This window comes from Cyclospora cayetanensis, unplaced genomic scaffold (genome assembly GCF_002999335.1).
Source record: "Cyclospora cayetanensis isolate NF1_C8 unplaced genomic scaffold, CcayRef3 CcayRef3_contig_64, whole genome shotgun sequence".
NCBI lineage: Eukaryota > Apicomplexa > Conoidasida > Eucoccidiorida > Eimeriidae > Cyclospora > Cyclospora cayetanensis.
The window spans coordinates 35,654-168,961 of record NW_020312635.1 but is presented as its reverse complement, the minus strand read 5'-3'; the positions used below and the strand labels follow the sequence as shown (position 1 = coordinate 168,961).

At 53.3% G+C, this 133,308-nt stretch overlaps 17 protein-coding genes across 17 annotated transcripts in view; 7 read left to right on the top strand and 10 right to left on the bottom strand.

Annotated features, from left to right (window-relative positions):
- The window catches only part of LOC34621649, a gene marked incomplete at its 3' end in the record, with an annotated part of 18,901 nt that extends 9,900 nt beyond the window's left edge, over positions 1 to 9,001 (top strand). Inside the window, exons 17-18 of the mRNA XM_026335289.1 lie at positions 5,230 to 5,245; positions 8,969 to 9,001. Coding sequence (XP_026191074.1) covers positions 5,230 to 5,245; positions 8,969 to 9,001 — 49 coding nt within the window. The remainder of the gene's footprint in view (positions 1 to 5,229; positions 5,246 to 8,968) is intronic.
- A 3,653-nt stretch (positions 9,002 to 12,654) lies between these two features.
- LOC34617552 (spliceosome-associated protein CWC27 homolog) lies at positions 12,655 to 14,506 on the bottom strand. The gene is made up of 3 exons (XM_026335269.1): positions 13,716 to 14,506; positions 13,187 to 13,646; positions 12,655 to 13,053 (listed from the first exon to the last, which is right to left on the bottom strand). The coding sequence occupies exons 1-3, from the start codon at positions 14,504 to 14,506 to the stop codon at positions 12,655 to 12,657; spliced, it is 1,650 nt and encodes a 549-aa protein (XP_026191054.1).
- Positions 14,507 to 15,968: 1,462 nt separating this feature from the next.
- On the top strand, positions 15,969 to 20,613 carry LOC34618740 (AF4/FMR2 family member 4). Its single transcript, XM_026335288.1, has 9 exons — positions 15,969 to 16,889; positions 17,073 to 17,159; positions 17,223 to 17,702; positions 18,080 to 18,128; positions 18,841 to 19,006; positions 19,220 to 19,382; positions 19,636 to 19,708; positions 19,925 to 20,217; positions 20,338 to 20,613. Exons 1-9 carry the CDS (start codon positions 15,969 to 15,971, stop codon positions 20,611 to 20,613), a joined length of 2,508 nt encoding a protein of 835 aa, XP_026191073.1.
- Positions 20,614 to 25,429: 4,816 nt separating this feature from the next.
- LOC34618739 lies at positions 25,430 to 28,123 on the bottom strand. The gene is made up of 3 exons (XM_026335287.1): positions 27,821 to 28,123; positions 25,772 to 26,998; positions 25,430 to 25,534 (listed from the first exon to the last, which is right to left on the bottom strand). Exons 1-3 carry the CDS (start codon positions 28,121 to 28,123, stop codon positions 25,430 to 25,432), a joined length of 1,635 nt encoding a protein of 544 aa, XP_026191072.1.
- A 3,928-nt stretch (positions 28,124 to 32,051) lies between these two features.
- Positions 32,052 to 35,927, bottom strand: LOC34618738. Its single transcript, XM_026335286.1, has 7 exons — positions 35,890 to 35,927; positions 35,593 to 35,689; positions 34,456 to 35,083; positions 33,343 to 34,332; positions 33,036 to 33,137; positions 32,430 to 32,553; positions 32,052 to 32,220 (listed from the first exon to the last, which is right to left on the bottom strand). The coding sequence occupies exons 1-7, from the start codon at positions 35,925 to 35,927 to the stop codon at positions 32,052 to 32,054; spliced, it is 2,148 nt and encodes a 715-aa protein (XP_026191071.1).
- A 1,189-nt stretch (positions 35,928 to 37,116) lies between these two features.
- Positions 37,117 to 40,436, bottom strand: LOC34618735 (dnaJ homolog subfamily C member 10). Its single transcript, XM_026335285.1, has 8 exons — positions 40,300 to 40,436; positions 39,639 to 39,784; positions 39,150 to 39,370; positions 38,812 to 38,965; positions 38,458 to 38,598; positions 38,083 to 38,223; positions 37,904 to 37,958; positions 37,117 to 37,282 (listed from the first exon to the last, which is right to left on the bottom strand). The coding sequence occupies exons 1-8, from the start codon at positions 40,434 to 40,436 to the stop codon at positions 37,117 to 37,119; spliced, it is 1,161 nt and encodes a 386-aa protein (XP_026191070.1).
- A 4,953-nt stretch (positions 40,437 to 45,389) lies between these two features.
- LOC34618734 (pyruvate dehydrogenase E1 component subunit beta) lies at positions 45,390 to 49,265 on the top strand. The gene is made up of 5 exons (XM_026335284.1): positions 45,390 to 45,443; positions 47,186 to 47,354; positions 47,685 to 48,016; positions 48,215 to 48,625; positions 49,104 to 49,265. The coding sequence occupies exons 1-5, from the start codon at positions 45,390 to 45,392 to the stop codon at positions 49,263 to 49,265; spliced, it is 1,128 nt and encodes a 375-aa protein (XP_026191069.1).
- A 1,570-nt stretch (positions 49,266 to 50,835) lies between these two features.
- LOC34618733 (ribosome biogenesis protein BOP1) lies at positions 50,836 to 56,810 on the bottom strand. The gene is made up of 11 exons (XM_026335283.1): positions 56,626 to 56,810; positions 56,180 to 56,520; positions 55,521 to 55,711; positions 54,230 to 54,484; positions 53,931 to 54,043; positions 52,598 to 53,655; positions 51,969 to 52,149; positions 51,780 to 51,856; positions 51,455 to 51,653; positions 51,142 to 51,220; positions 50,836 to 51,081 (listed from the first exon to the last, which is right to left on the bottom strand). Exons 1-11 carry the CDS (start codon positions 56,808 to 56,810, stop codon positions 50,836 to 50,838), a joined length of 2,925 nt encoding a protein of 974 aa, XP_026191068.1.
- A 1,392-nt stretch (positions 56,811 to 58,202) lies between these two features.
- Positions 58,203 to 62,935, bottom strand: LOC34624535. Its single transcript, XM_026335281.1, has 9 exons — positions 62,281 to 62,935; positions 61,277 to 61,372; positions 60,784 to 60,837; positions 60,564 to 60,567; positions 60,020 to 60,065; positions 59,441 to 59,566; positions 59,041 to 59,148; positions 58,783 to 58,881; positions 58,203 to 58,394 (listed from the first exon to the last, which is right to left on the bottom strand). Exons 1-9 carry the CDS (start codon positions 62,933 to 62,935, stop codon positions 58,203 to 58,205), a joined length of 1,380 nt encoding a protein of 459 aa, XP_026191066.1.
- Positions 62,936 to 64,300: 1,365 nt separating this feature from the next.
- On the top strand, positions 64,301 to 65,460 carry LOC34621870. Its single transcript, XM_026335280.1, has 4 exons — positions 64,301 to 64,524; positions 64,786 to 64,849; positions 65,083 to 65,219; positions 65,295 to 65,460. The coding sequence occupies exons 1-4, from the start codon at positions 64,301 to 64,303 to the stop codon at positions 65,458 to 65,460; spliced, it is 591 nt and encodes a 196-aa protein (XP_026191065.1).
- Positions 65,461 to 67,262: 1,802 nt separating this feature from the next.
- Positions 67,263 to 71,781, bottom strand: LOC34621866 (heterogeneous nuclear ribonucleoprotein D-like-A). The gene is made up of 9 exons (XM_026335268.1): positions 71,472 to 71,781; positions 71,201 to 71,275; positions 70,879 to 70,970; positions 69,505 to 69,628; positions 69,109 to 69,192; positions 68,605 to 68,681; positions 68,225 to 68,357; positions 67,776 to 67,865; positions 67,263 to 67,390 (listed from the first exon to the last, which is right to left on the bottom strand). Exons 1-9 carry the CDS (start codon positions 71,779 to 71,781, stop codon positions 67,263 to 67,265), a joined length of 1,113 nt encoding a protein of 370 aa, XP_026191053.1.
- Positions 71,782 to 76,504: 4,723 nt separating this feature from the next.
- LOC34621864 lies at positions 76,505 to 81,777 on the bottom strand. Its single transcript, XM_026335279.1, has 14 exons — positions 81,763 to 81,777; positions 81,369 to 81,442; positions 81,238 to 81,269; positions 80,876 to 81,007; positions 80,237 to 80,558; positions 79,808 to 79,892; positions 78,911 to 79,017; positions 78,642 to 78,764; positions 78,430 to 78,517; positions 78,031 to 78,201; positions 77,788 to 77,874; positions 77,159 to 77,246; positions 76,761 to 77,034; positions 76,505 to 76,619 (listed from the first exon to the last, which is right to left on the bottom strand). The coding sequence occupies exons 1-14, from the start codon at positions 81,775 to 81,777 to the stop codon at positions 76,505 to 76,507; spliced, it is 1,713 nt and encodes a 570-aa protein (XP_026191064.1).
- A 2,945-nt stretch (positions 81,778 to 84,722) lies between these two features.
- Positions 84,723 to 100,131, bottom strand: LOC34621863. Its single transcript, XM_026335278.1, has 14 exons — positions 100,044 to 100,131; positions 99,240 to 99,287; positions 97,419 to 97,514; positions 96,833 to 96,892; positions 93,328 to 93,367; positions 89,413 to 89,587; positions 88,995 to 89,114; positions 88,493 to 88,631; positions 87,788 to 87,879; positions 87,361 to 87,570; positions 86,947 to 87,288; positions 85,544 to 85,619; positions 85,377 to 85,460; positions 84,723 to 85,042 (listed from the first exon to the last, which is right to left on the bottom strand). Exons 1-14 carry the CDS (start codon positions 100,129 to 100,131, stop codon positions 84,723 to 84,725), a joined length of 1,890 nt encoding a protein of 629 aa, XP_026191063.1.
- A 1,625-nt stretch (positions 100,132 to 101,756) lies between these two features.
- On the top strand, positions 101,757 to 106,555 carry LOC34623816. Its single transcript, XM_026335277.1, has 10 exons — positions 101,757 to 101,918; positions 102,512 to 102,736; positions 103,146 to 103,221; positions 103,452 to 103,663; positions 104,381 to 104,447; positions 104,840 to 104,895; positions 104,986 to 105,083; positions 105,339 to 105,615; positions 105,707 to 105,852; positions 106,384 to 106,555. Exons 1-10 carry the CDS (start codon positions 101,757 to 101,759, stop codon positions 106,553 to 106,555), a joined length of 1,491 nt encoding a protein of 496 aa, XP_026191062.1.
- A 262-nt stretch (positions 106,556 to 106,817) lies between these two features.
- LOC34623815 (endonuclease III-like protein 1) lies at positions 106,818 to 110,171 on the bottom strand. The gene is made up of 9 exons (XM_026335276.1): positions 109,763 to 110,171; positions 109,443 to 109,729; positions 109,271 to 109,333; positions 108,751 to 108,877; positions 108,470 to 108,609; positions 107,562 to 107,620; positions 107,350 to 107,415; positions 107,064 to 107,136; positions 106,818 to 106,919 (listed from the first exon to the last, which is right to left on the bottom strand). The coding sequence occupies exons 1-9, from the start codon at positions 110,169 to 110,171 to the stop codon at positions 106,818 to 106,820; spliced, it is 1,326 nt and encodes a 441-aa protein (XP_026191061.1).
- A 1,868-nt stretch (positions 110,172 to 112,039) lies between these two features.
- LOC113146817 (DNA N6-methyl adenine demethylase-like) lies at positions 112,040 to 120,392 on the top strand. The gene is made up of 6 exons (XM_026335296.1): positions 112,040 to 112,113; positions 112,438 to 112,520; positions 112,707 to 112,782; positions 118,950 to 119,047; positions 119,164 to 119,317; positions 119,414 to 120,392. The coding sequence occupies exons 1-6, from the start codon at positions 112,088 to 112,090 to the stop codon at positions 120,390 to 120,392; spliced, it is 1,416 nt and encodes a 471-aa protein (XP_026191081.1). The 5' UTR covers positions 112,040 to 112,087.
- A 3,124-nt stretch (positions 120,393 to 123,516) lies between these two features.
- Positions 123,517 to 125,707, top strand: LOC34617320. Its single transcript, XM_026335275.1, has 3 exons — positions 123,517 to 123,591; positions 123,787 to 124,443; positions 125,495 to 125,707. The coding sequence occupies exons 1-3, from the start codon at positions 123,517 to 123,519 to the stop codon at positions 125,705 to 125,707; spliced, it is 945 nt and encodes a 314-aa protein (XP_026191060.1).
- Positions 125,708 to 133,308: the final 7,601 nt, after the last annotated feature.

Sequence of the window (133,308 nt, the reverse complement as noted above, 5' to 3'; positions counted from 1 at the left end):
CACCAGGTTCAGCAGAAGGAGCGCCACGACGACGCAGCCATGGAGAAGGTGTTGGTGTTTTCCGAGTGGCGTGAGGCTCTCGTGCTGCTGCGTGCTTCGCTCGAAGTCGTCGGCATTAGCAGCTTGTGCTATTTCGGCTCTCGCGCGGAGGTTGCATCCATAAGGGCCTTCTGTAGCAGCAGCCAAGCATCTCCGAGAGTGTTACTTTGCTCTCTGAGGAAGGGGGGAAGGGGCCTAACGCTCACTGTAGCACGTCACGTAGTCTTCGTTGACTTCCCTCTCAATGCTGCGGAGGAGAAGCAAGCCATTGGACGAGTTTATCGGATCTCGCAGACCAGACAAACACACGTGTGGAGGTAATCAATAGGTAGCAGATTCTGAATTCAAAGCCCTCATTGCCGTAGTGTATGCGGTCGACAGTGAACACTCCTGTCTCGCGATTCCCACCCGCATCCATTAACGATGCACCGACGCGCCTCGAAGTCGGGGAAGGTCCTCTCAAGTTTTTGCTGATGTTTTACATAACACCAGGATGTGCGCTTGTTCAAGCCACATACTTGAACACACATGTGCGTGGGAGGCTTATTTCTGCTGCCAGGACGAGCGCCTCAACAAGGTCGGAATTCCGGATTTCGGCTTTGGTGCTCTGTCGTGCTCAGATTCATCGTGAAAGACACCGTAGAGGAACGGATAGCGCAGCTGCGGCATACACGTAAAGCGTCAAAAAACAGCAGCGAGGCTTTGCTCTGCGAGGTGCATCCCGTAACTGTTAACCCTGGACGCCCCCTGAGCCGTTGCAGGTTCTGTACTAGAGGCACTTCTTTCATGTGCGATGCGTCTGTGTGTTGCTGAAGCGGCTGTCTCTCGACGACCTCCACCAGCTGCTGCAAATGGGGCCGAGTGCTGCAGAAACAAATGCAGACTCTGGCATTCAAGCAGCAGCAAGAGACTCGTTGCAAGCGGGGGGAGACGCCGCTGGAGCTGGCGCAGCCACTGTCGAATATCCCGGCGAAGAAGCTGCAAGGGCCGGAAACTCCATTTTTGACGTAAGGGAGGAGGACGCTTCAGGAGCAGCAGCAGCAGCAGCAGCTTGCAGTGACGCAGCGGGTACTGCAGGGGGAGTCAAGCATCTGCTGCTGCCTCATGATCGACGACGAGAAGATGCAGAGGAGGAAGCCTTGTGGCGCAATGCAGAGGCGGCAGCGAAGCAGGACCAGGCAGAGCTCCTGGAAGTCGCCCTTGGCGAATATCTCACAGACAGCGATCTGGCTCTGGTTGAACAGCAGCAGCGAGAGTCGCAACAGCCGTAGCGGCCGACACAAAACCACTAGAGCAGTCTCCAAGTGCAGGTAGAAAACGCGGGAGTGTAGTTAGGGTTTAGGCGAATGAAGCAGTTGAATTGGTTCTCATAAGAGGCCTTAAGGCGTCTGCCTTGAAATGCATCGGATAGACGTGCTACACGTTGAGGCGCCTCTAGAAGTGCGGCTGAGATGCATAACTAATTCACCACAAAGTTTGGCTGGACCCTTGCAAGAAGACTCCTCGTTCCTGTCAGGCTGTTCAGGTGTACACTCAGCTTGTCTAGAAGCACACGAGGGAGGGGCGGGCCTTTGAATTCTCTCTTTGCACACGCAACGCAAGGGCTTAACCGTTTGTCGCCTAGTGATTAAATACCCATTTTCTTAAAACAAGCAGGAAATTTCCTTGTTGGAATGCTTAATGCATAACACAAGAGGAGCAGAACGACTTTGCACCTGCTACCACAGGAGCCCCCCTCTGAGACTTGAACTCAAAACAACGAAGGTGCCTCGTGCCACGGCTCCAGCTGCAACACCAGCGGCGATCATGGCTCCTCCACATGCACTCAGTGAAGCTCCTAGGAATCTGCTGCGAAGTTGCCAATTCGAAGAGCCACAGGCTGCACAATTGAGGCCGTCGTTTGCAAAACGTTTCAGCTTCATGCTGAGGAGTTGTCTTATGTTTCGCCCCAGCCTTTTCATTCCTTAATAAGAATGCCGTGGCGGGTGCATCTAAGACATATTGAGCTGACCGCAACAGGTTAGGTAGCGCCAGTAACACTGATGCTTGCGCGTCTAAACTTTCTTAGTCACTTACGCCATTGCGAATGAACTTTTCTGTTGAATACCACGAGCTTGCCCACACTGCAGCGCATTGCCTACATAGTGGAAAGGACAGTCCTGCTAAGGCCAACTGACTGTGACAGCCTTGTACACAATTTGAAGCTGCATTAAATTTTGCCGGTGGATGAATAACATGGTGTAGGATCACTTTGTATATGGCACCTATGTACGCCCTGCTGCACTGTTCATGAAAATATATGACGCTGCCAGCACCAGAGTGCAGCTTCTTCAGAGGTCTTTGTAACAGGCGAAGCTACACAGATATACACAAGGCAAATATACCAGCAACAGTGCCATATACTAATTTTTCGATCATCTGACAAATCCTACACTACCCTTTATATCAATAGAGCGTACGGTACCAAGAAATAATGCAGTATCTGCTTGCATTACACGTTATGTGGACCTAGCTATGAGTGCTCCAAGTGCACAGGGGACCAGCAGCGCGCACCGTAGTTGCCCCCCTGTCCCCGTATTTCGGAATCCTTAAGAACGAAGGCAGGGAGGTGCTGCTTCACCAGCACCAAAAAGTTTTTCAGCTGAAAAGTACCTGTGCGACTCTTTGCAAGGGTGTACAGTGGAGAAAAGTATGTGGTCGTAAGGACACCGCAAGTGTTCAAGCTCTGATAAGCATGTTGGAATTTGACTCTGTTTATACAGCTCAGTAAAAGAGGAAAGCCTGCGCCCTGTAGCATGCGCTACTGGGGGGAGCATGAAAGTGGTTACCTTCCATGTACAGGAAGTCGTGCAGATAAGGATATGACTGCAGTGCATGCCTTCATGGAAGGTTTGTCTCATGGATCTGGTAGGTTGGAGCACAATGGGAGTTCCGGTAAATCAAACTTGTGACGCATCAACAGTCTACTCGCCGTCCAATATCACTGACCCCTTCTTCCAAATCCGCGTTGGCTCAAATGACAGGCACAAAACGTTCCACACTTGCACTCGCAAGGTCGAGTAGGCGTTTGGAGCTGTCAGTTACCCAGCTACGCTAGAATGGCGAGTTAATTTGCATTTTGATGAGCCTATGAAGCAGGGGCAAACGGCATTCTACATGGACAACATTCCTTAGCAGAAACGTTCATGTACACCTAAACACTAGCGCTCGCCTCAGCTGGTGCAGGAGAAGCACTTGTATGTGGTGGAACGCAAGCATTTGGCTTTCGTAGCAAAAAAGGCGTTCGCTGGCATTCCGTGTTCGGGCTCTGTACATTGATTACGCTCCGACACCAATTGAAGCAATCAAGGTGTCGCCTTAGCTTTTATCCACCCGCATGTCATCTGGGTGTGCTGCTCCTTTGGCTGATTTACTCAAGAAAACGCAGTCTTTTTTGGACAAGGAAGGCTAATACCGAAGCAAGTGCGCTTATCAGCAGCCTTGCAAATCCTCTAGCACTTGTGCTACCGTAACGAAAGTATCATTTTTTCTGACAGTCGACGCTACTCACAGCGTTGGTTGGTACTCATTTTCAACATACTACCAGCCCGCACAAACAGCACATTATTGCTTGTTTTCTCATCGCTTCACCTACGCCGAACAACATCAGCCAGTATGGGAAAGGAGCTCTACTTGGTGTGCTGGTGCATGAAAATTTCTTGCACTCTTGAACGGGTGCTATTTTACTTCCCAGAGCGACCAGAAGGTTTTTCGTGCCTTACGACGAATAGCAGGATTGTAGCTGTAGAGCTATGCCATGATTCGAGCGCCTCCTGCTAAAGCACGAAGCTTTACTGAAATAGATTTTTATCGCTTAGCCTACGTGAACACCCACGCTTTTCTGCGATTCTCCACCAACGCACTGTTGTGCGGCGCAACCGCTCTTGACGGTGGTGCTTTATACTTTCTACTGAAATTAAGTGAGTCTAAGGGCTTAACGCTGTTCATGCACGGGTTATCATTGCAAAAGTGCAAAAAGGGGCATAGTGTGCAGCAGTCTAAGCCTGAAGACACCTCGATGAGGCCAAAAAGAAAGCGAGGCTCTGTTGCTTGTGCATTCCAATCCCGCTCCGCAATGCTGTTCTCCGCCAACACAATATCCTGCTTTTTCGGGTGATGGTGAAGATCGCATTACTTTTTAAAAGCTCTCAGGGCATTTCAATGTCTGTGTGCGAACCGCCGCAGAGGAGCTTGCAGTGTCATGCCCGGATTGTCGGTTGCTGAAGCCACGCACGCAAGCAAACCTCTCTAAGAAGTCACAATACTCTATCTAGTCGGACAGTGAGCCTTATTCCTGGATTGCCGGAGATCAAGGGTCGGAGAAGCAATTACGGGGTTGCTGATGCCTCAGCAAATGACTGTTTCACCCCTGCTTCAGCTAATTGGCGGCTAAGAAAGTGGCTTGATTAATTCACGGCTTGCATATGGCTTTGCCGACACCTCTGGAGTATCATCAGGGATAGCACTCCTAAGATTTTCAGTGCTTTCTGCTGCTACTTCACGGCGTGCATATGCTGAAAATGGAAAAAACACTACCTTGAGGCAGATGATTCGACAGAGAGCACCAAACGCGCCTTTTTGCAGTGTTTGCAACTCTATGCTCACCAAAGTCAAACTGCTTGGGTTGAGAGTTTTCGGTGCTGAGTAGCTTTCTAATGCGAAAGTACACCAGACTACCCATCTCTCACCCCTGAGTCAGTAGCCACCCTTAGCAGCTCACAGACTAGGAGACAATGCATGCGCGACGCTGGAGGGCGACACAGGCACGGAGCCACAGACCGCGGTCAGTTGTATATGTCGAGCCTGTAGATTTAGGCCAGATGGCTTCGCAGGCTTCATGAGGTGCATCGAAAAACTATAAACCAGACAAAGACGTTCTGCAGCCAGGTGGGTACGTCTGTCTTGCTAGCCTGTCGAAAATCAATAATTTCTCTTGATTTATGAATTTTCCTAAATTTTCAAGTGGCATGAAGCTATAATACTTTGTTCCTAAATCTTCTAGACTCCCCGAGTTCTTCGTGGATTTTGTTGCGCTAGTACGGTACCCGTCTTTAAGCGGGGGATCTACAGAAAGCTGAAGAGTGCTGGATTCTAGGATGCTTCATCGCCGAGGACGCACTAGACGTAAGCTTTTGGTAGAATTAGCTGGAGAGCGCCAACCTCATTGGTTGACTTTGGAGTTACGAACCTCTTTGCCTTGGGGAAATTTGAGGCTTTGAGTTCAGCAACAACACTTGTCACCATGGAGAGTCGTCCTCGCGCTCCTAGGCAATTGTTCTTCCCCACGCACCCTCTCTCTGAAATAGCTGTCGTCGTCTAAGGGTCGTCTTTTAGGATGTTTCTGGCTCTTATTCTTAGGGTAATCAATAGCTGCAGATATATGCGGCGTCCCTCGCAAATATCCTATCTATACATTTAACTTCATGCCTCCTTGACCACGCTACGTGCACTCCCTGTATTTTCACGCAGAAATGGCTTTACGAAACGCGAAGGCACTGTTGAATTAAATTCCCTTTTTGAGCCCCTTTATGCATTGTACTTGCCTTCTGTCGTTTCACAGCAGCACAAAAATTTCAGCGGTCGAACGATAGCGCACCATTGCAACGTAGCATTCCTCTAGGTTTAGTCTCTCATATGCTGTTGACTAGATCAGGCCTCTTGCTTTCCGGAGTTCTCATGCTACCCCCTGATGTGCTATCTGCGCTCCTCATTTGCAGCGTCTCAAGGTTTCTGTCTGCCTGAGAAAGGGCCCTACGACGAAGACTCTTTCACTACCCTCCATGCAATTGATCATCACGTCCAGGTACACGACAACAGGGTGTATGGCTTCAAACTAAGTTGCAGGCATGATGCTGGAAATGTAATGAAGTAGGTTACACGTCGACATTTTTTACGAAACTGGCAGTATCAGTGAATTATCAGCAGAGAGCTGGCCATTTGGTTCGTCTGTTTGCATATCTTGTTTTTGAATATCAGTGTTAAATCAATACAAAAAGACGCAACGAGTTGTGCACGTGCATTAGATTGTATGCGCAACCAGCTGTGCAAGCTTGAATTTTGAAGGTACAGGTACGCACACCGTAGCAGTCCGCGACCCTTCACGAAGGAGATACCAAGGGCTGCGAGGAGGAGATGCAGGGAGCTTGGAGCCCTCTTAAAGTGCACTAAAAATTCTCTATTAGGCTTGTGTTGCCTCTGGAGTTAAGTCTCGTTCTGTGGATACCCGAGAAATACGGGGTATCAGCCAACAGTTTGGCTTTGGTAGTATCAACAAGCTATGCGCTACTGTTGTCGCCAACAAGGCTGTTCTCCCCTGAATTTTGCAGAGAAATGTCAAATTATTGAACTATCATATAGCTTGATGGACATCGGGGAACCCTCTAAAGAACTTGACATCCCGCCCCTTGCATTGCAGGTTGATGAGAAGGAAGCCGATGCATCAAACCGGCGATGCTACAAAATGCAACGCTCTATCCCTAGGTAGCCCCTTAATTCTGGAGTCCATGCATTATTAATAAACTATTGAATGGTTTCTAAATTGGCTTGCTCCTCCCGTTGCTCGTGCCCCTGGGTATTCTCGCCACATGAGGGAAGAGGGAGGGCTAGAGGGTACGTACACCTGAGCCCTTTGAGCAGTTCAATCTTGCATAGCTAGTTGCACGTTTCATCTGAAGCACACGACCTGCAATGAATCAGATGTGGGGAGAGTCAAATCGTTTTGGCTTAGACTCGTGGTAAGCACTTCTGGGGTAGAAGAAGAACTTGGCGGCTCAAGTGCCGCGTTCCTTGCTACCACTGCCACCGTAAATTAGACGCCGCAGCAAGACTTGGGTGCTTGTATTACTGCCAAAGCTAATGAATCCTGAGTAGCAACGCGTGTGCGGCAACATTGACAGAAAAACCCAGCACGAAAATAAAAAGCAACGCCGGCGTTATCCAAAGCAGCAACTGCACTGTCGAAAGGAACACGCGTAAATGGTGGGAAATCGCACTACCATCAGAGCCCCCATCATCGCCATTATCAAAAAGAAGGAAGTAGAAGTGTCGGTACTCACAGAAGCACGAGTCTACGCGCTGCTTCACAGGGCAGTGCAGCCTGCTCCGGCAGTAAGAGCACTACAACCAGGGGAGCTACAAGCAACACTGGGGCCCCTGTAAGAGCGGTGCGCTTGTTCGTCGTTTCTGCTTCATGAACAAGTTTGCTTTTCTACTGGAAGTGCCCTTTGGTGCAAAGAAGCAGTGCCTAGGCGGTGGAGTAGTTCAAGTCGCAGTATGGGGGCTCGTGCGAGGGTTAGACTCCGAGTCGCGGCGCATGAAAATTACCCTGGAATTCAGCCGCAGAAGAAGGAATATCAAAAATAAATTCATTGTGAATCTCGCTTTCAGCGCACCGATTATTCAAACGGAACGCGGCGCTGCACTGTATCCATCGCCGCGAAAGAGGTTGTGCGCAGCAGCAAGGGCCCCCCCCCACTCCGCTGCAGCACAGGCGCAGCAGCAACTGAAGGAGGCAGCGTCGTGGGGAAAGGGCCCCTTCGTGCAACGGGCTTTGTTTCTGGTGTTTTGCTCCCTCTTTCTGTCTGCATTTCTCCAACTTACCAACCTCTGCGCGAGGTACAGAGGCTGCTGCGCGGCACGAAGTCTCTGGCGGAGTGCCACCACCTTCTTCCGGCCCTTCGTGTTACGCGCAGCAGCACGCGCGGCTGCAGCGAACAGCCAGATCGCCAGAACCCCTTCAACGCCGTCGGCATTCATTTTCTTCCGGCAATACTCGAGCCACTGCAACTCGCTTCCTCCTTCGAGCCGCGCTGCCACCTCCGTTCAAGTTGCCGACCAGCCGGAAGAGGGCCCCTGCAGCTGCTGCGCGCTGCGAGCTGATAAGAACTGCAGCCGCTCCGGCGTACTGCGAGTTTGCAGCTGCAGTCTCTCGCCGTTCAGATCAACAGAGACGCGCCTTAGGAGTGCACCGCGACGGAGTCTTTTCCGTCGGCTTGCCGCAGTCGCTGCGGAAGCAGTTCGCTGCAGTTCAAAACCCCTCGTGCGGAGAGATGATGGCGGAACGCTGACACGGGGATATTCAGAAAGCGTACCTAGAGGCTCCGTCTCGAAAGCTGCAGTTCGACGAGCAGCCAGTGCCGAGTTTTCGTGGCTTGGGGAGATGTCTCAAGTGGATACTCTGCTTCGGCAGCAGCTGCGGCTGCAGCAGCCAGATCGCCGGATCCAGATGGGGAGTGGAAGCGCAGCGGCAGCGCAGGCAGCGGATTCAAGCGGAGCAGAAGGCGCTGCTCTTTCCGCCTCGGCAGATGCTCCTTGGCTCCCTTCAGCCTCAGCCGCCGCTGTGGATGGCGATCAGACTACCACTGCAAGTTGTACCCCAACGTCTTGCTGCTCGTGTGTTGCCGCAGAAAGCGGCAGCAGTCGCAGCGGAAAGGCTCTCGCCGAGAGTGCTGCTCCAAGCACACGCCTGCCTGCTGCGCTGAGAAACGCTGGAGCTGCTTCTGCGGATGCTCCAAACGTCGTAGCCTCATCAGAAGCTGCACCCCATACACTGGCTGACGCAAAGCCGCGCAGCAACGACAGCAATGCCACTCAGCAAGAGGCGACACTGTCTCCAGCCGCAGCGGTAGAGAAGCCGTCCCCGCTCGCTACTGCGCAGGCTGCTCAAGCCAAAGCAGCAGAACGCTTGGCACCAGCAGATCCAGCCGCGACAGTCCATACACCGTCCACTGCAGCGGCAGATGCAGCCTCCATCAAGGCAGAGGGAGACTCACCTCCTCCTCTAGCAGCAACAGCGTCAGCAGCAGCCTTGCAGGATGTGGCATTGGCTGCAGCAGTGGCAAAGGCCTCTTCTGGAGCAGCAGCGAACGAACAACTACAACAACAACAACAGCAGCAGCAGCAGCAGCAGCAGCAGCAGCAGCAGCAGCAGCAGCTTCCCCCTTTTCTGTCTGCAGCATCAGCAGCATCAGCAGAAGCAGCAGCAGCAGCAGCAGCATCATCATCATCAGCAGCAGCAGCAGCAGAAGATGATGGGGGAGGTTTGTTGCAGCAGGAAGTCGCAGCAGGGGGGGTGTCTCTAGGGGAGACGGCAGCAGCGGGAGTGGGAGGAGGTCTCATTAGCTCTCACTTCTTGCGAACGGATCTGCGACTTCTTTTGCAGCAGGAGTCTCTGAATTTGGTGCAAGCGACGCAAGCCGCAGCATCGTCTGCGCGACAAGCCGCTGCTTCGGCAGACTTGGCAGCGAAGCATGCAGGGGTTGCAGCAGACGCTGTCGCAGAGCTTGCTGCTGCAGTGCGCCACTGCAGACGCAGCAGTTTGTCGTTCGCTGCTCCAGCAGCAGCAGCAGCAGGAGGAGGCAAGCGAGGCAGTGGAGGCAGGCGAGCCGTGAAGGGGAAGGCGGCAAAGCGGCAGAGAGGGCAGCCGTGCAGCACGAGCATGAGCAACAGCAGTGTCTGTACAGTGGGCGCAGCGGCAGCATCGGCAGCGCAAGCGACAGCAGACAGCCAGCCTCAGGTGCTGTCTCCGCAGCAGCAGCAGCATCACGAAGGCAGCTGCAGCGACGGGGGGGAAGGCTCACGCGACGCTGTGGGGTGCTCTTCAGCTGCCGCTTTGTGGTTGGAGGAGAGAGCAGCAGCAACGGCAGCGGCAGCCGCTCTGCTGCAGGAGCAAGGCAGCGCTGGCTCTGTGTCGCAGTGGAGCGGCGATGCTGCTGCAGCAGCAGCAGCAGCAGCAGCAGCAGCAGCAGCAGCGGGGGATGAGGTCAAATACTTCAGCGACATTCACGGGGTGTCTTTTCGCTCTACCCCCCATTGTGGCTGGCGTTTCCGATGGAAAGATACGGAGACGGGTGAGCGTCGTTTGGGCGGACGAGGCTGTTTGTTGTGGCTGCGTTTGCTGCTGTTTGCTGCTGCTTTTTTGATCTGCGATCTGCGATGGAAGAGGAGAGCTGCGTGTGTGTCTGTCTGGCGAGACTTGTACCCTTGCGCTTAGGCAGGGAGTATTCGCGCTGCTTCTCAGTCAACAAGTTTGGCTTTCAGCAGGCGAAGGCGCTTGCTGAGTCTATAGCGAAGGAGCTTAAGAACGGTAATTGAGAGTTTTTTAAAACCTGCATCCGTAGAATGGCGTGGTGTTCAAAAAGAAGGTGCCCTCTGTTGTAGCTACATATATATGTATATATATGTGTATATATGTATATATATATGTATATATATGTATATATGTATATATATGTGTATATATGTATATATATATGTATATATATGTATGTATATATATGTATAGATATATGCTCCTGTGGCAGAAGGAAGGTGTGGGGTGAATGAAGGGTATGGCGGGCAGATCCTTCTGAGCTGCCTTTCTTGTGTGTGTTATTCTGGCGATTGCTGCAGCTGCAGCTGCAACTGCAGATGGAGGGTTGGCAGCTCAGCTTCAGGAGCAGCAGCAGCAGCAACACAACCAACGAGGCGGTTTGATACTTGCAGAGGAGGATGCGGGAGCTGCTGCTTCCTCAGCCTCAGCATCGATGGGGAAGCATCAGACACTGCAGCAGCAGCAACAGCATGGGCGCATGCAAAGTAGCGTCAAAGGAGTAGTTTTTGAGTCCACACGTGGCTGCTGGCGAGGCGTTGTGACTGACAAAGCAACTGGCAAACAGGTGCGTGTGTGTGCATGTGTGTGTTTTCTGCTGCAAAAGCCGTTTCAAGAAAGCGATGTCGCCGGAGCTCTAAAGGCCAGTTGTTGCGTTTTCTGCGTCGGTAGGAGCGCGAGCGAAGGCGCATCGTCTCACGATGTTTTTTCGAGATTTTTCGCTTGCAGGTAGTCAGGAGGTTCAGTGTGAGGAAGTATGGTCACCTTGACGCACAGCGTAGAGCAGAGGAGTTTTGTTTGCAGCAGCAGCAGCAGCAGCCGAACGTCTTGGGAGATGCAACCCACGGCGGAAGTGCCCTTTCGCTGCTGAACTTCGACCCCAAGTTGACGCTGACTCCCGATGTCGCCATGCATCAACAGCTGCTGCTGCAGCTGAAGCGAGAAGCAGATCTTCAGCAGAAGCAGCAGAAGGCTCTCGAAACCGCCATGGCTGCATCGGCTGCCATGAGCGCCGCTTCTGCGATTCCATCAACCCCGCCACTGCTCCTAGGCGCGCAGCACTTGCTGGAGAGCAGCTGCTGCAGCAGCAGCGATCCGGCGGCAGAAGACACCACCAGCAGCGAGGCTTTGCTGCGGCAGCAGCAGCGGCTGCTGCTTCAGCACGAGTTGCTGCTCGCATCCTGCGCACGACAGCAGCCGCAGACCGACCTGCAGGGGGGAGAGACTGCTCAGAAGGGAGCTGCAACGGAAACAGCGAACCAGCAGCAGCTGCAATGCCTAGGATTGCCGCTCCATGACACTGGGTTGCTTCTACAGCCAGCAGCTAGCGACTCGGCACTCCAGCTGCTGCCTCTTGAGGATGGTCAGCAGCAACTTACAGAGCAGCTGCAACAGCAGCTGCTGCAGCAGCAGCTGCTGCAGCAGCAACTGCTGCAGCAGCAACTACTGCTACTGCAGCACGCGGATACCCAGCAGAGCCTTCAAAACGAGCAGCAACGGCAGCAGCAAGAGCAGCAACGGCAGCAGCAAGAGCAGCAACGTCGAGTGCAGAATCGGGAGGAGCAGCAGTCTCAGGAGCAACAGCAAGAGCAGCAACGTCGAGTGCAGAATCGGGAGGAGCAGCAGTCTCAGGAGCAAGCGCAAAGGGGAGCCGTGCAGGTTCCTTCAGCGCAGCAGCACGAGGCTAGCCAGCAGCAGCTGGAAAGCGAGCAGCAGGCAGGAGATCCATCCGCCATCAAAGCCACGGAAGCTTGAAATCAATCTGCGAGCTTGGTGCCGCTGCAGGTGCTGCAACGCTCTTGCTGTCGTTGCTGTAGAATTAATGCTGTTGCTGCCGCCTTTTGAAACAGTGTTATCATGCGTAGCTGCTGCCTGCTGCTGCTGCACCTACGCACTGCGGCAGCACGGCAACAGGTGCTACAGCCGAAGCAGCAGCCAGTGCTGCCGCGGTGTATGTACACCGTAACTGGACTGTGAAGCCCATAAGAAGAGTTCGTGACGAGATCAGTAGTCTATACATATATAAATACAATATATTGTCTCAACCCTAAGAGGATGCTAAATCCCTCTTCTAAAAGCTAGGAAGGTGGCTCGTTTCCCGTTCGCTGGTTGCATTTCTGTTTGCGAGCCAAGCAGGCGTCTAGGCAGTTCAAATTGCACGAAGGCAGTGGCAACTGGTGCCGGCAGAGCTACTTCCTCGCCAAGCACCCCTACATCATCCGTGACTGCCCTTCACGGAATTGATATCTGCCTATTTGCCTGGAGCTGCTGCGCTTTCGCTGCTGTTGCCGCTGCTGTAGCTACACTTCGCCGTTGGCTCCAACAACGGCGCGAGCGACCTTCCGAGTGTCGGGTGCACGTAACGCTGCCGCCGCCGCCGCTTCCGATGGCGTGCCAGCCAGGATTTTAAAGCTGCAGAAGGCAGCCGCCGCCGCCGCTTCCGATGGCGTGCCAGCCAGGATTTTAAAGCTGCAGAAGGCAGCCGCCTCCTACCACCTCGCGAGTTGTCGAGGACCTCCCTCATACACACTTGACTTCTTTCTGAGCTGCGCCTTCGTGTCTTCTTCAAACCTTCGATTTTTCAGAGGATCTCTTACCTCGAGGTTGTTGCGCGCTTCATCTAGCTTGTACGCCGTGCTGCTGTCGACGGCGAACGACAGCCCACCCGTCATGAACCATGGAGATCCACCTTCATCTTCCTCCTTAGGCGCCGTTGCGTTGGGGGCCCCTCCGTATGGGGCCCCCAGCGTAACGGGTTCAGCTACACGCGCTGCTGTAGCTTTTGCTGCCTCAATCGCCTCATCACGCTTTGTGCTGCTGCTGCTGCTGCTGCGACTTCTGGAACTGCCGCTGCCGGCGCTGCTGTTGCTCTTCTGCAGCGTTTGAAGCTGACGATGAACGACACCAACAGCCACATACATCCCCAGGAATGACTGATGTGCAGTGTGGGGGGGGGATGTCTACTCTGGCACTTTCTTCTCAGGAAAACGATGCTTCGAGAAAGGGCCGTCTGCCTCCTACCTGCTCTCGAAAAGCCTTCAACTTCTCCAGTGTCTCCGCTTGCCTCTGCTTGGAGGTTTGCGCCTTCCGCTGGAGCAGCAGCAGCCGTCGACGCTGCTCAGCCGGCGACAGCAGATCTGCATCTGGTAGCGCAGCAGCAGCAGCAGCAAAATCCTTGCGGCTCGGGGCGGGAGGGGCCCCCCTGGAGGGGCCCTTCAAATCCTGGGAACTGCTTCCGCGACTCCTACTGCGACTCCTACTGCGACTCCTACTACGACTCCTACTACTACGACTCCTGCTGCTGCTATCGCTGTTCACTTCAGCGGCTTCAGCAGCGCCGACTGCACTGCTCTTGCTGGTGGCTAGAGCGGCAATGCGAGACTTGAGTGCTTCGACCGCTGAATTCGGATGCAGCTGCAACACAGCGCTAGGGGGTGCTGCTGCCTTGGAAAGCTTGGGGTCCGTCAGGAGATCATGCGCACTGAGGGGTGGCTTCCGCTGCTGCTGATCAGACAGAATTTGTTTCTTCTGCTGCTGCTGCTGATCAGACAGAATTTGTTTCTCGCGCTGCTGCTGCTGCTGCTGCTGCTCCAACAAGGCTTCTTCCTCGTCTGCGAAAGAAAGAAGACTCGCGTTCGCGACTGCGAGCTGGGGTCTGAGCTCCCGCTGCTGCTGCTCCTCCGCTGCATGCTGCTGCTGCGCGTCTTGCCGCTGCTGCTGCGCTGTCAGCGGAAGACTGCGCGGAACGATGTCGCCGAAGGGGTTCCAGAGTACTTCGGTGCTAACGATCTTGGGGGGATCCTTGGGTCGGTCGTGTTTGTCGACGGGCAGCTCTCCCATGCGCAGCAGGTTGAACAGAGAAGGACCGCTCACCTTGCCAAACAACGTGTACTTGCCGTTCAGACTGTCTGCTCTGCCAAGCGTGAAAAAGAACTGACTGCCTATGTGCGGAGCGGCTCCCGGAGGGCTGCCATCGACTTCCTTGCTGGCTGCTCCCATTAGACCTCGGTAGCGAAAGCGGAGCCGCGAGTTCAACTCGAGAGTTAGGGAGCTCTCTCTTCGCGCGACGCTCGACGGCGCCTCTCGAGCGTCGCCTGCGGCGTCGTAGATGCTCGCTCCGCCCTTGCCAGTGCCTGTCGGATCTCCTCCTTGAATAATGAACCCTGGGAGCAGCCTGTGGAAGATGGAGTTGTCGTAGTACCCCTCCATGCACAGCTGAACAAAGCTGCGAGTCGTTCGAGGGGCCTCCCGAGCCCACAGCTCGACGTCGAGGGGCCCCATGGTGGTGTGGAGCACCACCTTTCCCGACGTAGCCGGCTCGTTCGCATACACTTCCGACATCCTCCCCGCTGGCGGTGCGCCGCTTCGTCTGCTCCCCTGCTTCTTCTCGGCTCAGCTCTCTTCGAGAGGCTCCGTCTGCAGCCCCCAATTCCTGGAAAGAAACTTCAGAAGGCACACGCGGAAAGCACGCATGCACGCATGGGCTGTTGCTACTGAGGGCCTCTCCGGCTCGCACTCATGAAGCCGCTATTCTTCCCGCCATTCATGAGATCACCACCCCTGGTGCTTGCTGCTCCAAAGAACAAATAAGCGCGAAATCAGGGGATTTCCGCGCTGGGAAGGCCTTTTCATCCGGGAGGCTCGCCCTGCCAGGGATACCGTTCGTCTGCTGTCGCTACACCTGCATGAGCATACGGCGCGTCGAAAGCCCTGAGGTTCAGCATAAGCACTTGCCAAAACAAAGGAAAGCGGAGCTCCTCTAAATCCAAGGAAGTAATTCGGAAGCTACATGCTTTTCAGTGCTCCGCTGCATGCACTCTGGCAGCGAACATTATGGGCCTGGATTGCCGTTGCAGCGCATGCCGCTGCCTCTGTTCAGGTGAGCGATGCAAGTCGTTTGAACAGCTGCGATCTGACGAGCACAGCCTTCAGCCTCGACTCCAAACCACACTATCTCCTTTTGCTGAAGCCTTAAGCCTTTATTTCTCAGGCTGTCTCGCTGTTCGTGTAGTCTCGTGTGCAGGCGAGACCTCCCGGGTGGAGCACCACCAACCCCACTCCCCCAGACATGGTGTTCCCTAGACCCCGTAGCCTAATTCCGGAAAGACAGTCCTGCCTGCTCAAATACGCTTCTTTTTTTCCCGTCTCAAAGAGCAGCAGCAGCAGCAGAGCAACAGCAAGGGCAGTCGCTGCATGCCACCTCTTGTAGCACAAGCGAGGCGGGAGCTGCTGCGTCTCGGCAGCGGCTGCTTCCCTCATACAGCTGCGCGCAGCATCGTTTCAGCTGGAAGGCGGAGCAACCCTATCTGTTCTGACTTAAAGCCAGTAGGCGTGGGGAGTGCAGAAGCAGAGATATACGTATATAGCACACGCAGACACTGCTACGCCTGAGCAGCGGCTGCAGATGTCAGAGAGGGGGGCCCCTGTCTCACCCCTGTTCGGGGAGACGCTTTCTGCTGCAGATGGCAAGGAAACGGCTGCGCCTTGCAGAACGAGCAAGCGCAGCTGCAACTGCACCACCATCAAACGCCAGCTTGCCAAGGGGAGGAATGCTCCTGGGGGATCTCAGCCGCTTGATGCAGGCACCAACAAGGAATTTTCCCTCGAGGAAACGTCTAGACGGCGCAAAGCAGGCGCTCTGCTCAAGCCGCTTGCTGCCGCTGCACGAACAGAATGCAACAGCCGCAGCAACAGCAGAGCCAGCAGCAGCAGCAGCCTCGCAGCAACCACCAGCACGTGCGCCGACCTTCCCCACGAAGCCGCCGAAAAGGAATCCGAAAACCAGCAGCTGCAGAAGCAGAAAATGCCGCGATCCTTAGCCTCCGTTCCCCCAACAGCCTCTCCGAGCGAGCCTTCAAGACGCAGGAGCTCAAGCCGTTTGCGCAAAGCCTCCTTCACTCCCACGCAGTCTAAGGCGGCAGCAGGAGAAGGCGAAAGCATCTCGCAGGAGAACCCCTCCAAACAGACTCCTGTCTCTCAGCGATCCGGCATTACAAAACGAAAAGCTAAACAGCAGAGGGGCCCCATGGGGGCCCCCCTGCCGTCCCCTGGGCGCCCCTCAGCGGCGGAAAGGAATCCCAGCAGCCGGCGCAGGAAGACTCCCCAGAGCAGCAAGGCTGCCAGTGCAGCAGCAGCAGCACAAGCAGCACAAGCAGCAGCAGCACAAGCAGCAGCAGCACAAGCAGCTCAAGGGAAGCAGACTAAGACTGCTCTGGGAAGAGGCTGTACCCGCATGCCTGTTCGTAGGGGAGTGGCAAGGGAAGACTGCGACGGCAGCGTCATCACCAGCAACGAGCCTAGCAGCGCAAGCAGCAAACGCAGCAGCAGCAGCAGCAGCAGCAGCGGCAGCAGCGACTCGGAATATGATGAAGATGCTCCCACACCCCTCCGTCGCAAAAGCTCCCAAAGCGCCTCTAGGGCGAAGGCGTCACTAAGCCCCCTATTGTCTCGCCATGTCTCCGATGGCATCAAGAGGCTGCACCAGCAGAGGTCTCTTCCAAAGCCTGCTGCTGCAGTTGCTGCTCCTGCTGCTGCTGCAGCCACTAGCAACAGCTGCAGCAGCAGCAGCAGCAGCAGCTGTGGCAGTGCAAGCTGCGGCTCAGGAGTCTTTGTGAGGGGAGGGCTCATCGCGCTTCTTACGCCTCCAGAGTCTCCTATTAGGGAGGGTTTGGTGCCTCGACGCAAGCCTGCCTCTCTGTTGCAGCTGGCAGAGACATCGCCCATAGCGCAGCAGCAAATTCAGCATCAGCCATCGCTGCAACGGCACCGACAAGTGCAGCAGGAGCAGCAGCAGGAGCAGGAATCACAACGAGGAGCCCACCAACACGGCTGCTGCGAGGTTCGCGAGGATGCTGCAGCTGCTTCTGCACCAGAAAGCGTCAGAGCGAAGGTGAAAAGCCAATGGCAGGATGGTTTACGCAGTTCTCAGGGAGTCGTGCAGTCTGGCGAAGATGCGGAAAGAGCGTCTGAAACTGCCAGTGCAGCAGCAGCAGCAGCAGCAGCAGCAGCAGCAGCAGAGCCAGACGAGGGCTGGTGCATGCCCCTTCCGCCGCAGCAGCAAGAAAAACATCCGATGCAGCACGAAGAAGACGAACCGAATCAGGAGTTGCAGCATCAGCAGCTCCAGAATCAGACTGGAGGCGCTGTGGTGTCTCTGCTGCGCTCCTTCATCAGGCCCTTCGTGCGCAACAACGCAGGGGAGCAGCAGCATCAAAAGCAGGAGAAAGAGACACAGAAATCGAAAGAGGAGGAGCAAGAAAGACAGCAGCAAGAAAGACAGCAGCAGCAAGAAAGACAGCAGCAGGAGGAGCACTTGCAAGAAGATGCAGAGAAGGAGATTTGGTATGACATCCACACGTCACAGGAGCGCAGTCGGGCAGTCTCCTCCACCGACCTTCAGGAGTTACACCCCAACGGCAGCAGCACCGAGGCGAATGCGGAAGAAAGAATTTCTTCGCAATTCGAGGGGAAGTTCGTTTTGCTGCAGCTCATTGAGGTTCGAGAGTGTCAGAAGACTCATAAATCTCCTGAAACGATGGCATGTTTTACACACACAGCTGCGGCTCTGCCTCTGCTTTCTGTTGTCGCTGCGGCTCTGCCTCTGCTTTCTGCCGTCGCTGCGGCTCTGCCTCTGCTTTCTGCTGTCGCTGCGGCTCTGCCTCTGCTTTCTGTTGTCGCTGCGGCTCTGCCTCTGCTTTCGCTGCGGCTCTGCCTCTGCTTTCTGCTGTCGCTGCGGCTCTGCTGAGGTACCGCCCTCCAGAAAGCAGCTTTCTTGATCTACGTTTTGCGCAGCTGCTTCGCATGAATAGAGGCGCACATTTGCTTGTGTGGTGATGCTCACCAGGATCGAGAACTGATGCGAAAAAGACGCTGTCACTGCCCTCCAAGGCGTCGTGTGTTTTGCTACGTCTGCAGGCTCCTACCAGTCCTCTTCTGAAAACACTCACGGATCCTCGTGGGGGAGGTAGGCTTTGCTTCCTTGCTGCAAACACTCCTGAAGCCTCGAATCTCAGCTTATCAGCTGCTTCTCCTTCCAAAATTCAGAGACTCCAGCCTGCATCCGATAGGCTAGCAATCCAGAATCCTACGCCATACACGCGTATATAGATATATAAATATATACATATATATGCATGCATGCATACATACATATATACATTCATACATACATGTATATTTATATATCTATATACGTCCATACATTCATACATGTATATATACATACACACATACACCCATACATACACACACACGCACCCATACATGCACATACATATACATACATACATACATACATACACATACATATACACACACATACGTATACACACACACGCACCCATACATGCACATACATACACACACACACACCCATACACACACACACCCATACACACACACACACCCATACATACACACACACACACCCATACATACACCCATACATACATACATATACACACACATACATATATACATACATACATACACACACACCCATACATATACACACACATACATATATACATGCATGCATACGCACAACGCCGTGTTGCCTGTCTGGAGAGTGGTAGCTTGTGAGGCTTTGGTGTTTTTTATCATTTTGAGGAGGGCGTGTTTCGCAGTGGAAAGCGAGTCTCGTTATTGTGGTCGTCGTTGCTGGTGCTGTCGTGCAGAGGCGCCTCGCAGTCCTCTCTCCCTTCTCCGGCGCAAAGCGTCGCAGGTGTCTCTTAGTCAGCCTCTTTCTCTCAGGAGTTCGCAAGGCTCTCCGATTTCGACACTGAGGCAGTCTCAAACTGCTGCCGGGCAGCTCCTGCTCTCAGCCAGTCAAGAGGCGTTTGCGTGAGTTTCTTGGGATGGGAGCTGCTTCTGCACTGCTTGTTCTTCGAGAGCGCCGCAGCGATCCCAGGCAGTTGTTGTTGAGCGCTGCCGCGTCGTTGTGGGAGTTGGCTGCTCACGGTGCGCAGCGAAAGCCTTGTCTCGTTCGGTGGCGTGCTGCAGACACGGGGGGGGGGCGGCTGGGGAGGAAAGGAGTCTCCTGCAGTCTCTGTCGAGTCGTGGAGCTGCTGGCTTCGTTCGCGCACCCAGCACGCAAATCGACGGCTCTCCTCTTCGCTCGCAGCCTCCTGGCTCGTCGGAGATTGGGAGAGGCTCCGTGAGGAGTCCGTTGCGTCAGCACGGAGGCTCTCCGGAGTTTGCGCTGGAAGTGGCTGCTGAGGTGAGTTCGCGCGGGAAGGCTGGGAGGGGAGACTTCCAGGAGCGTCCTCAGTGCGGAGCGTAGCGCAGTTCACCGAGAGCAGTAGAAGGCTCCCTTTTTGTGCATGGTTGAGGCTTTTTGGCGCTCTGCGCCTTCCGAAATGCGAGTAGCGAAAGCGCCCCTCTTGGGGTGTCTCCCTTAGCGAAGACACGTCTTGGGGTGCCTCCTCCTCCTGACTGCAGTCTGACGGGAATTGTCGATCTTTTCGAGTTAGGCTGTAGTGTCTTGGAACGCGGATATCGCGGAAGTGCATAAGCTGATTCAGGAGCTTTTTCGCAGGCGATATGGTGGTGCGTCGAAGAAGAATCTTCTGAGCGCCTTCTTGAGGAGGGGCGGAGGGAGGGGGGGTTGGAAGTGCCCTTCTCAAGTGTTGCCGCTGCAGTGGCTGGCTGGGGATCTTTTTGCGATTACCGGCATTCTGCGTGTGCCTTCCAGCCTCTGCGGGGGCGAAACTCCGTTCGAGGCTTCGCAATGCGCGTCTTTGAGTGCTGCTGGTGCTGCAGGAGAGCGGCACACCACAGACTTTGAGCTCCTGCCTCCTCCGAGACGCGTGGGGGGCGGAGAAAGTGGCTCCTCAGGAGCTCGATGGGGGCCCCCTCAGGGGCCCCCTCAGGGGCCCCTCTCTGCTCGCTGGGTGTTCGAACTCCCCGCCGTCGAGGGGCCCTCTGTCCCCCTTGCCGACGACTTCGTCAGACTAGGGGCCCCCCGAGCTGCCTCGCTGAGTTCGGCAGGCTCTGGGCTGCTGCTGCGGAGTGCCTTGGCCGCCTATTTCATGGTGAAGGGGGCCCCTCCGAGGGCCCCGGCGGGGGCCCCCTCGAGGGCCCCGGCGGGGGCCCCCTCGAGGGCCCCTCTGGGGGCCCCTTTGGGGGCCCCTCCCACTACAGCCCTAGACCCCCACGTGTCTGCGGCTCTCGAGACCCTCAGGAGGCCCAGCGAGGCCCCTGAGGATTCGGATGGTGAGGGTTCTTTTAGCGATTTGAACAGTCCCCTGGGGGGCCCCCCACAGTCCCCTGGGGGGCCCCCCCCCCCAGTTGGCGCGAACGCTTCGGAAGATCTCCCCGAGCAGGCCGGTAGTTGCTCGACGCCGAAGCAGGAGGCAGCTCTGCTGCTTCTCGAAACGGGGAGACACGGGCAGACCAGGCAAGAGGAGGCCTCTTATCCTCACCTGGGCGCAAGAAAAACAAACTCTTGAGGTCGCTTTCCGAGAAAACACGCCAAGACATGGACCCCTAGGGGATCCTTGCCACGTGAAGGCGCCCTCGCATAAGAAGAAGAGTCTCGTAGCTTAGTCACCAGCGAAGCCACGCGCGCCGACGCTGTCTGCCCCCCGCAAACACCCCCGAAACGGCTGAGTAGTGTGCCGCTGAGAAACTCCAAAGCCTTACCTGGGGATCTGCAGTAGCACTGCCATCTCGGCTTTCCACAAACGCCTTCGGGAGGCATTCGTCCTCTGCTTCACCGTTCGCAGATGTCGCCTCGCGTCTGTGCGTACGGGTGCTCCGTTTTTCTACACATGGGGGTTGCAGCGGAGGCTCTGCTGGAGGGAATCCTCAGACCTGAAGGGATAGACGCCGTGATACTTCCAGCTTTGTGCTTCGAACCGTCAGTCGATGGCGCAGCATGGCCGTCATAGTCTTAATTTGCACAGAAAACACGCAGCTGCTTTGCTAGTGCTTGCATTTTTAAAAGGCAAGGGCGCTCTTTTTACCTCTTGGGGATCCGTCTGAGCAGCCACTAGGAATCAGTGCATGCATCCGCAAGATGTCTGCAAGACTTCCACGTGCACGTCTCCAGTGACCAACGCTGCTCACGGCGAAAACTTAATTTGTCGGCATCTTGTGGTCTAGTGTAGCTGTGCACGCTTCCTTGTTCAGCAAGCCATTGTAGCAGACCCTCGAAGGAACGGAGGCAAGCGATCTACGATCCCTCAGTGCTTAACAAGCTGCATGCAAGGCGTCAGTGCAAGAGCGCTGCGGAATGTCTGAGATCTCTGAGTCTCGTGTGATTGTGTCTCAAGGGCTGAGGGCACTCAAAGGGCGAGCACCTGATGCGGGGATGCCAAGCTCCTGCAAGGCAAGAAATGGGCTGAATGGATCTGACTGGTGTAAACCTGACAGAGCTGCTTTTCTCTTTGCCACAATCACCTCTTTACACGGGCAAGCTCTCCGTTTGCCAAGACTGACATCACTGCAAGAGTTTGGTCGTTTGTTCGTGTTTCGCATCCCGCTGAGAGCAAAATAACCTACGAGAATCCACAGCTTCAGCCATGCTGAAACGGATCGAAGTTGCAGTTCTTACGACCGCGCACTCCTTGCCGAATTACTCGCAGTGCGGTGGCTGAATGCGTCAAATAGCAGAGATAAAAAGATGCGTAAATGTAGACCTTTCGCCCTCTGCCTTCAGTTATTATAGTCCCTGCCGCGTTCGATTCTTTGTGACAGCGGTGCTCCTGAGCAGCCTACTTGTGACTTTCGAAGGCAAGAAACTACTGGGATGGAGGTACTATTTGTGAAGGTTCCAAACACTTGGACTGCTTCATTGACCAAATCATCGAAGCGCACGCTGGAACAAATCGCCAACTGCTTGGGTTCTTCTTGAGGGCGAATTTGCATCTTATCAAGCAGCTGGTGGATTTGTGTGGTAGCCACGTGGCGTGTACCTCGCTTGCTCTCCATTCCTGGAGGCGCTCTGTGGGCTTCCCAAATGGAGAGGCAGCCCTTTCCCAAGAAGCTTACAGCACTTCTGGGGAATCTAGAGCGTTGTTATGATGTTATGGCACATTGTTGCTGGCGTCTGCGTGACAGTGCATCCACACAACAGCCGCCTGCATAGCTGCAATAGAGTCGCCACTGCCCCACGTAGTTCGTAGCTCAATAGTAAATCGACATTGGGCTTGCTGCGGCTTTGGAAGTTCACGACATGTGCAGAAGCCAGCAACCCAGAGACCTTTCCTACCAGCCCGGTGAAAAAATAGATCTGTCTCTGCCTAACACCTTTTATCTGCAAATCCAACCATGAACTCTAAATCATGTTGAATTCAGGTACTTCAACGCAGCAGGATGAAGAAGGGGCCTGCGGCGAGAGAAATCGATCTGGAGCGACAACTCGCTGAATGGCAGCTCCAAAAATTATCCATGAATAGGCTGCAGGCTAGCTGTGCTTCCGCTCCTTCAAAGCTCAATTATGGATCAGTGCTACAATGCGAAACCCCGCTGGCTCATATACGCATTGCGAGCCACTGCCTCTCCCGCATCAACTCACCTCTAGACACTGTCCTTTTCATTGTGCAGTCCAGTGCTAACCCGTCAACGCTTCCCACCCCAAATTACTTCCGCCAAGAAATAGCAGGCTCATTCGATCAAGGGAACTTATCTTCCCTCCTCCTCCCCCCCCTCCGCCCGAACTGGTTGAGAATTGTGTCTCTTCTCATATCACTCTAACGGAATTCTCAGTCTCTCATTTTTCGTGTTCGCCGCAAGTAAGCAAGTGAATTATCATTGCCTTCGAGGAAAGCGGGTTTTACGCCCAATAACATGCCTCTCTTTGAATATACCGCTTAAAATGCTGTAATTGTGTGCGATTGTCAATGTGATGGGTACTCCCCATAGGCAGGCCATACAGCCTACTCATATGTCGTACTGGGGTTGGGCCTACTTCATCAATACACATCGCACGCCTCTCCCGGCTATAGTTTCTGACTTCTTCGGAGCTTTTCCCAGCCCGTATTTCCGTTAACTTATATCGTGTTTGTTTCTTGCCCCTGCCCTCAATACCTGCCTTTTTTGGCACCCTGCTCTTTTTCTTATAGGGTATGCATGTCCAAGGAAAAATTTCACTGCTGTCCTTTTGCGAATGATCTGTAAATCCAGCTGCCTTACTGCGTGCCTGCTAGCAAGCTATGCCCTGTATGCAACCTATCCTTTACGATCAATCTGGGCAAAAAGCCGGGCCCAGATCGCGCAGCACAATGTCTATCTAAATTTAATCGAGCCCTCCAAAAAGCTCGAGCATAGAATAATCAGATCCGCGTGTGAGACTTATCTGCAAACTCAATTGCCCTGTTCGATCCGTCTGCAACTTCTTTATGTTCTGGGGGACGGAACAGACACAAATTCAAAGCAGAAAGTCAATAAAAGTCTCAAAATGGAATATAAAGACACCAAAGCATGGATAATCGAGCCATAGATAAGCCTTTGATGGAATCGAAGCAGCACACGGTGGAAAATTCAACTGCAAGACCTCTAGATTTCCGTAGTGATATCTCTTTTCCGTTTTCGACGAGACAATTACAAACCTGTTAACAAACTAATACCTGCGAAACGTGTGGACAAATACCATAAACTTGCGTGCACCGTTGTATCTCGGCATACAGCTCCGCATTTTTGTCTACCGGCCGTTTGATGTTACGGCTTGCCTCTAAGGCGGAATTTCGACTTGTGTGGACGCCATCTCCAGCCACTAAAAATTATGCACTTCCCTTCGTGAAGTCACTAGAACGATTAGCCTGCTAATAGAGCAAAGACACCGCCGAAGGTATTCATCACACAGAACATTTGAGTGGTTCTCCTTTTCTGTCTTCATTGCTCTACGCTTGCTCAGCAGGGAACTGCAAGCCATATCAAACTGTGTGTGTCTGGTTGGCAGAAGTAAACCGTTGGGGGTGCTTCTGCATCCTAAATACTTCTTCTAGGAGCGGAATCGAGGAAGGAGGCCGAAGCAACGCGGAGAACATTGAAAGTAATGAAATTCAACTCCGCCCCCCTACTTTCATCACACAGCAGGGCGATCAGACTCTTGGACCCCAGTTGCCTGACTGGCAATGGAAGCCAACATCAACGCACCACGCTTGAAGGACTAGCACAGGAGTCACCAGAACCAACTGCTTTCCCCTGAGGGCACTACCAACTTTAGCCTAGAAAGCGGTTTCAAGCACTCCCGTGTTGTTTTCTTTTGGCCAAATATCCTCTCCTTGATTTTTTACGTATCCACAAACTATTTACTGTAGGAACTACTTCCTCACGAAAGCACAACGCTAAGAACAAACGCCGCCACACCAGTCGCTGCCATCTACAAGAATGCATTTTTCTTAGTAGTTCATGAAGGAAAACAATTTCCAAAGAAATCGGAGATACATGTGGCTCTCCGCTGCGCATTTCGTGCGTTTCTACGCTGGGTTTCCGCCTTCAGTCCCCCAACTCTTCAGCGTGTCGAGTATATGTGGCATCCCAGATGGACTTCTTGCTGAACACTGGCCATCTGAAAGGCTAAACGATGCAAAGCAGAAGTTAGCACTGTTCACCCCTGGCTTTTTCGGCGTACTTGCCTAGCAAATGAATGTCACGAAATCCAAGTCAGCCCACGCTGCTTTCGCTACAGAAGGCCAGCTGCATGTCTCGCAGTTCCGCTTCAGGGGCTGTCTGCTCTATGTCACAACAAAAAGGCCTCTCTATTGATTCGCATGTATATTTAAGACGTTTATTGTACTAAACAGGGGTGACAAGGAGAACGCAATGCAAACCTCGGGACCCTCACCCGTGCGGGAGACGATGGGCGCATGAACACTGCAGCAGGATGCTGAATTGCTGCAACGTGTTATATAGATGTATGCACAAGAAATCATATACATAGCGACAGCAGGGCACCTACACTTCTGTAGCAGAACCGATTGCTGCAGTGCGCGTGCGCGTGTACAAACAGATTATTTGACGGAGGGGCTTCTTCAGGCAGCAGCGATAATTTGCGAAAAAAGAGCAGAACAGCCTCAACATCAAGAGCCATAATATGCCTGCTGATGCCTCCACTGCCGCCCCTGCTGCTGACGATGCGATATGCAGGCAGAAAAGATATTACCTATTGGGTGTGTGTATGCGTGGTCATGTTGCGTCAACATATGGAAGAGGGGGAAGATGAACTAGTAACCAGCTGGATCTGAGCAAAAGCAATGTGCTCTTTCGCTGCTGCTGTTGCTCTGCGGCAACCAAAAATAGCAGTGTATTCAACGCGCTCAATCAGGAACGAAAAACGACACGCAGAATAGCTGCCAGCAGTGCTGCGATAAGGAATAGGATGGCAAAGCTGGGCTGGTGGTGCTGCTGTCGCGGCTGCTGTAGCTCGCGCTGCTTTTGCAGCAGTTCCTGTTGTTCTTGCAGTTTCTTTTGCAGCTTTCTTTGGAGCTCCTGAAGTTCCCTTTCTAAACCTTCATGCAGGTTTTGTTCCTGCTTGAGCTCTTGCTGCAGTTCTTGTTGCAGCTCTTCACGCAGCTCCTGCTGCAACCCCTTCTCCAATTCGTGCTGCTCGAATTTTCGCGTCTCCTGCTCCACATCCTGTTGCGCGTGCTGCGACGCCACTGCCTGATGCTGGGTAGGGTCCTTTCCATTGGTTACTGGGGTGGTGCCGGTGCTGATGTCTTCTGTGATGGGGGGAAGCCGGTCCGAGCTGCCAATGGCAGTGCTGCACCTTGAAAGATCCCACGGAGAACCCCCCCCCTTGCCCGCAGCCGCTGCAGCAGCTTCTGCAGCTTCCGCAGTTGCTGCTGTCACTTGAACAGTCACTGTGCGCAGTGCGCTGCCGAGATGGGTGGAGGCTTTCTGGCCAGGTGCGGAAGCTGAACCAGGCGCCGACGGCATTTGAACAAGTCTCGCTGCTGTCCGTACAGCTGGTGCGCAGGCCTCTTCTGGCTTTGTTGTTGCAGCTCTCGCCTCGCAGAAGCGTTTGAAGGCGGAAGCGAAGTGCTCTTCCGCTCCTGAAGCCGTTCCAATGCCACTACTACTTTGAGCTGAGCTGTTGCCGCAGTTGTTGGTGCCGTCGAGAACGACTAAATCCTTCATGTTCAAGAGCGCAGACGGCCTGGCAGAACCCATGACCAGCGAGACAGTTCTTCTGCGGCTGGCTTCTGATTGGTGTTGTTCGAGTTGCCGCTGCAGCTGCTGGAGCTGTTCGTCGTGCTGATGCTGCTGGCGCACGAACTTGAAGTCGCTCAAGGGTTTGGCTGCGCCGCTTGCCGCTGCGGCAGCTGAAGCCGCAAGCGGCTCCGCAAGGGGGGAGTCAAAGGAATGCTTCCTGAAGTAGCAAACGTGTCTGCACGAGGAACGCTCGGGGTGCTCGTTGATCTTCCTGATGAGCGTGAAGGCTGCTGTCTTGAGACTTGGACGCCTCCTAGACTCGACTGAGACGATTCTCTCGGCGCACGCCTCCTCCGCAGTTACGAAGAGGGGAGAAATGTTGATGGACGCCCCCGTAGCCACTCGCAGAGACTGAATGTAGCCGCCGTTCTTGCCGATCAGGGAGCCCACTACTGCTCGCGGAACGCAGATGCGCACTGAGGATGAGCGTGGAGCCCAGAGCGGCAGCAGCTGCGGCTGCTGCTGCTGCTGCAGGTGGCTATTGTGTGCGTAGGGGAGCGGGGGGGGTACAGTGGGTTGCGAGGCTGCAGTGTCGGGGAAAACAGAGAGGGCTTCCACTGCAGCCATCTTCTCCAGGATCCAATCTAAGACGTGAAAGACTGCCTGCTCTGGCCCCTCTACTGCTGCAATGCGCTCCGTCGTTCCCGGGAAGTACATGCCGTGTGGTGAAAGAACCTGAGAAAAAAGCGCTCGACACGAAAAGTGGGGTGGTTGGAGGGAGTTTGCAGAGGAGGGAGAGGGGACCCTAGGGAGTGCTAAGGAGGGCGGCAAGCGCGCGATGCACGCAAGGCCGTTCGCCGGCGAAAAAGGCTCAAAGTGGAATTGTGAGCTTCCTGCTCATGAAGAAAAAATTCCAACACGCAGCCAGCTCTTCCCCTGACGAAGTGTTGGTTGAGAGGCACTCGGCCACGTAGCGTGATCCCATCGCTATGGCTGTTAGAAGTTACGTTTCGCCGAAACAAAGGCACTCTTATCTACGTGCAACTACGAAACACAGCTTCGATCAGTATCCACACCTTTAGGGAAAAGTTGTGGCTAGAGTACTCCCACATGGACGCACGCACGATGCCATGAGCGACCCAGCCATGTATAGTGTAATTCGATGGACGAAATCCCATCAAGCTGCACAAAGGCGTTCCTTGCAGCAGTTAGGGAACGTGAAACACGTAGATGCCGCCATGTGGCAAGTCTTATGCACGTGAACTATGGGGCAGGCATGACCAGTTATAAAACTGAACACAGGCCTAGAGAAAAATCACGGAACGGGGAGAAGCGGGATCCAGCACGTCATCTGCACATACTAAAGAGCACGGGTGATGAGGGATAAGAGCATGGGTGATGAGGGATATGCGCACTTAAAGAAAACCAGAGAGGAGATTGGATAAACCGTTGCACGAAAGCCCTTAGTGCTGGCCAAAAGAAGCTTAGCGAGCGCAGGAAGGGTCCCCTAGAGTGCTAATGGCAAGACAAGTAGGTTCCAAAGTGCAAAGCGCTCACAATTTTAGCGCCAGTGATGTTCTTCAGGGTGCGAATTTCATGGCCTGCCTGTCCAATGATTATCCCTGCCAGTTGGTTTGTTACCAGGATTTTGCAGTAGCAGTTTCCTTCTTCGCCAGAGGGGGAGCCAAGGACGGCCAGAGGAAGGGCCTTGCGCGGGTTTAGGGGCAAAGTAGAGGAAGTGACAGCTGGCTGGCTCGTGGAGGCCGATTCTTCTTGCGGTTGCTGGTGGGTAGACTCAGAACCACTGCCGCTACCTTCTATCAAGGTTCGGGGCTCTGGCGCCGGAGCTATGTCTCCCATTTTAAAAAGAAAAAAGACAAGATATAGGGAAAGGAAAACTATACTGATCTGGGCCCTCTATAAGGTGTGACAGCAGCAACAGTGGTCTGGGCTGTACAGACAGCACGAAGACTGGCGGGGGTGCTGCGGTGTATGGGCAAATAAAAGACAAAAATGGGTATTGCATGCGAAAGGTCTGCTACTGCAAACCATTTTTAACTGTGGTGACACTAATTTATATCTTGAAGCGACACATGGACCCCCTTGCCTCCAAACCCTTTGCACAGCTAAAAGCGGCGGAGAGAGGCCGCCGGTCTGTCGGCGCTGGCTGTCAGCTGCTGTTCCCCAAGGGTCCCTGTAAAACTGTGGGGGCCAGAATACATTCATAATTAAAGAATAATCCCATTTATAATTCTATGTCTCCAAATTTTAGGCAGAACACAGTAAAGTATAGTCAAATCCACCATCAGAGGCCCTTGCATCTTGCGTTATGGACGGTCGGCCGACGTCCAGGCCACCCGAAACCATTTGTGAAACATTGAAAAATAGTCGCCTTCTTTTAGGTTGTCGGAGTGTAAAAGCTGCTTCCTTTTTATTAGCTGCTCAGGCTTTATCTATAAGGCCGAATCGCTGCCTTTGGGCCTTCCAAATATCCTTTCCTCCCCCGAGACAATGGGTATTAAGTGTCGAGGACACCCCACATAACAGCCTTCTGGTTACCTCTTCGGTTACGCTTGCATTGGTTGCTAGTCCTCTAAAAGAGCGATTGGTCACATAGCCTTGTGATGGCTAGACGCATCCTCAACATATTTAGCCCATGACATCTTATCTGGAAAGACGGTGGGGGGTGAAGAAAGGCTAGTGAACACTTGTTTCAAATAAGAACCTCTCCTGCATGGCATAGATCAATGTCACAAACTACTTTGAATCAGACGGTACAGCAACAGCTCCTCGCTAGAAGTTCCTAGCTGCTAAAATGCTCTCTGCAACTTGCAGAGCCGATTCATCATTTCAAGGAACAACCTCGCTTTGAGGGACGTCTTACCCCTCCTTTTTAACGGTCCTTCTGCGGCGACCGATTTGGAGCACTAGAAACTTGAGGAAAGCTTTTTTGCCACGGCATATGTCGCCTTAGTCACTCCCAACATACAAGATTTTACTTAGTACACTAGAAAAGGGACACGAACCACAAAATGTAAAGCAAAAGCTACACTCAGTAACAATTTAAAGCATTTGAAAATAATGACAGTAAACACGGATCGGCAGTTTGTCGAGGTATGTAGACGCTCTGCTTTAGCCTGAAAGGCGCTATAATTGTAGAGGGGTAAACTAAACTTCAAGACGTTCTATTACACAATACTTTTAATGTGAAACTAGCAAAAGAATTGAATCACTGGTCTAGCCGCTTGTACATCGTATTTGCTGCAAAGTAACATGATCTCGATGCAAAAAGACACAATTCCTGCATGTGTGCTAGGTGCTATTTGCAACTGGCTGTGAATGCTTGGAGTGCTTCGAGGGTGCAGCAACGCGCAGACCCGTAACAGCTGAAGCACATGCTAGGCGCTGTAGGTGCCTTTAAACTTTTCCCCCTCAAGACAGAGACATTGCCCCTGTAGAGTGCCATTCAGCCCCCCTGAAAGTCTGATAAACAATTGGATACGCCGATCGCATCAGCTCAGGTAGGGTATTTACAACTCCAGAAGGCATCCACCGGCAGCTGCTCTAAAATACACATGGTTCTATTGTCGGACTGTGCCTGCAGCTCCTGATTACATGTCTCAGTTTTTTTAAATACAGCCGGGTGTGTTCTTGGGAGGCTTCTCTGGGGCTTCACTAAAGCACGAGCTTCCTCTGGCTTATTCGCGAACTCACCTTACGCTGTAGACTAGAGCCAGCTGGCAGTCCCCTAATACATGAGTTTTGAAGCCCGATTTGGCCCTTGCTCTGCAGGAAAAGACGAAGGCGCTACTGTAATTGGCTCCTGTAGCCTCAAACGCCTTACCATTTTATGCCCCAGCGATCAGCTCTATGAGAATCAGGCACTGCCATGCAGAAACCGCTTGACACAGCACTTCAGCTAGCACTGAGATAACTCACTGATAAAGAAGTTGTTCGTCTGCTCTGAGGTTTGTGGGTACCTAAGTTCCACACTTCTCGATATACCGATGTATTGATCGAAATCTCTCCTCCAGCATCTCTAATTCTATCGAAGCTTGCTGTTTAGCTGACCTCGGCAGACAGCTGTGCCAGGGATTGTGTACAAGCGTAAACTGTAGTACTGCCTGCAGTCAGATGACTTATTTCAAAAGAATACAGGCGACTCCACCGTGTTTTGCTCTCCAATAAACATCCCCTGAGAGCACTCATTCCTCTTTTTCTGGTATCCACACAGTGAGGTGTATCGTCAACAGGTGGACGATATCTTCAATCATCCGCATGGCCGTCATACTCTTCTGGTCAATATGACTGCATCTACTCATCGATATTCTTTTGGCTATTAACGATTCCTGCACTTATACCGGCAGTGTGGCTAGTAAGGCTTGCTGGGCGACCTCCGCCACTAGGGGTATTCCCCCGACTTGTTGCCAAAGAAAATCAGATTACTGAGTTGCAGCCTAATTCAACCTAGTTCAATCAAAGCCAAAAACGTGTTTTAGGATACTTGATATCCCAATGCATCCTCGGTAAGTGGAATAACGAGGAACCTCTGCCCCCAACCATGCGATACTACTAAATGAAAAATTCCATGTAGGCCTCCGTAGGGAGAGACTTTGTTCCAGACTCAATACAAAATAATACGAAGTTATTGAGTGGCTAACAAATAAATGTCTGCCTTTCGTATCTACGCCCCTTAGAGTTCTCGACGTGAGGGAAGAGGGACAGGTAGGATGTAATTTGCTGCTTCGTCTCAGCATTCCAAGCATTTACAGCTAGCTGCACAAAGGATTTAGCGCTTCCACACACAGCAAAAATTCTTTCTATTTCGAGCGAACAACACTTTGCAATAAAGAAGAAACATGGCGGACAAAACAACCAGTTCATCTGAAAATCTTTTCTAGTCAAATATAACAGTGTGGTAGAAATAGTTAAAGTGCAACTTTGCCCGCGACAGACCCAAAGCACATACAAATGGGGGATTATTGATGGCAAGTATACGGAGCCTTCTAAGAGCCCATATCCGATTGAGCTACGAAGATTTAAGGGGAGTCTAGTGCACAGAGCAGTGGCCAGTATTCCGTGAATATACCAGGGAGACCCCACTTGGTGTATCTACAGTAGTGCGTGTGCCATTTGCTTGCATGCCTTGCGCATCGCTCCTCAAAAAAACCCACCAGTAAAGGAGATGCTTCTGAAGCTCTACTACCGCCTATTGGACCCCTGCTGCACTGCAGACGGGCACGAAGAAGGCCTTTTTGCAACGCATTCCCACTTCCTTGTAAGTTATGGGAGTACCCAATACGCTACAAAAATGTGCATGCCCCAAATCGTAGCTGTACGTCAACCAAACTTTAAATGCATCAGTCCCTCTGATGGCACAGTTCTCGACGTCTATAAAATTGAATACAAGACGACAAAACGAGAAGAAATGACATGTACGATGCCGCCAGACCCTCAATCCAATTCCACAAATATTCGTGCGCTCAATGCTTTGGCGCAAATCCTCGGAATAACTTAGAGACATCTTCAAAGTGCCACTAAAAGCAACGAGAATACAAAGTGTCACGGCTCCTAGAACCCATCGACATGTGGAGACAGCCCAGTGGGTGCATATCGAAGCCTTTACTCTTCAACTCGAAGCAGTAAACGCCAGGCTAGCTCTAGCTCGTTGACTTAAGGCTACGCGAGTCCCTTTGTGCGTGCTGCACAGATTGGTATGTGGTCTGTGTGCGCCCATGTAAGACGTCTCATATTTCAGCTACCACTCCAGGCCTGGATCCTTGTATTGTCACTCCGCAGTCCAGAGGGCGTCGCCGGGGTGTACAGACAACACGAGCTCCACGAGGGGTGGCAGAGGAAGCTTAGCTAGACCGTCCATGGATATAATTACCTCTCCAGCTAGCGGCCGCACCCGTACTTCTTTGCCCACTCCCATCGTTCTGTCACAGCAGAAGATTCTTTACGAGAAACAGGAAAAGAAGACAAACACACACGATTGGAAAGGGGTGAGTCGCACATCGTGGGAAAGGTGGCTGTAACGAGGGCCCCGCATAAGGCGCAAAAGTCAGGGCGTGACCACCACCCACAAGCGTGCACCCCCCATCCGGATGTCGATACACCTCGCCTTTCCCGGTATCTGAGGTGTCCATACACCTCGTTCAGCTACCTGTTTTCGATTGGCTCGCGGATGAGAAAGCGAAGAAAGGGAGCACCGGGGTCTAGCAGTAGCTCGGCGTTTGCGGCAGCCACAACTTGCCCTAGTTCCTCTTCGGTCAGGGCAGAACCGCCTTCTAAGACAACGCGCAATGGGGTGGAGCACACAGGCACGCTCCGACGGTGATGGATACAAAAATGAGAAAGCAGCACGAAACACATGCCCCCGACAAGATTTGTAGAGACACAAATAGATGCTCCTGTCCACAGTCCGTCTTCAGCATTTCCAACAACAATTCTTCTATTGATGGGCGTTCACAGACCGCGAGAAGGCCAAAGACAGCAGCAAGAGCAGCGTGAAGCTTCATTACGCAAGGAGGCACCATGAGCGAAGAAGCGTAAACGGGAACGAACAGGCAGAAGCAGCACACTTCCCCTCGGTTCCGCAGGCAGTCCTCCCCTCCACCAGAAGGAGAGAAGACTCCTGTCCAGAAGGCCTAGGAAAGGCTCTAGAGAGTCAATAGGAATCCAAGCAGCAACGCTATATAAATTATGCATAGACAAATACGAGCTTTCGCCGATCAACCCGTCTGTGTGCATGCGCGCCTACGCGTAGTACCTCCAAGTTGGGGTCTAAGACGCATCAGCTTGTCGGCAACGGCTCTAGCCTGTTCCTTGCAGATTGAGCCCATGTTGAAGTGCCAAGCGCTAGAGCCAGTACCTGCGGGCCCAGCGCGTCTATACAGTCGAAAAAGCTGCTGTTGGGCGGGAGAACCGATCGCAAAACGAGAGCGAAACGCATCAAGGCTGGCTGCTACACAGTCCCACCTGCACGTATCAGGCGTTGAAACGGATGCGTTGCGCGCTGCCGCTGCACCAGGGATTCTCGCCGCGCGCTGCAATCAATCGCCACGGGGAAATCTCACCTGTGGAAATCAACACTCCCGAGCTCTTGTGCCTCCTCACCTCCCCGTCTATCCACACGTCCGCATAAAGGGTCTTGGCGACATTCGCCTCAGACACCAGAACGTCGTTAACTGACAAAAAGGGCAGACGAACCTCCATCATTTCGACCCCTTGAGACGTAACGGGGCACCCCCAGTCGAACGTCAGCCCTCCGAAGGTGCTCCCCGCGGCTGCAGCCGCTGAGCATACACCTGGGCTCGCGAGGCTCTCAGCATGCGGCGACTCGGAGAGGCTTGCGCCCAGACACGAGACTGCTCCTGAGGCGACGTTCTCAGTGCTATCCGTGGAGCCTCTAGAACTGGAGCTCCTGCAGCCATTCACAGAAAATCCCACTGAGCCTCTGGGGGGGCCTAAGCCTTCCAGTGTCGATACACCTCCGCTCCCTCTTGAGGCGCTTGCCTCTGCTTGATTTCTGCCAATTGTTGCTGCAACCTCCCCCTGCAAGTGCGGGGCGAAGCGGAGCGTGGCTCTGATCCTCTGGCGAGCTACGATGCGAGCTCCCCCCTGTAGCAGGTGCTGCAGAGTGGCTGCCACGTACGCCTTCGCATCGAACTCCCCTCCGGGGGCCCCCGAGGGGGCCCCCCGAGGTTTCGCCGCCTCCCTAGAGGGCGCGCCGCTCTCGGAGTCGGGAGCTCGAGGAGTCCAAAATCTCACGTTGGATCCTACCGCGAGACACCCCTGCTGTTGCGCATGCATATTTTTTTCCTGTCGCTGGTACTGCTGTTGCAGCTCCTCCTGTTGGGCCCTCCGTGGCTGCTGCTGCAGCTCCTCCGGCTGCTGCTGCTGGAGTTTGTCGCTGCGCGCTTGTGTGCAGAAGGGGGCTTTCACGCAAAGTCTGCCCTCGGATCTCGCGGGGTCTGTATTTACACCGAAGAGCCACGGTCCACTCGGCTCTCCCAGTGTCTGCCCTGGGATGATGGATGCTGCCTCCAGATACGTGCCGTCACCACCTGCCAGCAGTGCAAAAGCGCAAAAGCACAGCGATGGAAGAAAGACCCCTGCATGCCCCCTCTTGGGGAGGGTAGAAGACTGCGAAACTGCGACACAGGGCCCAAACCGTGGATCCTCCTCACCCGCCGAAATAACAGCATCTGGTGGGAATGCAACTGCGCCTTTCCTCGTGATGCTAAGCCCCTGCATGGTTCTGGCCTTGATGACGGTGACGTGCAGACCGTAGTCTTCTCTGAGCTGTCTATACACCTCCGCTGCTGTCTGTTGGTGCAAAACGTGAGTGCGGTAAGCGCTCGGGAAGTCGCGGGAGAGGGCTGCTGCCGCTGCTGCTTCTGCCGCGGCAGCTGCTGCCCCGAAGGCACGACTGCCAGGCACGTATAAAGTCGGATCCTCACATGGATCCTCGTCGCCTTTCACTTTTCGCCAGGTTCCGCTCGAATTGCTGTGCGAAAGGTGCTCCTTTCGCCAGGCAGCCATTTTTTCCGCCAAAGAGACCTCGAACCGGGTGACTTTGTTCAAAAGAACAACGCGGCGCAGTCGGAGAGGCGGAGCGCCTGCATTTGCAGAAATTTCTGAATCCTGCAGCAGCTGATGCTGGCGCTCTTGCCCGCATTCCTGGTGCTCCGAGGGGCTGTTATGAAAGCACCTGCGAGCTCCAAAGGCCAAGCCTTCCAGCTCGCATCCCCGCAACTTCTTGGCGTGCTGCTGCTTCCTTAGGCCGTTCGACCGAAGACACTGCAATCCGGAAGCCTGCAGAGGCGGGAAGGGCGGAGAAGGCGGGATCAAGGCGGAGAAGGCGAGCCGACGAGGTGTCGAGACACAGCGCTTCCGAGGCTTCCCCCAGCAGCACGCGGGGGCCCTGTAGTGCAGGAATCTGCTGGATTCCAGAGGCGATAGGGCCCGCAGGGGCCCCAGAGAAGGTCCTCCTTTAAGGAGCATTCTGCGGGTGGACGAAACCACGACCACCGAAGCACCCCTGGGGTTGCTGGACCGTTTGGATGACTTGCCAGCAGCGACAGCTTGAACTTTGCGATGAAGCTCGCTCCGTAGGCTTCAGGGTGGAAGAGGCATGGAGAAATGGAGAGGGATGGTAGCCGTCGAGTAGGCAGAGAACCCCCGAGGAACCCTCAACCTCAAACCTCATGGGGAAACGCGGGCGGAAAGCAGTAAAATCGAGGGCTCAAATGCCGTGCACATATGCGGCCAAGTAGACTTTTAAGGTGGAGGGCTAAAGGGTGGGTGTTTAGGCTACCAATTACGGGAGACCTAGCTGAGACTGCAACAGCCGGTGGAGCGGTCAGTCGGTATGGGCCCACATCAGGTGGCGCTACGTGCAAATTGCATTTTTTCGTAGTGCTGATATTGAAGACATTTTTTCTCCGCGATTTCAAATATGCAAGCAGTTCGCTGGCGAGAAAGTAGGACGAAGACAAGGACCAGCTAGGGTCTGCTACTGTTCAAGCACACCGGCATGCTGTAACCTTCAAACCCGAAACTCGTTATGTTTCCGGGGGATTGTATTCTTCCAAACCCTACTTGGAGGGCACAAATGTTACTCCTCCGCGGTCTGTTGGTTCATGTCAGAAATTCGCATGTTCTCGGGTATACAGACCAGGCTGTCAAGTATAGAGAATGCGACTAGACGCACAATAATTCGCAACGAATCCTGCATTATGTGACCTTGTCGCTGATTTCGTTTCCAAAGGACAATGCTGTGCATGTTTCAAATCTAACGGCTGAGGGTTTAATGTTCATGGATCTGCAGGTTGCTGTCACGGAGTGTTAGGGTAGGAGGCTTTTACCTATATCTGATGCACCTCCTATTTGCCCCTAGAAGTATCGTCTGCTTCCTCCTGGTTAACGTAAGCGGCTGCACTGAACGGGCAGATTAGATGGTATCGGGTTGGCCTTGTTCACGATTAAGAAGTGGAAGGCTCTCGGGTAGTATTCATGACTCAAACTCCTGTAGAGAGGGGGAGCGTTTGAGTTTGGTATTTTGGAATACTCCCCTTAACAGGTGTAACCTGGAGATAAAGACATGGTAGGATACATTGTTGTTGCCCAACAGACCACTGAGGAGCAGCGTCTGATCGGTGCGCGTCGCACACCACAGGTGTCTCTTGACAGAGCACTCTCGCTCCTTCGTATTTTGTTACTACCTGAATGTACAATAGTAGCATCTCTCCATATTTATTCAACACCAAGCAGAAGCGACCACAGTGTACCCTTTTGGTGTCTATGCTGGTGTAGTCCGTCTTGACTCTAGCTCGGTGCCCCCTGAAAAAGCCAGCTACCTTTATGAATTTAGTGGCGTGATCTAAAAGTGTTCATATTTTTATGGTTTTCAAGGAGCTTGAATCATCTCTTTTCACGCATCGAGCCCTGGGCACAGTTCGCTTTTGTATGGTTGGCATCCCTTGAGTTCGTAACTGTACAAACCAAAAGTGAGTTTCGATGCGGTGGGCCAGCTGCCAAGGTCGCATCTCCCCAGTGATTTTCTTCTCCCAAGTCAACTAAAGGCCCTCCTTTGTTCTTGCTGCGACAGAAACAGCACCACTCTTCTTAGAAGGATCGAGTACCCATAAGGGTTCTCTCTGTGCATGCCATCCTTCACACTATCCGTTCCTATTTCATGCCGCCGTGTGAATCTTTTCTCTGGTTCTTTTAATTTGCCGTTCAATGCGCTCCGCTCCCCCAGGCCATCGCGAACTCCTTTTTTTAAATTTCCTTTGCACTTCTTCCTTTGCTCCCCCTCTTTGTATCCATTCCTCCAACTGTTACCTCTACAACTCGTCCCTTTGAATCTTGTCGTTATCTTGGCTTGGGAGAGGCGGAGGCTCCAGCCCTAAAACGGTGTTGAAGATAAAAGCGGTTAGCTGGATCGCAGTGGCCCCCGGATGGTCACCGGTGCCATATGGAAGCGAGTGGCTCCGGATAATGCCATTCGAGCTGCGCACAGAAGAGCACTTTTACACAAGATCAAGCAGAGAGAGAATAAGGCGAAAGGGAGGGCGGGGGGGCGAGGTGATCATGAGGAAAGGCACAGCAGAAAGTGTGGCGGGTGCTGCATATGCGAGTTTCTGAATCTTGCTCCCGAGTGCTTTGCCTCGACAGTTTCAGCTATTTAGGTTTGGGGAAATCAAAAGTCTTGGTTTTCATACTAAAGCGCAAGCAAAAAATTCATACTAAAGCGCAAGCGATAGACGTTCAGAGAGGGGAAGGCAGTGGAGGTCTAAGGGGTAGGCCACGGAGACACGTGCACAGGGGTAGCGGGGAATTTACCACCGACCACTCATGCACAAACAGAGTCACTTAAAAGGGCGCGCACAAAGGCACGGGAAGAGACACGAAGGAGCAGGCCAGAAGGGCTACTGCTGCGGGTGTCTGCCTTCAGAGGGGCTCATGATACGCTGGCGAGCAGTACAGGGAGTACGAGGCAGGGACGCCTTGAGAGCAGCAACTGAAATCTGCAGGCTATTGTGTTACGGAAGTAGAAGATCGTTAAACTCTGAAATTTAAGAGAGAGACAGGCATAGAGGCCTAACAAGGGGAAACCGGGAAGGGACCTACTGCTTCACAAAAAGGCGAAGGTAGGGGTAATGGGGAACGTCGCACCTCCCTAGGTCTGCAAGGAGGACACTTGGAGTGCAGCCTTTTCCCATTAGGGGTTTTCTCTCTTTCTCACACTGAAAGCCCACAGAGCAGCCGGCTTCAAGGGCTGGAGAAGAGACGGCTTGCGGCGGGCTTACCGCAGTTTACGAGTGTGATGCGGATTTGCTGAGAGAGCGTGCGACTTAAGCGACGGAGCTCTGCGCGAAGCTGGCGACACGGAGGACAAGAAGGTCTGTAGTAATCGACGACCCAGACGGCAGAGATTCCGCCGGCTCCTCCTGCTGAGAAGGTACACGTTCAGAGGGGGCAGAGAGGAAAGCAGGCATATAGGTGGCAGAAAAAGGGGAAGCCAAGGAAAGCGAGGGCGAGGGAGGATGCGAAAGCAGAATGGCAGGGAGAAAACATTCATGCAGCAAGTCTAGAAGAACCAAGGGCCTTTTTTGATGGGAATAAACGTGCGTCTGGCTTGGTCTACTGCCTTATTCTAACAGGGAAGGCGCATCTGATCTCACCTGACGGGAGCTTTCGAAGTTGCTCCTTGACGTGTCTGTCACTGGAAGCCTCCTCAAGCCGTGAAGCTTTCAGCTGGTCTGCTGCCTTGAGTATGTCCGATACGGACATGGGCCCAGAGTATTCCTCAAAATCCCATGAGTCTGAGGAGCAGGGAAGCGGGGATAGAAGTGGAGAGGGTGGTGCGAGGGTAACATTACTGGTTCAGGATATGAGGACGCTATGGCGAGGAGACGGGTGCGGATGCGTATGCAGAAGGCGGACTCATGGAAGTTCCTGTAACCCTCAGAAAGAGCGTTCTAAGAAAAAAAAGAAGGAAAGAGCCATATGGGAAGCATCCAGCGTTTGTAACATACCGCCTCCCTCTTGCTGAGGGGAAAACAGGAGTACCTGTCCCAGCTGGTGGATTCCAAAATAGTGGCACAAGTGTGACATTTGGCAGTTTACCATTCCAACCCGCACATTCTGGGTTTCAAGCGATTTTTCCCCAAGAGCAGAGAAGAAGGGTACCTAATGTGCAGAACAAACGGGGACACGGGTACAGGTCCTGCTGTATGTACAGCTGCCGAAGATTCTCTGTATCGTGCATCAGGCAGAAAGCGCTGGTTGCCATATTCTCAGCGATTCTGCCAGGCTGAGTCTGCGCCTGTCTAGACACTGGTGATCTCGAAAAGCGAGTGCTGCTGATTCTTACACGCCGCTCGCAGTTTCCGCATCCAGCCTGGTAGAAGCTAATGATCCAAGAGAACTCGGATCCCCTTAGAAGAGCGTCCATGTTTGGTCCATGAAGGAGGTGCACGCCTCTCTTGTAGCTATAGAGCTCATGCATCCTATTCTTCTGCAACTCTTCGTAATAACTCTCCTGAGTTTCGTAGAGAGGCCCGTAGGTGTCGAAGAGGCGCCGCGATTTGCTGTCTGAGCAGGCAAAGCGAGTAGATAATACTTGGGTGGCTATGAAGAAATGCCATGAACGGAAGTAGAGGAGGAAGAGGATAGAGTTCGATCTGAATCGAGAGGCCTCAAAGAGTTGCGAGAGCCTGAGCACTGGCTGATTTGCCGGATGATGCAAAAGGGGTGCCGTGGTAGTATAGGAGGGCAATCTGGAAGGTGGCCAAACGATTGCGCGCTGCTGAACACGAAGCGCTAAGCGCAGGCCAGGTACTTCTTTAAAGCGATTACTTACTCGACAAAACCTGGTAGGCGCGGTTAATTTGCTGGAAGAGTTCTTCCGCAGCCTTGGTATCGCCATTCTTAGCCTTCACCTTGTCGGGATGCAGCTCGAGCGACAGTTTTCGGTAAGCCCTCTTCACTTCCGTATCCGTCGCACCCCTGGAAGCACGCAGCAGCCACATTTCAAGGCTACCCGTGCAAAGCGAGCATGGCGCCCTTAAGCCCAAGAGTGCACGCAAGCCGGCTGGTAATGCAATGCGGAGAAAATGACAAAGGCCAAGACAAGACATGCACCGAGAAGGAAGGGCATGCGAATTCCTGCACCCAAAAGTGCTTCCTACAATTGCTATTCAATAAAGTGCACATTGAGCGAGAAAAAGACCCCTTCAGAGGACTGAGCATGGAAATGCACGACTAACCTATTCATATACTCAAATATATGGTGGTACATTGGCGCACAGACGGTAGATCGTGCAGACACTAGGGAATGGATTGAACCGGGGCGGTGTGAGTCCACCAGAAAGAAAACATATAAGATCATATGGAAGAAATGAACAATTTTCTGTGCGTGCCTTCAAGATCGAACACTGGATATTTATACACAGACATATGGATTCGCTTCAACTGCGAGCATATGCATTTTTTCATGCAATCGTTTACGAGGAAGTGCGGACTTTGCCAGCTTAAGGACTTGATAGAAGCTCGCCGCCTCTTGATGGGGGGGAGAAGCAGCTGTGACGTGAAGGTGGTTTTCCCCTATGGCTAAGAGGAAAAGTAGGAAGCAAATCGAAGTGTACAACGGCTGCAGCATTTTCTCTGCAGGCAGCCCTTGCATTCACAAAGCTCTGAATGCCTCGAACGCGAGGTTAGGTAGAGGTCCAGGTGAGTTGCTGGCAAGTCGCAAAAGACACCCTCTACGCAGTTGCAGTAAGACATGAGACACTGTGAAAGCCGAAGAGGGATGTGAACCCAGTAAAGCGCTCGCTTGCGGTGTATTTCCTGGACGGGGAATGGATGAAGTGCGTGCAGCTCCTCCAGACCGTGCTCGTTGCCTGAGATCCAGGAAGGCGCAGAGGAGCTGCACGTCTTACTTTCGCTGGGGAAGGCAGTGGAAAGCGGGGATTTCCAACTAGGTGCGCAGGATGTGTCGACCAAGAAGACGACTGTCAAGACGTTCACAGCGAGGGAAGAGATGGCGAAGGAACTGTGACTGATCCCCCTAGAGACCAGTCAATGCAAAGTTCCATTAATCTGGCTGTTTTGCGCTATGTTGGCTGAAGTACTAAGAAATGAACAAGGGCGCAGCGCCGTAGTGGCAACTACTAAACAGTGGAAAGACCGTCTCGGATCGATTGCTGCACTTTGCGCAGCAGCCGCTTTTGAATCTTGGCAAGCAAAACGCTTTAAATTGAAAATTTTCCGGAAAATAATTATGAGGCTTCTCTCAGAGTTGCGAATGGTTTGCGTTACCCAGCAGCTGCCCTGCGTGTGTCGTGTGCGCCACGGGGCCCTTGTCGATTTATTTTCCTTCTACTTAGCCTAAAATTTGGCGTTGATTGACTTTCTTGCACAAATTTTGCTCGAATGGGTGTCAATCGAATATATATATACCCGATTGACGTCGAGTTATCACACCGCTATCCTGGGTAGTAGGAAACCGGTTTTCGTGGAGCGTCGGCAGTGGCATATAGCGCACCATACCTCGGAAATTTCAACGGCCTTCTAAAGCGTTTCCCTTTATGGCCACCTACAAAAGCAAAGCTTCATTGTTGCGACTACACAGCTGGATGCGTTGTTCTGCCTTTGACAGTTTTTATCGTGCACCGTAAATGTCGGCGGTGTAGCGCTTAGCTTGCTGACCAGCCAAGTCGAAACAAAAAACCCTCGTGCTGTGGCCCTTCCTGCTCTGAGTACATGGAGAAATTCGCCTCTGAGGTGCCTCTCTGCACCCTGAAGCGCTGCCTTATGCCCATTGAAGTGACCCCTACATATCCGGCCTTACTAAAGGCCAATGTAAACCAAACAACGGGGCCTCAGACATTTAGAAAATGGCTCTAGGTTTCTTCAATTATGCACCCTCTCAGAATTAGCATGCCCCTACTGGACTGCCCCTTGGTATTGCATAGGGGCGCGTTGTGCACTAAAGGCCAGATGTTTATCCTGTCGGAGCACAGGATACGACTGTTTGCGCACACAAATCTGGGCCCTGAGAGATCATGCGCATTGCCAAAAAGGCGGCTGCTGCAGTCGGTGTAGTTCAGCTCATAGTGTGATTCCTAAGCTACTCATCAACTAGTAGGGATATTACAGTAAAAATGCAGTTGGAGACTCACGAAGGGGCCGAAGGGAGGAGCTGATGTTTTTTGCTGCTTTACTGTAAGCGTGCCTGTGTTGGTCGTTGTAATGCTCCAGCTGAGGCCTCCGTATGAAGTTAACGTAGGACTTAATGCAATGATATTTGAAAGTTGTTGAGGGTTTTTCGAAAAGTTGCGCTTACCCCTGCCCGCGCCCCTTGAAGTATCGAAAGTGAGAGGAAGGGGGGCTGAGGTGCACGTAGCCGCACTAGCAGTATATATTAGAAGTATTTATAGCTAGTTGCACATACCGTATAGCGCATACGCAGACAACTTTGCGTCTTCTTGCATTGATCGAACAGTAGTCTGCAAAATGCACCACATGCGAACTGAAAGGTCAACCAGTAAATCCTTTTTAATCCGTAGCTAAATATAACTTAAGTAGTCAAGAGTGTTCACATAAAGCCTATCGCGCTACATCTCTCCTCCCCTTTTTAAAAAATACGCTGTCGTATTCAGTAACTGTATGTCGAGATCAACTGTGCCCAGGACAGCGGAAGAATCCCCGCCCCATGGTCACTCCCCACACAAGCATAAATTCGAATCAACGCAAATGGAAATACAAAACCTGCATCAGCCACTACAGTGGAATCGGCGGGAATAAATGCAGACACACCAGCCAACACAGAACGAGGCCAAGGCGACGGCGGCTGCACGATGGTCTGCTCCTCTCGAACCGCAAAAATGTTTGAACCTCCTGATGCATATATGTATATATATACCTGTGTACAGGCAATCCGAATACGCATCAGCTCAGCAGTACATCCGCATCATCTAGGGTGAGCTTTGGATGCGCATACGGCAGGCAGGATAGAGGTTAGTCAACTTCCAAGTCTGAAGAGGCCCATACGCAGGAGTGCCGAAACAACATATCTGAGAATGGCTGCTGATGAATTTGCGCTCAGAGAACATGTTAACAACAACCAGCAATGCCTGTAGATGCATGTAGCTATTTCATGCAGGGCATACACTGGGGAAGAACAATTACCAAGGAACGCCAAGAAAACCGTCGATGGCGACAAGCGTTCTGAACCAAAGAGAGCTGCAAAATCTTCCGCAGGCAAACAAACCTGACACTGCTCATCCATCAGCCACTGGAGTTGGTGTCTCCCACCTGATTTTACTAGAAACTTTATTTAGTACCTTAGCGGTAACTAGTCATAAAGCTTGCTGTTTTTACCAGAACCAAGCCTGCAGGCTCAAACACGCAGCCGGACGCCGGATCATATATCCATGGGTGGCTACAATTCTCGAGCCTTCGCGCATACATTCGTGTACACGAGGTAGCTGTTCTCGGAATCCCTCCGTTGCTGATGGTGGTTGCCGGTCCCAGACTACCGGGTCCAAGCCAGGATCGGAGACGGGATCCTTAACGGAGTCAAGGAAGGCGGGAGAGACAGCTGTATATTGAGCTCAGTCAAGACAAAAAGCTCAACCGAGCAATTGGGTTGTTCTGAGCGGAGCGCTGCAAATACTTCAGAAGAATACGGTCGATGTGCTTTGCTTGCCCATCCGCCTCTGGAGTGTTGCCAGTAATAATATTTTGCTTGATTCATATGGAGGTTAGAGAGGCACGCTCAATATGAACTAACAAGCTTCGGACCACGAGCCGTAATCAAACTCCTACAGAATTTATGAATCCTCTAGAAATGATCTAAAAACAGTCCAGTGACTTCCTGAGCTGTGACAGAACTGTAGCAAGATAGGAAAATGAGTATTTTACTGAGTCGAGCCACAACGACTTAGATGCCATCCTCACCACTGATATCTGGCTGCTCCATTAGCAGAGCATTGTCAAATCCGTCCAAATCCTCTTAAAAACCGGTGTCATCTTTAGAATAACAGACTTAGAGGACTTGCACAGCATTAACCGCTGACAGTCTGTGGAAGGCAGTGCATGCTTCTTTGCCGCGTGACTCATCCCAGGCCATCAGAGGGCTCGTGAGAGCTATTCCATTGTAGAATGGATATCATTATTTCGCAGAAGATCATGATTTTGTGCTTTGCACAAGACAGCACTGCGGGATGAAGTCGGAATGCCGATGCGACGGTGTTCCGTCTTCGTCTTAAGCCGCAAGCCGTTCGCAACGTAATATTGTTTCACACATCTGCCACTCAGATTATGAGCAGTGGTCTCGGGTGCGCTGATGTTAAAGCACGATATTCACACATCTTTGACAGAACCTGTAAATCACGACCACCAACAGCAAGTGGTTTGCACAATGTTAACCGCTGGGGCGTCGAGACAGTGCACCAGGCAAAGACGTAGACGCTCCCGTGACTTGCCCCTATAGCCTCGAACATCTCACTAATTATGGAAGCTCCAGCGATCAGCTCTTTAATAATCAGACACTGCCCATCCAAAGACCGTTTGACATGACACTTCAGGTACAACTGAGATTAATCGTTGATAAAGAGGTTGTTCGTCTACTTTGTGGCTTTTGGGAACCAAGTTCCACACTTCTTGATACACCGATTTATCAATAGACTTCTTCCGGCTTTTCTAGTTTTATGGAAGCTTGCTGTTAAGCTGAACTCGGCAGACAGATGTGCCAGGGCTTGTGTTAAGGCTGAAATTGTAGTATTCCCTGCAGGCAGATGACTTCTGAAATAATATGGGCACCAGTTAAGTGCTCCCCCCTTTGAAAAGCCTCCTTAAGAGAGCACTTGTTCGTCTTCTACTGGTAGGCAGCCAGTGGGGTAGATCGCCAATAGGTAGACGAAGTCTTATGTACTTTCCAATCCTTACGGCCGTTATACTTCCCTGGTTAGCGTAGCCTCATCGATACAGCCATAGACATTGTGCTAACCTTCAGATTATGCCTTTAAACCGGCTATGTAGCAAGCATATTCACACCAGCTGGCAGGCTGACATCTGCCACCCCAACAGGCACTGCGCCCCTGTCTGCTTCCATCGCCGCAGGGTTTATCTCTAGGATGTTGACAAACAAGATCAGATTACTAAATTGTGAACCAGCTTAATTAAAAGCACGACACTGTTGAAGGGATACTTGACATCCCACTGCATTCCTGGCAAGTGGATGAACAGGGAACACTTGCCCATACCATGCGATCCTACTCAACGACAGACTCGCTGCCCGAAGCATCCAGACACTCTCTATACACCTATCAGCATTACATGCTACCAGCGAACACCTGCCACTGTATTCCATTCACCACTCACGCTGGATGCACTACCGCGATCCTCCCAGCAACACTTTTTCCATAAAGAAGGCTGGCATTTCCATACACCTAATTCTGCATCTATATGACGCAATGTATGAGCTCCTCGCCCGTGTGCTTGCCCTCACTGACACAACAATCGTGCAGCAGTAGTTGCCTAATTCCTCGTCAATATTGAATCTATGTAACCACATAACCAGCATTGTTTGTGTAGTTGCAGTGTAGAGATGGAGCACCTTGCGGCTTTCGGCGAAACTAAGCCATTGCGACCCATGTCCAAGGTTTCCATCAGAAGACGATTGACTCCAGATTCACTACAACCTTAGTCAAAGTTTGATCGTTTTTCTCAAAAAGGCTCGTGTCAAACTTTGCCCGCGGCCAGAGGAATTCCCAACATGAGGGAGAAGGAAAGGCTGGGTGCGCGTTGCTGCACCCTTTAGGCACTCCGAGCATTCACGAATAGTTGCAGATAACATCTGGGGAACGAGCACAAAACATCGATTTTCAATGTATTGAACTCAGTCTGCGCTGCATCCCCTAAGACATGCCAACAGCCAAGGCAAATTCTCGGTTCCCCCCCAATCCCGATACAAATGTATCTAGTCTAGAACAAAGTGCTTTCTATTTCTCTACACGGAACTTACCAAAGTTTCCAATTGGAAATTCCTTCTAAGTACATAGAGTAGACGTGCATTGGGAAGAATTGACATGGAGGAAAGATGGGGCAAAGGATCCCTGGGCTCTTTCCAAAAATGCATAGACAGAACCATAATGTGTTATCACATCCACCCTATTAATGCACAGAATCAGAAACAGCTGAAATGACAGATCAGTCGTCGGCAGCATCGCATGAAACTTCTCGTACTGTTCATTCTTGCAATCTGATTGCAGATTCGGACTTGTCTGCTATGTCTGCGACAAGCTCTTTGCAATAGCCGGGACACGCGCACATAATTCAGGAGAGAGCAAAACTACGTACTGGTCTTTCACAATTGAAGTGCATTTACTGTGTTATATTCCCTCTTCATTATTGGTTCGCTAGATAGATGCCTACAGACTCGGAGGGAGGACGTGGAGTATGGTGCACATGTCCACCTCAATATGACCATTAAGCAAGCAGAAACAGAATGTTATCGTGCTATTGAATAAGTTGATTCTGATTTTGAGTGGCAAACCTCATGAGTCCCCCAGTGCCACCGAAGGGCTGTGGCTGCATCCCCCGAGGGCTGAAGAATGACTCCCGAAAGACTGGAATTTCGGATTTACGATTTTTTTTGTGCACACATTGCACACTTTAACTCTTGGGTCGATGCGTCTTGTGTTTTGCTGTGTTCCCTTTTACTTGTGCCTGCCACTGTCTCTTTCGCCTGCCGCTTGCCCCCTTGAGTTCCTCCCTGCTCTTAAAGCTCTCTGTGTCTCGAATCTCCCCTGTTTCCGTATAGAAACTCGTATTCAGAAGGCAGAGTGACACACAAAACCTTCATTTCCTCCCATGAGGATGCGGTCACTTCCGTGTCTCCCTTCCTTCCTTTTACTGGCTGGCTTCTTTGCGGTTCATATAGACGCCTTTAGGGTTATTGGGCAAGGCGCCTCGTCGGGCATCCCGCTTCCTCTCCTTACGGGACGAGAGAGCTTCCATGGAGGGCCCTCTCTGTCTCTTGTCACCCCTCACAAGAAAGATGGACTGATACACCCATCCGAAAAGACGAACGTGTCAATGCGCGCACAGACTGCACAGGTACCCCTGGCGCATGAGGAAAAGGTCAGCTTTGTTCATCACAAATTGTCATTCATAGGGCCGTAACTTTGGGACGGCAGCGAATCAAACATAACGCAGAAGGGCAGGGAAAGGGCGTGCATGCACACATGCAATACCTAGCGGTTCAGTTAAGCAGCGCAGTGTGAGCCTATGAATTGTAGCGCTGGGACTTGAAATAATGAGCTCCTTATACGTCTAGAGACTCTGTCTGCGTAGGTAGTCAGGGAGTGTGTGTCTGCGTCATTTGACCATTTCCGATTCAAGTCTGCATGCTCGAGTTTGGGGTCTCTCACTCAGGGTGGGGCAGTGATAGAGGGAGACAAGGTGAATGGGAAGCCTCTAAAGGATTGGACAGTCAAGCGATCTCTTTACCAGGCGCTGCACATGGCGATGGCGGAGGAAATGGAGAGAGACCCTGCAGTTTGTGTCATTGGTACATCACAGGCTTTTCGCAGTGTCTCCCTTCTTAATCCTAAGCCTTAGTGCCCCTTGCACCGTGTGGCATAACACCCAGTCATAGATGCGGGGAGCTGAGGATACTGAATTTCTGGAGCATTCCACATAAACACACACACACTTGGCGCGCGTCGTCCCAAACCCATCTGTACTACGCAGCCTTGCTACCTGCCCGCATTCCCCACCTTCCCCTCCGCTCATCACCAACCAACCACCTATAGAGGCCGTCCTACACTTACGCCTGCGTGCTTCTAGACGTTGTGCTTCATCCCGACCTCTGCGTCATGCGGTGTTGGCTTTGTTGCAGGAGAAGACGTGGGCCACTACGGTGGTTCTTACAAGGCAACGAAAGACCTGCATTTCCGTTACGGGAATTTCAGGTGTCTAGACACCCCGATCTGCGAGAATACGTTTCTGGGCATGGGGATCGGCGCCGCAATGCACGGCTTGCGGCCTATTGTGGAAGGGATGAACATGGGATTTTTACTCCTAGGCTTCAACCAGATCAGCAACAACGCAGGAATGGTCAGAGCAACCAGTGGGGGCCAGTTCGACGTTCCTATGGTGATTCGAGGGCCGGGGGGAGTTGGAAAGCAACTAGGACCTGAGCATTCCCAAAGAATAGAGGCGTATCTTCTGGTAAGGATCGAGGCAGGACTGTAGAAGGGGGGAGGAAGAGACATGGTAGCCTAGAATCCTACAGCTCTTGCGTGCAACGTAGGCTGCCCAGACTCGGGGGAGGCAGCTCTCAGCTGCGAGTGAGCCAGATAAGCCTGCAGAAGGCGCGGGGGCTCACAAGTTGCATTCTCGGGTTCTGTGCGTCGTGCGTTCTTGCAGGCCGTTCCAGGACTGAAGCTGGTGGCTTGCAGCACTCCGCGTAACGCTCGAGGCTTGCTGAAAGCGGCGATACGCGAGAACAACCCTGTGGTCTTTTTTGAGCACGTCTTGACGTATGGCATTACGGACGACATCCCTTTGCTGCCCTACACGCAGCCCTTAGACAAGGCAGAAGTACCTCTGGAAGGCGGAGATATCACCATCCTCTGCTACAGCAAGCTGAGGCACGTGGCGCTGGATGCAGCCAAACAGCTCAAGGAGCTCGGCGTACACCCCGAGGTGGTGGACCTCATCAGCCTGAAACCCCTGGATATGGCCACTATCAAGGCTTCAGTCCGAAAAACCAAAAAGTGCCTCATTCTAGACGAATCCAGCCGAACCGGTGGAATCGGAGCAGAAATCTTCACGCAAGTAAGCTTTAGCGGCCAGAGGACGGCGTGAACCAGGATGTGATGATTGGGCAGGTTGTCTGTGCCTTGGATCTGCATGCACAGGTTGTTTTGACGCGTAGGCTGTGCGTGTTCTTGGGATCTGCGGATGCCGCGAGCAGTGTGCGCGGCTTTCCTTTTGTCGCCGTTTGAGTTTTCGTGTTTCCTTCACATGGTGTTGCCGAAAGTTTCTTGTTTTGCGCTCGCGGTGTTTGTTGTTCGTCGTAACCCGCTTGCGTAAAGGTCCCCTCTACCTATCGGCTCACGGGTGCCAACTTATCCTGCCGGAAGTCGTGTATGCGATGCATTCGTTTGCCCCTCCCGCAATCTGTCTACCGTTCTACTGGTCGTCGCTTGGGCTGCAATGCAGCGAAACCTTCCCCATGCCTCCGCTGAGGGGCAGCCTCATGACTTGCGTCTTAGACGCGTCACTCTCTGCCTGCCTGGTGTGTCAACTTCAGGTAGTTGAGAACTGCTCCGAGGACCTTGCCCTACCGCCAGTCCGTCTGGCCACAAAAGACATCCCCACGCCGTATGCAAGGGATCTGGAGGAAGCAACCATCATCACCAAGGAGGACGTTGTAAATGCTGCTCTCTGGATGCATAGTGCACCCAAGAATTAGGCAGCTCCCTTAAAACACGGGCTCCACAAGGCGACGAACGATCAAACGATCTGAAGGTAGCAGGAACTGCTTTGTTCGACAAGGATGCGGCAGCAACGGCACAGCAAGGGCAGCCAAAGACTCGCGGTTACAGAGGCAGTCACGAACCAGCGTCCCTCTCGTTTCGCTGGTTGCGTCGGTGAGAGCGAATTCGCCACGAGGAGCCGTAAAAGCCTCTTTGTAGTCGGAGAGCGGTGCTTCTGTTGGTGTGCTCCCCCGCAAACGTGTAGCCTTCAGCATTGGGTTTTTGATTCGCATTTATTGCACCTCTGTACATGTGTGACACTTGCGGAAATTTACTCGCCCCGCACAGGTGTCTACGCGTGTCTATACTATGGTTACTGTACTTGTACATAAATAGACACGTCCACGCACGTCTAAACATGCTACACTGGTTCACACATCTATATGATGCCCACTTATAGATGTATCTGTCATTCCATTTACGAACACATGTGCACACTTCAAAATATGTATCAATATACATGCATATGTATATACAATATGCTATTTTCAATGTGCGGCCCTCACATACTGCTACACACCCTTGCGCTTGATCCCCCCGCTTCCTTCCCTCCCCTTTCTTTCCACTCCATTTCCCCTTTCTGTCCACTCTTTTTCGTCTTTTGCGTGTTTAACTGGCTCGTAAATGTCTTTTCTGCTTTCTGTGATGGGGCCGAACTCCCCGTACACCCGAGAGCAGTGCTCTTCGGTATTCAGCCCATCACCACCTTGCAAATCACAAATCCGCAGCTCAAACTGTGCTTTCGGATTTTTCGCTGCATGCTTCCACCCCAGCGGATACTCAGTCGTATATGCGCCATCACTGCTAAAGGCCTCTGCTCCGGCAGCAGCAGAATTCAGGTCGCTGCAGCGACAAAGCAGCGGCGATGGCAGCAGCAGGAGTGCTAGGCGGGCCTATCCCGTGTGCTCTTAGAAATGTGTCTCTGCATGCACCTGATCTCCCCGTTGGACGTAAATCCTGTCTGGTTGCAAACCAATTGACACTACGCAGAAAGCCAACATGCTCGATACACAGCTTGCGAAGAATACGGCCCTGAAAAGATAGATAGTCACTACGGAGCACGTGATGAACGGCTGACAGGTGCAAAAATACGAAAGCACCGCGGTGGCGAGACACGTAATGAATGTGATTCGCAGCGACATTCGCAGATGAAGACAGTTTTCTACCTCCGCAGCTAACGTGGGTGTCTGGACGTCTTAAGGCTGCTTTGCTTTATGTGGGTATATGTAGTCCTAGTTGCTTAGGCACCTGCGTAGAAGGCTACCTTCGTAGCCAGCAGACATGCACCTGAGAACCTAAATCTAACTAACGCGTGATCGCTTGGCTGAGCACCACGACACCGTACACTAGCCTTCGGCACCTATTTTCGAGGCCGCAATGCACCGGCTTCCCTGGTAGAAATACACAAAGGTAGGCCGAGCTAGAGAGCATGTTCGGAAGTTTAAAGAGGTACAAATTGACAAAGAGAGTAACGATCGGCAGAGGCAGAAACACAACATGCCTCCTTCAGCGCCAGAGACTGCAGGCTCCAGTCCTGTCGCCTGTAAACAGCCAGGGAAGCGTTGGATGCCAAAAGCACGTGGTGACACCTCCTCCTTGCGTAGCGTCTGCACAGACCTGAAAAATTGCAAAAGCAACGTGCAGTTCCACCCCCAGCCATGTAAAGGACGCCGCGCACAGGCGGCCAAAGGGCCCCATTATAAGCGCGAAGATAAGTTCAATTTCCCCAGAAAAACGGCTGCCACAACACACCTCTCAAGAACCACACCGCCCCCCTGCAAAAAAGCAAAGAAAAGCACAAACCCTGCTCACCTTGAGAGTTTTGACAGGGACGATCAGAGGGTTCGTCATGAGGTCGTCGTACACTCGACAGTGGTACACCTGCACAGTGCTGCAGGCAGCACACAGCAAGGCCAAAAGGCCGAAGGAGGCTCAACACCACGATGAAACACGACGCGCACTTGCAAAGCATCATGACAGTCCGAGAAAAATGCAGTCTACTGATGATGAAGGCAGAAAAACACAGGGCCGAGGGTCAGAGTGGCGTATCCTGGTGGTTAGAGTTTTGCAGCTTCTGCTGCTTTTTAGGTGCATGCGTGGGTGAGATGCGCGTGCTTTTTCTCACCCGTCCATGCTGCTGGAAGCCATGAGAGGGAGAGTCTCGTGGAATGCGACGCTCGAGATTGCATGCTTGTGAGCCCTAAAAACTTTGAAAACCCTCTTAGACAGCTCCAAATCAAAAAAATACAATTTGCTGTTCTCCCCGCCGACCAGCAACTGCGAGCCACTGGGGTGGACCGACACGGAACTGACGCTTTCAACTCCTGCAACAACCAGCGAACGCATCCTTCGACAGACGAGTACAAAGAGCGTCACCTGGTGAACCTCACGCCACAAGGAATATGATGAACAGAGGCTCGAGACAGCTGGAAAACACAGAGCAAACCTACCGATGAGCTTCTTGAGAAGCGCCTGGCGCGTGCCAGGAAGTCCAGCCGACTGCTGCTTGGCTGCCAGATCGTAGATCCTGCGAAACGGGGAGCATTCCAAACCAAGTGCCCTATGTTGAGCAGCTCACGAGACGATCTTCCTCATGAAACAAGAATTGTCGTCACCGCAACAGCAAGCTGGTCACCCACCGCAAACCCCTTGTATAGGCAACGATGAGCCACGGCTCTTTAGGGTGGAAGGCGGCGTCTTTGAGAGCTCCAGGACCTCTCCTTCTGAGCGGTTTGATAGACTTCTGCTTCCTGATGTTGTGAATCAGCAACTGGTTGGAGGGGGAAGAACTCCCCGGGCAGACTGACACCAAATAGTTCCCTGGAGGAGGAGACACCCCAGCCAGCAGCCACACGAGACACAGAAAACGCAGCGAAGTGAGTCCTTGCCACCCAGGCAGCAAGACTGCATGTGCTCCGTGGAGATGTGCGAATGTCGTGGCGAGGCAGCCGCAGGGTGCGCGTAAGAGGCACGCACGCCTTTCGAAGAAAGCAGCCGCCGTGGAAGCTCCACATTTCAAAACGAGGCGGAGAGAGGGTCAGAGGCAGACACACATGGTGGCAGCAGAACGGCTAGGCGAGGTCGCCCACAGGTTGAGATGACGCAGAGCACATGCAGACGGCGGGAGGAGAGGAGGCAGCAGGCAATGTCGAAACCGGCGTGAATACTGCCAACGAACGTTCCGACGGTGAAAACGCGTCTGAAGATTCGTAGACAGCTGCAAAGAGCGTGGAGGGAAAGAAAGAACGAGGATTCCAGGATACCCCACCTTTATGCTGCCACTTCAACTTGAGAATGGGGGAGTCGTGTAGCAAGAAAACTGCGCGTCGAACCCCTCTTAGCAAGAGCGTGAGTTCATGAGCTTCCTCTCCGTTCTGCGACTGTAGCTGTTGCAGTTCCTTTGTTGCTGATTTTGCGGCTGCCTTCGCGTGCTTCATGGAGACTTGCTGCCAGCATCCGACAAGCTTGGCGCCTACAGTGGCATCTACAGTGTAGGGACCGTCCGTGTTGCTGCTGCCGCCGCTACTGACGCTTGCGTCTGCTGTGTGCAGCAAATCCGGCAGTTCCTCGTCAAGGGCAGTTTTGACGCGGAGCAGCTCTAGAGCCTCTTCCATCTGTCGCCTTGCAGCGCTGACGAAGCCGTTCCCCTCCCCCGCTGCAGTCGCCTCTGTTGCAGCGGCAGGAGCTTGCTTTTTCGCCTTGGGGGTTGCAGCGGCTGCTGCATTCGTGAGCTGATGCAAGGACTGACTGTCGAACAGCGGTCTGTCCAGTGTCACGAGCAGCAGCTGCTCTGCCGCCGCCACTGCAAGAATGGGAAGCGCAGGGTGGAACGCTGCCGCTGTGATTTGCTGCTGCAACAGCAGGGCAGCGACGATTCTGCCTGTTTTCGCCTCAAACACTCGAAGACAACCGTCGCTACTCCCCGTCGCAACGAATGTGCCAGCGGCGTTCACGGAAACTACCCGCACGGCTGCTCCTTCAGGCCCTAACAAATTTTCCCCGTTCCTGCTGCTCCTGCCGCTCCTGCCGCTCCTGCTGCTGCTGCTCTTGTCGCTCTTGTCGCTACACTCCGGACGAGAGCCTGAGCTCCATTCGAGGCGTTCGTTAGGCTTGTCTTCGAAGGGCAGGAGAAAACCAAAGAGAGGCTGTGGTCGGGGAATTCGCTGAGCGTGGAGTGTCAGCGGGAGGAAAGCCATGCCGAGAGACGTCGGAAAGGGCCTAAAAGAGGAGGCTGGAGGCAGCTGCGGCAAGAGCGAAGAGGGGTCGACGTTCATGCGGTGCTTGACGGCGCGGGGGCACAGGTACAAATCCAAGCAGCGGTTGTACCTGAAGAGCGCATGCAGACGGCAAGGCGCAGCCTTTTTTCTGCCTTGTGTGACGTTCCACCCGCAGTTGGCGATGCACCGATTCGAGGGCTGTGCGCAGCAAGCCTCTCAAGGCGAGGAAAGCAATTCTTTCGGCGCAAAGGCGGCAAACAAGACAGGGAGGGTTTCTCGCTCTTCGGATAAAACGTGGGCATGCTCCATGGCAAGCGAGACTCGCAAGAGAGACGTTCAGCCCGTCACAAGAACGAACCCTCGACGAAGCCACGTGAAACTCACCGCTCGAGCACCAACTGCGCGTAGGCAGGAACCCTGCGGAGGGCAGAGAATTTTTGCGGCAGAAATGGCAGAGGACGGTTCTCGGGGGGTAAGGCACGCCACTCTGCTTCCTCCTGCGACGAACGCCATTCCAAGCCCACCCCACAAACGCAGACTTCCCTTCCGATGCACACAGTGTATGTACAGCTCCTCTCTCCAGCAAAAAAAGAGTCCCCGTGCACCGCATGCCCTGACAATCCGAAACAAACGCTGCGTCAAAACCAAGCGTCACACCAAGCGCCCCTTCCATTCGCTCTGACCTCTGGCGTGAAGAGGTACTCCTCAGGAGGATTGTAGCTTTCTGCGTGGCTAGGAAGAGGGAGTTTGGGCGCCTTCGCTGCAGGAGGGAGCTTGTCTTTCGCAGGCGTGGCAGAATAGATGTTGTCTCCCCAAAGGTCTCTGAGTGTCTCCTCCTGCGCGTGCTTGGAGGGAGGGCGGATGGGCTTGCCCTCTCTGATCATCTTGATGTAGCGGTTGATCTTTTTCTGCTCGGCAGCAGACGGGAGGAACTGCGCCTTGCGGGGAGGCAGTGCCTTCATCGGGAAGATGCTGCAAGGCAAAGCGCACCAAGTACGCAGAGAAGGCGGAAAAGAGTCGCCGCACGAGCCTTGCCGAGGCAGTGTATGTACAGCAGGGGGTGAGAGGTAGCGCGGAGAGTGCCCCCACCCTCTCGCCGTACAGACAAGCCCTCGCCACCGTAGAAAAACAAAACGACCACGTGAAAAGGGCAGAACAAAACAGAAAAAAAGAACAGCTACTCACACACATACACACACACACAACACGAGGCATCAATACACCCAACACAGTCTCGACAGAACAAGTCTTGAGTCGGAAACACACACTCCACAGCACAAACACCACCACCTCCTCCCCTCCCTCCCTCTTCTCCAGGCCCTTCGCGAACTTCTTCAGAAAAAGCAACGCAGAGCGAGGGGTCAAAGCCTTCGCATGCTCGCATCAAACAGCCCCTTTCTCCCCTTCACACTCCCAGACAGAGCATGCCTTGCAACGTTTCTCAAGAGCTGTATGTCGAAGCCGCAAAGGCAACATCAACGCGCATGCGAGCACAGCCACGAGGATGCCCTTCTCCCTCAACTTCTCCCCCCAAACACCAGAATGCTGCTACTCTTTGCATGCACACAGCGCGTAGAGAGCCACCTGTCAGTCTTGTCTTCCTCAATCCAAACTTCTTCATCATTGAACCGTTTGTCGGGAAACTTCCGGTCGCGAATCCTGCCAAGTAACTGGAGGCAGAAGCCACGGATAGCAGCACACTTCCAAAGAAGCTCATGAAGACACACTTCAAAAAAAACTCATGAAGACACACTGCCAAAGAGGCTCCTTAAGACACACTTCCAAGGAGGCTCCTTAAGACACACTTCCAAAGAAGCTCATTAAAGTTCGGCTGAAATGGGAAGGCAACCACCAATATTCCCACCCACCCACCCCTCCCTGCCTTCCCTTTGTAAAATACGAAGAAGCCTGACGAGGGATGCGCATTCTCGCTACTTCTCCAGTCCCACGTGCACCCTAGCGCATGCAGCATACCTCCAAGTCTTGCTCCGACAAAGTCACTATTCGATCGTTCCGCAAATCCCTCACATGCCGCCATCGCTCTGAGCCTATCTCCGCATTTGCCAGCAACTCCCCAAGGGCCCCCCCCCCGCTTTGCAGCGTCTTTTCGACGCGATTGCCCTCAGCGTCGTAGCCTGAGATCGCCACACCCACCCACCCACCCCCTCACACACACGTAAACACATACACATACACACCCCCAAAGGCTGTCAACTGCAAGGCTGAAGAACTGGCAGCTGTATCCACCCCTGCATTAGCCTCAGAAGATTCAAAAAAACACCCCACCCCCGAGGTAGCCTTCGCGTCGAACTCAACGCAGTGGCGCTGCAGCCAGGGGCCTTTTTTTTCTAAGCCCTTGCGTGTGTGTATCTCCTCACGACAAAGGCAACAAGCAAGACTACTCCTGCATGCATGGTAGCGATAAAATTTCGCTTCCGCTGCACGACATGCTGCAATACTTCACCCTCCTGGCACACTCACACCTAGCGACCCCCCCTACGCTCAAACGGCCCACCTAAAGCGTCGAATAGCGCATGTCATTGCAGGAAATACAGCACTTGCTGCATCGTTGCATCGCGCTGCGCAGTCTGGTCCCTCAAAAACAACGCGCAAAAAACCTCAGTGCAACGTACCAATGTGCTTGTACTTGTCATACCACCAGAGAGGCACAGCACCACTCCGGTTCCTGTCTTCATCGTCATCCGACAACAGTTCTTCTTCTCCCTCGACTTCCATCACATTCGGCACAGACATCAGTGTGGCGTACCGCTTTGACTTTCCCGCGAGGGGCCCCTCAGGCTGTCTATTCGCGGCTTCCTTTGTCACGGCGTTTTCGGCGAAGGGAGCAGCACGTTCGCTCGCAGCGCTGGTAGCGCCTCGTAGCTTTCTCGGAAAGCCTTCCTTAGACGAGGAAGCCGCCAATGAGCGGCGCGCATGTGGCTGCTCTGCTTCGGACGGCAGATCCTTGGGGCCCCTCCCTTGGGGGCCCCTCCCTCGGGGGCCCCTCCCTTGGGGGCCCCTCCCTGTGGGGGGCCCCCCAAGGGTCTCTGTGGGGGTTTCCTGCTGCGGCTCTTCTTGCTTGACTTTCGATGCAGTTGCGGAGTTCTCCACAGCCGGCACTGCCGCTGCTGCTGCTGCTGGCAGGGGCCCCCTTGCTGACTTGCTTTCTTGGGGGGGAGGCTGCACTGATGGGGGGGGGCCCCCTCCCCTGCTCAGTCGGACGGGGGAGGCTGCCCCCCGAGAGCCGCCGCGCGGGGAGCTCATCTGCCGTATTTAGTTTGGAATTCGGCTTTTAACCAAAAGTGGGGAGCTGAGAGAAGGCAGAAGAAGTGCCTCGGCTGCAGAAGGATCCAGTACACTCCGCGCAGGTGAGGGAGCCCCCCTGCGACGGAGGAAGGCAGGAGGTAACTCGCGCTGGGGAGAAAGACCGCGTGCAGTCTCCCTAGCGGTGAGAATTCAAACAAAAACTATTCCCTTTATCGCACTTGCGGCCACATAACAGCGCGGAAGATGCAAAGAAACGTACGACGAAACTCGAAGGCAGACATTGGGGCTTTTTACACCGGCCCCACAGCTGTGACGGGAATGTGTGTCGGATCTTCTCTATTTACCAACTGAATAATAAACCCCACACGTTGAACGTTGAACTTCAAATTTTGAGGCCTTAGGCTCACGGAAACGGGCGCTATTGGGGAGTCAATAGCTTGCTCGCGCATTGCCGCCTTCCCTGGCAGGGCCCACCCACCCGCAATCTGCAATTGCAGACAGTCGGTGCTGCATGACAGGAATGCCACTTAGGAGGCACACCTGGCGATAGAGTAGCTTTCGTAGGAGAATCATGTCAGCGGCCGGAGTCAGGAGCCGCTGCTGCTGCTCTGCAAGCAGGCAATGTGATGATACGCTGCAGTTCAAGTAGGCAATGTGATGATACACTGCAGTTCAAGTAGGCAATGTGATGATACGCTGCAGTTCAAGTAGGCAATGTGATGATACACTGCAGTTCAATGATGATACGCTACATCTGCCTGTGGTTGATCGGCTAGCCCCTCTGCTGACTGCAGCTTCAGAATGCTGAGCTGCGAAGCGGTTCTATGCGTTGCCTGCGATCGTAAGAACGACTACTGCTTCTTCCCTGCGTCGTTCCTCTTCCGAAGCAGAGGCGTGGGTGTACACTGCACGCTAGAGGGTGGTGCAGCAGCAAAATCACGGACGGAGAGGACAAAGAAGCTCGAGGGAGGGGAGCAGAGCATGCCAAAAGCAGAGTCTCACTGACATGTGGTCCGCTGGCGAAACGGCCAGACGAAAAATAAGGGCAGAAAAGGGCGACGCGAAGTAGGAGTGCCGCACAAGAGAGGATCATGGGAAAAGTGGGAGACAGAGGGAGAGAGAGAAGGCAGGACAGAAAGAGGTCTTTAGTCTGCTTTTTTGACACACTTTTCAAGCCATTTAGAGAGGAATATAGGCAACACGATTTACAGGGAGGGAAAGCGTCATATAGACTGTGATAGAGCACCTTTTAAAAGGCATACACACACACCTGCAACAAGTTCAAATGAATCACTGCGCCGTGTCCCTTAGGGCACTTGTTTACATTTGTGCATTCTAACCGCTAAAAGTGCTGCAGTGCAAGCAATGCTCAGCGAACGGGAGCCGCCGTTAAAGCCTAGGTTTGGCCTTTTCCGAGACGCTTGGCATTTTGTTTGTGCCAGTGAACTGTCCGTCTCTCCTCAGCCTAAGCGAAGGAAAGCCGGAGACTCGCGGGGGATAAAGAATGGCTGAGACGCCTTTCAAGAAGAAAGGGCGAGCCGGCAGCTGCTGCGCTGCAGGAGCTCCTGAATGCTTCAGCACCTAAAGGCAGAAGGGAGAGGGAGGAAGGAAATTCCGAGCAGTGGGGGAAGGGGGCAGGCGCCATGCGGGGTAGGAGGAGCGTGGCGAAAGCCAGAGAGACCTTGCGATTCGTGGCAGACATATCGATGTACCTAGGACTGAATAAGGGGGAGGGAGGAAGGGAGGAGGGGTAGGCGAGGCATGCAGCAGAGAGGGAGCGCAGCCGTGCGGCAGGCAGCAAGAGCACTGAAAAATCAAACGAACTGACTGCACTTTTCGCCTGCACCCGCAGGCCCATACGCGTGCACACAGGGGGGGAGAGACACGACAGCAACGATCCCCCAATAGCTTCACGGTAGACAGGAAGCGAGCAGAGGCTGCACACACACGTGTGGGGAGTGAAACGCACCAGGAAGGCTGGCGGCTGCAGCACTCGGGAAGCTCGCCACATGAAGGGGCGAATGTTGGAGAAGTAATGCTTTTTCTGACGACGAATCACGCCGTGATGCTGTAGGCACATGCGAGAAGCACAAACATCGCAGCGCAGAAGCCTACACGATAGAAGCCTACACGATAGAAGCCTGCACGATCTGCGTCTCTAAGGTACACCGTACACCCTGCCTGCGCAGTGGACTTCCAACCCAAGTAAGGGCCCTCAAAAAGCCACCTTCTTGAAGGAGACGCGAGTGTGCCGCTTGCAATAGGAGAGCAGCGAGTCGGAGACTTCGAGGATGCGACGACTCTGGCGGCTCCAATATTGGGGAGCTGTTATGACCTACGCGCCAGCACACGCAGGCAGCACACCAGCACGCCAACAGGCACCTGCCTATCCGTGGTAGGAAATGCATGCATGCATGCGGCGTGTGACGCTGAGAACTAGAGCGGCAGAGGTGGTGGATGGTGGAGACAAGCTGAATGAGGGCTTCACGTAACACCATAGAACAGAGCCGAGAGCCACACACGCAGCATGCGCGGCAGAGGAGGCAGCACGGCAAAAACCAGCGATAGACAGACAGTGGCAACGCAAGACAGGATGCGGAGACACAGAAAGCTAGACTCTCACGGACTTGTTTCTCGGGAATCCAGAGGCTTTCTGCCTCTCGCACGGCTTCCGCTAGAACCCCTGCCGCACGGAAGTCAACATCCACCAGATCGATGCGACTCAGACTGTATAGGGGAGACACCGCGTCCACCTGTAGGGCACCACAGCAGAGAGAGAGAGCTAGAGAGAGCAGAAAGTGGTGGGCTGCGGTGGCGGCTTTTCGCAAGCAACGAAACAAACACACACGCACAAAAGTCGTGAGAATGAGAAACAAGAGTAACGACGCAGTTTGTGCAGACAAGAAAGCCTCCCGAGAGAACAGCCTCCCCAAGCGCGGAAGCCGCAGAAGTCGAGGGAAGGGAGCACTGCTGTAGGGCAAGAAAAGAGGCGTCCACCAATTCTTTGAGAACTGCTGCAGCGACCACACAGGAAGGCCACTTAACTAAGCAGGAGAGACTTGAGGAGCAGCAGCAGGCACGCAAGAAGCACTGGAATACGGCGAACGAATGGGAAAGCTCGTGTGGAGAGCCAAGACAGAGTCACGAACAAGACTAGAAACGCTCAAAAAAACGCCTCTCATCCTAGAACCCCGATGCTGCCTGACCTGTAACATTTCTTCGATTGCAGCCTGCACGAGGATGTGCGCCGCTCTCTTTGGCTCAAAACCATACACCCCCAGTCCGATGAAGGGCATCAAGACGCTTCGTATTTGGTGCTTGTTCAGGAAGTTGAAACAAAGGCGACAGGTGTGAGCCAGACGGCGAGCGGCCTCTGTGCTGCTGCCCTCTGCATGCACCGAACAAAAGAGACACCCAGCAAGACGGCTCTAGGCGGGGAGGCTGCTGCAGCGCCTCATTCTTTGCAGAACACACGGGGTGATACATACATATATATATATATATGCCGCACCAGATTCAACGCAGCAGCAGCAGCAGCAGCAGCAGCATACGCCAGAAGTAGGGCATCGCGAGAAAAGCGAGGAGAGGGGCGTTCTTTGTGGCGCCGTGAGAACCCGTGAGGAGAACTTCTCCTGAAGGCACACAAGCCCGTGTGCTCTGTTTATATATAGTGCGTTATATCGTCTCTTGTTTGCTGCCACCCTCGTGGAGCATGCAGCATCTAGCTGGAAGCGACACACCCAACGGTGCAAGCCTGCTAGCTGGGGAGTGCGCGGGGGAGGGGAGGGCTGGCGGAAGAGGCAGGGGAAGGAAGAACAGACGCGGCAACACGGCAGAAAGAGAGGCGGGATGATTAGGCCTTGAAGAAATCGAAAGCGCGGGTGGCGTGCAACAAAAATGAAGACGGGGAAAGGTGTGTAGGGGAAGTGCGCATGCGAAAGACATCGAGGGAGAAGGCGCTAAGCAGTACCAGGTTGCAGTTGCTTCGCTTCTTCTGCAGCAACCTTCGCCAAGTATTCCTGGCCTTACACAAAGCCACACACCAGCAAACGCCCTTGCTTGCACGCCATGCTGCAGCAGCGTAGACTGTGGAGCGACTAGACAGCTATCGAGGTCTAGGTTGCTAGTTGATGCCTTTGCTAAGAAACTTGGGGGCTAAGGAGTCAAGCGTTTCCTTGCCGCCTACTCGACAGCCAGGAAAGGCTTACTTCCTTCGGGGTACTCCTCAAAGGACGCTGAACACACGGAGAGCAAGGGCAGCCTTCGCAGCAGCAAGAGGCATAAAAGCGGCAGCAGCAGCAGCAGCTGTTGCTGCTTTTAAGCGAGTCGAAGACGAGGGGCAGGCAGTGAAAGGAGCAGCAGGCAGCCTTGCGAGAAGCAGAGACAGCGCTCTCAGCAGACTCAAACGCAGCCTCCACTGAAGCTACACTGGCTCGGCGAGCACATCGGGAGCAGCAGCCTACGGAGGGGGAGCTGTCTCTTGCGCTGCAAAGCCTTCTTAAGGCCTTTAAAAAGCGCGCGCTGCAGCGCTTCACCGCCCCTCTCCAGAGCTGCCAAACCTGCAAAGCGGATACAGCCGAGAAACAACCCCAGATGGAAGGCACGAGGCTCAAGCAGCAGTGTGCAATGCGGCATTTAAGGAGAAAGCGAAAGACAGCCTCAGGCAGCAGGCAGGCCTGGCTATTGGAGACAGACAGCGGTGAACTTTGGCAAAGCCACCGCTGAAGAGCTCCCCAATTTTTCCGCAACAGCTTCCCCTTGAAGTGAAGGCAAACAAGGATATTACGGCGCCATCAAACACGAAGGCAGCAGCAAAAGCAGCAGCAAAAGCAGCAGCAAAAGCAGCAGCGCAAGGAACAAAGGCGCAGACTGCGCAACAAAGTGGTAGCGGCGCCGAAGCAGAGATGTGTGGAATAGCGGTGAATTTCTTGGGATTGGTGTGTAAACAGCTGCGAGCGCTGCTGCTGACACGGAGAAGCTGGCGAAGTTCGATGAGAACCGAAACGACAAAAAACGAGAAGCGCAGCAAGACTATTACAGAAGCGATAGAAGCACGAAGTGCCTTGCCGAAGCAGAGGGAGAGGACAGGGTATACGAAGTCAAAGCAGTTTTCCTAGGAAGAGCAGCGAGGGTACGGCAAACAAGGAATAATAAGGGCGTCTAGCCACGGCGAGACATATGAGAGAGAATGAGGGAGACAGACAGAGAGAGAGCAAGAAAACGAGAGAGAGCTGGCGACGGAGGCGGCAAAGAGGTGCATGTTTCGAGCAGGCGGATGCAGGAGGCAATGCAGAGAAGAGGGATGATGCGTGCGTAGGGGCGTAGGTGGCTTGTTCTCAACGTCACGGATGCAAACCTCAAAAATCGACCCCACAATTTCTCCGCCCTAAGGCTCTACTATCTGGGAGGAGGCTTTAGACGCCTCAAGGCTTGAAGGCTCAGAAAGCGTGCATGGCGAAGCATTTACCAAGCCCTCTGTAAGGCACCATATTGGGAGGCATAGGCAGAACGATGCAATCCGCAATAGCCTCTTGCAGCACTTGCGCTTGGCTGCCTTTTTGCTGCTGCTGCTCCTCTTGTTGCTGCTGCCCAAGCTGAGCGCTCAGAATATCTCCGTGGATCGCATTGATGCATCCGAAGCGGGAGAACGACACCTGCGAGAGGATGCCAGCGAGTTGGGGGGTGTTCGCTGCGGGGCCCCCCCGCAGCAAACGCTCCACAGCAGCAGCAGAGGCCTCTCCCTCCGCTTGCTGCTGCTGCTGCTGCTGCTGCTGCTGAGGCGCCTCGTGCAGCAGCAGCGAAGAGAGACTGGGGAGCTGCTGCTGGGGGGGCCCCCCAGGGGCGGCGGGGATGTTGAAGTCTCGAGCGATCCACTGCTCTGCGGAGAGGAGTTTCTTGTCGGGGTCGGCTGCTGCTGCCGCAGCAGCAGCAGCAGCTGCTGCTGCTGCCCTCACTGCAGCGGCGTGAGCCTCGGGAGGCCCCTGCGGAGGGGAGGGGGGGAGGTATGGCGGAGCGCAGGGGGGGGAAGGGGGAGTGGCTGGCGAGGGGGCTGAAGGGGGGGCCCCCAGCTGTCGCATGTACTCCACGTGGCCCTTCCGTGCCCTCTCGATCAGGAGTCGCATTTTTTTGGTTTGCGTTGAAGTGGCGAACGTCTGCTTTGCCTCCGAAAATCTCCCCCCAAAGCTTCTTAGCGGCCTTCCAGCGTCGTCAGAGATCCCCGGAAAAGCGGCTGCAGCGGTTGGGAGGAGAGCCAGGGAAGCGCGACAGCGGCAGGAAAGATGCGACCTGTCCTCATGAGCGACGCTAGAAAGTCGGTGGCGAAGGCAGCAGCGCGATTCGGAGCCGCTCCTCCCCCTAGATAACGCCAGGAGGGAGGTCTGCAGCCTCCTCCGAACAAGCTGAAAGCCTGGCGCTGCTTGCATGGTGGAGATACACTCGAGAAACGAAAGTCTTCAGAACAGCTGCCGGCGGGAAACACACACGGCTACGGCAGATAACGCGTCGCCAGGCACGACGGGTGCACCCGTGCAGCGGCTTTTTGTTCGAAGATCGGGGAAAATAGGGGCCTCGTAGGGGGCCCCCGATGATGAGGCCCTTCTTTGCCCTGTAGGAGCACCCCCCGTCTCCAGAGTGCCGTCCCCGCGCGCGTGCAAACACAAAAATCCGCAAAAAGATCCTCCTCGCAGGAAAGGTATGCCAAAGCGTTCCGCCGTAAAAGAAAGGGCGCTACACGGAGGCACGCAGTGTCGCCAGCCCTCTTGAAATCCCACAGATCGACGATCCAGCTGCATGCACGAAGGCTTCGAGGCCAGCTTCCCATGAGCAGATCGCGCTCCTTCAGGAGAACTTCTCCAAATTCTTGAACGCTTTGGACTATTAGCGCTTCAACGAGGATTTTGCTGCGCGCGGCTTCGAAAACAAGGCCTTAACAGGACCCCCCCTGCCTTGCCCCCCCGCCTTCCCTACCGTCGTTTGCGGTGTTGTGTATGGCCATTGCACTCGGCGTATAAAATATATGGTCTGAGGGGTGTTTTGAGCTTCAGAGGGCAGCTTGTGGCTGCTCCTGCCCGGAAACCCCACATTCTTCGTTCTTCATACGTCTACTACGTGTACGGTGGTCTTCCTTGGGAAGGCGCTCTCTTACTCCGCCGCCGCCATCCTTCTTGAATCCAGCCGATCCATCTCTCTGATTCTGCCTCTCCCCAGTTTTCTTTCCTTTCCATATTTTTGATTCCCACTCATCCGGGCTGCTTTCAGCGCGCTTTCCGTCGTTCTCGTGCCCTCGACGCATTGATTCCCTGGTGGCCCCCCGGGTGTACGCTCACCACGTCATCAGTAGCGTGCATTCAAGTCGTGACGTCTGCAAACTTCGACGAGCCTGAGATTTCTGACGTCCTCTGTGGAAGTCCTCTGATAAACTTCTCAACCTCCGGCCGCCACTTGCTTTCCCCCGCTCGCCTCACAGCGAGAAGTGCGCGCTTGCCACGATGAAGCGCACACGCAAAACTCAGTACCGCCCAACAACACGCCGTCCGAAGCGAGCGCGCCGCGGCTACGTTGACGTAAAAAGAAACCTCGCTGATAAAATCCTTCGAGAGAAGTGGATTAACAGCAAGTCCCCAGCGGCAAACCTAAAGCGATTCACAATTGGCGAATTTGAGGACCAACTTGCCGATGATGCAGATCTCATGATGAAAACGCCAGAAAAAAAGTACGTGCCAACACAGATGCTTGCGTAACGAGTTCTAGGCGGGAAAAATGGGGAATCTAGCCATGAGGACCGACAGAGGCCTGGGGTGTATCTTGACCTTTAGAAGCACGGTATACGCCACACTACGTAGGGCGTAAAAGGAGTGAGCATATAGCAGGTTCCTCCTCATGTGCAGCTGGAGGATTGCGGACGGCTCTGTACACCGCAAGGGTTCGAGTTTTAGCACACGGCTGGAATGCTTGCTGAGAGTGGTGGCTGTAGGCTGAACGAAATGGAAACTAAGATCATCAGCAAGCTCATTGAGAAGTACCAAGACGACTATACGGTGAGGAACGTCGCTAAACCCTCCTCTGTAGAGCGTGTTCTACCCTTTTTCTCTCCGCTATCCTAACCAGGGTACCGTTTAAAACACGCGTGCATAATGGTGGATCTTAGTCGACTGCCACCGATCTGCAGCAACCTGTGGAAGAAGCCCAGGGTTGTCATGGGGAGGCCAAAAGGTGTGATTCATTTCACGTGGCTAACAAGGCTGGTTTGCTGTGTCTGTGGTATGCTCAGAAGATGGGCAGAGACTCGCGAGTTAATGTCTACCAGTGGACGGCGAGGAAGTGCGAAAAAATAGCGGCCTCATTCCGCAGGGGTCACTGTTGCACCTCCGCCTTGAGGTGCCTTAGCCATCTCCTCCCCCAGAAACGGCAGCAGCAGGACTGTGAAGCAGAGGCACCAGCAGAACGCAGCACAGAAGTTGCCATAAGTGCTACAGGCAACAGCGACTTACAGGAAAGGCGGCAGGTGAATGCAGCAGCCTCAGAAGCAACGCCTGGGGCCAAAGGAACTGCAACAAAAGGAGGTTCAACCAGCGTAGTAAAAGCAGCCACTGCACCGGCAAAGAGCAGGAAGGGAAAACGGGTGCGATCTAAAGTCTCTCCTCAGTAAGTCTGCCATGCGAACCGCACAATCCGAGCCTATGTATGAGCTGGCAGACAAGCTTGGTCGGCGGAGGGGGCATCAGCTGAGCATTCAACGGCCCTCCCGCCTCTCCCTCCTCGCTGTACTTGAGGTACCAATACACCTGAGCACAACCGAGGAAGCGGAGGACTGCGAATTTAAACGGGTGAGACTTTTGCGTTCATGATGCCCAGCCAAAGAAACACTGACTACCCATTATAATGCAAATTCAGGTGTTCCTATGCCTGGCTGACTGCGAGAGAGAGGAGTGGGAAGGGGTGCAACTCTGACGCCAGCAGTCATTGCGGACCATCCGTGCATGTCTTATGAACGCCCATGCTCCTCGGCGACACTGTGAGTGCAGCGGGCTCGCTCTCCATTAGATAGGAAAACATTCACAGGCAGACCTGTTCAGTCATTTGAATTCTGGAGACGATCCTTCAGAGGCAGTAAAAAACGAGGGGCCTCAGTTTGGCTGTTTGGCCTGCAGCTGCACAGCGCAGGCGCAGAAACTGCACTGTTTCACGAGCCTTCGATACGTAGTAACTGACATGGGACGATCAGGAATTCATAATGCCTCTTCCACGAAAGAGAAGCACACCGCATTACATAGTCGCCGAGCTTCCGAACTATTGCTACACAGCGCCCAGCCAGCGAGCTATCCATATCATGTGCATACAGTGTGTGCAACGCCTGCAGAGTCCATGTACCGAGGTGTACATACAGACGCCCCGTTACGCCAGCGAGCTATCCATATCATGTGCATACAGTGTGTGCAACGCCTGCAGAGTCCATGTACCGAGGTGTACATACAGACGCCCCGCTACGCCAGCTAGCTATCCATATCATGTGCACATAGTGTGTGCAACGCCTGCAGAGTCCATGTACCGAGGTGTACATACAGACGCCCCGTTACGCCAGCTAGCTATCCATATCATGTGCACACAGTGTGTGCAACGCCTGCAGAGTCCATGTACCGAGGTGTACATACAGACGCCCCGTTACGCCAGCTAGCTGTCAAACCATTAATACATACTCGCCACGGACTCCTGCTGTAATGCTAGCCACAGCTACGCGCACCGGCAAAACCCCTTGCCCCCATTTGAATTCTGTGGCGCCCCCCCCCCCCCACGAGAGGGGAGCCCTCCAAAATTCAAATAAACGCTCAAGACTCGAATCGAAAGCGCTCCGCCGCCTGTGCACCGGAGCGCCTTTCCAATTGACCAGCCAAAAGGTTCTGTTTTTGCAAAGTCGTGATTCCTTTAAAACAGCGCCCTGGGGCCCCCCAAGCCACTACCACTTAGCCCCTAGAAGAAATACTACTTCGAAGCAGCTAGCTCATGGAAGGCCCCTTCAGCTAGCGAAGAAGCTAAGGGGGAGGGGCCCCAATTCCAATTCCTTCCTAGACAATGCTCTGTGCCTCTGAGGGGTGGCTCCCCGACATGCGCGTGGCGAGAACCCCGAAGGCTACAGTGGAGGACTTGTAGCTCCTGCCGTGTTTAGATGGAGGGAGGGTGCAGCGGGATGGGCAGACGACGCAGACGTGCTTGCGTGCTTCTCCCACAATGGCACCAAGCCGTACATGTGACGCCTATAAATACTACGTCGACGCCTCTGCACGTGAGCGCGCATGCAAGAGCACCCACGGCGTCCGTGGCTTTTTTATCTATCAGTCTGCCCAAGAGGCCATCTGCCAGCGCGCCCGACTCCGCGTCTGTGCGTGTCAACACAAAGGACGCATCAAGGGCGTCGCAGTGAGAGACACCAGCCACTGAACACACAACACGCCGCTAGTAGGGAGTCGAGCGACTGGAAGGCATGCGACCGCCTCCTCTGTCTGCTCCAGCTCCCCCATCGCTCGGTGACTGGCCGTAGCCTCCGCTGTAGCCACCACTGCCGCTATACGCGGCTGCAACCTCTGAAGCGCAAAAACGCGGAAGCAAACAGCCGCATTCCGACGTCGATCGCAGTGGCCAGAGAAGAGAAGGGTCGACTACCCGCAACAATTACAAACAACAACAGACAGTGGCGCCTTATCCCCCCTCCCCCTTCCCCCAAGATAAAATGCTCAATGGTAGAACAGACACTCTCCTCCACGCACGTGGCTGACGCCCTTTAAACAAAAGCATGCGCGCAAATATCCAGGAAGCAGCAGGAACGTATCAAGAGACAACATACCCCCCCCCCCTTCGCCCCCCTGGCAGCCTTAAAAAAAGAGGCAGCGACCCCCCCACGATCCGAGATGTCTTAACACAGTCTTAGAGCTGCTGACGTCTGGAGCGTCCAACACCCAAGCTTCTTACGCGCATAGTATGCAGCATAGTAGGGGTGGTAGGCGTAATTATAGCCTCCGTACATCTGAGCAGGGGCCCCCCCGCCAGATCCATAGCCGCCTGCAGCACAATGCATGCACCCACCAAGGCTTCCCGCGTAAAATACGAAGCCTAGAACTCGGCGAAAGACGCGCTTGTTTAGGTGCAGCATCCCACAAAAAAAGATGGAAAACAACACCGGCTCTACCCCAAGCAACGCTGCAGCACCGTGGATGTAGCCGCGCGAAACAGCATTCAAAAAGCGGCGAATCAGACGAAATTCCATGAGCAAAAACACGCTCACAGACCCAAGACCACATGCTAAACGCATGCTACGAACACCCCCCCTTCTTCGACCGCTCGTCTCCATGGCACCGCGCAGAACTAACAGAAAAGCGCGCAAAGCGTTCTTATCCGAACTCGCAGCAGCCTGAACACACCTGAACGGCTCATAGAATAGCGCGGATCTTCCATTCTGTACGCATGAGGACCTCCAACAGAGCCGCCCATACCCATACCCATCATGCGCATCCTTTGCCCCTGCGTGCGAGGCTGTGCCCTCTTCGCCTCCGCCTGCTCATGTTAATTAGCAGTCCAAAACAGCATCCACACACAACCCGACATGCGAAAGCGCCAAGAAGACGAAGGCGAGCACCACAGACAAGTTCCTCCATGTGATCAGCGAGTCTCTCACAACAGCCCCCTCCCGAGAGTCGTCAAAAGATCGCCAACCCACTCTCGCTGCCACAAACCCCAGCAGAATAAATACACAGCCAGCAGCGCTACACTAGAGTGCGCAATTCTGCTTGCATCCACGCACATTAGGACCAAGATCCTTGTGAATCCCCAGAGCCTTCTCTGCGTCATCTGGATTCTTGTAAATAACGAACCCGAAGCCTGAAGAAGAACGCCGCATGCGCTCAGAATGACCACCATGAAGCAAAACGAAGAACACGCAAGCCACTCCTTGCCGCAGCCCTCTCGCTCGCTCCCTCTCCGTCGTGCGGAGGGCACACACAATGGGAGACACCCCTCAGTGCCCCCTCTCGTGAACAGAAAGCGCAACGAACGGAAAACTGCAAGAATACAGAACTGTCAAGAGCACCAAACAGAAGACTCAGGAGTGCAAGGCCATGCGTATATACACAAAGCAACAGAAACAAACATAGCGGCACGCATAAGAAGCATCCCCGACGGAAACGGCATAATCCGCCAGCAAGTCGACTCACTGCCCACACACATAGCGCTCCCTCCCCTATACATATACAGGGAATCTAAGCTGCAAGGAAGCTACAAACAACACAATTCTTGACGCGTGACGAACCCCTAGGCCTGTTGGTTTCCCTATCCACCATGACGTTGGCAGACGTCAGCTCCCCGAAGCGCGAGAAGAAGTCTTTCAAAACTTCTGAAGACGCCACATAAACACCCCCCACACACCGACCCGAAATTCCTCGCATCCCCTTGTCTACACGGAGGTACACACCGACGTGTCCAACCAACATATGAACACCAAAATACATGTCGGTGTGTATGTACAGGTGCGTATGCCTGTATATTTATGTGGATATCCTGGTTTCGAATATAAAGTGCAGCTGCGCATGCCTCAAGCGAAAATCCCACAGCGCCTCTTTCCATCGCGCGCACGAACGGCACACGCAGCAACCCCTCTTCTTCCCATCACCTGCACCCCCTCCCAAGACTCTTCCACCACACACACCATCAGTCACTTCGTCTCCAAGCCCTCCGATGAAAACTCTGCCAGTATTTTCGTTGAATTCTCTCTCTCGCCGTGGCTGCGCCTGCCTCGCTTCCTCCCTAGGAATCGCACGACGAACCTCGACCTGGATAACACCATTGCGTGGAAAAAAAACACACACATAAAACACACCCGACGGAGGTTTCGCACAAATGCAGGTTGGAGAAAAATGCAGCTGCAGCAGAAAATGCATGCATACACAGTTACCAGGACGCACGAACACAAAACAGACAGTGCACGGCCGTTGCGAAGCCAGAGAACGCAGCAACAAAAACTTCAGACATGCACCACAGCGATATTTCATCGAGCACCGCATGCATCGACCGACACCCTTCATCCACATCTTAGCTCCACAACCATGAACACGCCAACGTCCACGCGTGCACCTATGCACGCAAAAAAACATTTACTGTTGCTATGCAAACAAACACACAGCCACATTCATGTACGTATATGTATATGCGTATGCACACATGTATGAAACTGCTATGGCTTCCAAAATCCGGTGAACGATATGCAGCAGCTGCATCTCCAGGCGATGTGCGTGATGGATCGTGAGAGCTCTTCCAGCATCTGGCTCGCTATCCTGTCCTTCTGCTTTCTAGTGTCATCCAAGCTTGCAGCTCGTGGCTAGCTGGCTAGCTGCCTCTCTCTTTCTTTGTGGCTGGCTGCCTTGCTTGTTGTGGCTAGCTGCCATTTCATAAGGACCTCCTAACCTCGGAAGCAGAGAGCAGTCCCCGCGATCATCAGAAACGCCAGCCAGGAGCTGGCAAGTTTACTCTCTGTCTTTGCTGTTTGTTGTTGTTGCATTCCTGATGATTTCGCTATACATCTGCCGCATGAAGGCTGATGCAGGCCGTTTTGAACTCGATCGCCAAACACTCCTGCTAAGCTGCTGCGACATTGCGGAAAACTGCTGCGACATTGCGGAAAACTGCTGCGACATTGCAGAAAACTGCTGCCGGCTTCACGTCGTAGCCTCGTGACGCTCTCTGTCGTTTGAGAATGCAGAGATAGAACCAGTCCTCCGAGAGAAATAAATCAAACATAAAATGCAGTCGGCTGTTTGTTGCTCGAACGAGGTGGGTGGAGTTTGTGTCGCAGGAATAAAGTAAAGTAAGAGTCAGTCAGTGTCTGTCTGTCTCTCTGTTTCTCGCTTTTCTGTTTCTGTTCGCTTCTGCTCTTGGTGCTCTTGCTTCTGCTCTTGGTGCGCTGCTGCTGCTGCTGCTGCTCCCCACTCAGCAACAGACGGGGAACTAGTCCGTTTCCCCCCCTGCCTGCTTTCACCACGGTTAAACTCGCAAAAAATATCGATCCCTGGGACCCCCTGCGTACCTGGCTGTCATCAATGGTGTGATGTCGATCCACCACATTGTTGATCGTCTCTGCCTCCTCGAAAGTGACGAATCCAAAGCCCCGACTGCGTCCTGATGCAAAACCCACAATAACGCGTGCGCGAGTCGGAAAAAAAACTTGAACGCAAGCCCCTAGACAGTCGCACCCCGACAAGGCGAAGATGCAAAAAGCATGTAGCTGCAGAGGGAGAGGCGGCGGCAGAGAAGAGGAGCCACAACTGGTTCACGACTCCTGGACGGCAGCTCATGAAGAAGACTGCAACCCTCCACACAAAAGTGCACAGACATCCCCCAAAGCCTACCGGTGAGCTTGTCGAAAAGAACTTCCGTATGGTGAACGGGGCCAAACGTGGAAAAGTATTCCCGAAGGGACTCCGCTGCACAACCAAACGCGATACACAGGCGTACATACACACACACGCATATGCACACATTTCACCCTTCAAACCGCAATCATGGGGGAGCTGGCCGTGAAGAAAGCAGGGAGCCTTTGACAGCAAACGCCGTCGAAACGGAAGCAACATACTTGCCCCAGTGGCGGCTAGAGGGGCAGCCGAACGGAGAATAACCGACCTGTTGTGCTTCTGTTGAGGCCACCCACGAAGATCTTGCGAACCGTCCGTTCCTCCTCCGTCAACCCTCCCTGAGGGGGGCCGTCACCACCTCCCTGCTGCTGCTGCTGGTAAGACGAACCCCCATAGCCAGAGTCGACTTGGGAAGGTACAGAATTCGACCCGTCCTGCCCTGTCGTCGCCCCTTGAATTACTGTCACGTCGTCGCCTCCGGAAGCCCCTGGAAGCTGCGGAATTCCTGCGTCCTCCTCCAAGTGCTGCTGCTGTTGCTGAGCAGCAGCCGAGCCGTTGCTTGCGCCTTCAGCAGACATTGTAGCTGACGAGTGATAAAGCAAGCCAAAAGAGGAGAGGCGACCACGAAAAGACGAAAGATCTGGTGGCTTAACTGCTGCTGCTGCTGCCGCTGCCACTGCTGGGGCTACAAAATACAAAACAGCTGGCTCAGCGCATCTACCGCGGAAACTGAACAGGCCAGAGGCTCAGCTGCCAGCTCAACAATTAAGAACTCGAGAAAAAGCATCTGCCGCAGATTTCCCTCATGAGTTGTGCTGTCGTGGCTGTTGCTGCTGCTGCCGCGCAGCAGCTCCCCGAGAAGCGGCCGCAGCACTGCCTAACCTTTCCCCCTCAGCCCCGTCCGTGCAATGAACTGGTGGAGCTACATGTCTGTGGAAAAAAGGCGAAGCGAAACATGAACTTAAATTCTTCATGGCCCTCCATATATTTACTAGCAAACATATCCCTTCACTGCTGCTAACAACCTCCCTCCGACGCGCGTCAAAGCAGTAGAATGTGAACCCCCTTATACCCATTGCACAGGACGTAGGCACGCTGGTAGCCCCTCTCGCAAAAATCCGCGCTGCGAAGCAACTACCCACTACATTTTCACTTGAATTTGACTACACAAAGGTGGTGATCTAGCCGTTCAAAATGATGATGCTCTTCCCACTCAGGAAACACCTGCAACTCCTCACAGGTTGCTGACACTTCAAAGGAGATTGTGTTCTAACTGTGGTTGCAGTGACAAAAACCATCCAAATACACAGCTTCTTTGAAGTATATTATTCTGCTGTGAGCTTTGGAACCATGAGGCTTGGTTGTCTGTCTATCACTAAAAATTGTAGAGGAGCAGCAACAGTACAATAAGAAGGATGTATGCCAGCTGGTGTGCTCGCCAGGATGCGGAACGCAGCATACTTCATAGGGTACCCATATGGAGACCCGAAACCCCCAACCGTATCAGAACCACGGAGAAATTAACGGAATCCCCCACTCCAAAAGCTACCCCGCGCCTTGCCGTCCCCCCAACGCGCCCTAGCTTGAGGCGTGAGAGAGGATGTGACGTTCAAGGTATCCGCATGGACTGGTACTCTACTCGAGACGCAATATACAGAGTTAATCGACTTTAAGATAAAATTGTCAATGAATTCACCTCGGCCTGGCTGTCCATATGTGCTTTTTGCTATAGAGGTAGCTTGCACCTCCGCATTTAGGCTATTTGTAGAGACACACTGAAAACTAAACTCAACATAAACTTAAAAGAAGGTAATGCAGTGACTCGCGAAAAACTCCCGCCTTCTCCGGTCCGCGCTCCTCAGTTTCTACACGAGGGGAGAGGCACAGCTAGGATGCGCGTAGCTGCACCCACTTAGCACTCCGAGCATCCACAGCTCGTAGAATATAGCACCCAACGCACATACACCCAGCATTGCATCTTCTTGTGGTGCAACGAAGAGTACACTGCAATAAATGCGACATGGAAATAGGTAAACCACCGACTACAGAAAAACAGTGTAGCGAAAGTTTTGTTTAACCCGCGTACCTGTGCTTGGGGGCCAGCTCCGTGCAGGGCAGCGGACGAATTCCAGCCCAATCGCCACCCCCATCTAAGCAGAAATACGAAGTTAGTGCAAAGGAGAAGAGACGAATGTAAATCAACCGCTAAACTGAATTCTTTTGGAACAAAAGCACACACTGGCCAGCAATGTAGGAATCTGCGCTACACTTAAAACTTAATGCTACATTGTTATAATTTAGCGCGGAATTTGTAAGGAATTGAGTAGCAGTAGCTGGTTTGTCTGTTCGTATGCGGCATTGCTTGCAGTGCACTGTTGGCACGATACTGCAAGATGCAATGCGGTGTGTTACACTCTACGAGGTGCGTGAATGCTCCGAGTACATAGAGGGTGCAGCTACGCACATTCTACCTGTGCCTCTCCCCTTATGTGGGAAAATCTGAGGGGCACGGGCAGGAGAGGGCGGCAATTCTTTTTAGGAAGGCCCTGCATAACCTTTTACAGAGTTTATGTTGAGTGTCCAGTTGAGTGTGTCTTTACAAAGAGCCTAGAGGCAGAGGCTCAAGCTAACTTTAAAACAAAAAGCACATACGGATAGCCAGGTCAAGCTGTCAATCCAGTGCTAATCTTTATTTAATCTAGCCAGTGCTTTCAGGGGACGGCAACACATTGAGACTCCCTACCTCACGGTTTTTATTTGAGTAAGTTTAGTGAGGAAATCAGAACTTGCCTTCACTGTACATATATATAGGCTTCCTGCGGAGTACAGTTAAGCTAGTTCAAAGAATAAGCTTTTTTGTGCCTTGCGCTAGTTGCTATGTGCAACTGGGTGCGCATGTTGGAACGCGTTCGTGAGACCAAGACAAGGAGACTACGGAATGCTTCATTAAGGAGACCTTTGTAGCTTTTTTCGAACTGGGTGCCCCCGACCCGCTTAGCAACGCCATATGGCAATCTTTGACGGAATGGCATGATGCAGAGACTGCTTCGCGAGCGACAAGCAGCTCTAGTGCCGTTACAAGGAGCCTAAGTGCGATGCTTAGTTATTAAAACTTCATGGTTTAAAGCCTTAATTTGACTAATACCTACCCGAAAGAAGCCAAAAGCATTGCCACTCTGTGTGAATTATGCAATAGCTGGCTCTGTGGTACTTGTAACCCATTCACGAATGGGACATTCTACCAGCAGGAAAGAGCTTATTTCTTCCTCTCACAGACACACTAAACATGAAAAACATGCTTCATGCATTTTGGGGACATAATGTGCGCTGCAGCCAAACTTGGGGTCGCAAGACCGCTGGACCGATCCTCTACTGGCTAAAGGGGTACGTGCAGCATTCCGCAGCGTATCCCCTCCGTCCCTTCATACTTCGGATCTTGCGGTGGATAATGCTTAATTGCTTGGTATCCTCTTATATGGCTTTATTTGGGCTTTAATTGCAGCCTAGTTTGGTCACGAAGCACGCGGCTGTAAGGGAATCCGTCGTTCGCCGCTCGAAGCCAGTGCGCTCGCTCGGCGGCTTATTGTAGTCCTCTGCGATTGTACGGCAATTGCCAATCCAGTGTAGATCTCTTGTTGCTGGGCTCACCGCGTAAAGAGGAGGTGGCTAGCTTACCGTTCCACTCCACAGGACAGGGGAGAACCCTGCTCGCGAGTTACCCCACGGGAGGACTGGGGGAGGTTGCGTTCAAGTTGCAGGGGATATCGGCGGTTTCTTCGAAGGCGTGCTCTCCATGCGTCTCAAATGGGCCAGCTAAGGGCACGGATCTCATCGATATGAATTTGCTTTGCCGCTTGTCGTGCATGCGCTGAGAAGATAGAATGGCAGGACGCATAAGCAGTGGTGGAGAGGGAGGGATCGTTTCAGAGCGCGCGCTTTCTTCGGGCGTTGGTCTGCAGCAGACCACTGAGGAGGATCTCAACCGGAGTAGCATGACCGATGATTATTTTTTGGTGGAAAAGGGAGGCAGCTCTACTTCTGACGAACTTGGAGGGTTGTCTGAGTACATTGAAAGACCTCTCAAAGCAGGGGAGGACGGAGGCGAGGCTGTCACCACCCGTACTACCCGGGTCGGTCCGAGGAGTCCTCGGGTGCCACTCGATTCTACGCAGTGGCTTGCCCTCGTGGGGGCAGTGGTTGCTTTGCTTGTGGCAGCAGGATGGCACTTGTCGGAGCGTTTTCCCCAGCTCGTTGGCGCTAAGCCAACGGAGCTGCCCATAGTTCCTCATCTCGAGCCTTCTGATCCTCTTTGGCACATAGCCGATTTGAAGATCGAAACAAGCAAACTGAAGCACCTCTGGCAGGAGGCCTCTGAGGAGGCGCGACAGGTGCTCGCGACGAAATACTTGAAGATCCAGCCACAAGACGGACAGCAGCCTTTGCAAGTCATACTGGAGCCTGTCGAAAATCTGATAAAAGCGAGTGCCCTGCCGGAGGGCCCCGCCATATGGACGCAGCAAATCCAACTTCTTAAGGGAGTGGTGAACCTGGCGAGCAGGAGGCTGAAGAATGTCATTGCAGTACAGATCTTGGCTCAAAAAAGCGGCCTGCCCGCAGATCTCGAAACCTCGACATACACCCCAAATGCTGATGAGCTGAAAAAGCAGACGAACGATGGTGTCTCGCTGATGACGTTCATGGGAATGCTGCTGGATAGTAACACGGAAGGTGTACCCACAGACACGCAGAACACCGTTCCGGAAGAGCTGGCTTTAAATGTGGCGACGTCCGTCAAGTTAGTCAACTTGGAGTCGACTTTCATGGTGAGCAGCCACGCCGGCTTCGCGGGGTTCATGAAATCGCTAGAGGCATCCGAAGAGCAAGCGACCCCTACGATACCCATACCTGGACAGCAGACGAAGGAGTTCCCTTCTGCCCTGCTAGCCGAATTTCTCAGGGGGATGGAGCAGATCATCACCCAGCATCCATTGCCGATTGACTCTCTCGAAAGTTTCATGACGAACTTCGATGTAGAAAGCCTAGTTGCACGTTTCACTCGAATGCGGGAGTGGACAGTGCAAACAAGGGCAGCCATCACCCAACTGAAGGAAGAAACTCTTGAAAAGTACGAAGAAGACACGGGAATTCCTGGAGACACGGAGAACCTATTTACGGCCATCCTCAACCTCTTTTAGCGAGGAATTCAGCGCCGTGCTTCTTGAACGCATGTGGGCCGTGAAACCACATGTCTCAGTTTGTTTACGGAGAGCGAGTTCTAGCTGCATTCTGTCCTGATAGGCTCTATGTATTTTTACGGCCATTTTCAGCGGGCTGCATTCCCCATAGGGGGTGGACGGGTGCCCTTATTAGGGGGCCTTTAGATTTACTGATTTGCGTAATCGCTGTCGGTGGCCTTCTCTAAAATTCACCGTTTTTTAAAAACTGACAGCCCTGAACTCTCGTGCATCTCGACCCATAGCTTCGTTAAGCTCCGTTCATAAGAAACTTCAAAAAGCGCTGTTTAGTTAGTTCCATCATGCTGCCCACAACGGCTCACAATTTGTGCCCTTTGGAACCAAACAGCCGAGAGAGGGCGTGCCGGCCCTTGTTACTGCCACTACTACTACTACTACTACTGCTGCTGCTGCTGCTTCTCTCGTTAGCTGCAGCGACCTCGTGTCCAGGTAAATATGCGCCACCGCTCCGCCGTGCAGCAGCGCTGCTAGTACCTGTGATACCACTGCTGCGACTCGGGGTGGGGACAGACACTACGCCAGCATTGCGCAAGGCTTCGCTGTCCAGACAGGCCTCTGGTGCCTCCGGCGAGTTCTCTGCAGTGCATAAAAATAAAAAAACTGAAAGCCCTAAACTCTAAGGTACCCGGCAACGCGTCGCACCCACACGCTAAGGCATGCATAACTCGCCACAGCCTACACAGCCGCGCACAGATTTTACCCTCTAGTTTGAGATGTAGCAGACAGCGAGGCAGCAGGCCTTCCTCATAGAGGCTTTTCCGGGGGTTCATGCGGCGGAGGGGTGGCGTCTCGCACAGAAACCACCGAAGGCGGCCGTTGCGGAAATCAGGATGCAAAAACTGCAGCAGCAGAAGCAGCACAGCACCATCACATCACTACGACAACTACCGTCATCAGAAGCAGCAGCAGCAGCAAGACATCACATCACCACGACAACTACCGTCATCAGAAGCAGAAGCAGCAGCAAGACATCACATCACCACGACAACTACCGTCATCAGAAGCAGCAGCAGCAGCAAGACATCACATCACCACGACAACTACCATTGTAAAGGATGCCAACAGGACGAGCACAACCAAAGCATCAGTATGAGCTAGCAGCATGAAGCGTATGCAGTACAGGGAAAGCAGCAGCAGAGCAAACAAGGCACGCTGCTGAAGGGCCCTGCGAAAAAACGGCCTCAAAATTTGCAATACGGCGGGTGCATCCGTCAGTCGAGACACTCCAGCCTGCCTGACCTGCGCTGCTGTGGACTGTACGAATGCAAGAGTCTGACTGGGTGCGAATGCCATCTGCAGCACGAGGCCGTTAGGCAGCAGCAGCCGCACGCAGCATTCCGTGAAGATTGGACGCTTCTGCAGCATTTCCAACTGCTGCTTTGCCCTCGATTGGAAGGAGGGGCCTTCGCTCATTACCTGTACGTACGTACACCCCAGAAGCGCTCGAAATGCCTGTCTGTGGAACTGGGCGCGCAAATTCGTGTTGCGAGGAAAGGGTCAAATATTTGGCTTGGAGAAGGCGAGGACGGGGGGAGAAGCGATGCTTCTTTGGAACGACAGAAGAGCTCCTACCTCCTTGATACGCATGACATCTGCTGGCGTCAAGGTGCCTGCAGAGGAGGGGGCCTCTTCCCAGCGCTCGTGCTGCTGGTGCTGTTGCTGTCGCTGCCGATCCAACCGTCCCATCTCTTCGGCAGTAAAGACTTGGAGATTCAAGGGGGGAGGAGCAGCGTCACCTCCTGTCTGAAAAGAACCACCGACCACAGGCGATAAAGTGACGAAACTTGACCCCTCAACATCGGCATCCCCCGTCGTGATCATGGAGGCATTTGGAGAAACGGCATTTAGAGGCCCCTTTTGAATTCCCCCTTGTGAGAGTTCGAGAGAGGCAGCAAGAGAGGACCTTGAATATGCCGAAAGTGTCTTTCGGGAATTGCACAAAGCAGTTTCCATGGATCCACACAGACGTACAGCAAGAATCCGCTTCCTTTCTTTGATTTGTCTCTCGATTTCTCGCGCTTCTGCGGCGCGTGCCTCTGCTGCTGCCCGAGGAAGTGTGCTGCATCGCAGGCACCAGAAAAGAAGAAACATGGCTAAACATCAATAGAAACTCGAAGGCACTAAGGGAATTTGTTTGTTGCCGCCGAAGCGCAGCGCAAAGGGCAGCAGGAGGATCGACTTGCCTTTGACCAGCACTGCAAGTAATGCTGCTGGAGAAAGGGTCGAAGTAGCACTTAGGAAGCGGTGCGAAGGAAACTCCAAGTTCAGCAGCCGGCTCAGAGAGCATGCGATAACAAATCACCAACCTGCACGCAGGCTGTCTAGGGCCTTATTCCTGTGTGCAGGTGTATGAACGCCTCAATGCGGCTGCCCCCTCCTTCCTAAGCCTTTGCTCGGAGTCGACAGAGACACTCGTCTCCAGGAGAAGAGACACGAGGACGCTGAGGCTTACCGACGGATATACGCCGTGCGCAAGACAAAAAACTTTTCGCCATCAAGAAATTCTTCTCGAAACCCCACCGCCAGCAACACCCTCACGGCTGCGGGGTGTCTACCCACCTATGCGCGACATACAGATCCAAACATACACACAAAGATGCACAAACATACACACAAAGATACACGAACATACAAACATACATACAAACATACACAAACATACACACAAAGATACACAAAACATACACGTACACAAATGTACATACAAAGATACACATACACACAAACATACACACAAAGATACACAAAAATACACAAGCATACACAAACGTACACATACACATACATACAAACATACACAAACATACACATACACATACATACAAACATACACAAACATATACACAAACATACACATACACACATACACAAACACAAACGTACGCATACACATACACACAAACATACACAAACACAAACATACACATACACATGCATACACAAACACAAACACAAACATACACGTACACATACACACATACACAAACATACACATACACACAAAGATACACAAAAATACACAAGCATACACAAACATACACATACACATACATGCAAACATACACATACACACACATACAAACATACACACAAACATATACACAAACATACACATACACACACATACAAACATACGCATACAAACGTACGCATACAAACACACACACACATACACATACACTTTAGTGCTCCGCCTTCTTTTATGCGCACAAGCCGCGCCTTCTCCGGGGTATGAACGCAAGGCGAGATCTTGCTAGAGGCAGCAGCTGGGGTGTAGACAAGTATTCTCTGAAATGAGCCTTCGACTGGCGCATACCTTCGCACTGAATGTGGGATTTGCAGCCCGAACCTTGCGCCTCTTAGGCAGCGTTGGTTGCTCGAGAACTCCTAATAGCAACTGCTGCACCACGCGAATTGCCTCTCGAAGCAGTTCGCTATCCGCCTGAAGCAACGGCTACAGAGACACACTGCCTCCTCCTACTGCCGACGGCTTAACAGGAAAGAGCAGCAGAAGGAACTGCTGCAGGAGCCGCAGAAGACGGCAGCATGCAGCGCCTTAGCCGCTGCTCGGAAGACCTGTGTGCTGCTGTTGCTGTTTTTACTTTTAGTTTCTTCATGCGTTCATGTGTGTAAGGGGTGTGTGTGTGTATTACGGGGGTGAGTGTATAATAGGCAGATGCAGGCGTGCATTTATAGATGTCTATACACATATATGCATGTATACATGTGTAGATGTGTATGCACGTTATTGTACATATGTACATGTATTTATATGGACGTGCTTGTGGGTGTGTGGGTGTTCGTGTGTGTGTTTGTCTTGACCTCTCGTTGAAGCGCATCCAATGCATCTTCAATGGAAGAAACGAAAAGCCCTTCAGGGGGGGTTCCATATTCCACACTAAACTCATCTACCTGATGTTTGTCTGCAGGAAGAGCGGCATCTTCCGTTGGCGCTTCTGCTGCAGAGGCGACGCATTGTAAAGAGCACCCAACCCCACTACCAACAGCGGCATTAGAAAGTGCGTTCACCTTGCACAAGCGGAAATTAGTGCCAAAAAGGCAAAGATATCGTTCAGCTGCTGCTTCTGGAGGCAGAGAGTCTCCAGCGGGAAGGAAGGCATAGGGGGGGTGGGGTGGAGGGCAGCAAGTAGAAAGCAGCAAAAAACAGCTGCAGCAACAGGAAGCAGCAACAGCAGCAAGTAGACAGCAGCAGGCAGCAAGTAGGAAGCAACAGGAAGCAGCAACAGGAAGCAGCAACAGGAAGCAGCAACAGCAGCAAGTGGACAGCAGCAGGCAGCAAGTAGGAAGCAACAGGAAGCAGCAACAGCAGGCAGCAAGTAGAAAGCAGCAACTAAAAGGAAGCAGCGAGAAATAGAGAACTCACATTTGACAGGCGTTTGCGACAGTGTCGCTGTACCTCCACTGACGCTGCACTTGTCAGCAGGAGATACAGCGGCAGAGATGCCTAATCGAATTTTCAAGGCTGTCTCTAGCCGAAGAGGCAGACCAAGTTGTTTCCACTGCTCAGCTTTCAAGGCTATGAGACTCTCTGCAACCACATGCGGAATTTAAGCGCAGCGCCCCCAACCTCTTACCCCTCCTGCCTACCCAAAAACTCGCGCTGCTCCTCCTTGCAAGCACTCACACAGAAGAAGGGAGGTTTTTGCAAAATTTCAGATCCAGAAAAAGAAGCGGACGGAATGCATGGCTGCTGCTGCTGCTGCTACTGCTGCTGTAACGACAACAAGGGAAGATCACAGTGCTAGCGATGCCGCCTACCTTTGGTATCTAGCCAGTTCTCCTCGACAACCCTGCAGCATTTCAAAACACAGCTACAGACTTCAACACATGCTTTTTAAACCTTTAAACACAGACAGCCAAAGTCGAATTGCAGGGCGTTGCGAACGCACTTCCGAACAAAGGGATTCATTTCTGTTGCGGTCCGCCCCATTTCAGCACCAATCTCCAGCAGCAAAGTCTCAACCTGCAATGCATGCATACACGCAAATCCTCAAACCTGACAACCTCTAGAAACCTAGCTTCCCACCTTTTCTTCCAGCCTTCACGTCCAATCTCAGTTCTCTCCCTCCCCAAAGTGTGTGTTTAGATGCATGTGTGTATAGGTGTAGATGCATGTGTGTATACGTGTATATGCATATGTGTATGCGTGTATGTGCATGTGTGTATGCGTGTATGTGCATGTGTGTATACGTGTATGTGTATGTTACGCGCTTCATGAGCTCGTTTGGTGTCTATCTCCTCGTCTGCGCCTCTGAAAGGCGCAGATTACTGCCTCTTGCTTACTTCTGTCTTTGGCATCTTCGTTGTTTCTTTCGAAAGCATGGTCAAGAGGCGAATCGCCGGCTCGGCCTTGTCGGCTGCGTAGGGAAGCTTCGGGAGTGCGTTAAGCGCACCAACTGCTCCAGGCAGCGAAAGCAGTGGGAATTTCTGCAACGAATGCTCAAATTAGAGGGGAGTTCTCGTGCAAGAGGGGCCCCTGCCAGACGGGGCTTTGTTCCTGCACGGCCACGCCCGCGTCGGCGAGGGAAAAGTCCTCTTCGGTGATCGCGGAGCGCCGAGTATTCATGAATAAAAAGCAAATAAAACAGCCGAAAGGGTTTCCTCAAGACTCATGCTGACTCGAAAAGCCCCTAATCCAGCTTGTACCAGTGGCTGGCCGCTAGTACAAGAGGGGTTAGGGAAGGGGGGCCCCCCGAGAGGCGTCGCTGGCTTGCGTCGTCGTCACGGCAGAGCTGGGAAGAGAGAGAGAGGTCTCGCATGATTGTTTCATAAACGAGGGATGCATTCATCGTGCATGAAACACACAGAATGCAACGGAAAGGCTGTATACAACTCGAGCCGTGCGCAGCCTCCGTGGTTGCTGCAAAACCCACTCCCTGTCTGTCACCTGCACGGCAGGAAAAGAGGGGAACCTTGTAACAATGCCCTTGCCGCCGTCGCTCTTGTATCGGATTGCTGCCTGCTTTGTTCCCTCTTTTTCTCTGAAAAGGCTTCCTTCTTGCTCGCGTGTCACACCCAGGGTTTCCCCGAGAGACTGCAGGCAGAAGGCGTCATTGTGTGTGTGTGTGTGAGCGCCGGTGTCACCATCAGCAGTGATATGTGTGCGCCTCGGATTTTCTTGCGACTGACTGTAGAGGAACATGGTAGCTGCGATGTTTTTAGAGTTCCTTTATCTGCTTGGATGGAGTGCTGCAGCAGCCACTGTAGCAGACGATGCCGTGCTCGGATCAGACCCTAACAGTTTCCCTTAGGAATCCCGTATATCTAGCAAGTGTTGTTAGATCATCCCGCTGCCATGCACACGATTTGAAGTCCTGCACACACACGTGCAGATACGCGTCAGTGCGACTCTCTGCACAGACTCTGTGCAAGGAACGTTGCTGGCCTTTGTTGAAGAGAGCTTCTGCCTTCTCTGTTCGCGCGCCTCACCATACCAAAACGAGGAGAAACGGCCTAACGGGGGGGCTCAGTTGGGAAGGCTGTCCATACACCACACCGTTTAGGCGTTAACGGATGATCCCGCCGAGCGACCTGTAGCACCCAAGAGCACAAACAGCATCGGGGCTCTTTTTTTGTGCCAAACCCATTGCTCCATATATAAGATCAACGAGCGGACTGAACACTCGGTCAGTTCTTTGCTAATTCCTAAAAGCGCTCGGTATTAGTGTAGTCAAGTCTGCGGAAGGGTCAATTAGAACGCCCTCATGAGCCTTGAGGCCGCTGCGAATGGTGAGCGGAGAGGATCGAAACCTCTATCAACGCTGGATAAAAAAAACTTCAGAATCGCATTAACGCTCACTTGTCGCTTCCCCTCCCTCGCACACCCTTGGATCCCTTCCCACGGCGCTGCTCGCTTCCCCCTGAGCCACGTAGCCTGCACACTGCAAGACATCTGCAGCTGCCGCATGCCCCTGCGCCTTCGCTGAATTCCACCGTGAACAAGTGTCTTAGCGAAGGGCCAGATAGCTGCATCTGGTGGTTGCCTTGCAGGGAGCTGGCTACAGAGCAGGGGTGCTCGGGGAGCTGTAAGGCATCTCTCTTTTTTTTTCCTCTCCCTCTTCCTCTGTCTCTCTCTCTCTGCGCGGAAAGCCTCTTGTGCGTGAGTCTTCTTGGGGAGGGGAGTACTCCTCCCTGAACAGAGAGACAGCTGGATGGCAGAAATGCAGCGAAGCAGGTGCGCTGCGGAGGTAGCAAGCTTGCCCACATGAGGCACCAGAACTAGCTGATGGAGGCAACATGCGAAGCCAGGAGGGAGGGCATCCCTTGTCATGCAAGGCACGCAGAAATTGTTGACGCGAGCCTTCAGAAGGGCTGAGCGGGAGGAAGGCGATAGGCACAGAAAGGGGCACCATTACGAATGGTCTTTGTGTTGATATTTCTCCTCCCTCCCCCGCACCCCGTCCCTGTGCAGCTACCCTGCTTCCAACGGGAGAACTTTTGAAAAACTACCATGTACATGAGGGCAACCATCATGGATGGAGTATATCTGTCTCTCAATGATGTAGGGAAGGAGGAAAGGATGCAGGGGGGAGAAGGCCGCCGACAGTGGTTTTCCAATTGCATCCTGCTACTGCCTCGCAATGCCTGCACATGATAGCTCCCCACTTTTAGTATTCCTGCTGCTAACAAGGGAAAAAGCAGTCCTGCTTCTCGCCTACCTACCTCCCCGCCTCCACTTCCCCCACTCCCTCCGCTAGCCTCCGAGGAGGTGTCATACAGAGCAGCTCGCAGCGAAAAAAGCTGGTCACGAGCGCGCACTTCTAGCCTTCAACTTTGTACCACTAAAACTCGTAACGAAATCCTAGACGAGCGCCACATTTGCGCAGGTGTGCATCGCTTCTTAAGCCTACAGCTCCTTCAAGGAGCAGCTGCAGGCGTGATTTCCGTGAGGCACCAGGGGACTGTAGGCCACTCAGCAACAAGGTGCCCCCGAGAATTGCGTCTCTTGCCGCGAGCTGGCCTTAGGGCTTTAAACTCTCGAATTTTGCAGGCTGCACACAGCGCTGCCAACTGCTCATTGGGCGTATACAGTGCACTTGTGGAAAGGCCAGCACTGCGCAGCCTAGAGACCCTCGGCTTGCGCAAACGGCTGTTGCTCCTCTTCGAGCACCCTCCGTTACAACGCAGGAAAAGCGTATTCAGCCTCGGCGACACGAGCAGCCTCGCCGAACGGCCCTTTTAGAATCGAGATCAGTCCTATAAAGTAGAGAGGGTGTAACAGGTGCTCTGCGCTCTCCCTGCCCTCACGCAGCAGTAGCACGCTGGAGAGAGGGCGCAGGGGAGACTTGCGTGGCAGACGGCGAAGGCAGAGGCGGGGGAAGGGAAATAGCAGCCTTTTGCCCACGACGAGCCTTTGGGGAGTCGGCAAGCTCAGCACCATTAAGCTCCGGAATGTAGAAGAATGCAAACGCGAGCGCGACCAACGAGAGAAGCGCAAAGGCGAAGAAACACACTTCGCATGCACACACCATAAGCCACAGGAAACAACAGAAAAACGCTTCCGCACTCAATTGCAAGCCACAGACTCCGCGTGTGGGTCTAACTCGGTGGGAGGGGGGGCAAGCTGCTCAACGCCCACTTTCAACAAAAAGCCTTTAGAAAACTCGATGCCCCCAAATTCTTCACAGGAGGCTGTCTGCCTGTCTGTCTGTCTGCCTCCCTGTCTGTCTGCTTGCCTATCTGCCTGCCTATCTGCCAGCTTGTCTCCCTGTCTGTCTGCCTGTCTCCCCGCTTGCCTCCCTATCTGCCAGCTTGTCTCCCTGTCTGTCTGCCTGTCTCCCCGCTTGCCTCCCTGTCTCCCTGTCTGCCTCCCTGTCTGCCTGTCTGTCTCCCTGTCTGTCTGCCTATCTGCCAGCTTGTCTCCCTGCCTGCCTATCTGCCTCGCACCAACGCCTTACCGTCCATGCCGAGTTCGACTAGCGCGCGTTCTCCAAAGAGCTGGAAAACTCCAGCCACAACCCATCCAAGGGCCTTCGCAAGGCCTACTGCCAAGGCTCTGTGACTTGAAGGCACCAGCTGCATGCACAACAAACGCAAGCCGTTGTCGAATGACGACTGTCTCTGCCTTGCCCAGCAGGCCGTCGCGCACGACAAAAGCTGCCCTCGTCATCGCGTGATGCTGCGCAAAAAACACAGAACCCCTATAGGAGGCAGGCAGCGCTCAAAGGGAAGGCGCCTGCCGGCTTGCCACTTCAAGTGAAGACAAAGTGCTCATTTACTTCGGCAGCCACGACTGGCACAATGCAGGACCAGCTAGCTCCCCAAAAGAAGATCATCAGCGCTAGCACAAGGCCACTGCCAGCGCTAGTTGCCGCAGCAGCAAATTGCTGCTCGTGCAGCGTGTGGGAAGATGAAGCAGCAGCAGCAGCAGCAGCCGCAGAAGCAGAAGCAGCCTGCGGGTTCAAGAAGTTCGCGGCTGTACAAAGCTGCAGCAGCTCGTAAGGCAACAGCTGTCGCCTAACAAGCCCCAAGATCTGCGAAGGCCATCACAAATCACAAAGGCAGAACCTCCGCATGCTCGTCGAGAAGCCAGCTAGCCAGCACTGTCGCCGCCTCCTCCAGCAGAAAGAAGCGGCCAAGTGCAAATCGTGTTCCTCGCAGCCGCCCTCTGCGACGCATGCGACTTCCGAATTCGGCGTGATGCGACTTCAAAAAAATTACCGCGAGGAACACATGCGTAAGGCAGATCGAAGCGGCACCCCACAACAACAGGAAACGCCGTCCGACATAGTCGGCAGTCAGCAGACAGCATACAGCGCCTGCGAGCTGCAAAAAGCCGCACAGATTTTAGCCAAACAGCCGTTTCGAGGGGGAGACATGCGTGTTGTTGCACGAGACAGGGGGGAACAAGGGAACAAATGGAGGGGGGAGAAGAGTAGGGGGGAAGAAATGAATGGAGGAAGAAGAATAGGGAGGAAGAAGAATAGGGGGGAAGAAATGAATGGAGGAAAAAGAATAAGGGATTGAATGGAGGGGGGAGAAGAATAGGGGGGAATAAATGGAGGAAAAAGAATAAGGGGGAATAAATGGAGGAAAAAGAATAAGGGAATGAATGGAGGGGGGAGAAGAATAGGGGGGAAGAAATGGAGGGGGGATAAGAATAAGTGAATGAATGGGGAAGAATAAGGGAATAAATGGAGGGATAAGAATAAGTGAATAAATGGAGGGGGGAGAAGAATAAGTGAATGAATGGGGAAGAATAAGGGAATAAATGGAGGGATAAGAATAAGTGAATAAATGGAGGGGGGGAGAAGAATAGGGGGGAAGAAATGAATGGAGGAAAAAGAATAAGCGGATGAATGGGGAAGAATAAGTGAATGAATAAAGGTGGGAAATCAGCGTTTAGCGCGGCTAGAGAGTCACATGCACAGAGGTTTATTCCAAATCTCGTGCCTCTCACCCTTCCTCCCTTATCTTCCCCCCCCTCCCCTCCCACTTTAAACCCTAAAGCTTCAGCTTTCGAAGTACCTTGGAAAGGCCAATGCCAAAGGAAAGCGGCATGTTGTCGCAAATACCAAACACGAGAACGACATTAGGAGCCAACAGAATCAAGCTGTTCACTGCCAGGAGACTGTGCACACACCCTAGAGCTCCCGCCAGCAAGACAGCATGCCACACCCCCTTCGCATTCCACCGACGCCAGTAAAAAGGCTTTGTGGCTGTTGGTAAGGCTCCTCCTCCCTTGCTAGCTGTCGCGTGTATACACCGCAACGGGCTCACGCGAAGCTCAGCACAAGCTCCCGAAAAACTGGCTTCCGTCTGCAACTCTGCACAGCCGTCTACCACGGCACTCTCCTGTTGCTCTTTTTGCTGTTGTTTTTGTGGTTGTTGTTGCTTTTGTTGCTGTTGTTCTTCTTGGTGTTGCTTTTGTTGCTGTTGCTCTTCTTGGTGTTGTTGCTCTTCTTGTTGTTGCTTTTGTTGCTGTTGCGCGTCGAGCTGATGAAAATCTGGCTGCTGCTGCACACTCTGCAGCAGCTGCTGCCGCTGCTGCATGGCGTATTTCAGCCGCTTCATCGCCACTTCGGCCGCTTCCCTCTTGCCTTTGAGCAACAAGAACCGTGGGCTCTCAGGTATTAAAGGCAGACAGCATGCCTGAATATCACAAACGCTCAGCCCTTCGCTGTCAGTCCCCTTTCTTCCCACTCCACAGCAGCAACAGCGCCTCCTGTCAGCTGCATTTGCGATCACACGACACTCTCTCAAGAGGCGGGGTGGCTGTCAAGAGCGTGCCGCGGCAAAGAAGCACACAGACAGCGTGCGAACGAGCAAAACGAATTTGTATTCAAAAGCTTGGAAGCATACCACTTACCAACAAGGCTACAAACACAACAGCCATCGACACCAGACCACGCCACCCCAGCTCAGGAAACGCCCACGCAACAGCATACGGAAGGAAGCAACCTGAATCCAAGGCACACGCATGCAAACACATCTACAGATGTGTAATATATCTATACATACCCATATATAGATATATCACATATGTTGTATCCCCCCCCAAAGCGCCTTGATTTTAATTTACTGCGCTCTCGGATCCGCATCCTCCTCACGGGCTTCGCGCGTGGTGACGCGCAAACGGCCGGCGCTCAACCTTTTGCAGTGTCACTACACTCGGTGTGTATTTTCATTTGTGTCTCTGTTTGCGTTCGTTTGTTTGTTTGTCTGTATTCTTTCGGTGTGCTTGGTTGTTTGTGTGTGTGTGTGTGTGTGTGTGTGTGTGTGTGTGTGTGTGTGTGTGTGTGTGTGTGTGTGTGTCTACATGTACATATATATATATATATATATGTATATAGATGTATGCATGTTTATGTGCCTAGGTAGGAGACTTTCAGTATGATATATGCGGGTGCTTCTGTCGATCTGTACGTGTGTTTCTTTCTGCATCACACGCAGCTCAGCATTTTTTGCGGTGTCTGCCTTCTCCCCCCCTTCCCCCTGGTTGCCTAGCTAGCAGCCGCTTTTTTATTCGCTGCCGTGAAACAGGATCTGCGATATAATATGCGCACCGACTAACCCGTGCAAATTAAGACTTCTTGAAGAGCTACAAATGATCCGCGGAGCTTTGCAGGGGCAATTTCAGCTGCAAACGTAAAAGCGGCCACAACGCCCACCGCCAAAAAGACACCCTGCAAAAAACGTCCCACCAACACCGCCTGTCCGGAAACACACGCAAACACAAACATGCATCAATATACACATATATGCGTATATATATATATATATATATATGCGCATATATATATATATATACGCATACACACACACATACATACTCACATACACACATACATACATACATACACACGTACACATATACATACATACATACAGACACTAATACACAGAGGGCAAAGTCTCTGAAAGCGCAGAGCTCTCAAACCTCCCCTCCCTCCAACCAAGTGGCTGCAGAAGGCAGAAAAAGGAGAACCCGCACTGCAGTGAAACATGCGGATGTGGCGAGCGCAGCGGCAAAAGACCTCCTCGTCATCATTTCCAGCAGTCTTCAGGAATCTTACAGCGTAGGTTGCGCTCATGACAGTGAGGCCTGTAGCGGCTATGAAGGCAAGGGAAGTCCAAAAGAGCGAACGCCATCGTCCTACTGCATCTGCCACGAAGCCGCCGACCAGACTCCCGACCTGCAAGGAAAATTTCAGAAATATTTTTTCGCCGACATCTAGTTTTCTCTAGACATCGCACGGCACTGAGTGAGGCAGTCCACCTCGCGTCCTCTCGCTGCCAGACACGACGCACGCCGTCGAGCACTGCGAATCAGGGATAACCCGCGAAAGCCTACGCCTTAACAAAGCGCTGCAGCAAAAGCTGAATTCCCCCCCAAACCTAACTATTCCCCTTGTTGGTTCTTCCTTCATCCTCCTTGCCCCTCTCCATTGCGGTATGGACAAAATGAATGGGATTAGAGCAGTGTCAAAGTACCGCAGCTCCTGGCGCGAAGACAGCGACGAAAGCCCCCTTTTCCGTGCATGCAAATTGCGAGCCACACAAACGAAAATCCTGCTGCAGAGGCTGCAGCACGGCGCCAGCAACACAAATGGAAAATCCCGCGGCAACGCACATCAGGCCCGCTATGCCTGCAGACAGCCACAGCTGGCTGTTGCTGCTGCGCGCCTCCTCCATGCTGTTGTTGCTGCTGCCAGATGCGACAGGGGGCTCTCCTAAGAAGCTGGACCCTCCCTGCTGCTGCTGTGGCAGCCGCGGCTGCACCCCCTCTAACTGCGGCTCATGAAACTGTACCGCCTCGCCGGAGGCGGTAGCGCACGTTTCCCGGTCCATTGTGGAAAGAGCTTCCGCTCTCAAGGGAATGCCTTGAAACTATTGACCACAGCGACCATTCAAGTGGTCATTGCGCGCATACGGAAGAAGAGAGGAGCACGGATCAGTGTCGAAGGTTTAGGCTTTCTGCTTCCTCAACGCTGAAGTGGACAAGCGGTGGCGCGTTCAACTTGGCAGCGATGCGCGCGCAGCCTGGAAATCGATGCATATATATTCATTATGTGTACCGATTGAGAATAAGAAGTCTAGGAAGAAGGCTACTATATGGACTAAACCCTAAAGAAAGCCTGTTGCATGCAGCTTTCGAATCTTGCAGCGCCGTCGCTCAGCAAGCAACGGCGCTCGTTCCCAGCCCTAGGCGTACTTTGCGCAACCCCCTTGACGCCCTCTTCCCCGATTTGCATTTCCGTCTGCATCACTCATTGAAAATCTGAAATTGGCGGACCCTTTTTCTGCAGTGGTTTCGGACTTGAACTCTGGTGTCCAGGGAAAGCCGTGCAGCAGCTTCCGAACCTTGTCTGTATACAGCTCGAGACACAAGGAACCCTGTCAACATGCGTGGAAGACACGCACGCACGCTCTCGGATTACCGAGTTCGCACTAATAGGACGTCGAATCTAGCTGTATCTGTGTGTAGATGAGGAGGGGCTTGAAGCTTGCCTGTGCGCGCGCTGCAACAGCGTCGCTCACTGCAGCAAGCAGCATCAGGAGCTCCGGCAGTTCCGCAGAAGGCGGTGCAGTAGCAGCGTTGGTGGATGAGGAAAAAGATATGCATTTTTACGACATAAGGGGCTGACGATGGGGAAAGGGGTGGGGAGGGACGGGGGAAAGAGAGGGGGGCGATCTGGAATGCTGGCGTTACTGCTGTGGCATCTGCTGCTGGCGGTTGGTTGGACAGTGGCTGAGTCTTTAGCTCGAGTACCTAATTCAGCAGCCCACTCACACGTTTCGCCCGCCTTTGCATTTTACTCACACGTTTCGCCCGCCTTTGCATTCTCCCGCGTCAAGCCCGTCGTGCTTGGAGGCACTCTACAGCGCTGCCACTGCAGAGAACAGCCCTTGAGGAGCAACACATGCAACTGGGGACGCAAGACGCTTCACTATGCGCAACGCGAGCCATGCAGCAGAAGCAGCATTAGCAGCAGAAGCAGCACTAGCAGCATTAGCAGCAGAAGCAGCACTAGCAGCAGCAGTGCCCCTAATATCAGCAAGGATAGCAGTCATGACACGCCAGCTGATGTATGCGCACTTGCGGCAGCCCCGCTGTTTGGCTATACCACCCGGCACTTTCGTTTTTTAGCGCGTTTGCTGTCTTCCCGTATGGTGTTGTATACAGAAATGATGCCTCTACTGCTGCAGCAGAAGCAGCAGTTGCTGTTTGTGCAGCAGCTGCAGCAGGAACGCGATCCTGCGCAGCGGCAGCAGCTGCTAGAGCAGCTGCTGCCGCTTCTGCCGCATGGCGTTGCAGAGGATCTGCAGGCTGTAGGAAGAGACGAGCGCACTGTCTTGCAGCTGGCTGTGCCGAATCCTGCTGCTGCTGCTGCAACGGGAGCTGCCGCCGCTGCAATTATTTTCAGCCAGCAGCAGAAGCAGCAGCCCTTGCTTTTCAATCTCAATTGCGGCTGCCCTAGCAGCCATGCAGTTGCTGGCGGATTCGGCCTGGAACTGCAGAGACACCCCGAGCGGGTCGCTGCTGTATGCGCAGCTCTTCATGAGGCGGCGCGAAACCTCCAGCAGCAACAGGTGGAAGTCTCTGTGAAATGCCGCTTGGGGATTGAAGGCCAAAGCGCATCCATTGAAGACTTTCTTTTGCAGTGCAATGCGGCGGCAATTGCGGCACCGAGAGGCACAATTGGAGACTTCCATTGCGAGGAAGACGGTGCCGCGCGCGGCTGTGCAGCAGCACCAGCGGCCGCTGCACACCCGCGGCACTTTGTGATTCATGCGAGGGAAGGCATTTTAGGTATTTCCTGCAGCCGCAGTCATCAAAAGGCTCCTCCGCTGGATTATAAGCGTGCGGCAGCCGCAGCAGCTGCAGCGGCTGCAGCTGCGCGCGCGCAACTGCCGGACAGACAGGTCTTTTTCACCCTCAACGGCGGTGTACAGACACCCGAGGAGGCCGCGTCGCTGTTGCAGCAGTGCAACAGCAACGGCCGCACGATCTCTGGCGTCATGGTGGGTAGAAGTTTGAGGAGCAACCCGTGGCTGTGGCTGAAATCTGCGGATGCATTTATCAAATCCTGCACCCCCGGTGTTCTCTACAACGCGGTTTGTAGCAGCAGAAACACCACCAACAGCGCTACAGCCACTCGCCATGACGCCCTATTGGCATACGCTGAATATGCGGACCAGCAGATCCAGCGCCTGCAAAAGCAGCGGTTGCAGCACCCCAACCCTCCTCCTCGAGCAGATCTGCCCGTGTCTGCTTTGAGGAAGGAGCTGCTACAGCCGCTGTTGAACCTGTTCTCCGGCGTCCGTGGCTGTAACAGCTACAAACAAGAGTTGCTATCGCTACAGGAGGCGGCGGATGAGCAGCAACTGCAGCAGCAGCAAGTCAGCAGCATCATTGTGCGCGCCATGCGGTGTATTCCGCAGGAGGCGCTGCACGAGCAGAAGGAACTCTGAGCCGCAAGTGGTCGGTCTACGCGAAAAAATTGCATGCACAGGGCGACAAGATATGCTTGAGCAGAGTCTGTTTGCAAGCCAAACAAAAGAACCCGTTGCCGCTGCAGCTTGAGCCACAGCACACGCATGTAGCAGCAGCAGGCACATGCAGCAAGCACCGCCTGCTGCACGTGCCTGCCCGTTTACACCTCAGTTTTGCGCCTCCCTGCATGCGAAGTTTCTGTGCGATTTCCGGCCATTCGTTTTTTCTTCTTTTCTTTTGAAGGGCGGTACGGCTTGATGGATGTGTCCATGCCACCCCCTGCACAAAAAGACAACTGGGATGGCTTTCTCTCGAGAATCGAACGGAAAACGCGTAGTAGCTGTTCGTGCCAGGCGTAGCGGACATGCACTCCGCACCGCTCCCGTGTTCCTTCTTCCTTGCTAGCCGATTAGAGCTTAATGAAACCGCGAAAAAGGAGGAAGAAAACGATCCTCTTACCTGTTGTCTTCATCTTCTTATATTCGGCCTGATCCTGCTCAAGCATGCTGATGTTTCGCTTGGTGTGGGCAGCTACAGCAGCCTTACGGGCTGCGGTAGCCGCCGCTGCAGATGCCGCTGCTGCCCCTGCAGATGCACGGATGGCTGCTGCTGCGTTGCGCCTCTGCTGCTTGTACTGCCGCCTCTCCCTGTGCTGCTGCAAAAGCTCCCGCTGTAAGGGGTTTGTAATGCTGCTTCTCAACCCTCCAAGGCTCTTAGGATCATAGTAGCGAGGTGTCAACAACTGCAGTCCTCGCTGAGAGAGAGAGACACACACGCACGCCACAAACGGCAACACCGCCAACCCTTGCCCTCCACAAGCGCTCCCCTCTCCTGTTTACCCCAACCCCCCCAACCCTCTTTCACGTCTAGCCAGGGGATCTCTAGCAGATTACTTGGCCTCCAAGTCACACCTTTTGCGCTTGCTGCAGGCTGAGCGGCTGCAGCGTGCAGCTTGCAGCTTCCAGAGCGCTCCGCCATAGGCGGCGCAGTTGTAGAAGAAAACAGCAACTCGCTGTGCTCCCCATGGCGGCAACAACAGCAGCAGCAGCTGTTGCTGCTGTTGTTGCTGCTGCTGTTGCTGTTGCTTTCGCACTAGAAGGGTGGGGGGTGGACACCTCCTCCCTCGAGCTCGCTTCTGCTGCAGGTGATGCTGCTACACGTGTGGCTGCTGCAGCAGCCTGCAGCAGCATCGCATGCAACAACGGCATTGCCGGCAACAGCTGCTGCACTGCTGGCACATACGCAGCGAGAGTTTGCTGGCGCTGCAGCAACACACACAGAGCACAGCGCCGCAGAACTAGCCGTCTAGAGAGGCCCCTAGGTGTTGCCGATAGTGCTGACTCAGCCTGCCGCATCTGTTTTTGCTTGCCATACATATTCTAAAAAATACCCGAAACGTCGAGGGTTTCTTCTTTTAAAGTAGATTGAAATATATACTATGTGTTTAGAGCGTACCAGTGTTTGCAACATGGTCCAAGCAGTCACGGCAACACAACTTCCGAATTCCGCCCACTGGTGTTCTTCTCGCTGCTGCTCTTGTTGATGTTGATGAACAAGCTGAACTAGTACCTCTGCCTCAACGTCTGGATGCAGTTCTTCAGCTGAGCCTCCTTCCTGAGGTGTCTGTGTCTGCTGCTGCTGGTGATGTGTCTGCGGCTGCTGCTGGTGCTGCAGCAGCATCTGCTCTGCGGCAGTATGCAGCAGCGCACATGCCACCCCGAAGGCAGAAGGAAAAAAGCAACCCTCGCGCTGATCTGCAGCTGCTGTCACCTGCCTTTGCAGCAGCAGCAGTTGAGCTGTCAAGGGAGCGGTAGCAGCAGGCACTGGGGGGGGAAGAGCAACAAAGACCTCTTTCTCCTTGCCAAGAGACATCCTTTCTTGTTGCAGCAGCGAGTTTTTCGCCGCTGCCTCTGCTGCTGCAACAACACCTTTCCGGCATAGAGGCAGAGGCGGGATGCGCAGTTGCTCCTCCAAACGCTGCTGCTTCTGCTGCAGCCGCTGCAGCTGCTGCTGTACCTCCTGCTGCTGCATCTTCTGCTGCTGCACCTCCTGCTGCTGCATCTTCTGCTGCTGCAGCCCGTGGACGTCGTCGTTGCCATCCAGAGAGGCCTCTAGCTGCTGCTGCTGAAAGAAAAGCTGACGCTGCAGTAGGCGCATGCGAGGTGGACACAGTGGCACTACATCCGCATGCGGAGTCGCTGCTGCTGCAGTGCCTGCTGCTTCCAGGATGTGAAGCGCTGCTTGCAGGAGGCGATGTTGCCGATGCTGCTGCAGGGGATAACAGCAGAGGAGCAGCTGCAGTACAGCGATGTCAGTTGGGGTAAGTAAGCATCGACTTGTGCCTTTCTCGGCAGCAAGCAGCTCCTGCAGTTGCAGCGGCAGTTGCGCATGCAAGATAGACAGGAGCACCCTTTGCCCCCCTGAGAGCTTAGCCACAGCCTTTGCGGCAGCGTCTGCATCTGCAGCAGCGTTTGCATCTGCAGCAGCTGCATCCCGCAGCTGCTGCTGCAGCTCCTCGTCGAGCGGAGCAACGCGCGTGGCCATAGACAGCAGCAAACGCTTGAAAAGTGCAGCTGCCGCTGCCGCAGCGGGGGGGTGCTGCAGCAGCTGCAGCAAAGGGGCCTGCATGTGATGCCACAATTCGAAAAGCGGAGCACCTGCAAGCACACCACACGCGGAAGAGACGCGTGCATGCGACGGTCTAAGAGCATCGAGGCTGCGTGAGTTTGTCTTCGGAGTTTTGCGGCGCAGTCAAAAGACAGAGCCACGCACGGCGATGGCTGGCTAGCCGCTGGGGTAGCTAGCCATCGCCGTGCGCGGCTCCCTTACACTGCACTGCAAAGCCCTGTGGGGTGATGCTTCCCTTCTTCGCACGCGTTTGTGTTTGAAAAAAGGCCTTCTATGTGGCAAGGGTTGCTCGACGGAAGCTGCTAAAAAGCAGCAACTCGGGAAAGGGGAGGAGCACGCTATGTAGGCTTGGAAGCACCCTAATGGCGCGTCGGCGTTGCGCTTTTTACCGCTGCCTTTAGTGCAGTTGCTGTGAATCTCTAGGATGAGGTGCAGGAGCAGGCCCTTCGTCAAGACAGGAATTGTTGAAGCCCACTTCGAGTCTCTCGGCGGATATAAAATCAAACAACTGCAGAAATACGAAAGGATGACACTCCCAGAAAGCCATTCGAACGTGCGTCAGTCTCACTACCGCAAATTACTGGCGAAACGCGATGTTTTGTAAGCATCGAATGAGAAATACAGAAAATCCCTCCCGCCTTTTCGCCCTTCCCGTTGCTGCAGCGCACGCAGAGGAAGTTTGAAAAGAGGGAGAAGGAGGGAAAGAAAAGAATAGAGAGACAGATGGGAGAGAGAGACAGATAGGAGGAAGAGAGAGCTGGAGAGAGGGAAAAGAATAAACAGACAGAAAGACACACAACCAGAAAACAGAGCCTTCGCTTTCTCTGCTTTCCTCTTGCCCCCAATTTTCCCTTTCTCCTCAGGCAGTCGTCCCCCCTCCCCAACCCCCCGTGAATCCTCTATCTATCCCTTTTCTTTCTATCTTATCCGATTCTATCCCTTCGAATCCCTTCCCTTTGCTCCGCTGCCGCGAAACAAAGTCAAGAGTTCGAATCCGTTTCCCTGCCACCATCAGCGACAACGCTTCTTGCGTCTCGCCGCTTTACAGCTGCATGCGCTGAAGCAGGGGGCACGCGAGAGAGAGGAGAAGAGAAGGCAAAGGGAGCATCAAAGGGTGAAAAACACACGCCTACCGATGCAAAAGTTTCGCTTGAGAGGAGGATCTCCATGGCCGAAACAATTCAGGCACATCCTCAACGCGCTTCGGCAGAGATGGTCTAAAAGGCAGCAAGCGTTCATGCGCTTCATTCTTCAAGATCCGTGCTTGAGCCTCCTCCTGAGGTGTTAAGGCTTCATCTTCGCTTCCTCCCAACCCCTGCAAAGCAGCGACATCCGTTTGTTCCCCCATAGAGGCGTTCAATGGACATTCCAAAGTCTCTGCTGACGCCGTTTCTGATGTTGCTTTTGCTGCTTCTGATGTTGCTGGTTCTGATGTTGCCGTTTCTGATGTTGCTTTTGCTGTTTCTGATGTTGCTGTTTCTGATGTTGCTTTTGCTGTTTCTGATGCTGTTGATGCTGTTGTTGCTTTTGATGCAGCTCCTTTTGCCATGCCCATCTTTCCAATGCCATCACGGGATGCACAAGCAACGCCAACCATAGCCTCCCCTTCTGAAGTGTCTGCACAGTTTTTGCGAATATCCGCTGCTACAGCAGTTTCTTCTTTGCCGTCATGCTCCTCAGCTGCCTCATGGCCGCTTTCCTCTTCTTCTTCTTCCTCTTCTTCTTCTTCCTCTTCTTCTTCTTCCTCTTCTTCCGTTTCCTCTTCCTCTTCTTCACTGTCTTCGTCACTTGTTTCGCTGTTACTGCTGCTGCTGCTGCTGCTGCTATCGCTGCTCTGCCTCTTGGAGGCTGCTGTCTCTTCGGTCTCCCCCCAAAAATCATCTGCCTCACGGTGTAGCTCTTCCTCCTCTGAGGACGCCAAACACAACCCCACCCTCCTAGCGCACATCTACTGCATGGTAAGAAAGCGATTGCACTCAAGCCTGCCGTTGGGAGAAGCTAACCAGCAGCAGCAACAACAAACACAACAACAATAATACTAACGACAGCAGCAACAACAACAAGAGCAACAATAACAATAATACGAAGAAGCTCCCACTTTGCATACTGAGATCTGCGGGCATGAAGGCCACTCCAAAGTTAGTTGCCTCTCAATCACCAATATCTATATCTCTATACAATTATATGACTATCTAAATATCTAAATATATATACGTATGTATGTCATACCTCGCTGTTGCTCCTCAAGCAGCAGCTGCTGCTGCTTCTTTTGCTGCTGCAGCAGCTTCTTACGTGCCTTCTCCTGCAGCTCCTCTTCTGTTAAAAGCTTTTCGCCGGCTGCAACGCGCGGCTCAAAACGCAGCAGCCGCGCAGCAGTGTCGTAGTCTGCTGCTGCTGCTGCTGCCGCCGCTGGCATGCGTGAGGCAGTAGCCGCTTTGCTGCTGCTGCTGCTGTTGTTGTTGTTGTTTCCCCCATCGTTGCCATCGTGCAGAAGCAACAGCGGCGTTCCCCTGCTGCCGCTGGCTTCGCTAGCGCGGGTGCTCTTGTCTAGAAAGGAAAAAAGGGAAGCTTCTTCTGGCTGCTGCTGGCAAACTCGTTGACATTTCTGCTCCTTTACACCCTCTTGCTGATCCCCCGATTCGCTGTACTTCGCCAGCAGCGCATGGAGACTCCTGAGAAGCACCAAAGCACATACCTATACACAAACACATACATATACACCACATGAATGTACATAGATATATATATGTATATCCATATTTATACATTATGCACATACATACAGACACACAGACATATACATATACATACCGACATATACAGATACACTCCCTTGAGCTAAATCACGCATCTCCAACCACTTCGCAAAAAGTTTATTAATTCTAGACTCTGCTCCTCACGGCTCTTTCTCCTTAGGTTTGACGAATGGAAGTTCTTCCCTGACGGCAGAAAACTGCGCCTCCAGCTGCTGCAGCAGCAGCTGCTGCTCCTCGGCATCTCGCGCATGCTGCCACACAAACACAGCAACCTTGCAAAAATCCACTATCCAAGGCTCTTGACAAAGAACTCGAGCAGTGCGCGCAGCTCTAGCAGACAAGCCATACACCCCTTCTATTTACTCGTTCTTTCTAGCATATATATATATCTGTCTGTCTGTCTGTCTGTCTCTCTCTCTGTGTGTTTCAATCTCGTGATATCGTTCTCTAGTGTGGCCTGTTGTGAGAGAAGCACGTTGAGCGCTCGCTACGCTTAGGAACTAGAACACGTTTTTGCGATTAGCGTTCAGGAGCAAAATCATACCTGCGCCTTGACTTCTTTGCTCTTGCTGATGATTTCTCTGAAGATCTCCCGTCGAGACTTAGGGCCCTCAGGAGATGCTCCCGTGAAAAAGAGGTCGCCGTCGATCACTGCATTCGCAAGTTTATACATTCGTCTTCCAGAGGCTTGCAAGCATGTGCTTTGCAAACCGTTTCAGAGTCTAAAGGAGGGCAGACACTGCGGGCTGCGGGCTGCTCTCGCCAGCAAATTTTAGGTGCAGCACCCTAATACAAGCATCGCAAGAGAGAGGGAGGGAGAGAAAAAGAGAGAGACAGAGAGAGAGGGAGAGAAAGAAAAGAGGGAGAGAGAGGGAGAGAAAGAAAAGAAAGAGAGGGAGAGAAAGAAAAGAGAGAGAGAGGGAGAGAAAGAAAAGAGAGAGAGGGAGAGAAAGAAAAGAGAGAGACAGAGAGAGAGAGAAAAGAGAGACAGAGAAAAGAGAGACAGAGAAAACAGAGACAGAGAGAGACAGAGAAAAGAGAGCAAGACAGACACAGAGAAAGAGGAACAGAGAGAGAGACCAAGACAGACAGCCAAACAGACACAGAGAGAAAAAAAGAGAGCGCAAGATAGAAAGAAAGAGAGAGAGAAAGAGGCATTGGTCTTTTATAGAGGGATCTGCCTACATACATTCTTGCTCATGTTCAACTTGTTCTTCTGCGGCAATTTTGTGTGCAATAAGTGTCGCAGCAGATGCGCGCAGTTCCTCGTCGTTCATTGCTGCAATTGCTTTTCCTTTGTGCAGCAGCAAATCTTCATTTCCATCCAGAGTTGGCTCCGAAGCAGTCGCCTCTCCCAACACGGAGAAGCCGACGGGTGTTTTCGCTTCGTCCTCGCTGTCAGAATCTCCCAAGGCAAACGTTTTTCTCTTCCGCTTCTTTTGCTGCTGCGCTTGCTGCTGCTGCTTGCGCAGCAGCCTCTGCTGCTGCTGCCGCATCAAGACTAAGCGAGAAAACATAAGCTCTTCAGCGTCTGCAGCTGCTATGGCTGCTGCTCTTGAGCTGCCTGTTACCTTCCGTGCAGTTGCTGTTGCCGCTGCATTGCCTCCGCTGCTCTTGAACAAGCGTTCATCGTGAATTTCGCTTGCGCTGCTGCTGCTGATGGTGCCGCTTGCGCTGGTCACCTTCGCTGCCTACAGACACAAAGATGCCACACTCAACACATCGCAACCGTAAGTACTGTATATGCCCCTGCAAGATCAAATGTAGGAGCTCTCTCTGTCTGTCTCTCTCTGTCTGTGTCTCTCTGTCTGTGTCTCTCTGTCTCTCTGTCTGTGTCTATCTGTCTCTCTGTCTGTGTCTCTCTCTGTCTCTCTGTCTCAAACGCTTCGTACAGAGAGAGAGACAGATGCTGAGATCATAAGAGGCTTCCGTGCTCTACATGCGCTCGCAGAAAACAGCGCGATAAAAAAAAGCCTCGCTAGCTGTATAGCGACTACTACCCTGAAGGATGAGGATTCTGTGGAAAAAAAAGCCATAAAAAGGGGGGCTTGAGGTTCTGCAAAACAGCACGTTTCTTCCCCTTCTCCTTCTTCCCTATCTCCTTCTTCTCCTTCATCCCCCCTCCCCTCCTTATGGCGCACTCTCTCCACTCACCTTGCTCAGATTCCTCTCTGTCCCCTTCACTTTAAGCCCGAGGATCTTTCGCTTCGTCTTTTTGTTCCCCATAACGTCGAAAGGGTTACTCCTTCCTCCTTCGCCTCCACCAGTACCCCCCCCGCCACCAGCGGCAACAGGCGCTGCACGCCGCTTGCCTCTGCTAGAAACTGCCATCTTCTTAAGGAAGGTATCTTAGCGACAACAGACGCGATGCTGCTGCTGCGTTCTCAGAGGCCTTTGGTGAAGCAGGCTTGCTCTCATGCATTCGCTGCCTCGAGCGGCAATCTCAAACTGCCGCATGCCTTAACCTTCTCCCGCCTCCTGCCGCTGCGCAGCCGCTGCTCAAACTCTTGATTGACACGCCTGGGCCTGTGCTACAGCTCCAATAGCCTCCTCGACATATTAAATCGGAAGACTGTCAAAAAAACACAGAAAGCCGCTGCTGTTGCTGAAGCCACGAAGGCAACAAACACGGCAGGGAGGTGCCCGTCCCCACACCGGAGAGAGGGCATGCGAAAGATCAAAGCCCAGCAAAAAGCAGCTTCCAGCCGTCTTCTATGAAGCTTCCATCAAAAAATACCAGATACAGATGCACGATCCTCTTCTTCTCGCGATGCTGCTTCTGCCGACACGGATATCCCCCGATTCGCTGGCTTCACCTCCACCTAAAGCCGCACATGCGACAGCAAAAAAACTAATTTTGCTTTTTAAATCTTTTCCGGCTTTTTTACGTGGAGCGTCCTTGCGCCACGCTGCAGGCGTTGCCTGCACATCCCATCACCATCGCCAGAGGGGAAGGAGGGGGGGCAAGGATTAGTTTTCTTTTTCTCATTTATCGCATGAGCGATCTCTGGATTTGTCTGCCCTATGACGGCCCTTGCACCTCTATTCCTCCCCTCCTCTGGCATGGCTGTGTCTAAGCTTCGTCGTAGTGTAGAGGAGAGTCTTCCTTAAGGGTTTCTCCCTCTTTCTTTCCTTCCTTCCTCCCCTGTGCCTCACTGCGTCGCATGCGCGCGTGCAATGCAGCCCTGGCAGACGCTTGCGCGGCTTTGCTGCTGGATCGTCTGCTGCTGGATCGTCTGCTGCTGCAGCCGCTGCAGTGCAGGGCAGATGTGGCATCGCTGCTGGCGCTCTCTCCGTAGCAACAGCAACAGCAGCAGCAACAGGAAGCCCGCATGCTTCGAGTTACTCTTTGTGCAGCAGTCTACAGCAGCGGGAGGTTCCTCACGAGCGGCTGTCTCAGCGGGGAGACGACACCCAAGGCATCACGTAGTTTTCCCCTTTTCTCCAAGCGCCTTGGTACTACCAGTGGCGAATGCGCAACAGCAGCCTCAACAGCAGCATCAACAGCATCAGCGTCTGTCGCAGCTTCTTGCCGCAACAGCCGCTTCAGACCCTCCCTCAGAAGCGTCTCTGTGCTGCCAAAAACAGCAGAAGTCTCGCAGCGAGCGCAGCGCTGGAAGCAACCCCCCGACGACGCTCTACCAGCGAGGATTGAAGCCTCCAGGAAAAAGTTTTTCTGGCCTTGCTCAGCCGTTGGGGGGTAAGGGGGGCCCCTCGTCGGGGGGCCCCTCGTCGGGGGGCCCCCCAAGCGGCCTGCTCAACGAGGAGTTGCATGTGCTGCAGAAATTCGGATTTCTGAGAACTGCGCCGCTCACCGATTTCAGAAATTGGCATATTGCGTCTAGAGGTGAGCTGCGTGAAAACTTGAACTCTTGTTGAACGCTTAGATAAGGCCTCTTGGGACGGCATTTTTTTGAATCTCTCCATGGAGCGCTGGAAACAGGGAAGAGAGCAGCATGCGTCGTGCTCGGAGCGAGACGCATTCGCTTCTGGCTTTTGCAGGCTGCTGGAAAGACTTTGGTCTGCCAGTGATTCCAAGAATTCCAACGCTTCGATCGCTCGAGGAGCCGCCGCTCCCGCGGCTTCCCCTGAAATTCTGGACGGAGACTCGCGGAGTTGTGAGTTTCGTCAGTTTTCTGAATTTTGTTACCCCAACCTCTGAGCATTCATAAATACAGCAATGCGCTGTGCACGCATGCGACGGGAAAGGGAGGTGCGTGACAGGGAGCAACAGGGGCAGGAAAAAGGAGAGATCGCACGTTCTTGGGGAATTCGCAAAAAACAACTCGCCTCACCACTTAGGAAGTGTATGCATGCAGTAAAAATTCAAGAAAAAAGAATTTCCTCTTTCTTCTACCCAACGTCACATGAGACCTTCGGAGGCGTGTTGGGGCCTTTTGCGTCTGCATGTATATACCGATATATATATATATATATATATAAATATACATATATATATGCATTCATATCTGCATGTATATACACATCTATAAATGTATACCTATATATACATATACATTCGTGTATACATACATATATATATCCATACATCTATATATATCCATATATATTTATATATCCATATATATATATATATATCCATATATATATATATATCTATCCATACACATATACATACTCACAACTATATATACATGTATGTCTCCGTCTCTCCCCTGTCTCTCTTTTTGTCTCCTGTATGTATGTTCAGTCTTCCGATTGGCACCACTATCCGCTGTATGAGGAGCTCTTTAACCAGACAGTTTTAGATCCTGGCGTGGTAACCCTCCCGGAGGTTGACAGCAGCAGCACCAGCACCAGCAACAGCAGCAGCAATGAGGCTGAAGGAGGATTTGCGCCGCTGCAGTTGCGAGGCGCTTGGGAACCTCAGAGAGACAGACTTGGTTTAGGCTATGGTGACGCTCGTATCTTTGAAGTCCGTCTTTGCGGCTGCATTTGCATCTGCTGTTATTCTTGTTTTTGTTGTTGCGTTTTGAGGTTTGCTGCTTGCTGTTTGCGGGGAGAGCGGAGGGGGAGGAAGGTTGGCGAGGGGCACCTTGCCTGCGCGTGGTTGCATGCTTGCATGCTGCTGCTGCCGTTGCAGTTATTTCTTTTTAAGAAGAAGAATACGCAGCGGTCCGCTGTGTATTCTTTCGCCTGGACTGTATTCACTCCAGAGGAGGAGGCAATTTCCTACCCTCCCCCTGCCTTCTGCGTTTCCTTTAGAGACCCTCTTTCTGCGTGCATGCATGCGTATGCATGTTACATGCATGCGTATGCATGCGTGCATGCATGCATGCACACTGCTGCTGCTACTGCTGCTGCTCCTGCCGGGGTGCTCACAGGACTGGCCGTCTTGGGATCCAGCGTTTGCACTGCAAGTCGCGGAAGCCACGAACCTCACGCTTGTTCCCCAGAGTGGTGAGTGGGAGGAGAAGAAAGGGGTGTATGGCTGCAAGCGCACACCCCCTCCCTGCTTGTGGAGATCCTCGCGCGTCGATTTCAGTAGCTTTGATTCCAATTCGCCGTGTGGTGTCTGATGCGAGGGCGCATGCTGCGCGTGCCGTAAGTTGCTCTGTCCGTACAATGTGCGAAGGAAGCAAACAGCGGTACGCCGGCTGCCGTCTCGGATGTGCTTTTCCCGCTTTCAGGGGAGTATTATCAGAAGTTTTACATTGGACCCTTGCCGCACGGAGGTGGCTGGACGCTAGGATCCGTGCTGAAGTCTTTCGCGCTGCACAGGAGCCCAGGCTATGGAGTGACTGGCGTGTATCTGCATTCTCCGAGTTCTCACGCGGCAGCTGCAGCTGTTGCTGCAAGCAGCAGCCGCCTCGACGCGCTTGCCAGCAGGAGAGCAGCCGCTGTAGCAGCGCTGCAAGCTGCTGCTGTCCGTACACTCGGTGCAGAGGCGGCAGCAGAAGCAGCAGGAGGAGGCGCTGTGGAGAGGGGAGAACTGCAAGCCAGCGACGACTGTAGCACCTGCCCTGCTAGCAGCGAGACTGGCAACGGCAGCAGCAAGTATACAGGTGCTCTGTCTGCTCCTGGAGTTCGTGAAGATCTCCTGGAGCTCGCTCTTAACTTCAAGGGGGTAAGGAAAACGAATCAAGTGCAACAAGGTGTCTGACTCGCAGCTTCTCTCCCTCTCTCCCCCCGTCCTTCCAACCACAAACGCTGCTGCACAGCGCCAGAGCGACTGCTTACTGCCCCCGCTTCCCCCTTCTTGCAGCTGAGATGAGCCGTGAACAGAGGCATGTGCCGCAAAAACTTCCCCAGCGGCGCGTTGGTGGTGCTGCATGCGCAGTGCCTCCTGGTGCGCGTGGCTCGAGGCTTGGTGTACAGTGGCCATAGGCGCAACAGAGAGGAAGGAAGGGAGAGGGAAAGAGGAAAAAAGGGGTTAAACGTCTGCGGATGCCGTGTGTTTGTTGGCGTGCAGCTCGCACTGCGCTCCTCAGTCCCTTATCTGCGCTCGCGCATACGCATCCGCGCTAGGGGTCCCCTCAAGATGCTGGCTGGCCACCTGCGACTGCCATCTTACTTGCAATGCTGCAACAAAGAGCACTATCTTTGCACTCTGAACAAGGAAGCCTCGTTGTGTCTCGACTTTCAGGTGGAGTGGGGACGGGGGCTCTGGCTGGGGGACCTTCAAGGTGCGTCAAAAGAGGCATTCTCCCTCGATACGAGGATATTTCTTTTTGCAGCGCACTTCCGTGGCAGAGCTGTGTATCTGGACGTTATCCACTGCCTTAACCCTCTCCTTAGCATAGCTAGCATGCATGCATGCGACAAAAATAAGATTTCAGAGCTTTTTACGGTGTGTCTGTGTGTATGCGTGTGTGTATATATGTGTGTGTGTATGTGTGTGTATGTATGTGTGTATGTGTGTGTGTATGTGTGTATGTGTACATATGTGTGTATGTGTATGTGTCTGTGTATGTGTGTATGTATGTGTATGTGTATGTGTGTATATGTGTGTGTATGTGTATATATGTGTGTATGTGTATGTGTGTATGTGTGCATGTGTGTGTGTCTGTCTGCACAGGGCTGTACCGCGAGGAGGAAGGCTTCAATTATCGACTCTTCAAGCGCAGACCACTCGCCCCTCCCCCTCTCCTGCGCATGCAGAAATATCAGCAGCAGCAGCACGAGCAGCAGCAGCAGCAGCACGAGCAGAACTATCAGCAGAAGTATCAGCAGCAGCTCTATCCTACCAGTTGTTACTTCGGGGCCTGCAACAGAATGCGCATTGCCGTGCATAAACTGATGGGTTCTCGCTGGTGCTCTGAGTCAGCCTAAAATACCGTTGCGAGCTGCCTTGATGCTGCTGCTGCTCTGTCGCTGGCACCTCCACTGCAGACACTTGCGTGCTTAGCAAAACAACAGAAAGAAAATGGGCTTGGAAGGCTCCTCTAACTCCCCGTGTTGGCGCCTCGTTTGTACAGCAGGGCGGAGTGCAGAGCGTTCGCAGTTCACCCCTACTCTCTCCCCCACACACACCCCAAACACATATATATATATATATGTGTTTTATTTGTATTCAGACGAATGGAATGCCCAGATCCGAAGGAGCAGCTGGTAGTCGAAATATGGAGCTCTCGAAAGGCCACGCCTAAAGAAGTGTTGTTGCATGCGCTGCGGGAAGTTCAGCTGGCTGCTGCGAGCGCGCGTTCGCAGCTCAAGGAGGATGTCGATTGGGCAGAGGAAGAACGTGCTCTTCAAGGTGTCTCTTTTTCTACTGGCCTCCTAAGCTCGCCCTTCCCTCTCTCCTCCTTCTCCCCTCCCCTGAGTGCAAAATGCGGGGGAAGCTGGGGAGGAATAGCTAACAGCTAGCTCCCTCACGTGGCGCTGTACTACGCAAACGCGGTTTGTGTGCGCAGCCGGGTGGAAACACATATCTCGACACAAGGAGGCTGAACGGCAGCAGGAACTGCAGGGGGGTCCCCCCGTTTTCATCTTTGACGCCAAAGGCGACTTCCGTCCAGCAGATCCAGAGAGCGCTGCCAAGGCACTCCCTCTAACACCCCCTCCAGTAAATCCCACAGAAGTCTCAGAGCTGCGCTAGCAGCGAGCCGCGTCTCTTCTCCCTCTGACCATCATCGCCACATGTGCTCATGGAGGCTGCTGCTGCTTCTGCTGCCCCCGTGTGCAGACACCCGAACTAACCCCGCAAGCCTGGCTTCAACAAGAGGTTGCGCAACAGACGCAACAGCTGCAAGAGCAGCAGCAGCTGCAAGAGCCATTACATCAAGAGCACCAGCAGCAGCTGCAAGAGCCATTACATCCAGAGCAGCAGCAGCAAGAGCCATTACAGCAAGAGCAGCAGCAGCAAGAGCCATTACAGCAAGAGCAGCAGCATCAGCAGCAAAAGACACTACATCAAGAGCAGCAGCAGCAAGACGAATCAGCAAAAACTCCCGATGATGTGCTTCTCGAGGATCTGCCGCTCCCTAAGAGGGCACTGAACGGCTTGAAGGAGGTAAGCGGCTCAATAAAGGTGGAGCTCCTGTTTCGCCTTTATTGGGGTTGTTACTCTTTGGCGAACGTCAAGGGTTCCCCTCCCTCCCTCCCTCCCTGAATCACGTGCAGTCGTGGCGTCTCTGTGCTGCTGTTGCTGCAGTGTGGGGTATACACCCTGGGAAACGTTGCTCTGTACTCCCACGAGCAGCTCCTCCGCATTCCTGGGGTAGGCCCTTCGGCAGCAGCCTTGCTGCAGCAACTCTTGTTGCATCGCTACGATAAGGAACTGCCTCCTGACTAAGCCGTGAGGTGTGAGCGTCAATTTTTCTAGGCGCTAAACGCAGTTTCGGAGTCGCTTATTGGCTGCGCAGCTGCATGCTGGCGAGAGGCAGCAGGCGAAGTGCTCTCTTTTAATGTGAAATGCCAGACACGCTCTCAAAGGCACACAGAGGTTCAAACCCCCTTTTAAACACAGAAGCTAGCCACTGACAAGAGGACAAGAGGCAGACACGGAAACAGACGCGGCTTTTTTCTGCCACACTGCGTCTCTCTAGACAATCGAACTAGGAGGGAGGGAGGGTAGGAGAGACTTCCTCCACGACAGTTTTGGGGAGACGAACCTTGCGGCCGATTGGACAGTGAAGACGCGCCAAGCACGTTGCGCACTGCAGCACATACACACAAAGCTGCCTCCAAAGACTCAGGAAAAAAAGACCTCGCATGCAGCAGACAGCCCCAAAGTCTTCGCACCCTGCAACGGAGAGCGCTGCCTGACACACGTCGAATATCTTGACAGCCATTGCGCCTACCGCAGGGTTCACAGGCTTGCAGATTTGCTGTCCAAATCCAACCAAGAGAAGATTCACATCTTCCCAGTGCTGTCTGTAGCCCCACACAACAAACGAAACTCACACGCACAGGTACACCTCAAGTCGCGCTGGGGTGTAACAGACAGCGAGACTGACGGGGAGGCCGCCTCCCCGTCTGCCTCAAGCACTGAACAATACGCTCCGAAGGAAAAACAGACGCCGCAACAAATAAATAAATATATGCATTTATGCATGCATGTATTTATGTGCACATGGGGCGACGTGCCTTGGCAGGCAGTCCTCCAGCGCGATCTCCGTTTCTTCGGGAGTCTTCGTTTTTACCCAGCCGAGTCTGCAGAAGCACACCCGAACCGCATCCTGAGAAAGCAGCGTACAGAAACGCAGGCAAAACAGCCGCGAGGAAGAGGGCACCTGCGCGAAACAAGCCAGCCAAGCCTTCAGATGGTGCGGTCGGTGGCTCCCGCTTCTAGAAGCTACCTGTTGCTTATGCGATGCACGTGGACGTCAACTGCGATGCCTTCAAACGCGTTCCACGCCTGAGTCGCAGCTCCCGCAACAGGCAAATACGCAAACTCTAGAGAAAAGAAGACCCCCTTTGCATCGCATGCAGCAACCGTACGGAAGAAGAGGCGCTACTACAGCCAATAAAGGATGGATACACATGCGGACAGACAGACAACTAAACAAAGACTCACTATTACTCTCTCTCTCTACCTATATCTCTGTCTTTTTACTTCTATCTATCTTCGTCTTCATACCTCTCTTTCTATCTTTCTTCTCTCTTTCTCTTTTCGTCTATATATAGATATATATATCTATCTTTCTATCTCTCTTTTCTCTTTCTCTTTTTGTCTATATATACATATATCTCTTCTTTTTTTTCTTTCTCTCCTTCTTTCTCTCTTTTCTCTTTCTCTATTTGTCTATATATAGATATATACATTTTCTCTCTCCTTCTGTCTTTCTTTTCTCTTTCTCTATTTGTCTATATATATGTGGATATATATATATCTTCTCTCTCTCTTTCTATCTTTCTTTTCTCTTTCTCTATTTGTCTATATATATGTATATGGATATATATATTTTTTCTCTCTCTTTCTGTCTCTCTTTTCTCTTTTTCTATTTGTCTATATATATAATTGTTTTTTCCCTATCCCTCTCTCTCTCTCTTTCTCTCTCTCTCTCTCTCGTTCTCTCTCTGTCTCTCTCGTTCTCTCTCTCTCTCTATCAATCTGTCTCTCCACCTTTCTATCTCTCTTCCCTCTTTCTCTATTTGTATCTCTCTCTCTATATATATCTTTTTTTCTCTCTCTCTTTGCTTCAATTCTAATGGCTTTTAAGCGGCTTACGCAGTGCATGACGATGTTGGCCATCTTCCGTCCCACACCTTTGAGCCGCATGAGCCCCTCGAGTGTTCGAGGAACTTCTCCTTCGTATTCTTTAAGCAGCGTCTCTGCAGCAGCCTTGATGAAGACGGTTTTGTTGTTGTGGAAGCCCACGCCGTACAGCAGGCTTCGAAGATGCTCTGCATGCAGCGTAGATACACCCCAAAGGTTCCTTTTGCCGCGAGCGATGCTCGGCATGCAGCGTGGCGGGCAGGCACGGGGTAATCAAGTGCATCATAGGCGTCGAAAAATCCTTTCGAATAAGCCGCCTTCTTCCTCACCGATGTCGCAGTCTGCAATAGCTTGTGGACTTAGGAGATCTTCTTGTCGCAGGCGCTGCATGCATGCGTTGGTTTGCTCATCCTTCGTCTGGCTGGAAAGCATCACGGCGAGAAGGACAGCGAATCTCTGCGAGGCAAACAGCTCGCAAAAAATCCAAAAGCAGTAGCCAAACAGCTCCTTTCTGCCTCCCCACCCTTCGCTAAAAACGTTTACGTCCTTGTGTGCCAACCTCGGCGTTCCCAGCGCCAACAAGGCGTGATTCAAATAGCCTTTAGAAGTGACCAGAGGAAAGAAAGAAAGGGAAAAAACAAAGGGAAGAAACAAAGAAACAGAGAAAGAAAGGGAGGAAACAAAGAAAGAAAGGGAGGAAACGAAGAAAGAAAAGGAGGAAACAGAGAAAGAAAGGCAAGCAAGAGAGAGAGAGAGAAAGAAAGAAACAAAGAAAGAAGGGCGAGCGAGAGAGAGAGAGAGAGTGATACAGCGGCTCTAGAGTGTGGGAAGAGCAGCATTTTTGTTTACCCTTTCCTTTTCGTCTTTGCCCGTCTGTGCTTCCACACCCATAGAGTCAACAGGAGCATCTCGCTGTAACAAAAATCGCAGAATTGATGGAGCGATGCATGGCCTATGCAGCATGAAGGGCACATGCTGCGCATGCTTAGGCTTTGAGAAAAGGATGCAGACTTCGTCTTGCCTTTTCTCGCATTTTGCAGATTGCTTCCCAAACGGCGTCAAAGTTCGGAGGAGGTGGATTCTTGGGGCCCTTGCTGCTGCTCCATACGCCGTTCCCGTTGCTGCTGCTGCTGCATGCGTTGCTGCTGCTGCTGCTGCTGCTATAGTGACGCCCCCTCGGCTTTCCGATGGGGGTTCGAGCACGGCCTTTGAGGGGGGAGCAGGAGCTGTTAATTTCCACTCCTGTACAGCCTTCTGCAGCTGCCGCCTCTTGGTTCTCTGTCTTGCATAGTGTGTGGGATAGCTCTTCTTTCAAGTGCTGCTTTGTTTGCACCGTCTCACGCGATTTTTCCTCAGCGTCAGCCTTGCAAGCCTTGGCAGATGCTGGCGTCGCCTTTTGCTGCTCCTTCAGACGCTGGTGAACGCTGCTGCTGCGCCTCCTGGCTCTAAGAGTCCGTGCATCTTCTTCTTCCTGCTGCTGCTCTTGTTGGTGTTGCTTCTCCTCCTTCTCCGCCTCAGCAACAGCTTCCTCTTTGACTTGGATTGGCTCGTTCTTCACAGCCCCCTTTGGAGCCGCTTTTCTGGGGGCCTCATCGCTAGCTAGCCCTCTTTTGCTGCCTTTGTTCGTGCTGCTGCTGCTGCTGCTGTTGTTGCTGCTGCATGGCGTTGAACGCTTGCGGCCACTTAGAGGCACACCTGTTGAGGAGCCTGAGAAGCAAAACGCGTCGAAGCTGCTCAATGCGTTGTTCATCCTTCTGGCCGCTTGTGCGCTTTCGACACTGCGTAAATGCTGCTGTGGGCGAGGCTGGCTTAAGGCAGCGAAAGCGGGAAAGAGGGGCAAGAGGTTGCCGCAGCAGCTGCTGCTGCTGCAGCCACCAGCGAGGATGCTGCCAAGAGGGCTTTCAACTCGCCACGCAGCAGCAGCGGAGGATGCAAAAAGCAGCAGGAGCAAGAGAGGCGTCGAAGCGTGGCACTTGCACGCTGCCGCCCCCCCCCCGAAGGTGATGTTCGCGGAAACTCCTGCACGCTCTGCAGGCCTTGCAGCGGCTTTTGCACGTGGCACCGGTGGGGTTGCTCGATTGCAGCGGGGCGGTTTGACGCCCCCTGGTGTGGGTTGTAGTTGCTGCTGGGGGTGGACTCCGTACAAGTCTTGCGGCATACATTGAAGACAGCTGGGCGCGAAGAAGCTATCCTGCTATCTGCTCAATGCCTTTTCCTGTGGCCTCTACGATTTCGTGTCAAAGTCGCCAAATCGGCCTTTCGAGGGAGTCGCTCCTTCGGGCGTGCCAGAGGTGGCAGGTGGCATACGGATCTGGCGAGACAATGAGGCTCAAGATTGCGCGAATGACGCCTGCTAAGGACTATACAGTTTGTATGGACAGCTCGGCAGGCCAGAAATTAGGACTGCGGATGCGCTTTCCTGCAATTCGGATAGAAGGGCGATAGCCGCTCTCTCGGCTGCTCATGCTGCAGTGGTCGTCGAAACAGGGCTGCTGCGGTGTCGCTACAGACGCTCATCAAAACGTCTGCATCCTTTAATTTCCGCGCTCTAACAGGTTCCTCGCTATTTTCAAGTTATGCTTATGCGAAACGGTATGAATAAATCACCAGAGGATACGCCTCCCATGCCGCCTTCCCAGGGCACCATCGCCCTTCGCTACCTTCGCGCTCAGCGTCTTCTACCCTGAATGCAGCGTCCGCGTCCCTGTGAGATTAGGCATTTAGAATTAAACGTTTCAACAAGTCAACGGAGGGTGCGCTGTGGGCGGGTGGTGTGGGTGTCATGCGCCTCTCTTTAGGACCAGGTGTATGCACAGTCCAGATTCTGAACCGTCAAGACACTGAGAGCCCTCTGAAGAGGCAATAACCATGCGTTTCTTGTGGCAGTCGGCTTTGTTGCTGGCAGCAGCAGTAGCTGCAGCAGCAACGACACCCTCCGCTCATGCGGCGTCAAACACCGACAGCGACAATGAGTCGCAGCAACTCCAGCAGCAGGCCTTCCCCAAACAAGATTCCCAGTCAGGCACGGATAAGGTGGACTGCGCGGTCCTTGAGAAAAGCAGAATCATCCCGGATGTCATCAAACTGGCAGAATGCAAATCCTTGCATCTACAGGTGTGCTTGCCCCTCGTGCTACATGTACACCACAAGTTACACTTCATGAGCGCGCCGCCTGATGCGGATGCTCATTCTGACCCTTTGCAACTGTGAGTGTGTGTGTCGTTCAATCTGCATTGCTGGCTCTCTGTTTCTGTCTACACATATGTTTGTGTGTGTACATCGGGCTGTATGCCGGTATCTCTGTATGTGTATGTGTATGTGCGTGTGTGTTATTCTCTCTCTCTCTCTCTCTGTGTGTGTATTCATCTCTCTCTTTTGCCTCTCTCACTCTCTCTCTGTACGTGTTGGCCTGTCTCTGTGTTTCTACATTAATATCTGTATCTGTCGAATCTGTCTGAGTATGCGCCGCTTTCGGAATTGTTTCTGCCCATTTACCCAGAGAGCTTTTGACTAGTGTCTAGCGACTTGTGCGGCTTGCAGTTACAAGTTTCGTTTGAGGGGCACCTGGCGCAGTGGGGAGCCGAGGTTCCCAAGGATGTAGCGCAAAAGGCCCCTAAGGTCTTGGTGTCAGCCAAGCCGTCGCGAAACACGCGCTTTGTTCTCTTGATGACAGATCCAGATGCTCCTAGCAGGTCGGTTGTGAGCCTTATAGAAGGGCGTCTTAGCACAGTTGGTTGGTGACGCGTGGGTTTCATCAGTGCAAGGTTGCGAGTTCGAGCGTGGCAGTAGTCGTTTATTCTTTTGAATGTTTGACAAGATATCAAAACGCAGCAAGCACCGATTGCACGCTTGCTGCGTGTTAGTATGGGAGTATGGGAGGAAGGGTTGGGGAAAGAAGCGTGTTTTTTCGAGTAGAATCAACGTTGTTTGGTCAAGGCGCGTGTCTATTGCCCACACGCTGCCGCAGAGAATGGGGCTTTTAGCGGAGTGTGTACTTGGCTGTACATGCGTCTCAGAGAAGAGCCCATTTACAGAGAGTGGTCTCATTGGGTGGCGATTAGCGAAACTGACACTTTTGATGAGAATTCGACAAGCCCTCGTGAGCGTCGTCGTGTCGGGCAGCTCAGTGGAAGCCGCGCGAAGAAAGCGGAAGGCTCAGCGACGGAGGAAGGAGGGGGAACGCTTGATTTCTCTAAAACAGAGTGCAGCCATTGCGGGATGGTAACCGGCATCTTGCATGCAAACCTCGGGTATGGGGCTTTTCTCTGGTGTTTTTCCTTCTCAGTATCCTACAGAGGTCCTACTCCCCCGAAAGACACAGGCCTCCATCGCTACGTGTTGCTTTTGTTTGTGGGATCACTTGACGACCAGCAACGCATGCAGCCGCACGAGAAGGCACTCCAGGAAGAGCCGCAGTTGCGGCTGCAACATGTGCCAAGCAGCAGTAGCAGAGCTCGTTGGGGAGGACTCGTTCGCGCCCTTGACTTTGCGGCAGCGAATGACTTGCAACTCGCTGCGGTTCAGTGGTTTACATCACAGTACTGAGCTCTCTGAACTTAACAAACACGGAACCTCTCTGGACCTGCACACATACACCCTCCACGACAGGAAACCTCTCTCGACCTGTACATACACTCACCACGACAGGAAACCTCTCTCGACCTGCACACGTACACCCGCCACAACAGGGAACCTCTCTCGACCTGCACACGTACACCCGCCGCGAGGCGGACCCTTTCAATCCACTTCCGAGCGTTTTTGATCATTTATATACTCTGTTGTGGAGTTTCTGTGAGCCGGAAGGGGAGGGAGAGACACCGGGCGGATGGGAAAGGGCTACTGCCGCTTTTCTAGGACCGGTAAAATGCAGCTGCCTACGCCGCAAAAAGCTCTCATTGGGCGTTTGAGGGATACGCGCGTCGTTTTATAATAAGGGGCCCCCAAATGGGGCTGCAGGCAGAAGACAGAGCACACTCGGTGTGTGTTGCAAAAGGATTTTCACGCTGTGCACGAAGAATGCCACATCTTCCGACTGCTGCAACTGCTCATGTGCATGCGGCACGCATGGCGCTTGGGTGCCACGCGTTGCTGCTTTTGAACGCAGGTGGTTACAGGTCGCATCATAGTACGGGGAGAGCGTTTGGGGGTTTGTTGTGCGCCTTTTCTCATATTTGTTCGGCGCCACAGGCACCCTGAAGCACTGCCTGGCTAGATGCCTAGAAACGCGAATCACGCTTTTTGTGTCGCTCTCCCAGAGCAGAACGACAGCTGCTCGGACACGCACGAATTTCAGCGGAACGCTTGCACAACAGAAGCCGACCAGCCCGTTGGGGTAGCAACAGCGGCGCGCCTGTAAGGGCGGTCGAGCTTTCTCGATACGCAGGAGGGCAGCTCCTCCCTATCCGCTTTGCACGCTGTTGCGAATGAGGTGCTCCAGCGAAGGCTGTGCGCATCCACAGGCTACTACTATGCCCTCGGTGCTTCCTAAGATACCAGCGCAGACGTGACATTAGCAGCCCCCAGAGAAGGCCGTGCATCACGCTCGCATTCCAGCACGTAGGCCTATATATATATAGATGTACATGTACTTAGCTGCAGGCAGGTGCTGCCTATTTGCCTGCTGTGATGCAGCGCACTGCCGTAACACCTAGCTGTTTGGCAGGTTGTATAGGGTGCTTTGCGCTGGTTCGACAAACCATTTAAAGGTTCCCTGGAGACCAAAGGGCTGCAGAAAAAGCACAAAAAGGGGCGGCGCTTCTTGCACTTGGCTTGGCGATGTGCACGAATTCTCAGGAGGAGACTTCACAGTTACTCTTGCCTGGGGCTATCTGTCCGTGCAACTCGCGCACTGTGATGATGCTACAGCAGAGAGTTACGCTCGTCGACCGCGCTCGCCGCCACAGTCATCCCTCTCATTCCGCTATTCTACGAGCCTCACCTCTGTGGGCTTTTAGGGGTTAACAAGGGAAAGAGGCGCAATCCTGGCCCTTGCCCTACCCCCCAAATCCCCGTGTCGCCTACCCCTTTTCCCCTACACCTACTAGCAAGCTGTTCCGTGAGCGCAAGTGTGCCGCACTGCTGCTCCTCTGTGGCGAAGGAGGCCGTGCTCTGCAGCGTCTTTCGTCCGCACGGCTCACTGCTCGAGAGCTACTCGTGAACGCAGGGCGGCGGAAGAGTGTACCTGAGCTACTTGCAAGAACGGCGAGTCTGCCCCCCCGATCGAAGGGCGAGGCAATTTATCTTCTACCAGAACGGCGCCAATTGGCAGGGGAGCACCCGGATCAGTGCTTTCCAGGGCGACCGCCGTGTGTTCCTCTGGTTAGCTGCCGGAGGCAGAGCACAAGCACCAGGCGCTTGCGATTTTCTGGCTTTCGGCCGACTCCAGGAGGCTCTCCAAAAGGTTTATCAGACACTGAATGCCTTTTATTACGCTTGTGAAGAGCATCAGCTGCCCTCGACATCGCTGCACACGAGATGGACCATCGAGAGTCGTCCGCTGCACATGCTCCCTACAGTGCGTGCATGCACGGACTTGACGCATGAAGAAAACCCCTTTCTCTGGGTATCTTGAGAAAAATTCTCCCTATTTGCGCTATCATAGCTGATATTTTAGAGCGCGGAGATTTGAACGCTCGAGATTTAGGGCGTCGAAGGAGGCTGTTGGAGGGGCAGGATGCTCGAGTACTGATGACCGCAACATGATAGGCATCGAGACACTGAGGGTTTCAGCGTGTTTCCCACGTTCCGCCAGATTCATTGGTATTCTCGCTTCTTGTTCTCCGTCTCTCTCTTTGTCTCCTTCCTTCTGGCCTCCTGCATGATCACAGGGAGAAGCAGCGGCAACACCAAGACACACTGTATCCTACATGAGTTCCGGCAGCTGCAAAAGCAGCAGCATGAGCAGCGGCGAATGCAGGCGACTACGCTGTCAACAGCAGCTGCATTGGGGGCTGCTGCTGACTTTTATGTGCATCGCATCTGCGGCGGCGTGGGAGGCACCAGCCACCCAACAAGCCGCCTTCGATGCAAGTTGTGCAGCGTTTGGCAGCCTCTCTGTGCGCCTTGCCTCGCTGGCCAGCAGCGGCAAAACCTGTTGCAGATCTTCCGCAAAGAGCAGAAGCCGATTCTGCAGCGACACGCAATTTGTTTTTTTGCTCTACGATGTTCGCAATGGCGAGGGCTTCAACGTACGCCAGATCTCCTGAATGTCAGCGTTCTTGCAGTTCAAATCGGCTCCCCTCCTGAACTAAGCAGACAGTCAGCGCCCCTTTCTTTTTCTGTTCGGATGCGGGTGATGCAGTTGCAGAAGGAAGTGGCCGTCCGCGTTGCACTGGCGGTGCAGCAACTGAATCTCGACGCGAAGCAACAGGGGCGCAAGGCGAACGAGCAACAACAACCCCACCCCGTCCATCAGCAAAAGGTGTACGTGTTAGTACTGCCCCCTTGGTGCCGGTTGCAGCATTGGCGGCTCCAGGACATCTCGCGGGTTCGTTGGGGGGAGCTGCTGCATCTGCAACAGCTGCAGCAGCTCGTGCCGACCATTGAATACGATGACTACGAGGCTCTGCATGCGCACCGAAGGCATGAGGCGAGTTTGGCAATTGCGGCTGCGATCTGTGCATGCGTCATGTGCGCGTGAGGCACGAGTACAAAAGATCTTCATGCGCGATGAAAGGCTCTGCCTTGCAGCTACCCCTTGACTGTGCATGCAGCCGCTTCTGCGGGCAGGTAGGTAGGTAGGTGTTGGTGCTGGTGCGGATGCTGCTGCAGGTTGACAGCGTCGTGATCTTGCAGTACAAAACTGCCACGAAGGGAGCTCAAAGCCATGCGGCATGCACCCCCTTGGCTGCTGTGCAGTGTTCGTCCTGGGGGTCTGTCAGTAAGCAGCAAACCCTGGCGCGTGAAGTGTACGTCCAGCAGCGGCCTCCCCAGCACCAGACAGCAGATGATGAGGCTGCATTCTTTTGGCTTGGAGGTTATTGCAACCCCGTGATCGCAAGGAAACAAGTAGGTGCGCGCAGGTTCTCATCATGGAGCATCGATAAAGGGGGTTAGCGGGCTGTTTGTGCGGTGTGGAAATAGGCCTTGCAGTGAAGTGTTTTTTGCTTGTGCCGCGTGTCTGCAGGTGTGTGTTGAGACGCAGCTTCCCACGTCTTCGACGTTCGCGCGCTGCCTTCCCGCCGCTGCAGGAGACGCGCAAATCGTGTTTTTTAAGGCGAGTTTGGGCTTTGAGCCGCGAGCAGCAGCTGTAGGAAGGCGCTTTGCACGGCGTCTACGAGAGATGGGGAGGCGCAGAGATCTCGATTTGCTTGGATGGCGACTTGTATTTTTGTCTTTGCAGCATGCAGATGCCCTGCTTCCTCCTTTTCCAGATCAGGCAGAGTTGTGGGGTCTTAATTACGGCATTTATGTACATCCGAAAATCCAGCAAGTCGGCGAAGCCTTCGTGCAGTACATGCTTGACAGCAGCGCTAGAAGTAACAGCACCCCCCGTGACAGCAGCACTAGCACCCTAGTAACATCGCGTCCTCCTGCTAGGCAGCATCGAGCACCAGCAACAGCATTGTTTCCCTTCGTATCTGCGCACTTGCGGCGTTCTGATTTTATTCGTCTGGGTTTGGCTGCGGATTTGCCCGCCGCAGCGGAAGTGCTGCTCCAGATTGCCAGGCGGATCCAGTCGCATGCAGTAAGCAAGACACGCAGCTGCTATCCCCGAATTGCTCTTAGCTGCAGCCCCAGCTCCCTGAAATGGACTTCTTTCGCGGACGCATGCGTCGCTGCATGCAGGTCCTCGTGTGTACGGATGCGACGGAAGAGGAACGCGCGGCTCTCTCGACGCGCTTTGCCGCTGCAGAGGCAGAGACTGAAAGCCTAGAAGCAGCAGGATCGCCGCCGGTGCGTCCGAGGCTGTACTTTTTCGACATGAACGCAGCTCTGCATGCGTTTGCGCGTGCGCGTGAGCAGCAGCGTCAGGAGCAGGAGCAGCCGCTCCACGACACGGAGAAGGTGCTGCTTCGCGTGCTGGGGAGCAGGTTGCTGGGGCTTTTGAGAGGACACCCTGGAGCTGCTGCCCTCGCGGAGTGGTCAGCAGCGGCTGTTGCAGATGTCTTCCTGGGTAGCAGCAATAGTCGAGTGTCGTTGCACATAAGAAATGATAGAAGCAGACTCGGCTTCCCCTTTTACCTCTCTGCAGCCGATCTCTGCTCAGCTGCTGCCGCAGCCGCAGCAGATGCTGGTGCAGCGGCTGCGGCAGTCACGGCTGCTGACGGGGCTGCAGTAGCCAAGCATCTCTACGCACGTCTGCCCCTCTGCAGTGCAAGGGAAGCCGTGATAGCCATTCCGGGCCCCCCTTCTCCCCTCGTATCCCTCCAGTCGGAGCGCCTCAAGAAACTGCTAGATCGGTAGCTTTTAAGCAGCAGCAGCAGAGGCTTAGAGAGGGGCTTTTTGCGGCGCGAGACGTGTCTCCACTCGCCTGTCCTTCGGACGGCAGCTGTGACGTGCCTTCTCCGCAAGCCTGCAGAGAGAGCCTTCACTCGGGTGTACAGGCAGCTGCATTCTAAGATTACGCTCTAGAAGCGTCTCAAGAAGCGCACGGGGTAGTTCAGGTTTTTGACGTGCAGACGGACACGAAAGTTCGCGGTCTAGCGGGGCGGGGGGGATCTACGGAGAGGGGGGTGCGGTGGGGGGAAGAGGGGGGGTGGGCGTGGTAGGAGGAACAGGCTGCGACAACAAAAACCGTCAAAACTTCTACTCCCTGCTGTGTGCCTTTAGTTAGACTTTTGTACGGACAGAAGGCTGCGCAGAAGGCAACGAATCTCTTTGAGTGCCCCTTTGCCCCCCTACTCGCCAGGTTCTCGATGGGGGCACGGTCGACAGACACCTGATATCCGAGGCATGCGAAGGCGTAAGCAGCGTTTTTTTTGAGGCAATTTGTTTTTTACATCCTGCAGAATTAAAAAATAAGGGCGGAAGACTCAGGGGAACATGGCAAACATGCAACATACCGCAATCCTGTAGCCGCCGTCAGGCTTCCTGAACGGGGCTGTGCGGTGGGAAGGGAGCGAAGCGGATCCATTTGCTGCAGGCGCAACAGCTGCTCTAGCGAAAACTTCGTGCTGCGTACTCCCAGGCGTTCAGACACCGCGGGTTTAGCGTTCGCATGCAAGGCATAGCAGCGAGTTGCCATCCGCTTCTGCCGGGAAGGCCGTTGAGCTGTCTGCGTTGCGCTGCCTGATGGAGGAATTCTGCTGCAACTGCAGCGGGAGCAGCAGGAGCAGCAGGAGGCGTCTTATCCAGGAGGCTGAGCGCCTTCTGACATCCTGCCTTTCTTGCAATGCCCTAGGCAGAGACTTGTTGTAGTCCATCTGTATGCATGCATATATGCGTCACAGGAGGCACCTGCTTTCCGCCGATACCTCCACAAGCAGGCCATGCGCAACGCGCATGCACCTTTTGCAGGAAGATGACATTCGCTCAACATGTCACCTACAGGAGGCTTCTCCAGCCTCCTTGCGTAACAGCGGCAACAGGAGCAGCAACAGGAGCAGCAACAGGAGCAGCAACAGGAGCAGCAACAGGAGCAGCAACAGGAGCAGCAACAGGAGCAACAGCATCTTCAGTCGTATCCTTAAAGCCGCCTCGGGATGCAGCAGCTCTCGCAATCTCCAGAAACAACGTGCAGCAGCAGCAGCAACAACACCAACCGCTGCTATTACACCAACAGCAGGAGCAGCCCTCTTTTGTGGGGTCCCCTATCTCCTCGGAAAGCGAAGCCGCCTCTCCTGCTCATTCCTCAGCACTGCAGCAGCCTCGACAACTCCACCCTCAGCCTGGGGGAGGTGTGTCTGAAGACTTCTCGCTGCTTCCCGCCGCTCTTGCGGATGCTGTGACAACAAGCGTCACCAGCACCAACACCACATGCAGAGACAACAGCAATACCGGCAGCAGCAGCAGCACCAACACCACCTGCAGAGACAACAGCAATACCAGCAACAATACCAGCAGCAGTAACAGCAGCAGTAGCAGCAGCAGTAGCAGTGACAGTGCAATACCAAGACTGGCAGTTTTACCCCCTGCTGCAACCCACGTAACACAGAAACTTCCAGCGCAACAGCCCTCATGGCTGCCAATGCTGCAGCAGCCTCAAAGCCCCCTATCGCCAAACTCTCCCCTGCTGTCCATCCTTCAGGCTCCTTCTCTGCAGCAGCAGCAGCAACAACAACATTTGCTGCTGTCTCCCTCGACACCTCCTTTTTCACCCTCCATGACAGAGACAGCACCCCTCCCACAGCCTCGCCTCCCTGCCACTGCAGCGGCTCGAGGAGGAGGCATTCCAGCGAGTGCAAGCAGCTGCTTTTCCCCGCTGTCTGCTTACGGTGGCTGTGGGAGCAGCAGCAACTCGCCTCTGCAGGTTACGAGAGACTTTTTTGGGAGTTCCTTCAACAGCAGCAGCAGCAGCAGCAGCAGCAGCAGCGCAGCAGCGGCAGCAGCAGCGGCGGCGGCAGAAGCAGAGCTTACGCTGGCTATGAACTGCCCTCCAACAGCCTTAGGGGGGAACGAGAACGTCTTGCTACTTGGACGATGGATACTGCAGCACTGCAACAGACTGCCGCCAATGCGTCTCCAGCCTCTCCTTGAAAGCTTCCTGCTGCACTTCGACTTCGTCGCTGCTGCTGCCGGCAGCTGTACGGGAGGCTTTTCAGTGGAGCGAGAAATTGTAGACGAGGACGAAGCAACAGATACTTCTGCAGTCGACAGCGCTGTGCTGCCTTCAGCAGCAGCAGCAGCAGCAGCAACAGCAGCAGCAACAACAGCAGCAGCAACAACAGCAGCAGCAACAGACTCGAGGGCCAGTGCAGGAGAGACTATTATACTCTTCGGTTCGCTGCTCCTCGATATTATTGCCATTCGTGCAGGTGAAGGTGCAGCGGCAGCGGCGGATTGCCTGGTTCATCATCTCAAAGAGGCGTAAGCTTTTTCTTCGCTTTTTGGTTCCTCCTGTTCTTGTAAGCGTTCTGCGCGCGTGCGGGTAGTTCGGGGATGCGGCGAGAACGCTTCTTTTGCAGGGCTTTTGGGGTGTACAGACACACAACACGCTACTACGCTTGTCAGGTGGAAATCAGCAGGGGATGTGCGTGTATGGTGGTGTGGACAGCTGCAAAGGCGAACACGTAGGATACAGCTGCGGAGATGGTGGTCTTAGTGGTAGTGGAGGTGGCGGAAGTGCTGTTTCTGACGGCTCTGCAGTGGGGGGTTCTTCTGCCTCTTCAGCAGCAAAAGGCAGCAGCAGCAGCAGCAGCAGCGGGGGTGCCTGGCTACGCCTTGGACGCTTCGCCTTTCCCAATCGAAGGGCTTTGAAGCAGAAGTTGAGATCCATCCTTCAACTCGGGGGTAAGAGAAGTTTGCGTTTTCAAAAGCCTTGTGTGGCACTGCATGCGGGCAGTGCAGCAGCGGCATGCAGCGCCACACGGGATTTAGTGCTTCCCCGCGTTCGCAGCACAAGGCGAGAACGCAGGAGGCTTTCTCGGCAAGTCGTTTTCCCCCTTTATGTGCAGAAGAAGGGCAGGATCTTCAAGGCGAAGACTTCGAGCTGGTGTCTGCTGTTATCCGCTTTCATCCTCGAGCGAAATTGAAAATGCGTGGTATGTGTCGCTTTTCTCTCTTAAAGGAGGAAAACTGGAAATATGCCTTTTAAGGGACAAGGCTTCAGGCGTGAGATTTAGCTCTCTATGTGTGTGTCATCACTGTGCTGTTGAAAACTTTTCAAAAATCCTTTTTTTAAGGCGCTAATTTCCACGGTATATTGCTCTTCTGGATGCCAATTCTGATTTGAATGCCCGTTTCGTGCGCCGTCTCTGCGCTAAGGCCCCATGTGCACTTCTGCTGTATAGTGGCGATTGGATTTGTGAGCTTGTGTCGTGCATCTCATCTCTGTGCATGTATATACTTATATATAGATATATATATATATGTACAGATATGCATGTATGTATATCCATATATATATGTGTGTGTATGTATATGCATCTATATGTATCTATAAAATTTATATCTACGCATATGACTTACATATCTATATATATCAACATATATATATGTATGTATGTACCTAAACGTATATCTATATACCAACATGTATATATCTATGTATGTATACCTAAATATCTATATATCAATATATATCAATATATATCAATATATATCAACATATATCGATATCTATATATATGTCTATATGTATAGGCATGCGAGGCATTTACGTGTCTGCACACCCCAATCCGCGATTTCATTCCACAAGAACGTTTTTTGTTCGCCGAGAAGACTCATCACCTCAAGCAGCAGAAATGCAGCAAGCGGCTTCAAAGACAGCTGGAGCTAGCGAAGGTGTCACGACGCATCAGGCAGCTTGTCAGTCGGGGATGCAAAGTGTGAGCGGCGTGAAATTGGCGAAGGATGAAGACTTCAGCTACGTCCGATGTGTTGAGAACATCCTCTCCGTCGACACGAAAGCCTCGAGGCTTATATGTTCGATCCTTAAGCAAGTGCGCAGAAAATTCACATCCTATTCGCATCCAAAGGGGGGGACGGCCAGCTCTGTGCATGCATTCCTTACTGCAGTATCTCGAAGGCGTATACTTGCATCTAGGGGGAGAGAGAGAGAGGCTGAGAAGGAGGCATGCATGCTCATAGGCGTGTATGTGTGTAACGGGGGTGGGGATGGGGATGGGGAAAGAGAGAGAGAGACAGAGACAGAGAGTGAGACAGAGAGAGAGAGATGATAGGAAGAGAGATGTCAGAGATATATAGAGAGAAACGTTAGGAAGAGATATGTCAGAGATATATATAGAGAGAGAGCTATGGAGCGGCAGGGAGGTTGAGGAAACGATAGAAAGAGAGAAAAGGTTCAGATGGCGAAAGCGATAGGGGATCTAGAAGAGTCTGTCTTCGTATAAAAGCCGTTTGCATGCATGTGTTTGCAGGCTGTGCATGCCAATGTACTGCTTTTTTCCTTAGTGTCTACGTGCTCTGCATGCATCGTTGTTTTGCGGTTGCATATTCTAGCGTCTCGAACTACACAGGAAAAAGCAGTGTAACTGCCAAGGATCTCGCCTCTTGGGGTGGGGGCTGTATCGCTCTCTATCTCTTTCTCTCTCTCGGCATCTCTTTTTTCCTTTTGATAATTTGTGTGGCTTGCAGTTTGCAGAAGCCTTTCCCTCCGTTGTGGGGAGTCTTGCTGAATCTCTTCGCCGCAGTGCACCTGCCCTTAAGCAGCCCTCTGATATTCATGGAGCTTATGCGAAAAGCTTGCTCTGGCTTGCACACAACATTCCTCCCGTAAGACGAGGCTTTGATATGCCGAGTCTGCTCCTGTTTTCCTTGCGCAAGGCATTTCGCTTTATGCGCACCTCATCTCGGATTGAGCTTGTGCCTCATCTCTCTCTCTAGCTCTCTCTAACTCGAATTCTTCAAGTCTATCTCTCTAACTGTTTCTCTCTCTCTTTAACTCTCTCTCTTTAACCCTCTCTCTTTAACCCTCCCTCTAACTATTTCTCTCTCTCTTTAACTCTCTCTGTTTAACTTTCTAAGTCTCTCTCTCTAACTCTCTCTGTCTGGCCCTCTAACTCTAACTCTCTAAGTCTCTTTCTAACTCTCTCTGCCTCTATCTATCTAACCCTCTCTGTCTCTCCCTCTCTCTAACTGTCTCTGTCTCTCTCTAACTCGCACTCTGACTCTAACCCTCTAACCCTCTAACTCTCTCTCTCACTCTAACTCTAACTCTCTCTCTAAATATCTAATACCCTAAGTCTCTCTCTTTAACTCTCTCTTGACTCTCTCTCTAACTCCTTCTCTCCCTCCCTCTCTCTCTCTCTCACACACACACATACACACACACACTGCACGCATTTCAGATATCCCCTTCTCCGCAGAGCAAACTGGGGGAGGAAGGAAGAGGAAGGAAGAGAAAAGAGGGGGGAGAGGTTCGCGTAGCGTGAGACAGTCGCCCTGCAGCGGCACTCCCTAGTATTGCATTCTCGTTGCGTTTTGCATGCATTCTGCAGCTTCGGGGGAGCATCTGGAGGTTGCTGCTTTCCCGCATGGTTGTTATTGACTCGGAGATCAAACACAAGGATCCGAACTCGGTAGATGCCGAGCAGATGAGCACGTGGAAGGTGCGATCTCCTGTCTGGCATGTTTACTGATAATGGAGAAAAGGGGGGAAAGAAGAAGGGGGAGGAAAGGAGGGCATGCTTGTTTGGAGTCAACGAGCGGCATTTCCACTAGGTTGCTTCGAGATTTGCGTGGAATGCAGATCTCTCTTGACTGGAGTGGGTGTGTGTTTCACGTGTCGTTGATTTGCGCCTCAGCGCGAACAGCTAGCCGAGCTGTCGCTGCAGCTGCAGCAAGGCTCAGTCGATTTAGGATCCGTTCAGCAGTTGCTGCAGCAGCAGCAACAGCTGCTGCAGGAGCTGTACTGCCGCATCCGCAGCGAAGAGGATATTGATGCAATGGCGCGAACGCTGGACTGTCTGATGGTTGCAGTCTTGTCGTATCTCAAAGTGCACTTGCCAGCTCTTCGCCACAAGCCTGCAGTCGCCCCTGCAGCAGCAGCAGCAGCAGCAGCAGCAGCAGCAGCAGCAGCAGCAGCAGCAGCAGCAAGGCGTGGGCATGGGCTTAGCGCCGCAGATTACTCCCCCTGTGTCGACGATTCTCCCCTCCTTTCTCCTGCATGCGATGCTGCAGTTGCTGCAGTCACAGCAGCAGCTGTGGGGGAGGGAGGAGCTGCTGCACGACATGCTGCTTTTGGAGAAGCTGCCGCCGCAGTGTCTGGAGTTGCCTCAGAAGCAGACGTTTTTGTCGCCGAGCTGCTCAATGCCTTCGTGCGTGTTGTCTTGCCAGCACACAACTGCAGACACACGCAGTTTATCGTCTTCTTCGTGGCATCTCTCGAAGTTCGATGGACTGTTTTGCTGCTGCAGCAGCTCTTCATGCTGCTCGTCAACAGAGCAAGGCACATCCGACTTGTAAGGGCACAACGCATCCTTCAATTCCTTGTCTCACATGCCTCCCCCTACACACCAAGTCGCATTCAAAAGGCAGCAGCAGCCTTTTAATACGACACGTCAGATAATTTACACAGTCCTCTATGCATCCTTCCCCTGCACTACCCCTCCCTTGCCTCGCTACACTGACACGCCACAGCATTCTCCACATTCCGACTCCTTTTCTGCTACTGCTTTTGCTGCTGCGTTTGCTGCTGCTAATGCCCGTCCTACTGCTCTTGTTGCTGTGTTTGCTGCTGCTAATTGCCGTCCTACTGCTTTTGCTGCTGCTAATTGTCGTCCTACTGCTTTTGCTGCTGCTAATGCTTGTCTTACTGCTTTTGTTGCTGCTAATGCTTGTCTTACTGCTCTTGTTGCTGCGTTTGCTGCTGCTAATGCTCGTCCTACTGCTTTTGCTGCTGTGTTTGCTGCTGCTAATTGCCGTCCTACTGCTCTTGTTGCTGCTAATGCTCCTACTGCTACTGCTTTTGTTGCTGCTAATGCTCTGCTGCGTGTGCTACTGCTTTTGCTGCTGCTAGTGCTCCCACTTCTCTTGTTGCTGATTTCGCTGCTGCTACTGCTTGTCTTACTGCTTTTGTTGCTGCTAATGCTTGTCTTACTGCTCTTGTTGCTGCTAATGCTCTGCTGCGTGTGCTACTGCTTTTGCTGCTGCTAGTGCTCCCACTTCTCTTGTTGCCGATTTCGCTGCTGCTAATGCTCCTACTGCTTTTGCTGCTGTGTTTGCTGCTGCTAATGCTCGTCCTACTGCTTTTGTTGCTGTGTTTGCTGCTGCTAATGCTTGTCTTACTGCTCTTGTTGCTGCTAATGCTCCTACTGCTGCTGCTCTTGTTGCTGCTAATGCTCTGCTGCGTGTGCTACTGCTTTTGCTGCTGCTAATGCTCCCACTTCTCTTGTTGCTGATTTCGCTGCTGCTAATGCTCGTCCTACGGCTCTTGTTGCAGCTTCATGAAGACGCTTTCCACTGTTTTTCTTGCTGCTGCTGCTTGACTGCTGTATGCTCTGTTTTCTACAGCGTCGCATCGCCTGCTGCTACATCGCTTCCTTTCTCTGTCGAGCACGCGTTGTACCTCCTAGCATTGCGGCTGCAGCGTTGCAGCAGCTGCTGCTGCTGCTGCATAGGGGCTTTTTAAGGACTGGCACTGGTCTTTTCCAGCAGCAGCAGCAGCGCATGCGTGTCTTGCAGGCAGCCTTCACTAGAGACTTCGGTAAACATACCGAAAAATAAATGCCTTTCGAATGAACCTTCTTCCTTCGTTTGTTCATTTCTCCTTGCTGCCTATCAGCGTATCAGCTGCTGCCTTGTAGATGCAAGATCTTCCTCTGCTTCCAGCTGCTACTACTACTGTTGCTACTACTCTTGCTACTACTACTGTTGCTACTACTCTTGCTGCTACTACTATTGCTGCTACTGCTGTTGCTACTACTCTTGTTGCTACTACTCTTGCTGCTACTACTCTTGCTGCTACTGCTACTACTGCTGCTACTACTACTGTTGCTACTAACTGTGTGTGTGTATGTCTGCCTGTGCCTCTTTGTTGTTGCTTGCAGACAGCGCAGATTCGCCTTTAGCGCTGCTACGGACTGTCGTGGAAAGTCTCTGCTACGGTTTGTGCTTCTGGATGGGACCTTTACTGCAGCAAGGGAGACTCGCTTTCCTGCTGCTTCCCCCTTTCGATATTTCTTCAGTGCTGCTGCCCCTGCAGCCGCTGTTGCATCTCAAGCGTGGCATTGCCAGGCAGTTCGTTGCCGCATGCAGGCGTACGGGGCTTTTTGTGGCGATGGAGTCTCACTTTGCAGCTGTGCTGCAGCACCACAGGCAGCAGCAGCAGCAGCAGATGCAGCAGCAGCAGCATTTGCGAGGAGCTGCTGCCGCGAAAGCGCTTAACCCCCCTTCTGGCGCAGCAAACCTCGGGGGATCAAGCGCAGCAGCAACAGCAGCAGCAGCAGCCACGGCAACACACGAGCAGGAAGAGGCAGCTACAGAAGACTTTTTATCGCCTTTGTCTCCGACTGACATGCAGCAGCAAGTTCAGCAGCAGCAGCAGATACAGATACAAATGCAGCAGCAGCAAACACAGATGCAGCAGCACCAACACTTGTGCGAGGCTCCCCCCAGCGCGCCAATGAGTCCAGACTCCCACAATCTCTTGCCTAGTGCATGCACTGTGCACTCAGGCAACAACAGCAATAGCAGCAGTAGCAGCTACAACGACCCTTTGGCAGCCTTCTTTCCCTTCGATCCGTATAGACTGCGCCACTCTCAGCGCTTTATTGCGAGCAAATACAGGGAGTGGCAGCAGGTGGAGTCTGCCTTGCAGCAGCAGCAGCATCAGCAACCCCAGCAGCACAGACAGCACCAAATTAGACAAGTCGCGATCCTGCTCGAGCAGCTGAAACAAATACAGGAGCAGCAGCACATGCAGCAGGACGAGCAGAAGCCCAATCAACAGTACCACGTGGAGCAGCTTGCTCAGCAAGTATTGCGTTTGCAGCAGGAGCTTCGTGAACTGCTGCAACAGTGGAATGAAAAGAGCAGCGTAAGCAGCAGCAGTTATGAAGACGGGGTGGAAGGGCTTGCACCTGAAGCAGACGCTGCAAGCGGCAGTTGCCACCTCTTTGTTTCTGCAGCTGCATCTTCCCCCGTAAGCTCGTTCTCCCCACCTTTCCCCCTCTGTGAGGCTTGCAGATTTGAGGCCTTTCTTTTTGCTTGGCGTGCTGCGATAACGCTGGAGTTCAAGTTTTCTGCCGCGTCGGTGTACGTACAGCAGGCGGCGAGCTGCGACAAAGCAGATGCCGAGACACGGAAGCTCCATGAACAGCAGCTGTCTTCTCAAGCGGAGGATCGCATGCGGCAGCAAGGAGGAACAGAAGAAAACAGGCTTCACGAGAAGCATGATGGAGAGGTACATGCACATTTCGAAGCCTTTCAAGCGATCCTCAGCCTGAGCTCCTAACTGCGCGATAACTCGCCGTTCGCGCGCAGTCAGAGCAAGAGTGCTCGCTTCCTCACTGTATATGGATGTATGTTTGTATGATTGTATGTTTGTATGTGCATGGATGTATATATATGTGTATGTATGCATATGTATGTGTATGTTTGTATGTGTACGTGTATGTATGTTTGTATGAATGTATGTTTGTATATATGTGTATGTTTGTATGTGTACGTGTATGTATGTTTGTATGAATGTATGTTTGTATGTATATGTGTATGTATGCATATGTGTGTGTATGTGTATGTATGATTGTTTGCTTGTATGTATGTGTATGTATATGTTTGTATGTGCTCAGGAAATTGGCATTCGTGCATTGGAGGATTTTGTAGGTTTTGACTGCGTGGAAGTAACGAAGGAGGTGAGGATACGTCAGCAGTGTCAGGAGCGAGGTGCCTCACGCAGATTCTCGTTTGTCGTTTGAAACTGCAGGCACATGTCTGCATGCTGCAAGGACGGGAACTAGGGAGTGGTGTGTGAGGTGGGGTGGGGTGGGGTTGTACCACCCTGCCTTTTGGATTATGCATTTTTGTCTCATGCTACGTGTCTTGCGTGTGTGTCAGACAGCAAGAGGCCGTGCAGCAGCGGCAGCTGCTGCTGCAGATTCTGCGAAGGCAGCAGCCGAGGGCGATACTGTGAAGGCAGCAACAGCAGCGGCAGCTGCTGCTGCGGCAAGGGCTGAAGCAGCAGCAGCAGCTGCTGCTGCTGCTCAGGTGGCAACTGCAGAAGCAGCGCGTCTGTTGCCAACTGCCACGTCGCACGATGTGCGTGCTGCAGCCGCCTCTGCAGCAGCAGCAGCCCTTACAGCAGCAGCTGCTGCTGCTGAGCAGGCGGATGAAGTCGTGCGAGCGCAGGTGGGAGCTGCAGAGGCGGCAGCGGAGATAGCAGCAGCAGCAGCAGCAGCTGCTGCTGCTGCTGCTGCAGCCGACAGCAGCAGCGATGCGCTGAATGACGTAAGCAGCGACAGCGACTCGGATCCTGGAGTGCAGCGGTGGATGTCTAGGAGCAGCAGCAGCAGCAGCAGCTTTTCGGATGTCGGCGACCATCTGCAGCACCCGCAGCAGAAATTGCAGCAGTGGAAGCGCAGCAGCGGCAAGAGGCGAGTCTTTCGGCGAAAGAAACTCTTGCGCAGACGTGATAATACTGCCGCATGGTTTGCTGCCAACAACGGCAGCAGCGATGACGAGCTGCTGCTGCCCCCGCAGCAGCAGCAGCAGCAGCAGCAGCAGCAGCAGCAGCAGCAGCAAAGTCGCATGCAGCGTCTGCATCCGCTTCTGCTCTCCAATGAAGCCGTCACAGATCAGATCCTCGCTGACTTGCAGTGTTCAGGGGTAAGCGAAGGCGTAGGAGTTAGTCGTTCGTGTAGGGCAGAGAGAGTTGATTTGTTCGGGAGGTATTAGACAGGGGGATCGAAGCAAGGAAATTCAAGTTGACCTCTTCAATTTGAAGCTGCATGTTTGCTGTGTATGTATTTGTGTTGGTGATGACGGACGGGGTTGCTTCAGGAAGACGCGATACCCCACTCCGACCTGCGGCTGCTGCCTTCTGCAGCGCAGTTGCAGCAAATGCAGAAACAAAGCAACACCAACAACAGCAGCAGCAGCAGCAACCGTCTCGAGGCGATGCTGCAGCATCACAGCTACAGGCCTCCCCCTGACTCTCCCTGGATGAGGGCACAGGGGGAGTCTTTGTTGAAGCAGCAGCCTAGTGGCACAACAGGAGGAGGAGCAGCAGGAGCAGCAGCAACAGGAGAAGGAAAAGGAGCAGAAAAAACAGCGGGAGTAGCAGCAACAGGAGGAGAAACAGCAGGAGTAGCAGCGAAAGGAGGAGAAGAGAAAGGAGCAGCAGCAACAGGAGAAGAAAAAGGAGCAGAAACAGCAGGAGTAGCAGTAGCAGCAACAGCAACAGGAGGAGAAAAAGGAGCAGGAGGAGCATCAAGAGCAACAAAAGCGGGCAGCTCTGCATCACCTGCGTCGTCTCCCCCACTGCTTGCATCGTCTTTCACGACTCTTGAGCGTCCTTCATCGCTGTCTTTGCCACTAAATCAGCAACAGCAGATTACACAGCGGCGCCTGGCTCGCTCTACTGTTCAGGCAGTGCTGCTGCCGAACGATTCGCAACAACATGAACAGCAGCAAAACGAACATCAGCAGCAGCAGCAGCAGCAAATTCAAATGTATCGACGCCACACTGTCGCGGGGGGCATATGTTCGCAGGATTGGCTGCAAAACGTTTCGCAAGAAGACGATGACGGCCCTTACTTCTTGCTGCAGAGGCAGCAGACGAAGCCTCTGGGAGAAATTCTTGAACAATCGCAAGAAGCATTGAGCATCCCTCCTGCATCCCCTACAGTGTCAGCCGCTTCGGCACCAGGAAAGCGACATGCAGAACCGCTGGCGACAGCAGACGTCGCAGTAGAAGAGGCTGCGCGAACAGCGACAGAACGGAAGCATCAGCGGCGAAAGCGCCGAAGCAGCAGCAGCATGACACTCCACCACCACGAGGAGAAGCAGTTGCTGCATCAGCAACTGCTGCAGATGCAGCAGCACATCCTGGAAACGCAAGAAATGCTAGCGCGGCAGCAGCAGCTGCTGCTCTCCCTAGAGCAGCGCATGCAGGAGCAACAACACCAACAACGGCTGCAACAACAGCTGCTGCAACAACAGCAGCTGCAACAACAACAGCAACAACAGCAACAGAAACAACGACAGCTGCAACAACAGCGCGGAGGGCAGGAGGGCACTATGGCTGTCACTTCTTATGGAGGTGTCTGTACACGGGAGGACGCAGCAGGCGACCATCAGCAGCAGGAGGAGGAAGAGCAGCAGCAGCAGCAGCAGCAGCAGCAGCAGCAGCGTACTAAGCATCGCTGTAGAGTTAAGCGGCAGCAGCGCAGTGACAGCGAAGCGTGTGGGGCAGAGGAAAAAGCGTGCCCCCTACCCAGCGGAACTGATGTGCATGCAACTGTGAAGCTGCATGGGAAGCGGAAAGCGTCTGATTCTGGCAGCCTCACGGCTACTGCATTGCCACGCAGCTCACGAGGGGAGACTGTTGCAAGCGGCGAAGCCTTGATACCAAATGCGAGGCTTCTGAAGCGCGAAAGCCGTCACAGGCAGCGGCTGTATGAGCTGCAGCAGCAGCAAAACTTGGAGCACTTGCTGCTGTTGCAGCGGCAGTCTGCTGCTGCTGGTCAGCAGCGGAGTCTGCAGCAGTCTGTGAGTCTTCCAGTGCTTTTTCCGGAGGGGGCAGCGCCGGAGGGCTGGTGTCTGTACAGCAGCGGTGCCGAGGCAGACAGCAGCAGCAGCAGCGATGAGGAGAGCGCGCTGAATGCGGGAGGATACGCTGTCAGCGTCGTCGGCAGTCCAGCGGCGCTCCCCGTTGTCGTGTCTCTCGAGTCTGCATGTGCAATACCAGCAGCAGAAAGTGACGGCGAAATAGCAGCATTCGAAGCAAGCGGGTTCACACCCCTCCACGAGCTGCACGCGCGGATGCTGCACGAGCAGCCGTATCAAGACGAAGACGCAGAGAGAGCCTTGTTGCTGTTGCAGCTGCAGCAACAGGAGGAGCAACAGTCCGCGATTCACGGTGTTTCAGCAGCGAGGGGAACAGATGGAGAGGATTTCACAGAAGAAGAAGCAAAAACTGACGGTGAAGAGGCTTCGCTATCGCCGTCGCGAAGTCTAGCGTCAATACAGCACGCCGATTCGGGGGGTTCACTCTCTCAAGGCAGCCGTTTGCAGAAGCGCTGCTTTTCCGATGGCGTGCGCCTTGCTTTCGAGAAGCCTCAAAATTTCGACGCTTCGTGTGTAGCAGACACAGACGCAGGAGGAGCAAACGCTGGCTTGTCAGTAACGGCTGCGCCTTCGTGGCAGAAAAAGAAGCAGCAACAGCGCTCCCAGCTGCACCAATTCGACGAAGGCCATCTTTGCAAGCTTAGCACGAGCAGCAGCAGCAGCAAAAAGAAAAAAAAACAGCGGAAGGAGAACCCACTGCTTTACCCGAGCAGCAGCCTAACTGCCGCTGCCGAGGTGCAAGAAGAAGCCTCCTCACTTCCGCACCAGGAGTTGCAGCACCAACAGCACCAACAGCAGCAGAAGCAGCAGAAGCAGCAGAAGCAACACCCCCCCAAAAAAACAAAGCCTCCAAAAAAGGCGTCTGTCTCCAAACTTGAGGGCTTGCAGGGCCTGCCTTCCCCGATACCCACTGACTCCAAGCCTCCGCATGTGGACGTTATGCTTGTACAGCATAGTTTTGACGCAGAGCAGCAGCTAGAGGGGCCTCTAAAGCAGCCACTGCGAGGGCAATTACAGACAGAGAGCCTCCTGCAGCGAGCGAAAAAGCACAAGCGCCAGAGAGACACCGCTGCTCAGGAAGTAGCGCTAGCAGCAGCCTCTGGCGAGGCGTTCGCAGCTTCGAGCAGAGGTTCAAAGGCTTCTGCCCTTCGTCGTGTTAGCCATGGCGAGGTGACACCTCCCCAAAAATACCCCAAGAGTGCTGCTGCTGATGAGGCCATAGAAAAGGCGGCAGCCGCAGCGGCAGCCCTTTCCCAGCACAAGAAACGGCGGAAGAAGAAGCTGAGCAAAACTCCCCTGCAGCAGTATGTGCAAACATAACAGCAACAGGGATTTATAAGCGAGATTTACTTGAAATAGGAGCATGTAACAGTAGAAAATGTGCAGCTGCATATTTTCTACTGCCTGTACTTGACGCTGCCTGTACTTGACGCTGCCTGTACTTGACGCTGCCTGTACTTGACGCTGCCTGTACTTGACGCTGCCTGCAGATTTAGATGGTGCAGCTGCTGCCTGCAGTTTTTGACGCTGCCTTTAACCCTCTTTTAGTGGTGTTGACATCGACTTGGTCGTCTGGTGGCCTTCTATAGCAACCGTGTTTCTCACCAGACGTATTTTCCTGTCTTCCAAGTGCTTCCATTAGTGGGAAACAGAAACGAATTTCCCCTTTAGGGTTTACCACGAAGGCATGGCTAACACCCCGGGGCCCCGGGTGGTACTTGGTGGGGCCCCGGGTGGTACTTGGTGGGGCCCCCTCACAGAGTGCTGCTGCGGCGACGGTTGGGGCGCTCCATGCGTAATTGGGAAAATTTGGCATCATCAAAAGACCTTTAGTTTGCATTTTGAGGGGCTAGGAGCTTTCTACGGAGCGTTTAGTGCATATTGAACAGGCATGCAAGCAGACACTGCCCCCACCCTATAGAACCACATCTCCACCCCCACCTGCATTGGCCCCTCTTATCTTACGCGGTCTGCGGGAAAGAAAATGCACGACGCGCAAAATTTCATTCATGAGAAAGCATGCTCTCGCAGCATGCATTATTAACCTGGGGTGATGACAAGCATGTATTCGCTGCTGTTGCAGCCGCAGTGAAAACGCAGCAGCAGCAGCAGCAGCCCCTTACGGAGGGCTGCAGCGGTAGAAGCAGCACAACACACGCACCATGCGATCGCTTGCTCCTCTTGATTTAGATGCTGCCCGGACACCCCAGCGGCGGCAGCTGCAAGAGCAGCAGCAGCAGCAGCTGCAGCAGCAGCAGCTGCAGCAGCCGCAGCAGCCGGCGCACAGCACGACGCTGCAGCAGCAGCAGACACCCCCCCCATCAGCGAGCTTGCAGGACGCAACCCCACCGCCTAGCGGCCTCTATCACACCGCTGAGGAGGACAGACTTCTTCTGCTTCAGCACATCCAGCAGCAACAACAACAACTCATGCATCAGGAAAGGCTGTTGCAACACCTGCTCGAGACCACTCACAACACACTGCCGAGAAAGCCGTCGCCCCTTGGCTGCAGCAGCAACTGCTGCAGCAGCACAGCAAAA

Coding starts and splice junctions, on each gene's coding strand:
- LOC34621863 (XM_026335278.1), bottom strand. CDS start 100,131: ATGGCAGTTTCTAGCAGAGGCAAGCGGCGTGCAGCGCCTGTTGCCGCT. Junction 99,288..100,043: donor TGGAGGCGAAGGAGGAAGGA/GTAACCCTTTCG, acceptor TTGATGCGGCAG/CAGCAGCAGAGGCTGCTGCG. Junction 85,620..86,946: donor TTGGCATTGGCCTTTCCAAG/GTACTTCGAAAG, acceptor TGCCTCCTATAG/GGGTTCTGTGTTTTTTGCGC.
- LOC34618740 (XM_026335288.1), top strand. CDS start 15,969: ATGCCGCGATCCTTAGCCTCCGTTCCCCCAACAGCCTCTCCGAGCGAG. Junction 17,160..17,222: donor CCAGTGCAGCAGCAGCAGCA/GCAGCAGCAGCA, acceptor CCGCCGCAGCAG/CAAGAAAAACATCCGATGCA. Junction 18,129..18,840: donor CACGGATCCTCGTGGGGGAG/GTAGGCTTTGCT, acceptor GCTGTCGTGCAG/AGGCGCCTCGCAGTCCTCTC.
- LOC34624535 (XM_026335281.1), bottom strand. CDS start 62,935: ATGCGACTCCTGATCGAGAGGGCACGGAAGGGCCACGTGGAGTACATG. Junction 60,838..61,276: donor CAAGAGACAGCTCCCCCTCC/GTAGGCTGCTGC, acceptor GCTTTGTGTAAG/GCCAGGAATACTTGGCGAAG. Junction 58,395..58,782: donor TGCAGCCGCCAGCCTTCCTG/GTGCGTTTCACT, acceptor TTCTGCCTTTAG/GTGCTGAAGCATTCAGGAGC.
- LOC34621866 (XM_026335268.1), bottom strand. CDS start 71,781: ATGTCTGCTGAAGGCGCAAGCAACGGCTCGGCTGCTGCTCAGCAACAG. Junction 69,193..69,504: donor TGGAGACGAAGTGACTGATG/GTGTGTGTGGTG, acceptor TGGCGTCTTCAG/AAGTTTTGAAAGACTTCTTC. Junction 68,358..68,604: donor ACAAGGATCTTGGTCCTAAT/GTGCGTGGATGC, acceptor TAACATGAGCAG/GCGGAGGCGAAGAGGGCACA.
- LOC34618738 (XM_026335286.1), bottom strand. CDS start 35,927: ATGCGAATTTCTGACATGAACCAACAGACCGCGGAGGA. Junction 35,690..35,889: donor AACCAACAGACCGCGGAGGA/GTAACATTTGTG, acceptor CTTCAATATCAG/CACTACGAAAAAATGCAATT. Junction 33,138..33,342: donor GGGAGTGTTGATTTCCACAG/GTGAGATTTCCC, acceptor CTGGGCCCGCAG/GTACTGGCTCTAGCGCTTGG.
- LOC34618739 (XM_026335287.1), bottom strand. CDS start 28,123: ATGGGAGACATAGCTCCGGCGCCAGAGCCCCGAACCTTGATAGAAGGT. Junction 26,999..27,820: donor ACATCACTGGCGCTAAAATT/GTGAGCGCTTTG, acceptor CTTTTTTCTCAG/GTTCTTTCACCACACGGCAT. Junction 25,535..25,771: donor AGGACCCTACCCAGCATCAG/GCAGTGGCGTCG, acceptor CAAAAGCAGCGC/GAGCTACAGCAGCCGCGACA.
- LOC34618733 (XM_026335283.1), bottom strand. CDS start 56,810: ATGAGCTCCCCGCGCGGCGGCTCTCGGGGGGCAGCCTCCCCCGTCCGA. Junction 55,712..56,179: donor TGACAAGTACAAGCACATTG/GTACGTTGCACT, acceptor CGTGTGTGTGAG/GGGGTGGGTGGGTGGGTGTG. Junction 54,044..54,229: donor AGTACCTCTTCACGCCAGAG/GTCAGAGCGAAT, acceptor CGTTCGTCGCAG/GAGGAAGCAGAGTGGCGTGC.
- LOC34623816 (XM_026335277.1), top strand. CDS start 101,757: ATGCGTCGTGCTCGGAGCGAGACGCATTCGCTTCTGGCTTTTGCAGGC. Junction 102,737..103,145: donor GTGACGCTCGTATCTTTGAA/GTCCGTCTTTGC, acceptor GGGTGCTCACAG/GACTGGCCGTCTTGGGATCC. Junction 105,616..105,706: donor GGGGAAGCTGGGGAGGAATA/GCTAACAGCTAG, acceptor CGACACAAGGAG/GCTGAACGGCAGCAGGAACT.
- LOC34617320 (XM_026335275.1), top strand. CDS start 123,517: ATGGTTGTTATTGACTCGGAGATCAAACACAAGGATCCGAACTCGGTA. Junction 123,592..123,786: donor AGCAGATGAGCACGTGGAAG/GTGCGATCTCCT, acceptor TTTGCGCCTCAG/CGCGAACAGCTAGCCGAGCT. Junction 124,444..125,494: donor GAGCAAGGCACATCCGACTT/GTAAGGGCACAA, acceptor TGTTTTCTACAG/CGTCGCATCGCCTGCTGCTA.
- LOC34617552 (XM_026335269.1), bottom strand. CDS start 14,506: ATGTCGGAAGTGTATGCGAACGAGCCGGCTACGTCGGGAAAGGTGGTG. Junction 13,647..13,715: donor CAGCGCGAGAAACAAATTCT/GTCTGATCAGCA, acceptor GCCACCCCTCAG/TGCGCATGATCTCCTGACGG. Junction 13,054..13,186: donor TGAAGGCTTTTCGAGAGCAG/GTAGGAGGCAGA, acceptor GTTCATCGTCAG/CTTCAAACGCTGCAGAAGAG.
- LOC34621870 (XM_026335280.1), top strand. CDS start 64,301: ATGAAGCGCACACGCAAAACTCAGTACCGCCCAACAACACGCCGTCCG. Junction 64,525..64,785: donor ATGAAAACGCCAGAAAAAAA/GTACGTGCCAAC, acceptor TGGTGGCTGTAG/GCTGAACGAAATGGAAACTA. Junction 65,220..65,294: donor CATCTCCTCCCCCAGAAACG/GCAGCAGCAGGA, acceptor TACAGGCAACAG/CGACTTACAGGAAAGGCGGC.
- LOC34623815 (XM_026335276.1), bottom strand. CDS start 110,171: ATGAACAACGCATTGAGCAGCTTCGACGCGTTTTGCTTCTCAGGCTCC. Junction 109,334..109,442: donor TCTGCAAAATGCGAGAAAAG/GCAAGACGAAGT, acceptor TTTTTGTTACAG/CGAGATGCTCCTGTTGACTC. Junction 108,610..108,750: donor TATTGCAGACTGCGACATCG/GTGAGGAAGAAG, acceptor CGCTGCATGCAG/AGCATCTTCGAAGCCTGCTG.
- LOC34618734 (XM_026335284.1), top strand. CDS start 45,390: ATGGAGCACCTTGCGGCTTTCGGCGAAACTAAGCCATTGCGACCCATG. Junction 47,355..47,684: donor CCCTGCAGTTTGTGTCATTG/GTACATCACAGG, acceptor GCTTTGTTGCAG/GAGAAGACGTGGGCCACTAC. Junction 48,017..48,214: donor GAATAGAGGCGTATCTTCTG/GTAAGGATCGAG, acceptor GCGTTCTTGCAG/GCCGTTCCAGGACTGAAGCT.
- LOC34618735 (XM_026335285.1), bottom strand. CDS start 40,436: ATGCTGCAGCCGTTGTACACTTCGATTTGCTTCCTACTTTTCCTCTTA. Junction 38,966..39,149: donor GCGGAAACTGCGAGCGGCGT/GTAAGAATCAGC, acceptor TCTGCACATTAG/GTACCCTTCTTCTCTGCTCT. Junction 37,959..38,082: donor CATCACACTCGTAAACTGCG/GTAAGCCCGCCG, acceptor TCCTCCTTGCAG/ACCTAGGGAGGTGCGACGTT.
- LOC113146817 (XM_026335296.1), top strand. CDS start 112,088: ATGACAGATCCAGATGCTCCTAGCAG. Junction 112,114..112,437: donor GATCCAGATGCTCCTAGCAG/GTCGGTTGTGAG, acceptor CATGCGTCTCAG/AGAAGAGCCCATTTACAGAG. Junction 119,048..119,163: donor ACAGCATCTTCAGTCGTATC/CTTAAAGCCGCC, acceptor AGCCCTCTTTTG/TGGGGTCCCCTATCTCCTCG.
- LOC34621864 (XM_026335279.1), bottom strand. Junction 78,765..78,910: donor CGCACGGCGTATATCCGTCG/GTAAGCCTCAGC, acceptor GCCTGCGTGCAG/GTTGGTGATTTGTTATCGCA. Junction 78,518..78,641: donor ACTTGCAGTGCTGGTCAAAG/GCAAGTCGATCC, acceptor CCTGCGATGCAG/CACACTTCCTCGGGCAGCAG.